General features: G+C 41.3%; 1 protein-coding gene across 1 annotated transcript; it reads left to right on the forward strand.

Moving 5' to 3' along the window:
• The first annotated feature begins 22307 nt into the window (after positions 1-22307).
• LOC146073310 (uncharacterized) lies at positions 22308-108028 on the forward strand. Its single transcript, XM_083180487.1, has 6 exons — positions 22308-22355; positions 26084-26137; positions 42914-43704; positions 56362-56865; positions 91014-91609; positions 107040-108028. The coding sequence occupies exons 1-6, from the start codon at positions 22308-22310 to the stop codon at positions 108026-108028; spliced, it is 2982 nt and encodes a 993-aa protein (XP_083036613.1).
• The last annotated feature ends 36151 nt before the right edge of the window (positions 108029-144179 follow it).

A 144179-nucleotide genomic window follows, 5' to 3' on the forward strand; every position in this document is an offset into this window, starting at 1 on the left:
GATCTTAACGTTGCACAGTACTGACTTATTTCGAGGCAACAATCACCTCTCTGAACACACAGCAGCGTTTTTTTCAATAGAGACTTTCCAGCTGTCAGCATCTTAAAAGGAAATTTTCTTCCTTTTGAAGAGTGATGTACATATGAAATTGAGACACAGGCAGATGAACCATCGTTTATAAATTAAGCAACATAGAATCCCCCTGAGTGCGTAATAGGCAGTCTAGCCAGCACCTAGGGTGAGATTCGCTATTATACATTGTATCATTTATGAGTAACAAGGGACGCCGCATGAGCCCAAGTTTTTAATAACTCACACTTGCACTGTCCACGTTACATGTTACACGTTGTTTGTCATATTTCGCAGCCCAATTTTTCTTTTTAAAATTGATTTAATAAAAATTACATTTTAAAGTCTCGTAATTAATTTAAGGTGCACCACTACCGTGACAAATCTCTCTTTCTCTCTTTGAATTTAATAATAATAACATACATACATACATACATTTTATGTCTATCTATCCATCTACCTATCTACATATAAGAGATCACTGAACTCACCAATTCTAGGTTGGGGTACAGTGGCCTGTGTGTTTTTGTTCTATGGGAATCTACTCTGTGTTAAAGATGAAAAGAAAGAAACATGTGCTGAATAATGAACTGTAGATCAATTGGGTATCACATTCATATATATATTATCTGTTTCCATGCCCAAAGGCCCCCCCCCCCCCTCCGCTACTTTCTACTGCCATCCAGCGATTTAGCTATTTCTTCTGGAGCTGAAAAGAACTTGGTTTCTCCCTCTACAATTATTCTCATCTTTGCAGAATATATCAATGAGTACTGTATGTCGCACTCCCTTAGTCTTTTCTTGACATTTACAAATTTCAACCTTTGTCACTGCACCTCTCTTGCATAATCGGGAAACAACATGATGTTTGAGCCATTTTTCTCCAGCTGGCTCTCCAGGGCTCCAGCCCTAACCGGTTCCATACAGCCCAATAGCCCCATGTGATTTTAAATGTGTATTTTAAAATAAAGGATACTTGTTTATATACACAAGGATCCAGAATTTATTCTTGGTTTGGGAGAGATAAATCCACGGGAGAAAGAACCTGCTCTATGCGCCTTGAAATCTACTACTTTGTGAGTATATGGTTTAGGGGGAGAACCCCGTCTTTTATCATTGGATTGCAGTTTGATGACCCTGGGAGTATCATTTGTAAGGCGAATTGATCTGCACATTGTGTGTGTGACTGTAAGGGGGAGGTACCCCGATTGATCTGAAGTGAATAACATCATAAAACTGTTCATACTACAGAATAGAGTGATTGAAACCCAAAAAAACAGGGTTACACAAGGGGAACGACCCTCTCTCTTTTCTTTTGTCGTTTCATATTCCTCAATAAGAAAAGCACAATGGAGAATTACAACAGGACTCACTGGAAGTCACAGGGGAGTACTTGTCTCTCTTTTCTTGTTTTTTTTTGTTCCAGCACACAAGCGCCCTTATTCTTATTTCAGAACACTCTTTCCCATACATTGTCCATTGTAGGGAGACTAGGTGGTCTCCTTTTGTTTTGAAAGAATATAGGCAGCTAAGGCGCAGACTAGAATTTTACCAATAGACAAAATACAAGGTCATTTTCCAGTTATCTTTTTTTTGGGGGGGGGGGTCCGCATTAGGGTGCAGAAAGAAAGACTGATTTAGTCTTTTCCGGGGCACTCTTTGTTGTTAAATTGGTGTTAATTATATTATTACAATTTAGCTTTTATTTGGTATGCCTTAAAACAAATAGTGCTTAATACAAAATACAGACGTACACACATATATACATATAAAGTGAATTCTTTGTCATCAGACACATAAAGGGTAAAAATACTCCAAATCACAAAGTAAGTGATGTACAAAGGGTTGTTCAATCTCCCCTCAGTTTTCCCAGTTCATTTATCTTTGACCAAATATATCTAGCAGATATATTGGTTGTTGTATCAAGTTTGCGAAATTTCTTTAACTTATAGGTGAAAAAATATGAATCAACCCCTCTTCAAATGTTGGGGTAATTATATGACTTTTAATCCCAACAATATTTCCTTTCCCTTTTGTTTTCAATAGTTTATGTATACAGGTCTAAGTGACATGCAATTATTTTGCTGAATCTGTTTTCCTCCTATCAATCTGTTATCTTTGCTACACTTTCCAAACTGCAAAGCAAATTGAGATACAAATGAGGTGTGTTTTCAGGGCAGATTTGATACTGTTGCAGGTTTGAACAGCATCTACAATCCTATTTCCAGAATTTCTTAGTGGGGAGTGTATAACAGTCAATTTATTGGATGAGAATCCTGATCTGTATGGTGGTGAGAGAAGGATAAGTTGTGCTATTTCTCTCACCAAGGAGCAATTCTGCTTTTCAGTATCATGTTAAAAACGTAAAATACTGAGTGAGAGTTTGCTCCTTTCGTACCTTCAGCACTGAGGGAGAGATAGATAGATATAAAAGGATGTGAGCTCTCTATTGTGTCAGGAATGTACTGCTCAGAGTGTTTTCTGTTGCAATAAATTGCAGTGCAGGAAATTCACCTGGCTGTTCTGACGGAGAGTGCTCACACCGAACCTGTGTGGGTAGAGGAGTTCAAAAGTGTCGCGTACCTCATGGAAGATAAGATATCTGGGTTATTCATACTGGCACCATTCTGCTGTCTGGTATCTGCCCTGTGGGCATAGAATACCAGATGAGAGATAAGTGTTAGTTGTCACCCAGACAGAATATACACATGTACCAGTTTTCTGCTGTTCTGATGCCGGTCGCAGATACAATCTCTGATGTTATTCACACTTGCAGAGACAATGAATGCAGTGGGCGTCAGAATGAGAGAAACTGCTGATCGGAGGTTTAGTTCTCACAGAAGTCACAACAGATTTGTTTATCTCTCTCTAGGACAATTATGGAGTTTCACTCCGTTCTTAAGTCTGTAGGTAACACTTTTATTGTGGTATCAATTTGGCATGGTATAATTCTCATCAATTCTCTCAACAGGAAAGATATGCTATGTGGCAAATCTCACCGTTTCGACTGTTAAATGCAATATTGATCAGTTATTTGTCTATTCCAGAAATTGAGCAATCTTATATGACATATAGCAGTTAGTGCTAATACATATTGCACTGGTCATTAAACAATTATCACAAGAACAATTCGCTATGTGGCAGAATGAGCGCTGGGGCTGTTAATACAGCATTGCTCAATTTTGTTTTTTTAGGAAATTAGGGCAGTTTGTGTATGACAAGAAATAATTAGTATCTACACACACTGCGCTATTCAAAAATCAATTTTCACAGAAAAATGCGCTATGTGGAAAAAGCGCTTGGAATAATAATACAGATCTAATCTTTCACTTGAGAGATTTAAACAGTATACATAGTAGGTAACATTTGGTACTCATATATGCTGCACTGGTCATAAGACCTTGTTCACAGAGTAATGTGCTATGTGGCAGTCGAGACCGCAAACATATTTTCTATGTCAGAAACCTGCCGTTCTCTAATAGACAGCAGAAATGTCCGGACACCAAAAAAGTTTTCTATGTCAGGTATTCTTATCTCTGACTAGGTTACTCAGCAAGCAGCAGGTAAATCCTTTATCATTTTATAGGGTGCTACGCCTTAATTGGTGTTTGAGTACTCACGGAACGGTTTAAATGTGCCGGTTACGTTACCGCGGCAGGGAGAAGGTGTTAGGAGCCAGCCGTCTCATCCATCGTTCACATCTCCTGTGAGCCTGTGAGCGTCGGGACAGGAAGTGACGCGCGTTTCGCTCTGGGAGCTTGATCACACTAGGCGAGTATTTAAAGGTTAAATTAATTGAATGATTGTTCTTATTTGGCCAGTATAGTATCATTGATAAGTCTGGCTATTTCTAATGGAATTAAATGCCCATAAGTACTATTGGTTTGTAATACATGTTTAGTGCTAATTTACATGATGATTTTTTATTGTTAATCATTTATTTTTATATATTTATTATTGCTTGTTCATTTATTATTTATTACTTTCGTTTTTTAATTAATTCATTCATATATGGAGAGTTTGTAACAGTGGGAGAATCATCATTTTTTTTATTTTTTACTTTTTGTTAGAATTGATTGATCTCTGTATATGTCCTCCGAGGTTTCGATTAATCATATTGCTATTTTGAGATAATTTTTATCGGGTATTCCTTGATTGGACACATATTTTTAATTGTTGAGTATTGTTTATAGTTAATACAGCAATATCTTTCTATTCCCCATCCACCAACACGCTGCATGGAAAACTCAGGTCCTGGGGAAGTAGTTTATTCTTACGATTTTATCAGTTTTTCCGTTTCTTGGAGTTTTGTTTGTTTTACCATTTTTCTTCTTATTGTTTCTTTTTATTTTTTATTTTTTAGCTGATCCTTGTATGTTTATGACATTGTGGTTTGTTGTATTATTTGGTCTTCTTTCTGAAATATAGGCTGCGGCTGTGATGGGATAATAGTGATGGGTAATATTTTATTGTTCCTTGATGATTTGGACAATTTTGTCAGAGTGAGTCAGTTTGAAGGGATACCTAGATCCTTTAGCTATCTAATAGAGTTTAGAGTAGGTATGGTAAGTTCTGTTTCCAGTTATATATAGAAGTGATGCACAAAAATAAACATTTTTTGCCAAAGTTGCACAGCCAAAAAATTTTGCTGCACACAGCCTTCGTAAAATTAGAGGGAACATTGAATGAGGGTGGGTAATATGTGCAGCTCAAAAAGGATTCTAGACTGTCTAGGCCAGTGAGGGAGCAGGGATCCCGGCAATGACAGCCCCCAGTTACACCAGGCAGGGCAGCCCTTTTACCCACCAAGGGTGGCCACCCCACCATCGCAGTTTACCAAGATATAAGGTTCAACTTATTTGAAGGCAGGGGTTGCCCTGGGGATGAAATCCATATTTATTGTGGTGGACCGGCAAGGGGTACCTCTGTCCTCTAAGATCATGGGGGTTCATCAGGGGACTGAGTGCCTGCAGTGCACTTCCTGTTGCCCAGCATCAGTGTCCTGTGTCCAGAGTTTCTGCACACTGACAAGCTGTGCACCACGTGCGGGACCGGGAGGGTGCAGAGAGGACACCGGAACAGACGTCACACGCCTGGGGTCATAGGGGATATCTATTCCACCTCCTTCTTAGCACCTCTGTCTTGCGGCAGCACACCCCATTGCTCCAGACTTCCACCCTACCACATCTGCTCCGAGGTCATGCCCCAAGACTAGCCCCGGCTTCCCTGTACTTGAGCATGCAAAGATATCTTATGGAACGATTAACAAGTATGGGATGATTGAAACTGTATGGGATTGCCCAAAAGTTACTTACCTTACTTTGATATAATGGTAAACTGACTTACTATATAATCAGCACCATTAAAGAACCCACAGATAATTATTTTTTAGAGTCCCATTAATTATAAGAATCTTTAAGACATAGTAGATTCTCATGGAACGAAAAAAAGAGTGCAAAATTTTTTTAATCTCTTAATTATTTTCAACACTTTTCACATTCTACACTATATTTCACTGGCTTTTAGCAATTTTAGCATATGTACTAATAAAAGTTAAATTTTATAAAAAAAAGTATATGTTTGTCTGTAATTATTCCATACAAAATGAGTCTTACACATATAGATTAATCTAGTGAGCGCCCCAAAATAGGAATTATTTTTCTTTTTGCTTTTGACATATTTGCTAACCAATGTTAATAATGACAGCTTGACAAGTTAAGCAGTTTATTACCTTATTCCTCCTTTTTATTGGTCATAGTTAGTATAGTAAATTACTCCCTTAAATGTACTGGTTCTCAAAAAGTTCCATAAGCAAATGTTCAAATCTTAAGGCAAACTGTTATGTCCATGGCGGTCCCATGTACTTGTAATTAAAAGTATGCATCAGACAGAAAATAATTATTTAAAATAATAAATTCTAAGTAATCCATTAATCTGCCATATATATCTACTGGTCCAGCATCAGGGTTTAAGAAGTGGCCAACCTAGACATGGTGAGTTCAGTGATATCTTGTATATAGATAGATAGATAGATATACATAAATCGTATTTATGCATGGTTGTTATTATTAGCAGTGAATCATTGCAGAGTTCCTGCTGATATGTAGAACACACACACCCCCCTGTGATCAAGCGCATCGTGAAACGTACGTCAGGAAGGATTGCCGATCACGTGGTGCACTCACGTGACCGGCCAGGCAGGAACTCACCTCGGGACATTTGAACTAAGAGACGGCTACAGGACCTGATACCAGCCCTTTACCTAAGGCTGGTCAGGTTAACAGGTAACCACTGGCATAGTCCAGTGGATTCCCCTCACAGTAATCATTTGCCCAGATCAGGAGAACATTTAACAATATACGTCTTTAACAGCACAATTTCTCCCTGTGTAAAGTTATCTGTGGCACCATACTGCCCCCTTGTGAGCGTTAATGAAATTTCAGCACTAGAGCAATTTTTGTCTTTTGCAAATCCCTGCTTGTAAGGTGACAGCCGATTTTAAGGAAAATGGTCCAATGATTTAAATCCTTATATATCTATACCAGCTCCATGGTGACAACAGAGGACAAATGAGGATCAATAACTACTGAGAACCGGCTGTCTCCTTTTCCCAAGGGGCAATACCTGCCCCCCAATTAATTAATTATATTTTTGCGGCGCATACACACATAGGTGCAAAATCATAAGGAACTATATTTTAGAGCATATCCATTAAAGATCATCTTTTAAGTGAATTTACAAACACACAATTTACAACAGTGAAATAAGGGTGCCCCCACCCAGAGTTTTCTTTTTTTCTCCTCCTCTCTTGGCATAATCTACAGATATGTAGAACATCTCAGTGCTGACTCTCTGCCTGGACAATAGGTGACTCCTAAACAAAAGCTTCCATTGGTGATATAACAGGAGGCCAGAGGCTGCTGTGATCTAATTACAATACAAGGTGTTACCCTGTAATTATCATTTCCCATTGTAGTAAGTGACTTTAGGAATATTTAAACCTCATTTACAAGACAAGGAGCTGGGCAGGAGGAGCTGTATACTAATGTTATGTAACCCTAATTTACATGTCACCTCTCAGTGTAAGAATTCCTGCGTGGCACCCTGGGAACTACTGGGGAGAGATGGGGAGGAGTGACTATAAATAAGCTGTATCAGGCCACTGGGAGCTGATGGAGGAGCTGCTGGATCAGTTACTGGTTGGAGAGCTGGGAGGACGGAGGAGTAAGAGAGAGACAGAGGAAAGATCTACAGAGTAAGGTAATTATATTATAAATAAGAAAATACTGATACATGAACAAACCTTTGTAGATATTATTGTACAGATATTGTCTTTTATCAATTATTAGTCTATATTTGTGATATCTATTGATAAATAACGCACTGCAAAAAACTTCTACAAATATCTAGATATTACAGTATATTACATAATTTTACATTATCATGTGGAACACTGTATGGTAAGATATCCTTGAAGAAGTATAAAAATTACTGTGAGTTCAAAATAAATGTGTAAACATATTAATATGAATTTCTAGTTTGTCAGTGACATTGGGGAAGTTTAATAGCATGAGAGATTCAGAAAGCGAGAGGTTTGGTAAGAAATCTCCAGTTTATTTTTTTAAAGCGGCGATCATTTACAGTAAAACTGTGTTAATGATTGTCCCTTTAAAAAACCTGAAGATTTCTTACAAAATCTCTCATTTACTAAATATCTCATCCTATTAAATGTCACCCTTTGTGTAATCCAGTAATGTAGCAGCAGTAAAGTATTCTCTCTCATTAATGTAGTAATGAAGGAATTCCTTCTTGAATAACCATTTGAAGATGCATTTTTTTCTATGACCATCCAACTACTAATTGGATTATGCTGTACAATGGTTTTGTTTTACAAAAGTGACCAATGATTTAACCTTATACATAATTTACCACACAATTAGTAAATAAATAATAGGCGAGATGTAGGTCACTATATAATACTCTCAGCACTGAGACCGGTCTGATCCATAAGCTTGATTCCTAATTGCGCTCAAGTAACAAATTAATACAATTTGGCAAAATTACCTTAAACCAACTTTTTAGAGGCAGGTCTTGTAATCATAGATAGAAGTGATCTTATCCTCACCTTCTTTTATATTATATTCTTCATATATAAACAAAGAAAACATATACATAGTGTAGTAGTCCTTATACACAGTTTTTTAATGTAAATACAGGTCCTCCATAGCCCAGATTTTATAGGGAATGGTGTATTCTTTTCTATATGTATGGTATCACCTCCGTGAGACTAGAGACATTGATTGATGCACACTCTCAGCTTACATCCCACAGGGTATCGGGAAACTTATAAAGGTATCTTTAACACAAATTTTCTCCTTTTTTATGTACTCAGGAAATCATCTCACATGTATGCTTACTTGTACTAGGCCCGGTCTCCTCCTATAATGGTTTATTTGTGTCCATATGAGACAATCTAGCCGGATTGTACAGTTTATTGTTCCATAAAAACACTTTTCATTAAAAATTACTATGGATAAAAACATTACCAGGGGGTCACACGGATGACATACCACTGTACACAGATTCTGCAATCAGATTATATAAAAACCTGGGGATTACTCACCAATAGCAGGTCCGTGGACTGTGGTGGGTGACCCACTCCTGGAAAATAAAATATAAAATAGCATCCAACGCATTTTAACTAGTTATTAGTCTTTTTCAAGGCATCTAATAGATGACCTATAATACATAAATCTAATAAATCCCCTCCGATAACAACTCTTCCGATAACAACTCCGATAACAACTCTTCCGATAACAATTCTTCCCTTAGCTAGAAGTCTTTATGAAAGGCACTCTGCTCCATATTCAGAGCATATATTGATGTCATAGTGAGATGGGAATGGCTTAAATGAAGAACCAAAATATTAAAATGACCCTTCGGTCTAAATAGGAGTGTTCTAATATACAAGCCAATGAGTTGTGCAATAATGTAAAAGTGCCTTTTTTTGTAGAAAATTAATAAAAGGCGTGAAGAAATGTGTGGGAGGCCACTGAGGGGTGTGGGGTGTTTATGTGCGTTTCTTGCTATAATATTATGAATTGTATTGCCATGGTGCACATAAGTGGCGCGTTCAGACCGTCTACATTTAACGACATTATATTTAAAGTCACGGTATATACCAGTGGAAAATAGAGCTAAAGAGACCAATGATTAACTGTAAAGTGAAACAATGCTTAAATGGGAGGGGGGAGTAGTGAAATAAAAAGTAAAGGAAACACTAAGGAAGATGAGCAACAGGACATCTGAGTAACTGAAAATGGCCGCTGACTCAAGGACACGGTTATCTGCAACACTATTAGATGCCATCCATTCCGGATAGGACCACCATGTTGCGGAGGGGGGTATCATAGTGGGACAAGGGGCCACCTCACTCCTCCACTGAAAGGCACCCATTCATCTACCTTCAAATTGATTGGAAAATAAAAGACCTCATATGAAATATCTCACTAACTACCCTAGATTGAGTAATGAAATCTCCACAGATCTTAATAGATCGTTGGGACAATTCATTTCATGTACAGGTAGAGCAAATGCTATAAATATTAATATGTTGCTCCATCTGGGGCACTGGCTACGGGGGCCATTTACGGCCTGCGGGCCGGAGCTTTCCCACCCCTGCTTTATAGATACATGGTCGCCATGGCTAGCGCATCACAATGCTCCTCCCCCTCTTTCATTTGGCTTATAACAATACAGCATAAGCTTGTAAATAATCAAATGTGGCATTTGAGGCGACTCTCCCTTATTCACAATACATTTTATTGTTTGCATATTATCTGATGTATTTTACTGAGAGGGACACTGGATTTTTAGTTGCTGTATTCCTTTACCCATCTTTCCCTATTTTATTTTTTGTTCACGCTCTTTCCCCTTCCAAAATATATGTACGTTTATATTTGATCACTATATACGGAATTTTTTTCAATAAACAGATTATGCATAAAAATATAAATATAAATTGTAAATGCAATGGACATATTTAATATGGTATATACAAATACATCATGCTCTATATATAAAGTAGCACTATTACAGTGATAATAGAATTACCTCAGAACAGCTTTTAAAAAAAAAAAATTTTCTTGCAGGACAAATAAGTAACAGGATTTTCATTTGGAAGACGCCGTGGAAAGCAACACAACAGTCAGATCAATCCACCTACAGGCACCATTTATTCCTACAAATCTGGGGACTCACTGAGCTATTCTCATTTTCTGCATAGGAGAAAAATTCTACAGCTAATTTGTATCTCATTAATACATGATGAGTCTGACAGGAGAGAGACCACATCTGTGCACTGAGTGTGACAAACGCTTTAAATATAAATCACAGCTTCTCATCCATCAGAGGAATCACACAGGAGAGAAACCATATCTGTGCTCTGAGTGTGACAAACGCTTTACATATAATTCAGATCTTCTCAGACATCAGAGTCGTCACACAGGAGAGAGACCACATCTGTGCTCTGAGTGTGACAAACGGTTTACACGTAAATCACAGCTTCTCATACATCAGAGGAGTCACACAGGAGAGAGACCACATCTGTGCTCTGAGTGTGACAAACGCTTTGCATATAAATCAGAGCTTCTCATCCATCAGAGGAGTCACACAGGAGACAGATCATATCTGTGCTCTGAGTGTGACAAATGGTTTACATATAAATCAGAGCTTCTCATCCATCAGAGGAGTCACACAGGAGAGAGACCGTTTACATGTTCTGAATGTAGCAAGTGTTTTACAGTAAAGTCACATCTTGTTAGACATCAGAGGAGTCACACGGGAGAAAAACCATTTAAGTGCTCTGAATGTAGCAAGTGTTTTATCCAGAAGCCACATCTTGTTATACATCAGAGGAGTCACACAGAAGAGAAACCATTTAGTTGCTCAGAATGCAGCAAGTGTTTTACCAGTAAGCGTAATCTAGTTAGACATCAGAGGAGTCACACAGGAGAGAGACTATTTAGTTGCTCAGAATGTAGCAAGTCTTATACAAGTAAGCATCATCTAGTTACACATCAGAGGAGTCACACTGGAGAGAGACCATTTAAATGCTCTGAATGCAGCAAGTGTTTTACAAGTAAGCGTAATCTAGTTACACATCAGAGGAGTCACACTGGAGAGAAACCATTTAGTTGCTCAGAATGTAGCAAGTGTTATACAAGTAATCATCATCTAGTTACACATCAGAGGAGTCACACTGGAGAGAGACCATTTAAATGCTCTGAATGCAGCAAGTGTTTTACAAGTAAGCGTAATCTAGTTACACATCAGAGGAGTCACACTGGACAGAAGTAATTTACATGCTCTGAGGACCTGAATGTATCACGTGTTTCTCATGTTCCCTTGTATCCCTGCAATGGGGATTATACAAATGTCTGTGGTGGCAGCTCTCAGTGCTTGTCACCTGAGAGAGTAATTTAATTGTTGTTGCATTAGGGCACAAACATCTGATGGCACCATCCACTCTCAGCCTCCTGAGACGATCAGCAGCAATATGTCAAAAGTGACCTGCATGGGTGCCCAAATATCACTTTTTACATCATGCCCATGACTTCAGATGGGTTATCTGTGTAACATTGCTATATTCATTCTGTTTGGCTGCAATTAGCATAATAATAAAAGAACATTAATTAAGGACTCCTGATCTCCTATTACTTTAGATGGGAGATCGGCTGTGTAGAATACAGTTGAATCCCTTCGATATGATTACATGTGAGGACATTTTATTTTAGGAAACAATTTGTATTATATCAATCTGTCTTGTTAAAGACCAGGGAGGAGAAACATCTGTAGTTGATCCTCTGCACCAGTGACTGTAATAAACATTGTGTAGGGTGAACCCTCCAATAATATCCCTGCAATAGTATTTATTTATTTACAGTTTCTTATACAGCGCAGCAGATTCCATTGCGCTTTACAATAGTAGACAGTGATAAAACAAACTGGGTAACAACAGACAGACTTGGAGGTAAGAGGGCCGTGCTACAAGTTTACAATCTATAGGGATTTAGGAGGGAAACATAAGGACAGGCACCAGTAATAGCATAGCTTGTAGGTCCAGAAGGGAAGCTATATAATACATAAGTAGAGGGTTATGCATATGGAACTTAAATATGATAGACTTGCCTGAAGAGGTGAGTTTTCAGGGAATGCTGGAAAGTTTTTAGGCAGAGGAGAGTCTTATTGTACGTGGAAGGGCATTCTATAGGGTAGGAGCAACCCGATGAAAGTCCTGTAATAGTTAATGGGAGCTGGGGATCCATGCAGAAGAGACATAGATCTTGTGCAGAGCAGACATTTTATTTAGAAAGATATTTATGTTGCTCTCCTGAGATAAGGGGAGCTGCTACAATTGACCCCCTAATACACTAGTATACAGATACTATTGACCCCTAATACCAGTGGCATAAGAATAGCCCCACAGACCCCACAGTTGTGGGGAGGTGCTGAGTAAGTGAGGGTGCCGGGGGTCTGCGGGGCTATCTAACTGCTGCTGGTACCTGGGACCAACCAGACCCTCTGCTCACTACCGCCACCAGGACCAACAGATCTACTTGTCTCTTGTCTGAGGTCCCAGCTCTCCTCTTGCCAGGCTCCTGCTATTGAAAATTAACCTCACAAAATGTCCTTCTTACAGCACACACTTTTTGAGGATGCTAGAGGAGGCAACCTCAAGCGCGGCAAAAACATACGTCAGGGACAGATGGCTCACATGGTGTACATACGTGACCGGGGCGGCAGGGACAGAAGCAGGAGGCAGCGCTACTGAGGAGACGCACACAGCGGCGGACCGCCTTAGCAGCTCTTTGCATTACAAGCTGTTCGGTCCTAGGAAGGAAAGAGGAAAGTGGACTCTTTTTGTGGGGCACTCTTAGTTACTGATCCTGATTTAAAACTTAACTTTTAATTTTAATTGATTAAGATAAGGCGGACATACATTGGCAAACAAAACAAAACCAAACAGAAAGGGACAAACAACATTAATTCTGCAGTGAGCTTTTATAATATGCTGTACAGATATTTGGAAAGTGAGTTCTATATCAGAACAATCAATATAGAGATGTGCCTAGGAGAGCTAATTGCTATATCAGCTAGGAATCGTCTGAAGGGTTTTTATTAAATTTTATGGGGAAAGAATTCCCTATTTAGACTAGTGCTTGCACACTTTAATCAAAACTGTTCACAATTAATGGTTTTTCCACACAAAATAATAATATTATCACACTGTCAATTAGAGGATGTCACACTATTAGTGAAAAGATGTAGATCGTCTTGCAATCACTTGTCGGCCTAGAGTAATTGGATATACAATCAACTTTCGGACAGTATTGCAGGTATTATTTGGCTGGGTAACGAGCAATTGTTTATGGACCTAAACAGGTCGCCAGCCAATATTCCCACCCTGTCACTATTGACATTATTGGCTGGCGACCTGTTTAGGTCCATAAACAATTGCTTGTTACCCAATTCGTACAGAAAGGGACCAGGGGCGATGAAGAGGTGTTAACACATCCGACGAAAAAATGGAAAGAAATGGTGATAAAGGTTAGAACCTTGATGATAGGGAAATAATCTTTATCACAACACACGGGAGAGGGTTCTTCAATAGCGTACCCGTACTCACGCTCAATATTGAAATTTTGTGCTCATAAAGGTATCTTTTGCAACACTAGGGGATTTCACCACAGGTGGATTTGGGTAACCGGATGCGTACCGTACTCACAAGTCGGAATTGCTGGTACAGGCGTATCAAGGTTTCTTTATTTAGAAAAGGGAACCCAGTCTCTTAATTGCAATATGAATCCATAGTTTGCACCATCACGGTCATGTGCATGATGGATTGTCCTTTCCCTACTTGCTTGTGGCAGTCTCCTTGATGTTGATACGTCAGCTGCTAAGGTGCAGATACACTAGTGCTGGGGTAGCCAACCCTAGTCCTCGAGAGTTACCAACAGTGCATGTTTTGCAGGTCTCTTCACAGAATCACAAGTGAGTAATTAGCTCACTTGTGATTCTGTGAAGAGACCTGCAAAACATGCACTGTTGGTAGCTCTCGAGGACTAGTGTTGGCTATCCCAGCACTAGTGTATCTGCACCTTAGCAGCTGACGTATCAACATCAAGGAGACTGCCACAAGCAAGTAGGGAAAGGACAATCCATCATGCACATGACCGTGATGGTGCAAACTATGGATTCATATTGCAATTAAGAGACTGGGTTCCCTTTCCTAAATAAAGAAACCTTGATGCGCCTGTACCAGCAATTCCGACTTGTGAGTACGGTACGCATCCGGTTACCCAAATCCACCTGTGGTGAAATCCCCTAGTGTTGCAAAAGATACCTTTATGAGCACAAAATTTCAATCTTGAGCGTGAGTACGGGTACGCTATTGAAGAACCCTCTCCCGTGTGTTGTGATAAAGATTATTTCCCTATCATCAAGGTTCTAACCTTTATCACCATTTCTTTCCATTTTTTCGTCGGATGTGTTAACACCTCTTCATCGCCCCTGGTCCCTTTCTGTACGAATTGCATCAACGTGGGGTTGAGTGGTGACCCCTTCTTTCGGACCGGCAGAAGAAGAGTGACTGCGCCTTGGGACTGATTACTTTTTGATTGTTTGTAAATTGCTTTTTACCCAGCCAATTAATACCTGCAATACTGTCCGAAAGATGATTGTATATCCAATTACTCTAGGCCGATTCCTAGCTGATATAGCAATTAGCTCTGCTAGGCACATCTCTATATTGATTGTTCTGATATAGAACTCACTTTCCAAAAATCTGTACAGCATATTATAAAAGCTCACTGCAGAATTAATGTTGTTTGTCCCTTTCTGTTTTTTTTTTTTTTTGTTTGTTTGCCAATGTATGTCCGCCTTATCTTAATCAATTAAAATTAAAAGTTAAGTTTTAAATCAGAATCAGTAACTAAGAGTGCCCCACAAAAAGAGTCCACTTTCCTCTCTCCTTCCTAGTGCATACAATCGGACTCAGGGGAGAACCGCCAACACACAAAGACTACTTACCCCACATAGGGACAAACGTCTAACAAAAGTTGGTATTAGGCAACTCAGGCCGAAACCCACCAGAGTGTTGAAAGTGGTCTCTCTTGACCCAATTCACACCAGGTGGGCATCACCTTGTGCTGCTCCCAACCCCCCTGCTTCTTCAAGCTGTTCGGTCCATAAGGTAAACACTCGCTGAGTCCAGTGGATAATTTCTTCCCTCTCACTTGAATAATCATATATGTGTTAGCCATACACACAGATTGATTATATATTGCACAACACTGCCCCTTAGTGCTCAGCTGCTCTAACTACAACCCAGCATTTATTACATATTGCTGCCTTTGGAGATTACTGGTTTTAAGGAAAAAGGTCCTATGATTTAAATCCTTTGACATGCATACCCGTACAATGGAAGCACTAGAGGAAGAATGAGGATCAAATAAACATGATATCATAGCACTGAACCAGTACCTACCTCCTACATTTGCTACGGGCATAACTGTGCCCCCTATCCACAAATATTTCCGCAGCGCTTACCAATTTTAAATTCACAAGGAACCTACACCATTTTTAGAGTATCTATATAATAAGTTGAAGAGGCTGTGTGCGTGTGTGTGTGCGTGCGTGTGTGTGTGTGTGCGTGTCCGTTGCATTGCGGACACACCGTGGCACTCAGAGCCACCAAATTCTGCAACAAGATACCTCTGTACCCGGTGGTGTGCACCTCGAAGCCGTTTTTGGGAAATTTCACTTAGAAATTTAAAAAACACCAAGTTTTAATTTGCCTTAATTGATGATCTGGGAAAAGGATCGACGATCTGGGAAACCGTTGCGAAGGAACAACTCCACACCTGGGGTGAAATGTAATATGATGAGAGATTCAAAAAGTGAGATATTTGGTAAGAAATCTCCAGTTTTTTTAAAGTGGCAATCATTGACACAGCAAAATCACACTGGTTTTGCTGTGTCAATGATTGCCACTTTAAAAAAACTGGAGATTTCTTACCAAATCTCTCACTTTCTGAATCTCTCATCCTATTACATTTCACCCCTGATTTCATTGCTGTCATTGAGTATGAATGACACATTCTAACACTATGGTGGAGACTTTAAACGATTAGGAATAAATGAGGATATACATAGACCACACATCACACACAAATGTACACATTGTACACGTGCACACACACACAGTACACCACATACGCACACATAGTACACAACACACACATATATACGTAGCAAGCTTCACACACTTACACATTGGACAGATACACACAACAAAACACACACACACATAACACACCACATGCAGTACATCGCAAACCCATATACACTATAACACACACCCAAAAACAGTACAACAAACACACACACTTAAACATTGTACAGATACAGAAACACACACAAACATTGCCAGGATAGGCACAGCAAAATACACTACACATACATGTATACGTAGCGCACCTCACAAACTTACACATTCGGCAGATACACACAACACACACATAACACACCACTCACAGTACAACACACACCCACATTCACTACAACACACAGCCAAAAACAGTACAATATACAGATCACACACACTTAAACATTGCACAGATACACACGGCACACCACACACACACACACATTTATACGTAGCACACCATACGCACTTACACATAGGGCAGATAAACACAGCACACACACACATAACATACCTCTAACAACACAACACACACCCACATTCACCATACACACCCAAAAAACAGTACAACATACACAAAACACACACTTAAACATTGCACATATACACAAAGACACAACATACACATACTGTATATACATAGCACACCTCACACACTTACGCATTGGACAGATACATGCAACACACACAACCACTTACACTACATCACACACACACACAAACAGTACAACACACAGAACACATAAAAAATTGACGTTTATTTAACAGTCTGTACCAGCAAATAAAAACTGTACCTAATGTACCGTTTTTTCTTTTTTCCGCATATCCGTCTCTCCAGTCCTCCAGCCTGTCACTGCGCTCCCCAGCCAGTTGCACTGAGAAATCTTTGTCCTGGCCAATGCACCCCTTGATCAATACAAAGTGGGTACACTGCACTCACCCTGTCAGTTTTATGTTAGGCACTGCTCTGCCTTGAGGGTGTCCCAGACTCTTGGTTCATAGATAATGTTTGGTCGATGGGCATGAGTGCTGCATGTATTCGTTTGAATGTTATGAGTGTAAGAATTTGAAGAATAATACTGAGATGAAGATTTGCCACGTTAAAGTGTACAATTTACTCAATAAATCGTGAAAAAAATATATGTACATAGAAGTACAACCAAGAAATAAAAGTAGGTTTAAAAAATAAATTCTAATTCAAACTGATAATTGTTTGGATGGGGTGGGTTGCCAAACAAATCTATAAGTGGAGGGGGGTATGGATATTGTGGGCATAATTGGTGTTAGGTACACCTACAGGGGGTCCCCAGTTGATGAGAAATTTTCACTACAGTGTCACCTTAGGGGGAAATCCAATTGGGGTTCAGGTGGTCTTTTAGGGACCCCTTTACAATCCCGTTGGTCTCTTCTCCTAAAGCCTATGGTCTCCCTCAGTGATTGTCTATTATTAAGGGAGACCGTAGGCTCAAGGAGAAGAGACCTACGGGATTGTAAAGGGTTCCTAAAAGACCACCTGGACCCGAATTGGGAATCCCCTTATGGTGACACTGTGACCATGACACTGTAGTGAAAATCCCATCAAATGAGTAGCCCCTGTAGGTGTACCAAACACCAATTATGCCCACAATATCCATATCCCCCTCCACCTATAGATTTGTTTCACAACCCACCACCATCCAAACAATTATGAGTTTGAATCAGAACTTATTTTTTAATCCTACTTTCATTTCTTGATTGTACTTCTATGTACACATATCTTTTCATGATTTATTGAGTCAATTGTACACTTTAACATGGAAAATCTTTATCTCAGTCTTATTCTTCAACTTCTTATCAATGCACCCATTGATGATTGCGATGGCTGGATCGGTGGATTGGCCCGGCGGGTGTAGGGAAGAATTTGGCCCATTGCACTCATTCCCAGTGTTACATTGCAGTGTTGTGCGGGTAGCCTGCGTCGCGTTATGACGTCATGTCGCCATGCTCCCACACTCAGGGGCTGCCCCACTGGTAGAGATGACCGGTGCATGTGCTTTACAGATCTCCAGACCTCAGAGACTGCTGCAGGCTGGATTGGTGAGGGGAGCGGGAGTGGCAGGGAGCGTTGAATTTTTTATTAATTATGGCGCGGTAAGTAACGCCCACCCCGGTCTCCACGCACTCAGCACCTGTAATTACACACCCTAGAAACTGTACCATTGAAAGTATAGAAATGGAGGTGTGGCCACATCCCTTTCTGATTTTGTACCGATTTCTGACCCTCAGATGTTGGAGGCTATGTCATAGGTGCTAAATCTCAGGAGTGGATGTAGAATTCATCAACACATACAAGTTATCAACTCAGGATCGTTGTGTTTCAAACAACACCACCACACCTGAATTCATTGCCGTCATTGAGTATCAATGCAAACACATTCTAACATTATGGTGAAATCTACAACAAATTACAATCTTAGGTCTTTGGCAAAGCATACTGTAAGATTACATTTTTCAGCAATTTTGGAAATAAAAAAACCCCAAGGTTTTCCCGGGCAACGCCGGGCGGGTCAGCTAGTACCCAATAAAATGTTGACATTTTATTCTGCATAGATTAACTAAAATACACCTGTGATACAAGGTTGCCCCCACCCAGAGTTATCTTTCTCTCTTTTTCTCCCTTGGCAACTCAAAATAATTTGCTCTCTAACTCCGGGGTGCACCACTGACTGTCCCTTACACCAGAACTCCATGACGAAATAAAGTCTAGTGCCTGGGGACCTACATACCTTATACCCTAAGGTTATAGTCAGTATACAGCTGACACTTACCGGGAGAAAGAAAAACCGATGGCTGATTAAGCTGAAGGTGACATAAATCACTGATAGTGTCTCATGCTGCAGTTGTTAACAGTTTGTTAGGGTCAGGCAGAGTGTGCTGCTGCTGGCAGCCAATGTGTGCAAGGGGAGGAGTAGTGAGGTTAGAAGGGTCTTGTGATCTAGGAAGTTCTGCCTCTCGGGAAAATTTCTGGTCTAGGTAGGAAGCTTTTCTGCTCCTGCTCCAGCGTTTTTGCCTGTGTTCCTTGTATAATCTTTCTTTTCCTCTCATCCTCTTATTCTCTCTCTGTTTCATAGTCTGACTCTGTCCCTCTTTCTTGCTGCACCTTTCCATACTGCTGCGATTAGAATTTCTGGCCGGCCTACCCGCAATGCCCGTCCGCCTGCCCATTGGAGAGAGTCCGCGCTGCCGAGTGGGGCCTCTGTGCCTGGATTGCTGGGCTTACCCACGGCTCCTAGATTTGGGGGGCTGTGGCATCCGGCGGGGGTCTGGGGCTCCAGGGCGAGCGGTATGGCATGGGGGGAGGCTGTTGATGATGCGGCCGGGATTCCTGGTCCGCGTCACGTGCCTCACGGCCATCTCAGCCTGGATGACCCAACGCTTCCTGAAACTAAACATGGCTAAAACTGAACTTCTAATCTTCCATCCCCCGAACATCCCCTCTTCTCCCACTATCTCCATCAGCATTGGTGAAACCGAGATCACCTCCACCGACCAAACACCCTGCCTCGGTGTCATCATTGACTCCTCCCTCACTTTCACCCCCCACATTCGTGCTCTCTCACAGTCTTGCCGCTTTCACCTACGCAACATCTCACGCATCAGACCATTCCTCTCCACTGACGCGACCAAAATTCTCATTCACTCTCTTGTCATCTCCCACCTTGACTACTGCAACATCCTTCACTCTGGGCTGCCTCTCACCCGCCTCGCACCTCTTCAAACCATTCTTAACGCTGCTGCTAGGCTCATCTTCCTCTACCTCTAGCCGGCCTACCCGCAATGCCCGTCCGCCCATTGGAGAGAGTCCGCGCTGCCGAGTGGGGCCTCTGTGCCTGGATTGCTGGGCTTACCCATGGCTCCTAGATTTGGGGGGCTGTGGCATCCAGCGGGGGTCTCCAGGGCGAGCGGTATGGCATGGGGGGAGGCTGTTGATGATGCGGCCGGGATTCCTGGTCCGCGTCACGTGCCCAGCGCTGTGATTGTGGGCGATGTAAAGGGAACCTGTCGGCGAGGGGGGCAGCAAGTCACGTGGCTCTAGGCCCCGGGGCTACAGTAGTGTCAGGATTGCCGGGGCTGGTTCTAGCTCAGCTCCGGCAGCGGCGCATGCGCAAGGGGTCATCAATCCCGGGAGACCTGCAGCGGGGGGCATAAGGTTGAGAGGGCTTGCAAGTATAAGGGGTGGTGCTCCCCTCTTATCCCCTGGTGCATCACATGGGGTTTCCTCTAGGGGGGTCCTTGGCATAGTGCGCCCCTCAGGGATACCTATGTTGGCCAGTAGGCTGGCCATGAGCAGGGCTACCGCAGTGGGGTTGCCATTGCCATAGGCAACGGTGCAGGCAACGTCCGCTCAGGTGGCAGTTACCCCTTCCCGCCCCATGGCGGTAATGGGAGGGTCGCCATTGCAACACGCTAGGCGTCAGTGGCTCCAGCGTTCCAGGCTGCTGCCACAGCATAGCGGGGGTGGGAGTGTTGCTGGGCGGCCGGAGGTTGGGGTTCCGGCCCTCCCGGTTTCGCAGCTGGTGGCAACAGCGCAACAGTTGCTTGCTGAACTTACTCCCCTACTAGGCCAGCTTCAGTTTCAGGTGCTTCCCTTGGGATCGGCAGCGCAGGGTTCCTCCCTGCCACTTTCTGGACTGACATCCTCCCAGGGTGCTGTTAGTGATCTGTCCTCTGTATTGCACGTCTTCATCCTCCTCTGGGTCCAATTCCATGACGTCAGAGGAGGAGGGGGGCTGTAGGTCATGACGCCGGCACTGTCATACCAGACGCCGGCGTTGGTGGTCCACCACTGGCTCCCCGCTGTTCCTGAAAGGGGAGGTAGTGCACTGTGACTACATGGTGGTGGTCATGCCTGCCCATGGGCTGTTCGATTTCCTGCACATACTTTGAGTGATTCAGCACATTCTTGCAATGGTGCGCGCATAGAGAATAGGCCGAGTCAGGCTTAGTGCATTATTTGGATGACTTCCTATGCGTCGGGCCTGCTGGGTCCCCATGCTGTGGGGCACTGCTGGGGGTGGTGCAGGGTTTATTTGTTTTTTTTTTCAGGGTGCCGATAGCTGCGGAAAAGACAGAGGGGCAGGTCACCTGCCTGTCTTTTCTGGGAATAGAGATCAATACGCTAAGCGGCTGCTGCAGGCTTCCCCTTGATAAGCTCAAATGGCTGCAAGGGGTGGTCTCGGTGGCTTTGTGCGCGGGCAAGCTTCGGTTGCACCAGCTACAGTCGTTACTCCAGTTGCTGCATTTTTCCTGCAGGGTGATCCCCATGGGGCGAGTTTTCTGTAGAAAACTCGAGCGTGCCATGGCCGGAAACCGGCATCCCTTGCATTTTGTGCGCTTGTCCGCTGAACTGAGGGGGGATCTCCGAATATGGAGCTCCTTTTTGGAGCGATTCAATGGAGTATTGATATGGCCGGCTCCTCGGCGTAGCAATGCTCAATTGGAATTGTTCACGGATGCGGCTGGTTTTGGGGCCTATTTGCACGGGTCCTGGTGCGCTGCGCCGTGGCCTGTGGATTGGGTCTCTGAAGGCCTCATGAAAAACTTGCTGCTGCTGGAGTTGTTTCATATTGTGGTGGCGTTCGAGCTGTGGGGGGATAGCCTGAAGGATTCCATCATAGTGTTTTGGTGCGATAACATGGGTGTGGTACAGGCGATAAATCACCAGGGCTCATCCTCCCTCCCTGTGCGGCAACTGTTGTTGCGTCTTTGTTTACTGCTAAACATCCAGTTCATTGCCAGGCATGTGCCGGGGGTGGAGAATTCTATAGCTGATGCGCTATCTAGGGGGGATTGGGCCCGGTTTTGTACCTTGGTCCCTGCTGCTTGTCTAGTTGGTGATTCTGGTCCCCCTTATGTTTGGCAGATGATCAGGCAGGCATAGAGGGCTTAGCCATGCGGGCCATCGCGTCCAGGACTTTTCGATGCTACCAAGATGGGTGGCATGAGTGGGAGCAATTCAGGCTATCCTCCGAGCAGGCAGGTAAGACGCCTAGGGCAGCTATGGTGGCCTTTGTTTGGCACCTCTATTCGTTGAATTATTCTGTTGCTGCTGTGAGGTGGGTGCTTTCTGGTGTCTCTTTCTTCTCATCTTTGTATGGGCGGGCTGACCCGTCTCAGTCGTTTTTGATTTCTAAGGCATTGAGGGGCTGGCAGAGGGCAACACCAGCAGTCTCCGACCGAAGGCGTCCTATTAATATTGCACTGCTTCCACCTCTGTTGGGTGCCCTCCATGAAATATGCTACCCTCGCTACGAGGTGCTGCTGTTCTGGTTGACATACGCAATGGCATATCACGGGGCCTTTAGGATCGGGGAGCTGGTGGCACCGTCCAGAAATGCCCCCACGTCTTTGGATGTGACCGATGTGGTGGTCCAGGAGGATTCGATGCTGTGTCACATGTGACGATCCAAGACTGATCAGGTTGGTAGGGGGCGGTGGCTGTCTTTGCTCCCGTGTGCAGTGGAAGGGGTATGCCCGGTGGAGATGCTATAAATCATGTACAAATAAATTATATTTAAAATGGCATGTTGCCAATGTAATTGTTCACCTTTTCAACTAGCAAGTTACAGTAGATAGGATCCATAATGCTTGCTTAGCCTCTAGCAACCTGCCTGGTAAAAGTGTAGGTACTGCTAGAGAGTAGATATGGGTTGTCACAGGCTAGGGTATAATGGTAGGATTTGATTCATTTAGTTAAGTTTAGTAATAGCCAACATGAGACCAATAGGTTTAAGATAATCTATTGTGGTACTAGGTTGGTGGTGCTCCCAAAGGTTCAACAAGTACGTATACTCAAAAGAGGTGTCTCAAGGAGAAGACAAGGCATGAATGAAGTAGGTTTTTGGGGCACACTTGAGGATTTAATAAATAGTAAGTGAAAGAATGAGGAGTGGGTGCATACAAAACATAACCTTTATTTCATCACTTAAAAGACGTCACAATTAACATAGAGCAGGCTTTCCCAACCACGGTCCTCAAGGCACACCAACAGTGCAGGTTTTGTAGATATCCAGGCTTGAGCACAGGTGACTTAATTAGTACCTGAGTGATTCTGTTTAAACCATCTGTGCTGAAGCCTGGATATCACTAAAAACTGCACTGTTGGTGTGCCTTGAGGACCGTCGTTGGGAAAGCCTGCCTTAGAGGGTGATGTGATAACAATATATCAAAACAATATCTTAATGTACAATATACAATGGCAGTGCCAATCAAGTATTGTAGGCAAAAATTTCTTAAAATACGGTATCCAGATTTAATGGCACACAGATGTGCTGCTACATATACTCTTGTATATATTTACAAAATAATACTTAGAATTAGCTTTCTTTTGGAAGTATAGTACTTGCTTCCTTAACCCGGAACTGGACACCTGAAAGTACAGATATTTCTAGGGTTCCACATTTGGTTTGTACAGCAGATTGGTAGAGTTGATAGAAGGTTTTTCAACCAGTAAGTTTTTGGAGAAAAGAAGTAGTGGAGTCGAATTGATCCTTATGTATCATATGGTGCTTCTACTTTCTGGGTATAATGTAGGTACATTAGATTCTCTTTATGCCATAAAAACATGTTAGTGTTAAGCTGTAAACTATTCAATAGTGTCATGTGTAAGCTTAGAAACATTTATACACATGGTGCATTACAGTGTAACGCCACGATCATGTTTTGCAGGTGACTGAGGATATGGGTGTCTCCCTTAGCTCATGACACCTCTGTGTATTCCACAAGGCCGTTCACAGCACTGCTACAATGATGCACACATGTTGTGGAATGCACCTTTGGGGTGCTGAAATGTCATTTTAGGTGTTTGGACCGATAATCTGGTACAGGTTGAGTATCCCGTATCCAAAATGCTCGGGACCAGGAGAATTTTGGATAACGGATTATTCCGTATTTCGGAATATTTTAATATTTCAATTATGTATTTTGAAGTTTCTTGCATTTATGCTGTATAAACACATAAAATACACACAAATATATTTTATTACCACATAAAATACACAAATATATTTTATTTGTTCAAAAAACAAGGTTTCAAAACATGAAACAAAATTTGTGTACTATCTCAGATATTGAATTTGAATGCCAAGCAATCATTTTCTTGCACATATATAGTGCCAGTTACATATCATGTCCTCAGTAGTGCTGTTACAAATGTCCCCAGTGAGTTTTTAGCAAAAAAAATATTTTTTTTTTCACTTTCTGGAATGTATGGTTTTCGGAATAATTTGGATAACGAATACTCGGATACGGGATACTCAACCTGTACACTGCTTTAACACGCAGCGGAAGTAGTCATGCTTGTCCAGGCTTGCTGCATGCTGCATAACATTGCCCTGGGCCAAGGTAATTATGTGGAGGAAGACTTTGCAGTCATGCAGGAAGCTGAAGCAACACAGCTTAGGGTAGTTAGGATTACTTGGAGGGGGATGTGATTTGCATTGTGCTGATACGGCAGAATTTCTCAGGTATTTGGATGTATAAAATGTAAATATTACAAATGTACTTGTAAAAGCAATATTGAAAAGCCTAAGTGGGTATTCCATCTGTAGGTTACGGCGGTGGAGCTTGTTTGACCGGCGTCACCCTGTCCCGTTCTCGGTCAGCTCGACCGAGAACATGCAGATGGGATTCCATGTCGGGACGAGAAGGGGGCATAGCCATGAGTTGCAGCCAGGAAGAGGCCAGCTGCAGCTGGCAGCTCGTCACTTCCCGGTCGCTCTCCGACGAACGAGCCCAACAGCTTGTGAAGATGGGCTCGTTTTGTGAGATACCCTGCTCAATGCTGTTGAGGAAGACAGCCCTGAATAGGGCCTGGCGGGCATCTCCCCTGACGGGAGATGCTCGCCGGTGATTGAATATCCCCATTAATGTAAATTATCTGTGAAACTTTAAATTTCCCCAATGTTTAGGGGATTAACGCCCACCCATAATAAGTATTGCCATATGTGTTGTGAGATTTGATGCATACATACTGTTAAATATGGTGAACAAACGTAACATTGGAAATGTAGTTATAGTTTTTGGTGCATGTATTGTAACTTCACATAAGTGCTAGTGAAGGGTAACATATTTCAAAGCAATAATTATTATGTAATGGTATGAAAAAAAGACGAAAATGCATGTTAGAGTAGCCAAACTTTTTTATGCTCTTGATCAACATGTACACATATACATTATTGACAATACTGCAATTATACGATTCATTTGAAAATATAAATGTATTTTAAATAAAGACAACAATACATTTGGAGCATAATTAAGGCTTTTTGGCCTGGCTCCTGCTACAAACCCCCTTTCCACCTGTGGCAACACCACCCCTGGTTTGGACACTCCTACATGGGGGAGTAGTTGGGGAGCTACTGATTGTAGTGCTGGATACACTGCTGATACTTGAAGGAGCAGGAACAATTATATTTGGTGTTTGTGTGCTGAGTTGTATCTGCAGAGGCACCAAAGCCGTGGTTGGGCCATAATGGATTGGGTTTGGGCATTGACACTTTCATTTAGTGTCATTAGTGAATCTGTTTGGGCCCATAAGCCCTGGCTGATTTCTGATAGTCGTGTATCCATAGTGGCAGCCATACGTATTTCTGCACCAGCACTTAATCAGACAGTGTTGGCTACCTTATGGATTTGTTGGGAAACTTCTGCATGTTGTGCATTTGATGACTTTGGTTTTCCATGAACTCCACCTGCTTGTGTTTGAAGGTGTCTAATGACCTTGCCAGCTCATCTGCAGTAGGGGTTGTAGGGGCTGGTTTGGTAAGTGGGATATGTTGGAGTGGCAGGATGCTTGGTGGCCTTTGTGCGATGGCTGGCTGTGTTGCCTCCTCCACATGATCCAAAGACTCCACTGTCTCCAGTATAATTCCGGCTTCATTTAAAGGGGGAGGGGAAACAACTAAAGAGGAACCAGTCAGATTTATTGGCACTTTTAACAACAAATGGCGTGAAGTTACATCTATACTCCAAAAACACTGGAAAGTCCTACATACAGACCCAGATCTGAGGGAGATTTTGCCACAGAGAGTGGAAACAAGTTGGAGACGCTCTCAAAGTTTGAAAAACAAAATAGTCCAAAGCCATCTAAACACACCGAAAAAAAACACTTTATTTCAAGAAGGGCTCATACAACTGTCGAGTGTGCAAAGCCTGTCAATAGATGATACCTACAACACATTTAAAAGACAAATACAATAAAAAATGGAACATCAACACATATATAGACTGCACAACAATTGGAGTGGTCTATCATCTTACCTGCCCATGCAATAAAATTTACATAGGAAAAACCAAAAGACAACTTAAGACAAGAATCCTGGAGCATGCTGGCAGCATCAGAAACGCACAACAGGACAGCGCTAGGTTCAAAACATTAACCCCAGTCGCCAACCATTTTTTACAATTTCACAACAGCGACCCCAGGGGGCTAAAAGCGTTCGGCATGAGACACATCAAAATGAATGAAAGAGGGGGAGATGTTGACCAAGCCCTTCTGAAATTTGAAACAAAGATGATATTCCTGATGAACAGCCAGCAACCGACGGGACTCAATGAGTATAACAGCTTCTCACCCTATATCTGAACGCATACTTCAAGTTTACAGGCCACTTTATCAATTCTTCAAATCATATGGACACGCTCTAAGCTATTTTTATCAACTAATTTACAATCACTGCTCACCACATTAACCAATGTATTTTGGACAATCCCGCCACCCCAAAGTTCATATAACTATATATCACTTCCAAACCACCACATCTATAATACATCCATGCACTTCACGCATCAAAACTAGGACACAATCTAGATATGGTCCTTTACAAATATTCGTAGCATCATCCACTAGACTCTCAAAAGTTTATGTCACTGTTTCACCAACACTTTTGTTCCCCTGTTTGATCCAACACTTATTATTTTTTTCTCACAAACCTCACACTCACGAGCCTCAGTGCAACATCCATTCACGATTTAAACATGTAATTGTACATGCTAATCCATATAAGACTAACATATATAATAAAGACAGGTAATGAAACAGTACATGTATCAGCCCTGGAATGGAGTTATATAGATTCCAAGCACTAATACCCCAAGAGAACTAAATATAGCAGTACAGATCTTAACTGCATAATAGTCTATTAAAATAAGCGATGGACCTTAGGAGCGCCGTTATAGAGATCCAGGCTCTGAATGCCTTATTGAAAAAGCAATGGATCCCTCTACCCTCTTCTATTAATCACAGAGGGAACCCCATACAAAAAAATAGCACTCCTCACACTTCAAATCTAACTTGTCAAGAACTTGCGAATTAAATAAGAAATACTGAAAGATAATAGTAGCAATAAACTTACTTCCCCCTTCCTCCTTTTTTCCTCTCTCAAATACATAATTAATTCAAAAATAAAAATAAACGAAAAATAAGGATAAAGTAATATACAACACCAAGAGATAACAAAACAAACAAAAACAATGTGGCAAAACATCCCACAGATATGAACCCACCAATCATGGTACAAAGTGTGTACACGGTGATAGTAGGGCTAATCCAAAGATTTCACATGTAACCAAATGTAACACAGAAGGAACGTCTACATACCTAGAGTGACGTCAGTAAACTATAGCAGTGTCAACAATGGCTCTGATTGGACCACCTCACAATATAATCCCACCGGCAGTGACGATCAGGTCAGCCTTTGAAAAAGCCGTTTGTGAAACGCGCGTTGGCACCTCCGATGCACGTGTTGTGTTTAATTTACTAGAAATGTGCAGAGTAGATAAATAATCTGTAGATTGTCAGGTTACTAATAACTGTCTGTAGATACATCAGTGAAGCCATGAGCTTAAAACTGTATGGTGCAGCAGGAACATGGAGCATCAAATACAAATGCCCCGACCTGCTCCCCGCACTTAGCGCAGAGATTAGCTACCAAAATCTCTCTGCGCCTTAGCTAATTACATGAAAGTGCCGTAATATATAAATGTATTGAAAGTACAGAAATTAAAAGTGTATATGATACGGAGCGCAATCCCCTCCCTATGTGCGCACTGTACGACTGATCGCCAAACCTTTTAAATTTGAAATTGGCGACATACAGTAACCCAGTGAGACAATACTAAAGACACATCATTCTGTATGTATTGTATGACTAGTATTTTACAGATGTGCCCATTATTGGAAATGCCGTCAAGCTAAATTGTATATGATAAAGGGTGTAATTATTCCCCTGTGTGTACGCTGTAAGATTGTACAACAGCTTACAAAAACATATGGTCCAATAAAACGTGACAATATATCTCTTGTGTGTATGGGCTTGGATCAACTATCAACCTGCTCCAGGCACAAAACTGATGACAAGAAATGTACCAATTGTAGACGCTAAATTGTATAGAATACGGGATTGAATACCCTCCCTATGTGTGTACTGCACGACTGTGTGTATTGCATGACTGGCTGCCGATCCACGTAATTTAATAGTGGCGATACACAGTAATTCAGAGGGGCAATTCTAAAGGGATACTGTGGTGCATGTATTGTATGACTGACCACCAGTCTATCCCATATATAAATCAGCAAAGTGTGACATTGCAAACATTTCAAAGATACACCAATCGCCAAAATTCTTGACAAGCTGACATATGATAAAGTGTGTAATTATCCCCCTGTGTGTATGCTGTATGACCAACCACTATATTGTATAAAATCAGCAATACAACAAAGCACGACCAACACACGATAGGAAATACAATTTACTTCTTATGTGTGTATAGGCTATCAACTAGCCTCACGCAAAAAAACGCTGCCATATAATACGATTTAGGTGTGTTATTTGAAATCCTGCATAATCCACCAGCAGTTAAAAGGATAATTTGAATCCATAAATAAAAACCGCATTCGGCGTATACACACCATCAAATTATTGTACAATTATCGCTAATCCTCTAATAAAAACAGGAAAGAAGCGGCGACAAAACCAAGCGGAATATGCAAAGCAATGTATTAATACGTGTGAGCTGCTGACCTTCAGAAAACAAATCAGCAACACTATAGAAACAAACTAACCCGATATACAAACCACGAGTTGTTTGTAACCAACACAGCGCTGTAATTAAAACGCACAACATATACGCACAGGAGACCTAGTTGTCACACAAGCAGTTCTAAAAATAATAATAAGACTGCACCCGGAGGGCACACAGTATTTACTGAACATACAGACATACAAATAGCCAATCTTGAAATTGCAACAAATTGGCGGTGTAAGGCAAATAAGCCACAATATTGACACACTGACAGTCAGTTTAAAACCCCAAAGGCTGAATTACATGTGATAAGGAGCGCAAACAATTCGCTATAGAGATGCTCCTGGGTTTACTGATGATCTACTTTATATGTCAACATAAATAAAAATTTATATGCACATTATAGGGAATTATACCCTATCTTTACTAATATTCAAATCAGTCCCCAGTGTAATTAAAACTGCGACCATCCTCTATACAGATACAGACTCTAACCAATCTGGAAGATACACCATCGCTGTTTACAAGCAGCTAATTTACCAACATAATTACGTATACGTTTTCAGAGTCTCTTCTTTCTGGCACTGAAATACCCTTTGTAAGGGACAATCGAGCAATACACAGAGCTATACAATTTTTACCCTTTTGCAAATAGAGCAGCAAAAACACGCGCTGCCAAAGCAGTCTGTTTGACAACAGACCATTAACTCTGTGATTCAAAGCGTATAGACACGTTGAACCATATATCTGCCAAAGCAGTTCAGCTGCAAATAGAGCAGTACAAACAACACAGTTGCTAAAGCAATTCATTTGCAAATAAAGCAACATCCAAAGTTCCAAAAATAAGTGCCATATGAAATAATCATTCTCTGATATAGAATCGTAAAGACACCTCCAATGACGTAGTTGCCAAAGCAATATATTTGCAAATACAGCAACATTCTAAGCGCTCTAAAAAAGGTGTTATATGAAAAATCTCTCTGAGAAAGAGTCGCATAGTCGCCTTTAATTACACAATACTGAAAAAATAAAATATAGCAATTTAACGATACTAGTCACACAACACGTGCTTCTTATTTTTATTATTCAATGTTTGTATAATGTTATTGTGTGGTTATATTTTCATTTGAACGGTTTTAAATAATAATATTAAAAGGTATATTTGATGTATCATCTCTTTTCTCTTTAAAGTGCGCCAAGAAAAAAGACAATCCTTCCCCTGTCCTTTTCTAATTCCGGCTTCATCCTCCAGCCTTGGCGGCCGTTGCGGTGGTTGGAGCGGTTGTTGTGATGTCTTAGTTAATATGTTGAAATTGGTAAATATGTCCCCACTATTCTGCAGTTTATGTGAGTGTGCATTTTTGATGAATTGAAAGGTTATGCACATTGAGAACCCTCCTTTATACGGACACTTTTACATCACCATATCATTTAACATGATGTGAGGTATAATTATATTGATGGGTACCTGAAAAAAAATTACACCATATCACATTTTCAGCCACTAATTTGCATTCCATTAAATAGTCAAATTCTACACAAAAAAAATATGATAAGGTGCTTTTTCCGGACCTTACTAAAAATCTCATCCCATTCAATGTCACCCTTGGGACGAGTTTTAATGAATTGCGATTTTTAGGCACTTTCCAAAATCACACATTATCATACTTTTTAAAATCACATTTTTTTTGCTGCAAATTCGCATATTTAATGGGATGTAAACTCCAGGGAAAAAATTCCGATAAAGTGCAAAAATTTGCAATATTTAGTCATGAAAACATGCGATTTTGAGGACATGTGCGATTTTTACTGATGAAAATGTGCGAATTTGAGCAAATGGGCGATTTTGTGTTAAAAAATGAAAACAAAATTGTGTGGGGGTCCCCCCTCCTGAGCATAATCAGCCCCGAGGAAAGTGGGACAGTTAGGAGGTAGCCATCTCGGTGATTCAAGGGATCTTGAGAAACAGTGACAAGATACAGAGCATATAAATTAATTCTGTCTAGTGTGAATTTTCTGATGTCTAACTAGATGATTCTTCTGTGCTGCATTCTGAGCAACTAAATGGTTTCTCTCCAGTGTGACTCCTCTGATGTTTAACAAGGTTGTTTCTCTGTGTAAAGCACTTGCTACATTCAGAATATTTAAATGGTTTCTCTCCAGTGTGACTCATCTGATGTGTAACTAGATGATGGTTATGTGTAAAACACTTGCTGCACTCTAAACAACAAAATGGTTTCTCGCCAGTGTGACTCCTCTGATGTGTAACAAGGTTGTTTCTCTGTGTAAAGCACTTACATAGTTACATAGTAGGTAAGGCTGAAAAAAGACTTGCGTCCATCTAGTTCAACCTGGTATAGATATCCATTGCTGATTTGGTAGGTTCTGGTATTTTACAGACAAATTATATTTCTTATTTGTACCCATGGATGTTTTTCTCCAGTAAATGTTTGTCCAACTTTGCCTTGAACGCATTTAATGAGCCAGCCGTTACCACCTCTCTGGGAAGAGAGTTCCAAAGTTTGACTGTTCTGACCGTAAAGAAATTCTTTCTACTAGCTGAATGAAATCTTTTTTCTTCTAATCTATACTCATGCCCTCGCGTCCTAGATTCCTTTCTAGTAGAAAATAGGGTGCTTGACAATTCCTTATATTGGCCCTTGATATACTTGTACATGTTGAGCATGTCCCCCCTTAAACGTCTCTTTTCTAATGTAAATAGTCCCAAATTGCTTAATCTCTCCCCGTAGCTTAAATTCTCCATTCCCCTAATAAGCTTTGTTGCTCGCCTTTGGACTTTTTCTAATTCTATGATGTCCTTTTTATAGTGTGGGGCCCAGAACTGTACTCCGTACTCTAGGTGAGGTCTCACCAATGCTTTATATAGTGGCATAATTACCCTTGAGTCCCTAGTTTCCATTCCCCTCTTAATACATGCCAGAATTTTGTTGGCCTTTTTTGTAGCTACATTACAATGGGCACTACATCCTAGATTGCTGTCTATTTGGACTCCTAGATCCTTTTCAAGTATGGAATTACCCAGTTCCTCTCCACTAAGGTTGAAACTTGCACACTGGTTGTGTCTCCCAAGGTGCATAACCTTACATTTATCTACATTGAACCTCATCTTCCATTTTTTTGCCCACTCATCTAGAATTGCAAGATCATTTTGAAGCATGGTGACATCTTCTGGTGATTTGATGACTTTGCTAAGTTTTGTATCGTCCGCAAAGATGGATACATTGCTGAGTAACCCTATCCCAATATCGTTTATAAAAATGTTAAACAAAATGGGCCCCAAAACCGAACCCTGGGGCACTCCACTTAGTACCGGTATCATATCTGATACGGCACCATTCACAACCACTCTTTGTTCTCTATTACATAGCCAATTCCCTACCCATCTGCAGATATTTTCACCCAATCCTAGGTTCTCCATTTTATTAATCAATCTCTTGTGTGGGACAGTATCAAATGCTTTAGCGAAATCTAGGAAAATCACATCTACAGCATTTCCATTATCGAGGTTATGTTTATGTTTCCCTACCCATCTGCAGATATGTTCACCCAATCCTAGGTTCTCCATTTTATTAATCAATCTCTTGTGTGGGACAGTATCAAATGCTTTAGCGAAATCTAGGAAAATCACATCTACAGCATTTCCATTATGTTTGCACTTGCTACATTCAGAACATTTAAATGGTTTCTCTCCTGTGTGACTCCTCTGATGTATAATCAGGTCAGACTTCTGTGTAAAACACTTGCTGCATTCAGAGCATTTAAATGGTTTCTCTCCTGTGTGAATAATGTGATGATTTACAAGGTTGTTGCTCTGGGAAAAACACTTGGTAGAACATTTAAATGGTTTCTCTCCTGTATGAATTTTCTGATGTATAACTAGATGATGTTTCTGTGTAAAACACTTGCTGCATTCTGAGCAACTAAATGGTTTCTCTCCTGTGTGAATCTTGGGATGTCTAATCAGTTCACACCTCTGTGTAAAACACTTGCTGCATTCAGAACATGTAAATGGTCTCTCTCCTGTGTGACTCCTCTGATGTATGAGAAGCTGTGATTTACATGTAAAGCGTTTGTCACACTCAGAGCACAGATGTGGTCTGTCTCCTGTGTGACTCCTCTGATGTCTGAGAAGCGCTGATTTATATGTAAAGCGTTTTTCAGTTTTGCAGTTCTGAGGAAGCTTGAATGTGAAACACGTGTGAACTATTGACCTCTGTTACTGTGTATCTAACTATGTGAATTTACAAAGGAATGAATGTTAAAATGCTGTACAGTGTGTGATACTAGGGAAACAGAGGGGATTGTGGGAGCAGGCTCAGCCATAAGTGAGACTTAGCCTGCACTGACAATTGAGTGCAGAAGCCAGGTTTAATACATCTAAGCATTGAAGCATAACCACCAGTTATAACAGGGCGACATAAGCCCAATGTGATTACCAGCTAAAGTGAGACCCAACATGTATGAAATAATAAATGCACATACTGGGTAAACCACTTAAATACTGAAGCCTGATTAAGAAAATATGGGAACATAACCCATTTACTAATATTTATTAGCAACTCAGTATTCATATCTAACTAAGGTGGTAGCTACCCACAACATAGGGGAACTGATCCCAGTATCTCCCAATTAAAGCCACTAGATGGCAGTGGAATACTGAAAATGGACCACTAACTCCAAAAACTGTATTAAATCCCCCAACTGGAATCAATACCCATTAAGGGATTGGATAGGACAGTAAATAAATAACTTTAATACCTAAAAATATATATAAAAATACAAAACCCCGTGCAGAAAAAAGAGAATATTAATGGTATACGGTGACCCTGAATTAAGACCTATGTAGAGAGAGTGGTGGAAGACAGCGCATTTAAAGCAGGACATAACCTGTAATTAAACAGCTACCAACTATCCATAGGGTAGCATGACCCGGGAGAGTCACATTTATAAGAACCAGAGTGACCAGGTGTATGTAACACTATGTATTAACTATCCATACAAGACAACGACCTAAAGTAATTCCCTGACTACCAGATAGCAGTGGACTCCTGTAAAAGGTATTAATATGTTACACTACTGAATATAACTATACCCGACCACCCGCCCTCTACCAAAGGCCAGATAAAAGAAAGGTGTCAAAGTGCATACCGCACAAACAATAGGTATAATCAAGACACCAAGCGACATCACCGTGATACGAGTGTGAAAAAGAGAGACACACAAAAGGGACAAAATATAGGTATATCTGATACCAACACCCCAAGAACACTGAACTGTCCTATATCCAAATTCCAGTGTCCTACAGAAAAAAGCATAATAACCGCCAACCAATAAAAGAAGATATCACCCGTACAGCAATAACTAGAACACAGTAACAAGTCTGGCAAACACTTTTAATCTTTAACCACACACTATCTTATTTCAAAAGTGCGTAAGCACCTCACCTTATATGTATGTGTGACCTGTATGTCCAATTTTAATTTCTTATCAATTTCACATATAAGCGGAGTGGACCCGGACCCGTAGTTCCGTATATAAGAACACGGATATCCGGCTCCCCTCTTAATATTTTAAGAATAACTAACAATAAAGGTTAAGTTTTAAATGATTACATAAATCATGTCTTTTGGTGTGCATCCACCGCACAATTTTCTTTTCTCTTCTCTTCAAACCAGTCTCCTCTGATGTTTAACAAGGTTGTTTCTCTGTGTAAAGCACTTGCTACATTCAGAATATTTAAATGGTTTCTCTCCAGTGTGACTCATCTGATGTGTAACTAGATGATGCTTATGTGTAAAACACTTGCTGCACTCTGAGCAACAAAATGGTTTCTCTCCAGTGTGACTCCTCTGATGTGTAACAAGGTTGTTTCTCTGTGTAAAGCACTTGCTACATTCAGAACATTTAAATGGTTTCTCTCCTGTATGATTTTTCTGATGTATAACTAGATGATGTTTCTGTGTAAAACACTTGCTGCATTCTGAGCAACTAAATGGTTTCTCTCCTGTGTGAATCTTGTGATGTCTAATCAGTTCACACCTCTGTGTAAAACACATGCTGCATTCAGAACATGTAAATGGTCTCTCCCCTGTGTGACTCCTCTGATGGATGAGAAGCTCTGATTTACATGTAAAGCGTTTGTCACACTCAGAGCACAGATGTGGTCTGTCTCCTGTGTGACTCCTCTGATGTCTGAGAAGCGATGATTTATATGTAAAGCGTTTTTCACACTCAGAGCACAGATGTGGTCTCTCTCCTGTGTGACTCCTCTGATGGATGAGAAGCTGCGATTTACGTATAAAGCGTTTGTCACACTCAGAGCACAGATGTGGTCTGTCTCCTGTGTGACTCCTCTGATGTCTGAGAAGCGCTGATTTATATGTAAAGCGTTTGTCACACTCAGAGCACAGATGTGGTCTCTCTCCTGTGTGACTCCTCTGATGTCTGAGAAGCTGTGATTTATATGTAAAGCATTTGTCACACTCAGAGCACTGATGTGGTCTCTCTCCTTTCAGACTCATCATGTAATAGATCAAAAACAAATAAGCTGTAGAAGGTTTCTACTATACAGAGAATAGCTTTTGGGAATCCTCCAGAGGTAGAAAAATGATGTCAGTAGGTGGATTTATCTGTGTTGCTTTCCAAAATGTCTTCCAAATGAAAATCCAATTACTTATTTGTGCTGCAAGAAAAAAAAATAGCTGTAGATAACTGAGGTAATTCTACTATTACAGTAATAGTGTTACTTTATATATTGAACATGGTGTGTGTGTGTGTGTGTGTGTGTGTGTGTGTGTGTGTGTGTGTGTGTGTGTGTATAAAAGTACAAAAGTGTGTGCCTGCACACCTCCCAACTTCTGGTGGCTCAGAAGAGAGACAGTCATGTGGAGAAACAGGAAAATAGGCATGGTCTATGAAAAGGGGGCATGGCCTTGCAGGGATGCTGTTGCCTCAGGGCACACCACAGGTTTGCCCTCTGCATTGCTGTTGTCCCCCCAGCCAGAAGGGAATAGATGCTGTGTGTGAGCTTGCAAGCTGGGAGGATTCCCAACTGCCCCCCCACACACACACACGTGGGACACTGCTGGCCCCGGGAGGCACAGGAGACTGTCCCTAAACAATGGGAAGGTCCCGCAAAAAAATGGGACAGCTGGGAGGTATGTGTCTGTATATATAGATTTGTGCATGTACAGAAACCCCCCATGAAAATCCTGTGTTTGCCCCTGACAGCAATCACCTGCATTAAGCCGTTGTTACACAAATCCTTAATTTTATGAAAAGCAGAGTCAATGCTTCCCCGATCCTTCTGCCCTAGGCAGCTGCCTACTTGTAAACCCAGACCTGAGTCAATTAGAAACTGACATTGTGCCAGAGTCTACAGCACATGTGCCAGTCTCCAGGAACATGGCTACTGCTTCTTGTACCTGGAGACTTCTCTATAGTGTATACAGCTGCTGCACAATTCCCCAAGTGCTGTGATCTGGTGCTGCAGCGGTAATATGGGATGTTGGAGAAGTAAGTGTTATACATGTGGGCAGGGGGTGCAAGGTTATTTACTAAGATTATGCAACAACTCAATTATCCCAGCTGCTACATATCTGGCTAATGTGGTATCATATGTTGTACAGTGTAACAAAATAATATTTATTCTTAAATACAATATTAACAGATAATATAAAAATGTAGACTATAATGTTACCAGTAGGATACCCTTTCATATATAATTATACGATTATAGCATTATATGTAACATTGTTAAAGTAAAACGCTGTAAGTATATATGATAAGAACCTATCTGCACACATTTGATTATGTATCAGTATAATCTTATGTATAATATAATTACCTTACTCTGGGGATCCTTCCTCTGTCTCTCTCTTACTCCTCTGTCCTCCCAGCTCTCCAACCAGTAACTGATCCAGCAGCTCCTCCATCAGATCCCAGTGGCCTGATACAGCCTATTTATAGTCTCCCCTCCCCATCTCTCCCCAGTAGTTCCCAGGATGCCTTGCAGGAATTCTTACACTGAGAGGTGACATGTAAATTAGGGTCACATAACATTAGTATACAGTCATTCACCACAGCAGCTCCTCCTACCCAGCTCATTGTCTTGTAAATGAGGTGTAAATATTCCTAAAGTCACTTACTACAATGGGAAATGCTAATTACACCTTGGCAGGGTGATACCTTGGATTGTAATTAGATCACAGCAGCCTCTGGCATCCTGTTATGTCACCAAAGGATCTTTGTTTAGGAATCACCTATTGTCTGGGCAGCCAGTCAGCAGAAAGTCAGTAGGAACCTCACAATGATTCAGTGCTAAACTATAATAGAAATAGACATATATATATATATATAGCTTCAGTGTGGAGGTGCGGCACTCTAGGCATTGGCAAATAAGATGCAGTACACCGGATCAGGTTACAACGTTTCAATGCTTTTATTTCAGCATTTTCGTCAGGTATAAAAAAATTAATCACATGCTTACATTTATACCCCACCGTGTGAATGAAATCCAGCGTGTCATCAGACGCTGGAAGATGACGTCAGACCAAACAGGGCTGCGTGCTACCATCACCATAGTTACAAAAATTACGTATACATAACAAACAGACAGCAAACATAGAAAATGTCTCTGACATTGCTGGTCCAATAACTGTACAAAGTAATCAATCGATCATGGCAGATATGATAAATTCAGCAGCAAATGCGTAATAACAACAGGAACAATTCTGTCGGCAGAGAAAATACATAATAAATACTCAGACATATATTAAGCGTAATACAAGATACCTAAGATCGCAAAAATAGGCAGAAAAGGTAAAAAAGAATTCAAGCAATCTAATGAACAATATACCTCCAAAGTTTGTACACAAAAGGTATCATTTCTCTGCCGACAGAATTGTTCCTGTTGTTATCTCTTTTGTGAATTTCAATACATAAGAGTCACTAGTCACCTGTCTGATATATTATATTAATGAATAAATCAATAATTTAACAGATATATAGGTGAACAATAAGTGATTGCTTGTGGAATTAGAACAAAAGGCAGCCCTGTTATAGTTATATAATAACACAAGAGAGACATACAACACTGCATTGGAACAACATTAGTGCGGCTATACTGAGAATCTGCAATAAGTGGCAACACTGTATCACAGCTAGAGCTACATATAAATGTAGCTACATATGAAAGAAACAACGTACACTGTGACAATATATAATATATAATATACATTTATTTTAATGTGCTGCCAGATATTATACAAAAGAAAATTGAAAGCATTTTATAACAAACAGCACAGAAACTGCACGATGTTATCAATTTAAGTTTTCACATCTATTCATTTAAATTGAACAAAAACCGCACAATACGGAATATTCTAGAGAACAGACAATCTGTAACTATTTACAACAATAGGAGTGTGGGATGTGCCATATATTGGTGAATGAGAATGAATGAAACATACATGGAACTGTTGGCAGAGTAAGGATTATAAGTATATGACTACAACTGACAGAAATATTAATCTTCCCTGTACTTGACCATGAAGAGATTTCTTATGGAATGATTAATATGTAGTAGATTGAAACTGCATGGGATTGCCCAAAGGCTACTTACCTTCCTTGATATAATGGTATATTGACTTATGGGCCCCATACATCAGCAATTAATTGTGACAATCCTCCGTTCTGGAGATGATTGTCACAATTAATCTTTAATGTGTGGGCTCCCCCTTTTGGCAATCCCAATCAAAAATTAATAGTGATCGCCAATCGATTGCTGAATCAGATTTTTATACATGTTTAACAATATGAAGTTTTATTGAAGTTTCATTTTTGTATGTGTGGGAATTATAACAGGAAAAATCTGCAGATCACTGAAACAAATCTGTAATGTGTGGGCAAGTCAAATAGATTAAAGAAACCATTTATCTGGGGGGGGGGGGGGGAAGGAATCACTGGATCTGAGAAGCAATTAATTGTGATTGCTGATGTATGGGGTCCATTACTATATAATCAGCACCATTAAAGAACCCACAGGTAATTGTTTTGGAGTCCCATTAAGTATAATAATCTTTAAAACAGACTAGATTCTCATAGAACAAAAACACAGTGCGTAAAATTTCAATCTAAAAAAAAAATCAATTATTTTCAACACTTTCCACATTCTACCCTATATTTTGCTGGCTTTTAGCAATTTTAGCATATGTACTAATAAAAGTTACATTTTATAAAGAAAAGTATAATTTTGTAATGATTCCATACAAGACGGGTCTTACAAATATAGCTTAATCCAGTGAGTGCCCCAAGATACGAACCCTTTTTTCTTTTGCTTTTGGGATATTTGCAAACAAATGTTAATAACGACAGCTTGTCTAGTTAAGCAGTTCATTACCTTATTCGTCCTTTTATTGGTCATAGTTAGTATAGTAAATTACTCCCTTAAATGTTCTGGTTCTCGAAAAGTCCCATAAGCAAATTTTCAAATCTATGTGCAAACTGTTATGCCCATGGCAGTCCCATGTACTTGTAATAAAAAGTATGCCTCAGACAGAAAATAATTATTTAAAATAATACATTTTAAGTAATCCATAATAAGTCTGCCATATATATCTACTGGTCCAGCATCAGAGTTTAAGAAGTGGACTAAAGCTGCCACTCTATCTTTTTGGAGAATATTAGTATAAAGTAACATTACATGTTAATAGAATATTGCTTTTCCTTTCAGTGCACAAAAGTGAGTTGTGGTCACTGGCAACTGTACCCAAACCTAGACTTGGTGAGTTCAGTTATATCTTGTAGATAGATAGACATAAAATATATGTATGCATGTTTGTTATGTAGAACATTTTAGTGCTGACTTTCTGCCTGGACAATAGGTGATTCCTAAACAAAAGGTCCCAGTGGTGACATAACAGGATGCCAGAGGCTGCTGTGATCTAATTAGAATACAAGGTGTTACCCTGCCTGGGTGTAATTAGCATTTCCATTGTAATAAGTGACTTTAGGAATATTTATACCTCATTTACAAGACATGGAGCTGGGCAGGAGAAGCTGCTGTGGTGAATGACTATATACTAATGTTATGTGACCCTAATTTACATGTCACCTCTCAGTGTAATAATTCCTTCTGGGCATCCTGGGAACTACTGGGGAGAGATGGGGAGGAGTGACTATAAATAGGCTGTATCAGACCACTGTGAGCTGATGAAGGAGCTGCTGGATCAGTTACTGGTTGGAGAGCTGGGAGGATGGAGGAGTAAGAAAGAGACAGAGGAAGCATCTCCAGAGTAAGGTAATTATATTATACATAAGAATATATTGATACATGAACAAACCTTTGTAGATATTATTGTACAAATATTGTCTTGTTATCAATTATTAGTCTATATCTGGGTACTTGTGTACTAGCACGGCACCCATCGCAGACCATAAGGCATGCGATGGTATGCGATGTGATGCAACGCAACGCGATTGGCACCCGATGGTATACAATTAAAAATTGTATACCATTGTATATGGCATACAATGACATACAATGTGATTTTATATTGTATAAGCACCCTAATGGAGGCTTACAATGTTAAATGCACCCCCACGCCACCAACCACTATGAACATGAACCCGAAGCGTGGCGAGCGCAGCGAGCCCGCGAGGGGCGGCGGTATGTGTCCTATGACCTTTTCATACCCCCACTATCCACATCGGCATGGAGTTAATTCAATATAGTTTGGTGATCGCAGCGAGCCACCGAGCCCGAAGCATGGCGAGCAGACACGGAATACATGTAAAGTAATATGCGTACCCTCGCGGGGCTTACTGCGCTCGCCACGCTTTGGGTTCACGTTCACAGTGGGGGTGGCTTGGGAGTGCATTTAACATTGTAAGCCTCCATTACTGTGCTTATACAATTAAACATTGTATAGGGGGCTTATACAATTTTAAATCACATTGCATTGCAGTGCATCGGGTGTATGCCTTGCAATGCGATTATATTTTGTACGACCAAATATCCTGGGTGCCGTGCTAGTACACAAGTACTTATATATGTAATATCTATTGATAAATAAAACACTGCATAAAACTTCTACAAATATCTAGATTTTACAGTATATTACACAATTCTACATTATCGTATGGAACACTGAATAGTAAGATATACTTGAAGAATTATGACAATTACTGTCAGTTCATAATAAATGTATAAACATATTAATGGGAATTTATAGTTTGTCAGTGACATTGGGGAAAGTTTAATATCATGAGAGATTCAGAAAGTGAGAGGTTTGGTAAGAAATCTCCAGTTTTTTGTTTTTTTTTAATGATTGCCGCTTTAAAAAACCTGAAGATTTCTTACCAAATCTCTCACTTACTAAATATCTCATCCTATTAAATTTCACCCTTTGTGTAAGCTAGTAATGTAGCAGCAGTAAAGTCTTCTCTCTCATTATTGTAGTAATGAAGGAATTCTTTCTTGAATAATATATAATACTTTCAGCATTGAGACCGGCCTGATCCATAAGCTTGATTCCTAATTGCTCTCAAGTTAAAGTGCTGCGGAATTTGTATGCGCTATATAAAAAACTGTTAATAAATAAATAAGTAACAAATTAATACAATTTGGCAAAATTACCTTAAACCAACTTTTTAGAGGCAGGTCTTGTAATCATGGATAGAAGAGATATCATCCTACCCTTGTTTTATATTATATTCTTCATATATAAACAAACAAAGAAAACATATACATAGTGTAGTAGTCCTTATACACAGTTTCCCACCCCTGCTTTATAGATACATGGTCGCCATGGCTAGCGCATCACAATGCTCCTCCCCCTCTTTCATTTGGCTTATAACAATACAGCATAAGCTTGTAAATAATCAAATGTGACATTTGAGGCAACTCCCTTATTCACAATACAATTTATTGTTTGCATATTATCTGATGTATTTTACTGAGAGGGACACTGGATTTTTAGTTGCTGTATTCCTTTACCCATCTCTCCCTATTTTATTTGTTGTTCTCTCCCTTTCCCCTTCCAAAATATATGTACGTTTATTTGATCACAATATATGGAAAATTTTCAATAAACAGATTATTCCCAAAAATATATATAAATTGTAAATTACTTGGACATATTTAATATGGTATATACAAATACATCATGTTCTATATATAAAGTAGCATTATTACAGTAATAGTAGAATTACCACAGAACAGCTTTTAAAATATATTTTTTTTCTTGCAGGACAAATAAGTAACAGGATTTTCATTTGGAAGACACCGTGGAAAGCAACACAACAGTCAGATCAATCTACCTACAGGCACCATTTATTCCTACAAATCTGGGGACTCACTGAGCTATTCTCATTTTCTGCATAGGAGAAACCTTCTACAGCTAATTTCTATCTCATTAATACATGATGAGTCTGACAGGAGAGAGACCACATCTGTGCTCTGAGTGTGACAAACGCTTTACATATAAATCACAGCTTCTCATCCATCAGAGGAATCACACAGGAGAGAGGCCATATCTGTGCTCTGAGTGTGACAAACGCTTTACATATAATTCAGATCTTCTCAGACATCAGAGGAGTCACACAGGAGAGAGACCGTTTACATGTTCTGAATGTAGCAAGTGTTTTACAGTAAAGTCACATCTTGTTAGACATCAGAGGAGTCACACAGGAGAAAAAACATTTAAGTGCTCTGAATGTAGCAAGTGTTTTATCCAGAAGCCACATCTTGTTATACATCAGAGGAGTCACACAGAAGAGAAACCATTTAGTTGCTCAGAATGCAGCAAGTGTTTTACCTGTAAGCAAAATCTAGTTACACATCAGAGGAGTCACACAGGAGAGAGACCATTTAAATGTTTTGAATGTGCCAAGTGTTTTATCCAGAAAGCCCAACTTGTTAGACATCAGAGGAGTCACACAGGGGAGAAACCATTTAGTTGCTCAGAATGCAGCAAGTGTTTTACCCAAAAGCATCATCTATTTACACATCAGAGGAGTCATACTGGAGAGAAACCATTTCGTTGCTCAGAATGCAGCAAGTGTTTTACCCGTAAGCATCATCTAGTTACACATCAGAGGAGTCACACAGGAGAGAAACCATTTAAATGTTTTGAATGCGCCAAGTTTTATATCCAGAAGGCCGACCTTGTTACACATCAGAGGAGTCACACAGGAGAGAAACCATTTAGTTGCTCAGAATGCAGCAAGTGTTTTACAAGTAAGCGTGATCTAGTTACACATCAGAGGAGTCACACAGGACAGAAGTTATTTTCATGCTCCGAAGACCTGAATGTATCACGTGTTCCTCATGTTCCCTTGTATCCCTGCAATGGGGATGATACAAATGTCTGTGGTGGCAGCTTTCAGAGCTGGTCACCTGAGAGAGTAATTCAATTTGTGCCTTATGGCACAAACATCTGATGGCACCTTCCACTCTCAGCCTCCTGAGGCAGTGAGCAGCAATATGTGAAAGTGACCTGTATGGGTTCCCAAATGTCACTTTTCACATCATGCCCATAACTTCAGATGGGTTATCTGTGTTACATTGCTACATTCATTCTGTTTGGCTGCAATCAGCATAATAAAAGAACATTAATTTAGGACTCCCAATCTCCTGTCACTTTAGATATGAGATTGGCTGTGCAGAATACAATTGAATCCCTTCTATATGATTACATATTAGGACATTTTATTTTACGAATGTAACAATTTGTATTCTTCAAGATCTTTCGAGATTTAATCTCATCATCAGGATGACGAGATATGTGCCAGCCTGGTTAACAGTCTGCAGCAGAGGAAGATGACCCACAAAAGGCACATATCACCCCGAACATAAATGCCTAATACTAATCTAAGGTACTGTAATAGACATTATCTAGCCGGAAATATCATCAAAATTATGTGCAGTAATCACTGTGGGATGGCCGATATTGGTTAAACATAGTCATTTTATGTGACTTCCCTTTGCTTCACACTGAGAGTGCAATGCATGTTCAAAATCACAGATCTCGCATTGCACCAATTTCTGGGTCTCCATGTTATTCTTTCTAGTATCCCTGGTCCCACAGCTGATCATAATGCTGCACATCACCATCACTTTCACCAGATGTTCACACTCATCACTTTCACCCTATGTGCCGCACTACTACCGATATGTGGACCGCAACTTCCGGGCAAAGACATGCATATATTCTGCTAAATTCTAAGCGGGCTTTGATTGGAGCGTCTGCCATTTTGGGTGATCCCAATTCACATAGTAATCAAGGTTGGCTTAAAATTATCCCCTTTGTTGTGGCTCTGGGTCCCATATTTATGTAGTAAAACATTCATATATTTCAGAATTCATGCATAGCAATCTGAGATGGAGACACCCCCCAATTGGGTACTCGCATCTAAATATAAATTTCCAACAGATGCAAAGTCTCAGGAACAGATCAAGACCAGAATATTATTAAAAATATATATATAAAAAAAAAAAAATATATACAAAATGTACAAAACTGACACAACAATATACATTTAAAAGTCATTATACATACAACCAGTGTGACAAGGAGGAAGGCTGCTCACACTTCCTAGTACCACCAACACATTTCGGTCCTACCGGTCCTTTATCAAGGCATGCACTCCACTTTAATAACATAAAAGAAACCTTTATGTGTTTCCTCATCTCTCTCATAGAGGTGAGCGAGGTAGGCAGTTAAAGCAACCCTTAGATTAATTCTGTATAAGAACCCATCCACTTGAAATTTTTTTTTACATGAATTGAAACTGTATCACTAATTCCTATTTTCATATCATTTTCTTCCGAGTAACACCCACTCCTAGCTACTCAATGTGAGAAAAGACAAAGAGATAAAAAACGTCTTGTTGTCCAGCCGGATTACACAAATACTTTCCTCAATACATTGTGCAACACAATAGTAAATGCTAATTACACCCTGGCAGGGTAACACCTGACCTTGTATTCTAATTCGATCACAGCAGCCTCCAGCCTCCTGTTATGTCACCAATAGGAGCTTTAATTTAGGAGTCACCTATTGTCCAGGCAGAGAGTCCGCAGAAAAATGTTCTACTTATCAGCAGGAATTCTACAATGATTCCCTGCTAATAATAACATACATACATACATACATACATACATACATTTTATGTCTATCTATCCATCTACCTATCTACATATAAGAGATCACTGAACTCACCAATTCTAGGTTGGGGTACAGTGGCCTGTGTGTTTTTGTTCTATGGGAATCTACTATGTGTTAAAGATGAAAAGAAAGAAACATGGAGTGCTGAATAATGAACTGTAGATCAATTGGGTATCACATTCATATATATATTATCTGTTTCCATGCCCAGAGGGCCCCCCCTCCGCTACTTTCTACTGCCATCCAGCGATTTGGCTATTTCTTCTGGAGCTGTAAAGAACTTGGTTTCTCCCTCTACAATTATTCTCATCTTTGCAGGATATATCATTGAGTACTGTATATCGTACTCCCTCAGTCTTTTCTTGACATTTACAAATTTCAACCTTTCTCTCTGCACCTCTCTTGCATAATCGGGAAACAACATGATGTTTGATCCATTTTTCTCCAGCTGGCTCTTGCCTCTGGCCATCAGTAATATACAGTCCCTGTCCATATAGTTCAGGATCTTTGCAATAATTGTCCTTGCAGGGGCCTCTGGTGGTAGTGGTCTGAAGGGCACCTGGTGTGCTCTCTCTACACAAAACATTGGAAACATTGCCTCCCTGCCAAATTTGGTGATTATCCAGTTTTCTAGCCACTGTTCAGGGGCAGCTCCCTCTTTTTTTCTGGGACCCCCACAATTCTAATATTATTGCCGCATTCCAGCCCTTCCATTTCTGACAACTGGTTCTGCAGCCCTACCACTGCACTTTTTAGTTATTTTACTTGTGCCTCAATCGGGGACTGCCTCTCTTCCATATTTGATATTCTTTGCTCAGTCTCTTCTACCCTCTCTTGAACTTTTTGTACATCTTGTAGCAACAGACCTATTTGGGCTTCACTACCTTTAATTGCGTCCAGTAGTTTTTGCGTCATTGTTTCTGTTAGAGGATCTGCCAATGCAGACTTTGATAATACTGAGGTATTTGGGGACAGTGAATATCGTGTTTCTTTTTCTTTATTCCTAGTCTGGGGATTATTGCTTCTCGCAAACCTTTCCAGCTTGGCAGCAGCTGCAGCCTGTCCTGTTTTCCCCATCGTATGGCTCTTACCCAATGACTTACTGGATCAAGTATCACCTGGTTACACACAGAGCTTTTATTATTCTTTGCCCCCTTTGTGGGGGGCTACATGTGTCCCCCAACTTATTTGTCCACACCTCCTGCTTCATGCAATTTGCTCAAATGGGCTTTCAAGGCACCTTTTTACGATTCTATGATACAGAGGGTAAAAAAACTCTTTTTACAGTCTTTAGGGTTCTCACGACTTCCACTGCTTATTAGTATCTCAGCTGGTACTTCTGCTTTATAGGATTTATTCACTTGGTATGTTTCCACTTGCTTCCAATGGGAGACTCACACCCCATCGCTTGCCACATGCGCCAGAGTGGGTGCGGTTTCCTGTGCCTCAATCGTATGGGTCTTCTGTATAACTGCAAGGTCATCCTGTATTCAGCAGTGCTGCCTTAGCAATGAGGGCAGTGTTCCCTCTAAACTGTGCATGTGTGTGCGCGCACACAACTCACTGAGCATGTGGACAGACATTACAACAGAGCACATAAAGCAGCAGTGGTCCCATTTTTGCAGTTGTGGACTAAATCAATGTATGTTTCATGCTTTAACTACATCATGTGCTGTGTTTTGAATGTTTAATATCATTTTGAAGAAAAGTTAACACAAATGCTGAACATCATTTTCCAGTTTATGGGAAAGAGTGTTTTGAAATAAGAATAAGGGCGCTTGTGTGCTGGAACAAAAAAAACAAGAAAAGAGAGACAAGTACTCCCCTGTGACTTCCAGTGAGTCCTGTTGTAATTCTCCATTGTGCTTTTCTTATTGAGGAATATGAAACGACAAAAGAAAGGAGAGAGGGTCGTTCCCCTTGTGTAACCCTGTTTTTTTTGGGGGGGTTTCAATCACTCTATTCTGTAGTATGAACAGTTTTATGATGTTATTCACTTCAGATCAATCGGGGTACCTCCCCCTTACAGTCACACTCACACAATGTGCAGATCAATACGCCTTACAAATGATACTCCCAGGGTCATCAAACTGCAATCCAATGATAAAAGATGGGGTTCTCCCCCTAAACCATATACTCACAAAGTAGTAGATTTCAAGCCGCATAGAGCAGGTTCTTTCTCTCGTGGATTTATCTCTCCCAAACCAAGAATAAATTCTGGATCCTTGTGTTTATAAACAAGTATCCTTTATTGTAAAATACACATTTAAAATCACATAGGGCTATTGGGCTGTATGGAACCAGTTAGGGCTGGACGGAATGATGTTAAGGTATGTGGAACAAGTTTTACCGTGGCCCCTGTTCCTTGTCCACTTCCAGTCCACGTCCTTTCCGCTCCACCAGCTGTTTGCCTCCACAGGTATATGCAAAGGGAACTCTACCGACGCGTTTCGAACCTCAGTGGTTCTTTTTCAAGGTGTACCTGTTCCCTCTGCTTTCCGGATATATATATAGTGTCTTAATTGCAGTCCCATGTGTGGATCATCTAGTCTTAATTGTACTGATGCATAAAATAAATCTCACCATAGTGAATCCATGGCAAGTTATTTCCCATGCAGGTTCCTGTCTGTTTGCGGCAGTCGCTCCCCCACCACCGCATAACTTCCTGTGACACGGCAGTGGCTCTCCCGTTGCCGCGTCACTTCCTGTAAACGACATGGTCCCACAGACCTCGCAATTTCCGGTCGCGGCATACCAGTGTCACGTCACTTCCAGGATTGGCTCTCCGGCGGTGACACCTGTCTACCGCCTGGCTTCCTGGTATAGTTTATTTGCGTTCCAGCGGCTTTCTTTCTCTGTTTCCGGTCACATGATTCGCTTTTTCTATGCGTTACACATGTAGTCACGTGTCCCGCTTCTCTTTGTTTTCCTGTGTCCCATATATGGTATTCTTTCTCATTAAGCAAGAGAAGTTCCTTCCATTCTAAGGACCTATTAGAGCATTGGAATTAAATTTAGCAGCATCAGTTTCTCTTTAGCAGCAGTGTATAGCAGCACAGATATTTAGCAGCATATATTTTGGCAACATATTTCACTAAAAATAATTATAGAAATTTAAAAATGTTAAAACTGATTATTCTGAATAAAAATTATATTTTTATAAAATACAATGGATTAAAAAGATGACTTTTTTTAAGAGAGTGGGGTTTTAAAAGGAGGGTTTAAAATCTGGAGGGGCCATGAGAAATTCATCTAACTAAAGGAACCACTTTAATTCAAAATCCTTGTTCAGTCCCCAGGGGCCAATGTGTTGCAATTATAGATGAGTTTCATTTCTGCTTGGGCTAGTATTTTAGGCAGATTTTTGTTTCTTTCAGTAGTTTTCGCCAGTTTTATCCCCCAGAAGCACATGATTTCATTGGTGGAGCACTTGTGGTGTTTTTTTTTAAATGAGAGGACAGGGACTGTGACTCCACCCCCTTCCTAATGTTCCTCAAATGCTCTCCGATGCGGGTTTTCAGTGGCCTGGAGGTCCGTCCGATATAGACCTTATCACATGAACATTTAATAGCATACACTACATTTGGGGTATTACATGTGATAAATTCTCTAATTTAAAAAAATTGTCTTTAACTTCATTCCGTCCAGCCCTAACCGGTTCCATACAGCCCAATAGCCCCATGTGATTTTTAATGTGTATTTTACAATAAAGGATACTTGTTTATATACACAAGGATCCAGAATTTATTCTTGGTTTGGGAGAGATAAAACCACGGATGAAAGAACCTGCTCTATGCGCCTTGAAATCTACAACTTTGTGAGTATATGGTTTAGGGGGAGCACCCCATCTTTTATCATTGGATTGCAGTTTAATGACCATGGAAGTATCATTTGTAAGGCGAATTGATCTGCACATTGGGCCTTATTCTGATCGGTGTGGCCGGATCCGAATATGCGGCAATAACCTTGCGTGCCAAACCCCGCCTTCCATACGGATCGCCAACTCCGTCCGTACGCGGTAAGAAGCTGGCCGAACGAACCGCATGTGTATTTTTCATGGAATACGCCTCCTCCATCTCAGGGAACCTCCCCCATCATTCGATGGTCGCAGACCATCGAATGCAGGACCGAGTGGTCCACCAGCTCCCGCAACCTCAGACCACACTGACATTTTTCCATGCAAAAGCAGGGATCTGGCCGGGCAGCTGACATCTGGCGATGTCATATGTCCGCCCCCTACACGTGCGTCACAACTGCATTACCATACGCACGCCCAGCGTTTGCATTGGAACGCCCATGAAACGCGGGGAGTATGCATTTGGTAATGGGCCCAAATAGCCCTTCACGCCCCTCTCCACCCCCTGTTCGGAGTGTAAACAATTCATGCGGGATTTGGCCGTACACCCCGATCGCACATGCGCAGAGACGCCTCTGCACATGCGCAGACACAAAACATCTGCGGCACGAACGCACGCGGATATTACCGTACCAACCAGAATAAGGGCCATTGTGTGAGTGTGACTTTAAGGGGGAGGCCCCCCGATTGATCTGAAGTAAATAACATCATAAAACTGTTCATACTACAGAATAGAGTGATTGAAACCCCAAAAAACAGGGTTACACGAGGGGAACGACCCTCTCTCTTTTCTTTTGTTGTTTCATATTCCTCAATAAGAAAAGCACAACGGAGAATTACAACAGGACTCACTGGAAGTCACAGGGGTGTATTTGTCTCTCTTTTCTTGTTTTTTTGTTCCAGCACACAAGCGCCCTTATTCTTATTTCAAAACACTCTTTCCCATACATTGTCCATTGTAGGGAGACTAGGTGGTCTCCTTTTGTTTTGAAAGAATATAGGCAGCTAAGGCGCAGACTAGAATTTTACCAATAGACAAAATACAAGGTCATTTTCCAGTTATATATAGAAGTGATAAACAAAAATAAATTTTTTTGCCAAAGTTGCACAGCAAAAAATTTTTGCCGCACACAGCCTTCGTAAAATTAGAGGGAACATTGAATGAGGGTGGGTAATATGTGCAGCTCAAAAAGGATTCTAGACTGTCTCTTGTCCAATTTCCAGAGGAAGGTCAGGAGGGCGCCTCCATCAAGGCCAGTGAGGGAGCAGGGATCCCGCAATGACAGCCCCCAGTTACACCAGGCAGGGAAGCCCTTTTACCCACCAAGAGTGGCCACCCCACCATCCCAGTTCACCAAGATATAAGGTTCAACTTATTTGAAGGCAGGGGATGCCCTGTGGATGAAATCCATATTTATTGTGGTGGACCGGCAAGGGGTACCTCTGTCCTCTAGGATCGTGGGGGTTCATCAGGGGACCGAGCGCCTGCAGTGCACTTCCTGTTGCCCAGCATCAGTGTCCTGTGTCCAGAGTTTCTGCACACTGACAAGCTGTGCACCACGTGCGGGACTGGGAGGGTGCAGAGAGGACACCGGAACAGACGTCACACGCCTTGGGTCATAGGGGATATCTATTCCACCTCCTTCTTAGCACACCCCATTGCTCCAGACTTCCACCCTACAACATCTGCTCTGAGGTCATGCCCCAAGACTAGCCCCGGCTTCCCTGTACTTGAGCATGCAAAGATTTCTTATGGATTGATTAACAAGTATGGGATGATTGAAACTGTATGGGATTGCCCAAAAGCTACTTACCTTCCTTTGATATAATGGTAAACTATATAATCAGCACCATTAAACAAGCCACAGATAATTATTTTTTAGAGTCCCATTAATTATAAGAATCTTTAAGACATAGTAGATTCTCATAGAACAAAAAAAAGAGTGCAAAAATGTTTTAATCTCTTAATTATTTTATACACTTTTCACATTCTACCATATATTTTGCTGGCTTTTAGCAATTTTAGCATATGTACTAATAAAAGTTACATTTTATAAAAAAAAGTATGTTTGTCTGTAATTATTCCATACAAAATGAGTCTTACACATATAGATTAATCTAGTGAGTGCCCCAAAATAGGAACCCTTTTTCTTTTTGCTTTTGAGATATTTGCTAACCAATTTTATTAATGACAGCTTAACTAGTTAAGCAGTTTATTACCTTATTCCTCCTTTTATTGGTCATAGTTAGTATGTTAAATTACTCCCTTAAATGTACTGGTTCTCAAAAAGTCCCTTAAGCAAATGTTCAAATCTTAGGGCAAACTGTTATGCCCATGGCGGTCACATGTACTTGTAATAAAAAGTATGCATCAGACAGAAAATAATTATTTAAAATAATAAATTCTAAGTAATCCATTAATCTGCCATATATATGTACTGGTCCAGCATCAGGGTTTAAGAAGTGGCCAACCTAGACATGGTGAGTTCAGTAATATCTTGTATATAGATATATAGATATACATAAATTATATGTATGCATGTTTGTTATTATTAGTAGTGAATCATTGTAGAGTTCCTGCTGATATGTAGAACATCTCAGTGCTGACTCTCTGCCTGGACAATAGGTGACTCCTAAACAAAAGCTTCCATTGGTAATATAACAGGAGGCCAGAGGCTGCTGTGATCTAATTACAATACAAGGTGTTACCCTGCCAGGGTGTAATTAGCATTTCCCATTGTAGTAAGTGACTTTAGGAATATTTACACCTCATTTACAAGACAAGGAGCTGGGCAGGAGGAGCTGCTGTGGTTAATGACTGTATACTAATGTTATGTTAACCTAATTTACATGTCACCTCTCAGTGTAAGAATTCCTGCAGGGCACCCTGGGAACTACTGGGGAGAGATGGGGAGGAGTGACTATAAATAAGCTGTATCAGGCCACTGGGAGCTGATGGAGGAGCTGCTGGATCAGTTACAGTTGGAGAGCTGGGAGGACGGAGGAGTAAGAGAGAGACAGAGGAAGGATCTACAGAGTAAGGTAATTATATTATAAATAAGAAAATACTGATACATGAACAAACCTTTGTAGATATTATTGTACAGATATTGTCTTTTTATCAATGATTAGTCTATATTTGTGATATCTATTGATAAATAACGCACTGCAAAAAACTTTTACAAATATCTAGATATTACAGTATATTACATAATTTTACATTATCATGTGGAACACTGTATGGTAAGATATACTTGAAGAAGTATAAAAATTACTGTGAGTTCAAAATAAATGTGTAAACATATTAATATGAATTTCTAGTTTGTCAGTGACATTGGGGGAAGTTTAATAGCATGAGAGATTCAGAAAGTGAGAGGTTTGGTAAGAAATCTCCAGCGGCAATCATTTACACTGCTAAAGCAGTTTGATTTTACTGTGTTAATGATTGCCGCTTTAAAAAACCTGAAGATTTCTTACAAAATCTCTCACTAAATGTCTCATCCTATTAAATTTCAACCTTTGTATAAGCCAGTAATGTAGCAGCAGTAAAGTATTCTCTCTCATTATTGTAGTAATGAAGGAATTCCTTCTTGAATAACCATATGAAGATGCATTTTTATCTATGAGCATCAAACTACTAATTGGATTATGCTGTACGATGGTTTTGTTTTACAAAAGTGACCAATGATTTAACCTTATACATAATTTACCACACAATTAGTAAATAAATAATAGGTGAGATGTGGGTCACTATATAATACTCTCAGCATTGAGACCGGTCTGATCCATAAGCTTGATTCTTAATTGCTCTCAAGTAACACATTAATACAATTTGGCAAAATTACCTTAAACCAACTTTTTAGAGGTAGATAGAAGTGATCTCATCCTCACCTTCTTTTATTTTATATTCTTCATATATAAACAAAGAAAACATATACATAGTGTAGAAGTCCTTATACACAGTTTTTTTCTTGTAAATACAGGTCCTTCTTAGCTCAGAGTTTATAGGGAATGGTGTATTCTTTTCTATATGTATGGTATCACCTCCGTGAGACTAGAGACATTGATTGATGCTCACACTCAGCTTACATCCCACAGGATATCGGGAAACTTATAAAGGTTTCTTTCACACAAATGTTCTCCTTTTTTATGTACTCAGGAAATCATCTCATATGTATGCTTACTTGTACTAGGCCCGGTCTCCTCCTATAATGGTTTCTTTTGTGTCCATATGAGACAATAAAGCCAGATTGTACCTCACTAAAAAACTGTTTATTGTTCCATAAAAACACTGTTTATTAAAAATTAGTATGGATAAACACATTACCAGGGAGTCACATGGATGACATACCACTGTACAAAGATTCTGCAATCAGATGATAGAAAAACCTGGGGATTGCTCACCAATAGCAGGTCCGTGGACTGTGGTGGGTGACCCACTCCTGGAAAATAAAATATAAAATAGCACCCAACGCGTTTCAACTAGTTATTAGTCTTTTTCAAGGCATCTAATAGATGACCTCTAAAAAATAAATCACCTCCGATAACAACTCTTCCGATAACAACTCTGATAACAACTCTTCCCTTAACTAGAAGTCTTTATGAAAGGCACTCTGCTCCATATTCAGAGCATATATTGATGCGATAGTCAGAAGTGAATGCCTTAAATAAAGAATCAAAATATTAAAACGACCCTTTGGGTCCAAATAGGAGGGTTCTAATATACAAGCCAATGAGTTGTGCAATAATATAGCAGTGCCTTTTTTTTTGTAGAAGATGAATAAAAGGCATGGGGAAATATGTGGGAGGCCACTGAGGGGTGTGGGGTTTTTAAGTGCGATTCTTGCAATAATAATATGTCTATCTTCTGCTTTTTATGAATTGTATTGCCATGGTGCACATACGTGGCGAGTTCAGACCGTCTACATTTAACGACATTATATTTAAAGTCATGGTGTATATCAGTGGAAAATAGAGCTAAAGAGACCAGTGATTAACTATAATGTAAAACAATGCTTAAATGGGAGGGGGAGTAGTGAAATAAAAAGTAAAGGAAACACTAGAGAAGATGAGCAACAGGACATCTGAGTAACTGAAAATGGCCGCTGACTCAAGGACACGGTTATCCGCAACACTATTAGGTGCCATCCATTCCAGATAGGACCACCATGTTGCGGAGGGGGGTATCATAGTGGGACAAGGGGCCACCTCACTCCTCCACTGAAAAGCACCCTTTCATCTACCTTCCAATTGATTGGAAAATAAAAGACCCAGATGAAATATCTCACTAACTACCCTAGATTGATTAATTAAATCTCCACAGATATTATTAGATGATTGGGACAATTCATTTCATGGACAGGTAGAGCAAATGCTATAAAAATTAATGTGTTGCTCCGTCTAAATTTTCTTTTTCAGGCTCTCCTAATAATGTTACCCGCACACTCTTTTCAGAACTTACAGAAGACAATCTTACAATTTCTTTGGTCAGGAAGAAGGCCGTGGGTGCGTCTGAAAATTTTATACAATAGTGCTAAGGAGGGGGGACTTGGATGTAGATGTAGGATGTAGTCTTCATGTAGATGGGTACAGTTGGAATCAGAATTACTTCTCCTTCATTCTGTATCTACATTACTTTGACTCCCACATAATTTGCAGCCTACAAATACACATAGCTCACCAATTATCTCATTCACTCTGGCCCTATGTGACTGATTAGCCAAGTCTCATGCATTGCTGTCCTCTCTGCCGGCCTTATTCCCACTTTGGGATAACCCTGCTTTTCCCGATGGAAAGGATAGATGTTTTTTCAATTATTGGGTTAACACTGATTTTTTTGTTTATTACCGATATAGCTCACTCATATTTATTCCTATACTTTGCTGACCTACAGACAAAGTACAATATTCCCACTAACTGCTTTTACCAATTCTTACAGCTCCGCAGCTTTCACACGTCCTTTAATTACTTACACAAATCCACGCCTAGAACTGGACTACACTGGAATCTCTTTGTTACAACCGTTCCTCCTCTAAAGGTCTTTAGCACATTTTGCTCAAACATGGTGACCCTACCTGCATTTCACACAAATTGGCTTGGGAGACAGACCTAGGGGTCCAACTTGACCCTGATACATGGGATCAACTAAAACAGAATTTAGTCTCAGCATCCTCCGCAATTTGATATAGAGAAAATACTTTCAGATTATATGTCCGTTGGTACATGACCCCTGTGAGGATATCTCGCATTTTCCCAAATGCATCCAACTCTTGCTGGAGAGTTTGCGGATTGAGAGGCATTCTGCTCCATATTTCCTGGGAATGTTCCAGAATAACTTGTCTCTGGAAAGCTTTATATTGCGCATAAGGGAGATAGATGTCCCGGTTTTCCTCTTGTTTTTCTTACTACCTCAAAGCATACCAGACATCCCGAAACCAACTCAAAAGCTCATTTGGCATACGATTGGTGCCTGCCGCTGATCGGAACTCCCAGTCTCCTGCTGCTGCTGCATCCCTCTCATGAGATTTCCCCATTACTTGACTCCGACCCAACATTTTTCAATAAACAGATTATGCTAAAAAATATATAAAAATTGTAAATGACATGGACATATTTAAAATGAAATATAAAAATACATAATGTTTTATATATAAAGTAACCCTATTACAGTGATAGTAAAATTACAATAGTATAGCTTTTAAAATATATATTTTTTTCTTGCAGGACAAATAAGTAACAGGATTTTCATTTGGAAGACGCCTTGGAAATCAACACAACAGTCAGATCAATCCACCTACACCATTTCTTCCTGCGAATCTGGGGGGCTCACTAAAGCTACTTTCATTTTATACATAGGAGAAACCTTCTGCAGCTAATTTGTTTCTCATCTAATACATGATGAGTCTGACAGGAGAGAGACCACATCTGTGCTCTGAGTGTGACAAACGCTTTACATATAAATCACATCTTCTCATCCATCAGAGGAGTCACACAGGAGAGAAACCATATCTGTGCTCTGAGTGTGACAAACGCTTTACATATAAATCACAGCTTCTCATCCATCAGAGGACTAACACTGGAGAGAGTTTACATCTGTGCTCTGAGTGTGACAAATGCTTTACATGTAAATCACAGCTTCTCATCAATCAGAGGAGTCACACAGGAGAGAGACCGTTTACATGTTCTGAATGTACCAAGTGTTTTACAGTAAAGTCACATCTTGTTAGACATCAGAGGAGTCACACGGGAGAAAAACCATTTAAGTGCTCTGAATGTAGCAAGTGTTTTATCCAGAAGCCACATCTTGTTATACATCAGAGGAGTCACACAGGAGAGAAACCATTTAGTTGCTCAGAATGCAGCAAGTGTTATACAAATAAGCATCATCTAGCTACACATCAGAGGAGTCACAATGGACAGAAGTCATTTACAATGCTCTGAGGACCTGAATGTATCACGTGTTCCTCATGTTCCCTTGTATCCCTGCAATGGGGATGATACAAATGTCTGTGGGGGGCCGCTTTCAGGGCTGGTCACCTGAGAGAGAAATTCAATTGTTGTTGTATTAGTTTTGTATTATTATTGTATTGCATCTAGTACTCAGTACCTGTATAAACGCTGGTGCAGACCCATTGAGAACATTAATAGAGTCAGGTGAGACACACTTAGCACTTTGTGTCTGCAGGAACACCAGCACAGACACGCTGAGAATCAGCAATCAGCTGTGACATGCATATGGAGTAAGTGCTGATGGATGAATAGAGCGGGGCAGTGTCCCATAATAATTAGCACTTAGTTACTGTACTGTGCCATTATAACATAAACTCTTATGTGCCCATGGAGATATAACCTGAATTACACCAATATAAAGTCATCTGAATAAAGGCTCTGATAACCCCTTCAGTGGCGGGTTTTTATTACCATGTCACCTCTCCCAGGGCGGGTTTTTATTACCATGTCACCTCTCCCAGGGCGGGTTTTTATTACCATGTCACCTCTCCCAGGGCGGGTTTTTAAATAATGAGTTGATCATGAAAATTCATCTATATAATAAGTTGAAGAGTCTGTGTGCGTGCGTGCGTGTGTGTGTGCGTGCGTGTGTGTGTGCGTGTCCGTTGCATTGCGGACACACCGTGGCACTCAGAGCCACCAAATTCTGCAACAAGATACCTCTGTACCCGGTGGTGTGCACCTCGAAGCCGTTTTTGGGAAATTTCACTTAGAAATTTAAAAAAAAAAACAAGTTTTAATTTGCCTTAATTGATGATCTGGGAAAAGGATCGACGATCTGGGAAACCGTTGCGAAGGAACAACTCCACACCTGATTTCATTGCTGTCATTGAGTATGAATGACACATTCTAACACTATGGTGGAGACTTTAAACAATTAGGAATAAATGAGGATATACATAGACCACACATCACACACAAATGTACACATTGTACACGTGCACACACACAAAGTACACCACATACGCACACATAGTACACAACACACACATATATACGTAGCGAGCTTCACACACTTACACATTGGACAGATACACACAACAAAACACACACAAAACACACCACATGCAGTACATCACAAACCCATATACACTACAACACACACCCAAAAACAGTACAACAAACACACACACACTTAAACATTGTGCAGATACAGAAACACACACAAACATTGCCAGGATAGGCACAGCACACTACACTACACACACATGTATACGTAGCGCACCTCACACACTTACACATTCGGCAGATACACACAACACACACACACACATAACACACCACTCACAGTACAACACACACCCACATTCACTACAACACACAGCCAAAAACAGTACAATACACAGATCACACACACTTAAACATTGCACAGATACACACGGCACACACATTTATACGTAGCACACCTTACGCACTTACACATAGGGCAGATACACACAGCACACACACACACATAACATACCTCTAACAACACAACACACACCCACATTCACCATACACACCCAAAAAACAGTACAACATACACAAAACACACACTTAAACATTGCACATATGCACAAAGACACAACATACACATACTGTATATACATAGCACACCTCACACACTTACGCATTGGACAGAAACATGCAACACACACAACCACATACACTACATCACACACACAAAAACAGTACAACACACAGAACACATAAAAAATTGACGTTTATTTAACAGTCTGTACCAGCAAATAAAAACTGTACCTAATGTACCGTTTTTTCTTTTTTCCGCATATCCGTCTCGCCAGTCCTCCAGCCTGTCACTGCGCTCCCCAGCCAGTTGCACTGAGAAATCTTTGTCCTGGCCAATGCACCCCTTGATCAATACAAAATGGGTACACTGCACTCACCCTGTCAGTTGTATGTTAGGCACTGCTCTGTCTTGAGGGTGTCCCAGACTCTTTTGGTTCATACTGTAGATAATGTTTGGTCGATGGGCATGAGCGCTGCATGTATTCGTTTGAATGTTATGAGTGTAAGAATTTGAAGAATAATACTGAGATGAAGATTTGCCACGTTAAAGTGTACAATTTACTCAATAAATTGTGAAAAAAATATATGTACATAGAAGTACAACCAAGAAATAAAAGTAGGTTTAAAAAATAAATTCTAATTCAAACTGATAATTGTTTGGATGGGGTGGGTTGCCAAACAAATCTATAAGTGGAGGGGGGTATGGCTATTGTGGGCATAATTGGTGTTTGGTACACCTACAGGGGGTCCCCAGTTGATGAGAAATTTTCACTACAGTGTCACCGTAGGGGGAAATCCAATTGGGGTTCAGGTGGTCTTTTAGGGACCCCTTTACAATCCCGTTGGTCTCTTCTCCTAAAGCCTATGGTCTCCCTCAGTGACTGACTATTATTAAGGGAGACCGTAGGCTCAAGGAGAAGAGACCTACGGGATTGTAAAGGGTTCCTAAAAGACCACCTGGACCCGAATTGGGAATCCCCTTATGGTGACACTGTGACCATGACACTGTAGTGAAAATCCCATCAAATGAGTAGCCCCTGTAGGTGTACCAAACACCAATTATGCCCACAATATCCATATCCCCCTCCACCTATAGATTTGTTTCACAACCCACCCCCATCCAAACAATTATGAGTTTGAATCAAAACTTATTTTTTAATCCTACTTTTATTTCTGGATTGTACTTCTATGTACACTTATATCTTTTCATGATTTATTGAGTAAATTGTACACTTTAACATGGAAAATCTTTATCTCAGTCTTATTCTTCAACTTCTTACACTCCAAACCTTATCAATGCACCCATTGATGATTGCGATGGCTGGATCGGTGGATTGGCACGGCGGGTGTAGGGAAGAATTTGGCCCATTGCCCCCATTCCCAGTGGTGCATTGCAGTGTTGTGCGGGTAGACTGCGTTGCGTTATGACGTCATGTGGCCAGGCCTGCGGACATGCTCCCACACTCAGGGGCTGCCCAACTGGTAGAGATGACCGGTGCATGTGCTTTACAGATCTCCAGACCTCAGAGACTGCTGCAGGCTGGATTGGTGAGGGGAGCGGGAGTGGCAGGGAGCGTTGAATTTTTTATTAATTATGGCGTGGTAAGTAACGCCCAGAAACTGTACAATTGAAAGTATAGAAATGGAGGTGTGGCCACATCCCTTTCTGATTATGTACCGATTTCTGACCCTCAGATGTTGGAGGCTATGTCATAGGTGCTAAATCTCAGGAGTGGGTGTAGAATTCATCAACACATACAAGTTATCAACTCAGGATCGTTGTGTTTCAAACAACACCACCACACCTGAATTCATTGCCATCATTGAGTATCAATGCAAACACATTCTAACATTATGGTGAAATCTACAACAAATTACAATCTTAGGTCTTTGGCACAGCATACTGTAAGATTACATTTTTCAGCAATTTTGGAAATAAAAAAACCCCAAGGTTTTCCCGGGCAACGCCGGGCGGGTCAGCTAGTCTTACAATAATTTGTTTAAGAATATAATAAGTAGTTTTCAGAATATTTTGCCATGAAGGCAGACTATAAGCAAAATCACACACACAAATTCTAATACTGTCTTTTGGTGTGATCATTTACAAAGCAGCCTTCTGGATGTAATGGGATGTCCCACACAGCTTACATTCCCATCTATCTGCTGGGATACTACTTCTTTCCTGTGGCTGGTATATGGGTTGGGAAGTGTCTTTCAGTATGACGAGCTGGTGGGTCAGTTTTTGAGGGTCTTCCTCCCATGAACACTTTCCTATTCATCGTATACTTTTGTAAAATCCCATGAATGACTTTATGTCTAAATTGTAGGAGACTGCAGTTTTCATCACCACTTTTCCCATATATATAATATGGGCAATCACAAGAGTTATATCAAATGAAAGAATAGTTTCCTATACCATCTGACACTCTTTCTGAGGCATTCATATGGTTTTATTTTTTGGTTTCATCTGTCTACTCCTACCATTTTTGCCTTGTAGTCTAGAACTGCCTCTGGCTTCTTCACCTGTGTGACATAGTCTTCCCATTTGATTGCTGCTTAAATTCCTGATGTGTAGCATCAATTTCTTCAATTTAGCAGCCTGCAGTTCCTTTGGCATTTCCTTCCTTTGTAAGTTAACTGTTCCACAGGCTCCAACACCATGACATTGCAGCTGAAGGAAAGGCATAGGACTCGAGAACCATCGGTCCATGAAAACAACATATCCTTTACCGATAAGTTCTGGGCACAGCACAAGTTTGGTCACTGAAGCATGGCTTATTAGTTTATGTGAAGTACTCTCTCCCTCCCGCCCTTCTTCACCTTGGCCAGTGTAAATGAAAGTCCCAGGCATATCCTGATTGTGATTCACATATGAAAAATATTTGTATTCCAAACCTGGCTCTCTATAGCGGAATATATTGTTTCATTAGTTGCCTTCCTTTGAATAGCATAAGGCTGTCAGCTACAGAAATATATTGCTCTGGCATATATGTTTATATAGATTTGAGGATTTCACACTGGATTTATGCCAAGTACAGGTACACCACCGATTTTCCGGCATCATTGGTTCCAGTGCCATGCCGGATTATCGATTTTGCCGGATTATCGAAGGATTTCTAGTTTTTACTAATTTTGCACCTTCAGTACATTTCTAAAGCAATAAATAGTCAAATATATGCTACAGCATAATATTAATGAATGAATAAACACAGTAGTGTATGCAAAACTGTTTCTTACAGTGTACTAAGTGCTTTATAAGCAAAACAGGTATCAGGTATATTTTGAACAAACATTAACAGTAAGTGCAGTATGAATGAAAGTCTTGCTGGGACCTTGGACGCCATATCAGCCCCACTGCTGCCTGTTGTGTCACCTGCGGGATCCTTGGAAGCTGTGCACAGTGGCACTTGCTTATGCTGTGTGTTCCGCCGATGTGCGGTACTTGCTTTGACCCCAGACACCATGATGCTTCCTGTGTCACCTGCAGTGTCCACGGAAGCTGTAATCACTGACACTTGCGCCTATTGCATGTTACGCCCATGCGCAGCAAGTGTTCCTGGATTAAAAGAGTTCATAAACCTCTTTTAATCTGGACAATTTACAATTTTGCTTTGTCCGGATTAAAAGAGGTCCCTAAACTTCTTTAATCCGGACAAATCAAAATTGTCCGGATTAAAAGAGGTTCCGGACCAAAGGTTGCCGGAAAATCGGTGGTGTACCTGTAGTATATTTTACGTGATAGGATTTTATTGGCAGCGTTTGCTCCAATACCCAAAATAGATAGCTATTAGTTGCTTTATTAAATATGTGGGTTGGAGGTGCTCCCCTAAGTCAGTGAAGACATTAAGATACACAGAGAAAACGAAGACTTGTGTTGGGGCACTAAATAGATGAGAAAGGATGTATACAATTTAAAAATTAACTTTTATTTGGTTGATTTAAAAAAGAGTCCTAAAATATCCCTTCAGTAATTGACTGAACTGGGTGTAGGAACTAGAAAAGAAATACTAGTATGGTATTTCCAACAATACATTTACCACAAAACAAGACTGACATACATTCAACGCACACTGATAGTATTATTATGAACCCTTTCAATAAAGGCAATTAGCATAAAATATTAAAAGGAGGATCTCTTCTCATTAACTGCTTAGCTCTTATCCTACTATTGAGTACACATTAATTTGGCAGAAGATATCAGTCCTAGGAGTGATTTACACTGACCGTTAAACACAGTGAATTATATTATCATGAGAAATTAGATCCTGTAAACAACTTAATTAATATTCCAAGATATACACAAACTGTTGTCATATTTCTCACAGGGCACATAGTATTGGTTGTGACATATAACTATTCTGGTATTCAAAAAATATATATAAAGGGAGCTCCAGGCAAGATTCTCTTTATTTTCCACGTTCTCACTATCGTGTGCCAGAGGATAGTGAGATGGGAATTCTAACAGAGATGCTTTAGCTCAGGAATGACAGTTTAAAAGTTCCTTCTGCTGCTTACTTTCAGTTATTCAGCAATACTGGTGTTAAATAACATTGCAGTACTACTGGCCAGCTGTCAGCAAAGTGAGAGGAACTAAATGGAAACTATGTTTGTGCAATCTGTATCTATTTTATCAAAGGAAAGATTGGTTATATAAAGAAACAATTAATTGGTATGGTAACAGCGTATGCTGTTTAACCCCTTCCCGACATTTGACGTACATTTACGTCATGGTCGGGAAGTACTTCCCGACACATGGCGTAAATGTACGTCATGGCTTGTAACTGTCACCGCGTCTATAGACTGGTGTCACCCCACCTCACCCCGCCCGCCCCCAAAGGCCGTGATTGGTTCGTCGGACCGACGGACCAATCACAGCCAAGGAGGGGGATTTAAACTAACGGTGACTGCACTGCAGACGCCATTCCGGTCTGGAATTGCGTGCAGTGCGGTCACCGTGCCTAGCTGCCGCAGTATACTGACCTGAACCGAGCAAAATACTTACCTGATCACTGCTTCATCACTGCTTGTAGTGTGCTGGATGCTTCCTGGATCCTGTTACTACTTGTGACTTCCTGTGTTGTGAACTTGTGCTGCTGCAGTGTAATAGCATTAGATAGAGAGAGATAGAGAGATAGAGAGAGATAGTGTCAGAGAGTGCTATATTTTGTGCTGCTGCAGTGTGATATAGTTATAGATAGAGAGATAGAGAGCGATAGAGAGAGAGAGATAGAGAGAGATAGAGAGATAGTGACAGATTGTGCTATATTTTTTTTATATAACTGACTGCTGCCCCCCCTTTTGTGCTGATCAGTATAAATTAACTGATCAGCAACTTTTTGGGGGCGCAGGTTTTTTTTTAATATATATATATATATGTACCTGTCAGTGCTGCTGCTGCAGTGTCATAGAGTGATAGATAGTGAGAGATAGAGAGATAGAGAGATAGAGAGAGATAGTGACAGAGAGTGATAGAGACTGCTATATTTTGTGTCTGCTGCCCCACTTTTGTGCACCCCCAGCAACTTTTTGGGGGTGCAGGGGTTATTTTTCATATATATAACTGTCAGTGCTGCTGCTGCAGTGTCATAGAGTGATAGATAGTGAGAGATAGAGAGATAGAGAGAGATAGTGACAGAGAGTGATAGAGAGTGCTAAATTTTGTGTCTGCTGCCCCCGCCTTTTGTGCTGATCACTATATCTGAGGTGATCAGCAACTTTTTGGGGGTGCAGAGGTTTTTTTTTTTATATATACCTGTCAGTTGCTGCCAGTTGCACTGTCAGTTGCACTAAAGGTTGTGCACCTGCTGCCCCTCACTGGTAATCAGTGTCGCATCACTGATCACCTTTTTTTTTTTGTGGGTGCTGTGGGGTCTTTTTTAAAAAATTTTTTTACACACACTGTGATTTTGTGGGTGTCCTGTGGCCACTGTGCGCTGATCAGTGACGTACATCACTGATCAGCTTTTTCGGCACAGGGTTGATCTATTTTTTTTTTTTTTTGATCAAATTCCTGTTGCCTTTGAGCGCTGTTCAGTGACGGACGTTACTGACCAACATCTGTGCTCAATTTTTGGCGCAGGACTTTTTTTTTTTTTTTTTAACCCCTTCAATTTTTTTTTTTTTTAACCCCTTCAATTTTTTTTTTTTTAACCTCTTCAATTTTTTTTTTTGTATAAAGTATTTTTTTTTCTGCACTACATACACACTACACACTACATACCCCCCGGGTTGAAATAAAGTTTGTACCCCCCCTACATTATACACGTGTTGAAACATTTCACTACCAGTAACACAAAAATAAAAATGGCATCCCAAATGTCATCCCAAATGTCATCCCAGTCATCCAGAAGAATGTATTCAGCGGAGGAGGCATATGCCATGCTTGCCTTTGACTCTGACACAGCCAGTGAGGCAAGCGGGGAATTTGAAGGATTCGTCTTAAGCTCCTCTTCCTCCTCTGGTGATGAGGGACCCCCTCAAAGACGCCCCCGTAGAGCAGCTGAGACCCCCCCCCCAATAATTGATCTCGTATGGACCCCACCACCAGACAATTTTGAGCCCCAGGTTCCTGAGTTTTTGGCCATGCCAGGAATCCAATTTGATTCCACAGGTCTCAGAGAAATTGACTTTTTCAAATTATTTTTCTCTGATGATTTTATAAATTTAATGGTGGACCAAACTAATTTATATGCCCAGCAGTTTATTGCTCAAAACCCCACGTCATCATTTGCTAGGTGGACCCCTGTAGATGCAGTAGAGATGATGACGTTTTGGGGTCTGACAGCACCCCATTTTACCGTATGGCCATGCCCCGGGCTCGATTTGAGACGATCCTTAAATTTTTGCATTACAACAATAATGCACAGTGCCCACCCAGAGATGATCCCACCTTTGACCGGCTATTCAAAGTCAGGCCGGTCATTGATCATTTCAGTGCCAAATTTGAAGAGATGTACATCCCAGATAAATTCATTTGCATAGACGAGTCCCTTATACATTTTAAAGGAAGGGTTAAATTCCGCCAGTACCTTCCCAGTAAGAGGGCAAGGTATGGCATAAAAATGTATAAGCTGTGTGAAAGCACCTCAGGGTACACTCACAGGTTTAGGGTATATGAAGGGAAGGATTCAAGAATTGAACCGCCAGAATGCCCCCCCCTCCCTCGTAGGTGTTAGTGGAAAAATTGTCTGGGATTTAGTGCACCCCTTCCTGGATAAAGGTTATCACCTCTATGTGGATAACTTTGACACTAGCATCCCCCTGTTTAAGGCCCTTGGTTCAAGAGGTACAGCAGCTTGCGGTACTGTGTGCAAGAACCAAAGAGGCCTCCCAAAAACGCACATTGCCCAAGTAATGAGAAGGGGTGAAAGCAGGGCACAATCCACCGAAAATATGTTGTTGGTCAAATATAAGGACAAGAGGGATGTCCTTATACTGACAACAATTCACGGAGACAGTACCACCTCCGTCCCTGTACGAGGTACCAGTACCCACACCTCAAAACCTAATTGTATCCTGGATTACAATAGGTACATGGGTGGAGTGGATCTTTCAGATCAGGTACTGAAGCCGTACAGTGCCCTGCGGAAAACAAAAATCTGGTACAAGAAGCTGGCCGTGTATATCATCCAGATGGCACTGTATAACGCTTACGTGCTATTCCGTTCTACCGGCCAGAGGGGGACATTTATGCACTTTCAAGAGGAAGTCATAAAGGGCCTAATATTTGGGAACCAGCAGGCAGAGGGCCCCAGTACTTCTAGTACTGGCCCCCGTATTGTACCAGGGCAGCATTTTCCTGATGAAATCCCCTCCACTGGAAAAAAGGGCAGGACACAAAAAAGGTGCAAAGTTTGCTATAAAAAGGGAATAAGAAAGCAAACTATTTTCCAGTGTGACACTTGCCCCGACAAACCCGGCCTATGTATAAAGGAGTGTTTTAAATTATACCACACATCTATGGATTATTAGGTTCATAATTTCACCGTGCTTCGGGGGTCTTGCTAATGCCACATAGCACCCACCATTCATTCCACCAGAATCTGAGCCGCAAAATCCAAAAATCACTCCTTCCCTTCTGAGTCCTGCCATGCACCCAACTGGTATTTTTTGGTCACATGTGAGGCATTGCCGTACTCGGGAGAAATTGGGGCACAGATTTTGGGGTGCTTTTTCTCCTTCATACCTTCTGAAAATAAAAAAAATTGAGACAGAACTGCATTTTTGTGTAAAAAAATGTAATTTTTCATTTTCACTGCCCAGTTGTATAAAAATTGGTGAAACCCCTGGGGGTTTGAAATGTACACTATACCCCTAGATGAATTCCCTGAGGGGTGTAGTTTGCAAAATGGGGTCACTTGTGGGGGGGTTCCACTGTATTGGTGCTTTGGGGGTCTTGCTAATGCGACATAGCACCCACCAACATTCCACCAGAATTTGTGCTGCAAAATCCAAATATCACTCCTTCCCTTCTGAGTCCTGCCACTTTTTGGTCACACATGAGGCATTGCCGTACTCGGGAGAAATTGGGGCACAGATTTTGGGGTGCTTTTTCTCCTTCATACCTTCTGAAAATGAAAAATTTTGAGCCAGAACTGCATTTTTGTGTAAAAAAATGTAATTTTTCATTTTCACTGCCCAGTTGTATCAAAATTGGTGAAACCCCTGGGGGTTTGAAATGTACACTATACCCCTAGATGAATTCCCTGAGGGGTGTAATTTGCAAAACGGGGTCACTTGTGGGGGGTTCCACTGTATTGGTGCTTTGGGGGTCTTGCTAATGTGACATAGCACCCACCAACATTCCACCAGAATTTGTGCTGCAAAATCCAAATATCACTCCTTCCCTTCTGAGTCCTGCCACTTTTTGGTCACACATGAGGCATTGCCGTACTCGGGAGAAATTGGGGCACAGATTTTGGGGTGCTTTTTCTCCTTCATACCTTCTGAAAATGAAAAATTTTGAGCCAGAACTGCATTTTTGTGTAAAAAAATGTAATTTTTCATTTTCACTGCCCAGTTGTATCAAAATTGGTGAAACCCCTGGGGGTTTGAAATGTACACTATACCCCTAGATGAATTCCCTGAGGGGTGTAGTTTGCAAAATGGGGTCACTTGTGGGGGGGTTCCACTGAATTGGTGCTTGGGGGGTCTTGGTAATGCGACATAGCACCCACCAAAATTCCACCAGAATCTGAGCTGCAAAATCCAAAAATCACTCCTTCCCTTCTGAGTCCTGCCATGCACCCAAATGGTATTTTTTGGTCACATGTGAGGCATTGCCGTACTCAGGAGAAATTGGGGCACAGATTTTGGGGTGCTTTTTCTCCTTCATACCTTCTGAAAATGAAAAATTTTGAGCCAGAACTGCATTTTTGTGTAAAAAAATGTAATTTTTCATTTTCACTGCCCAGTTGTATCAAAATTGGTGAAACCCCTGGGGGTTTGAAATGTACACTACACCCCTAGATGAATTCCCTGAGGGGTGTAGTTTGCAAAATGGGGTCACTTGTGGGGGGGTTCCACTGTATTGGTGCTTGGGGGGTCTTGGTAATGCGACATAGCACCCACCAAAATTCCACCAGAATCTGAGCTGCAAAATCCAAAAATCACTCCTTCCCTTCTGAGTCCTGCCATGCACCCAAATGGTATTTTTTGGTCACATGTGAGGCATTGCCGTACTCGGGAGAAATTGGGGCACAGATTTTGGGGTGCTTTGTCTCCTTCATTCCTTGTGAAAATGAAAAATTTTGAGCCAGAACTGCATTTTTGTGTAAAAAATGTAATTTTGCATTTGCACAGCCCAGTTGTATCAAAATTGGTGAAACCCCTGGGGGTTTGAAATGTACACTATACCCATAGATGAATTCCCTGAGGGGTGTAGTTTGCAAAATGGGGTCACTTGTGGGGGGGTTCCACTGTATTGGTGCTTGGGGGGTCTTGCTAATGCGACATAGCACCCACCAAAATTCCACCAGAATCTGAGCTGCAAAATCCAAAAATCACTCCTTCCCTTCTGAGTCCTGCCATGCACCCAAATGGTATTTTTTGGTCACATGTGAGGCATTGCCGTACTCGGGAGAAATTGGGGCACGGATTTTGGGGTGCTTTTTCTCCTTCATACCTTCTGAAAATGAAAAATTTTGAGCCAGAACTGCATTTTTGTGTAAAAAAATGTAATTTTTCATTTTCACTGCCCAGTTGTATCAAAATTGGTGAAACCCCTGGGGGTTTGAAATGTACACTGTACCCCTAGATGAATTCCCTGAGGGGTGTAGTTTGCAAAATGGGGTCAATTGTGGGGGGGTTCCACTGTATTGGTGCTTGGGGGGTCTTGGTAATGCGACATAGCACCCACCAAAATTCCACCAGAATCTGAGCTGCAAAATCCAAAAATCACTCCTTCCCTTCTGAGTCCTGCCATGCACCCAAATGGTATTTTTTGGTCACATGTGAGGCATTGCCGTACTCGGGAGAAATTGGGGCACAGATTTTGGGGTGCTTTGTCTCCTTCATTCCTTGTGAAAATGAAAAATTTTGAGCCAGAACTGCATTTTTGTGTAAAAAATGTAATTTTGCATTTGCACAGCCCAGTTGTATCAAAATTGGTGAAACCCCTGGGGGTTTGAAATGTACACTATACCCCTAGATGAATTCCCTGAGGGGTGTAGTTTGCAAAATGGGGTCACTTGTGGGGGGGTTCCACTGTATTGGTGCTTGGGGGGTCTTGCTAATGCGACATAGCACACACCAAAATTCCACCAGAATCTGAGCTGCAAAATCCAAAAATCACTCCTTCCCTTCTGAGTCCTGCCATGCACCCAAATGGTATTTTTTGGTCACATGTGAGGCATTGCCGTACTCGGGAGAAATTGGGGCACAGATTTTGGGGTGCTTTGTCTCCTTCATTCCTTGTGAAAATGAAAAATTTTGAGCCAGAACTGCATTTTTGTGTAAAAAAATGTAATTTTTCATTTTCACTGCCCAGTTGTATCAAAATTGGTGAAACCCCTGGGGGTTTGAAATGTACACTATACCCCTAGATGAATTCCCTGAGGGGTGTAGTTTGCAAAATGGGGTCACTTGTGGGGGGGTTCCACTGTATTGGTGCTTTGGGGGTCTTGCTAATGCGACATAGCACCCACCAACATTCCACCAGAATTTGTGCTGCAAAATCCAAATATCACTCCTTCCCTTCTGAGTCCTGCCACTTTTTGGTCACACATGAGGCATTGCCGTACTCGGGAGAAATTGGGGCACAGATTTTGGGGTGCTTTTTCTCCTTCATACCTTCTGAAAATGAAAAATTTTGAGCCAGAACAGCATTTTTGTGTAAAAAAATGTAATTTTTCATTTTCACTGCCCAGTTGTATCAAAATTGGTGAAACCCCTGGGGGTTTGAAATGTACACTATACCCCTAGATGAATTCCCTGAGGGGTGTAGTTTGCAAAATGGGGTCACTTGTGGGGGGGTTCCACTGTATTGGTGCTTTGGGGGTCTTGCTAATGCGACATAGCACACACCAACATTCCACCAGAATTTGTGCTGCAAAATCCACATATCACTCCTTCCCTTCTGAGTCCTGCCACTTTTTGGTCACACATGAGGCATTGCCGTACTCGGGAGAAATTGGGGCACATATTTTGGGGTGCTTTTTCTCCTTCATACCTTCTGAAAATGAAAAATTTTGAGCCAGAACTGCATTTTTGTGTAAAAAAATGTAATTTTTCATTTTCACTGCCCAGTTGTATCAAAATTGGTGAAACCCCTGGGGGTTTGAAATGTACACTGTACCCCTAGATGAATTCCCTGAGGGGTGTAGTTTGCAAAATGGGGTCAATTGTGGGGGGGTTCCACTGTATTGGTGCTTGGGGGGTCTTGGTAATGCGACATAGCACCCACCAAAATTCCACCAGAATCTGAGCTGCAAAATCCAAAAATCACTCCTTCCCTTCTGAGTCCTGCCATGCACCCAAATGGTATTTTTTGGTCACATGTGAGGCATTGCCGTACTCGGGAGAAATTGGGGCACAGATTTTGGGGTGCTTTGTCTCCTTCATTCCTTGTGAAAATGAAAAATTTTGAGCCAGAACTGCATTTTTGTGTAAAAAATGTAATTTTGCATTTGCACAGCCCAGTTGTATCAAAATTGGTGAAACCCCTGGGGGTTTGAAATGTACACTATACCCCTAGATGAATTCCCTGAGGGGTGTAGTTTGCAAAATGGGGTCACTTGTGGGGGGGTTCCACTGTATTGGTGCTTGGGGGGTCTTGCTAATGCGACATAGCACACACCAAAATTCCACCAGAATCTGAGCTGCAAAATCCAAAAATCACTCCTTCCCTTCTGAGTCCTGCCATGCACCCAAATGGTATTTTTTGGTCACATGTGAGGCATTGCCGTACTCGGGAGAAATTGGGGCACAGATTTTGGGGTGCTTTGTCTCCTTCATTCCTTGTGAAAATGAAAAATTTTGAGCCAGAACTGCATTTTTGTGTAAAAAAATGTAATTTTTCATTTTCACTGCCCAGTTGTATCAAAATTGGTGAAACCCCTGGGGGTTTGAAATGTACACTATACCCCTAGATGAATTCCCTGAGGGGTGTAGTTTGCAAAATGGGGTCACTTGTGGGGGGGTTCCACTGTATTGGTGCTTTGGGGGTCTTGCTAATGCGACATAGCACCCACCAACATTCCACCAGAATTTGTGCTGCAAAATCCAAATATCACTCCTTCCCTTCTGAGTCCTGCCACTTTTTGGTCACACATGAGGCATTGCCGTACTCGGGAGAAATTGGGGCACAGATTTTGGGGTGCTTTTTCTCCTTCATACCTTCTGAAAATGAAAAATTTTGAGCCAGAACAGCATTTTTGTGTAAAAAAATGTAATTTTTCATTTTCACTGCCCAGTTGTATCAAAATTGGTGAAACCCCTGGGGGTTTGAAATGTACACTATACCCCTAGATGAATTCCCTGAGGGGTGTAGTTTGCAAAATGGGGTCACTTGTGGGGGGGTTCCACTGTATTGGTGCTTTGGGGGTCTTGCTAATGCGACATAGCACACACCAACATTCCACCAGAATTTGTGCTGCAAAATCCACATATCACTCCTTCCCTTCTGAGTCCTGCCACTTTTTGGTCACACATGAGGCATTGCCGTACTCGGGAGAAATTGGGGCACATATTTTGGGGTGCTTTTTCTCCTTCATACCTTCTGAAAATGAAAAATTTTGAGCCAGAACTGCATTTTTGTGTAAAAAAATGTAATTTTTCATTTTCACTGCCACGTTGTATCAAAATTGGTGAAACCCCTGGGGGTTTGAAATGTACACTATACCCCTAGATGAATTCCCTGAGGGGTGTAGTTTGCAAAATGGGGTCAATTGTGGGGGGGTTCCACTGAATTGGTGCTTGGGGGGTCTTGGTAATGCGACATAGCACCCACCAAAATTCCACCAGAATCTGAGCTGCAAAATCCAAAAATCACTCCTTCCCTTCTGAGTCCTGCCATGCACCCAAATGGTATTTTTTGGTCACATGTGAGGCATTGCCGTACTCGGGAGAAATTGGGGCACAGATTTTGGGGTGCTTTTTCTCCTTCATACCTTCTGAAAATGAAAAATTTTGAGCCAGAACTGCATTTTTGTGTAAAAAAATGTAATTTTTCATTTTCACTGCCCAGTTGTATCAAAATTGGTGAAACCCCTGGGGGTTTGAAATGTACACTATACCCCTAGATGAATTCCCTGAGGGGTGTAGTTTGCAAAATGGGGTCACTTGTGGGGGGGTTCAACTGTATTGGTGCTTTGGGGGTCTTGCTAATGCGACATAGCACCCACCAACATTCCACCAGAATTTGTGCTGCAAAATCCAAATATCACTCCTTCCCTTCTGAGTCCTGCCACTTTTTGGTCACACATGAGGCATTGCCGTACTCGGGAGAAATTGGGGCACAGATTTTGGGGTGCTTTTTCTCCTTCATACCTTCTGAAAATGAAAAATTTTGAGCCAGAACTGCATTTTTGTGTAAAAAAATGTAATTTTTCATTTTCACTGCCCAGTTGTATCAAAATTGGTGAAACCCCTGGGGGTTTGAAATGTACACTACACCCCTAGATGAATTCCCTGAGGGGTGTAGTTTGCAAAATGGGGTCACTTGTGGGGGGGTTCCACTGTATTGGTGCTTGGGGGTCTTGCTAATGCGACATAGCACCCACCAAAATTCCACCAGAATCTGAGCTGCAAAATCCAAAAATCACTCCTTCCCTTCTGAGTCCTGCCATGCACCCAAATGGTATTTTTTGGTCACATGTGAGGCATTGCCGTACTCGGGAGAAATTGGGGCACGGATTTTGGGGTGCTTTTTCTCCTTCATACCTTCTGAAAATGAAAAATTTTGAGCCAGAACTGCATTTTTGTGTAAAAAAATGTAATTTTTCATTTTCACTGCCCAGTTGTATCAAAATTGGTGAAACCCCTGGGGGTTTGAAATGTACACTGTACCCCTAGATGAATTCCCTGAGGGGTGTAGTTTGCAAAATGGGGTCAATTGTGGGGGGGTTCCACTGTATTGGTGCTTGGGGGGTCTTGGTAATGCGACATAGCACCCACCAAAATTCCACCAGAATCTGAGCTGCAAAATCCAAAAATCACTCCTTCCCTTCTGAGTCCTGCCATGCACCCAAATGGTATTTTTTGGTCACATGTGAGGCATTGCCGTACTCGGGAGAAATTGGGGCACAGATTTTGGGGTGCTTTGTCTCCTTCATTCCTTGTGAAAATGAAAAATTTTGAGCCAGAACTGCATTTTTGTGTAAAAAATGTAATTTTGCATTTGCACAGCCCAGTTGTATCAAAATTGGTGAAACCCCTGGGGGTTTGAAATGTACACTATACCCCTAGATGAATTCCCTGAGGGGTGTAGTTTGCAAAATGGGGTCACTTGTGGGGGGGTTCCACTGTATTGGTGCTTGGGGGGTCTTGCTAATGCGACATAGCACACACCAAAATTCCACCAGAATCTGAGCTGCAAAATCCAAAAATCACTCCTTCCCTTCTGAGTCCTGCCATGCACCCAAATGGTATTTTTTGGTCACATGTGAGGCATTCCCGTACTCGGGAGAAATTGGGGCACAGATTTCGGGGTGCTTTGTCTCCTTCATTCCTTGTGAAAATGAAAAATTTTGAGCCAGAACTGCATTTTTGTGTAAAAAAATGTAATTTTTCATTTTCACTGCCCAGTTGTATCAAAATTGGTGAAACCCCTGGGGGTTTGAAATGTACACTATACCCCTAGATGAATTCCCTGAGGGGTGTAGTTTGCAAAATGGGGTCACTTGTGGGGGGGTTCCACTGTATTGGTGCTTTGGGGGTCTTGCTAATGCGACATAGCACCCACCAACATTCCACCAGAATTTGTGCTGCAAAATCCAAATATCACTCCTTCCCTTCTGAGTCCTGCCACTTTTTGGTCACACATGAGGCATTGCCGTACTCGGGAGAAATTGGGGCACAGATTTTGGGGTGCTTTTTCTCCTTCATACCTTCTGAAAATGAAAAATTTTGAGCCAGAACAGCATTTTTGTGTAAAAAAATGTAATTTTTCATTTTCACTGCCCAGTTGTATCAAAATTGGTGAAACCCCTGGGGGTTTGAAATGTACACTATACCCCTAGATGAATTCCCTGAGGGGTGTAGTTTGCAAAATGGGGTCACTTGTGGGGGGGTTCCACTGTATTGGTGCTTTGGGGGTCTTGCTAATGCGACATAGCACCCACCAACATTCCACCAGAATTTGTGCTGCAAAATCCACATATCACTCCTTCCCTTCTGAGTCCTGCCACTTTTTGGTCACACATGAGGCATTGCCGTACTCGGGAGAAATTGGGGCACAGATTTTGGGGTGCTTTTTCTCCTTCATACCTTCTGAAAATGAAAAATTTTGAGCCAGAACTGCATTTTTGTGTAAAAAAATGTAATTTTTCATTTTCACTGCCACGTTGTATCAAAATTGGTGAAACCCCTGGGGGTTTGAAATGTACACTATACCCCTAGATGAATTCCCTGAGGGGTGTAGTTTGCAAAATGGGGTCAATTGTGGGGGGTTCCACTGAATTGGTGCTTGGGGGGTCTTGGTAATGCGACATAGCACCCACCAAAATTCCACCAGAATCTGAGCTGCAAAATCCAAAAATCACTCCTTCCCTTCTGAGTCCTGCCATGCACCCAAATGGTATTTTTTGGTCACATGTGAGGCATTGCCGTACTCGGGAGAAATTGGGGCACAGATTTTGGGGTGCTTTTTCTCCTTCATACCTTCTGAAAATGAAAAATTTTGAGCCAGAACTGCATTTTTGTGTAAAAAAATGTAATTTTTCATTTTCACTGCCCAGTTGTATCAAAATTGGTGAAACCCCTGGGGGTTTGAAATGTACACTATACCCCTAGATGAATTCCCTGAGGGGTGTAGTTTGCAAAATGGGGTCACTTGTGGGGGGGTTCAACTGTATTGGTGCTTTGGGGGTCTTGCTAATGCGACATAGCACCCACCAACATTCCACCAGAATTTGTGCTGCAAAATCCAAATATCACTCCTTCCCTTCTGAGTCCTGCCACTTTTTGGTCACACATGAGGCATTGCCGTACTCGGGAGAAATTGGGGCACAGATTTTGGGGTGCTTTTTCTCCTTCATACCTTCTGAAAATGAAAAATTTTGAGCCAGAACTGCATTTTTGTGTAAAAAAATGTAATTTTTCATTTTCACTGCCCAGTTGTATCAAAATTGGTGAAACCCCTGGGGGTTTGAAATGTACACTACACCCCTAGATGAATTCCCTGAGGGGTGTAGTTTGCAAAATGGGGTCACTTGTGGGGGGGTTCCACTGTATTGGTGCTTGGGGGGTCTTGGTAATGCGACATAGCACCCACCAAAATTCCACCAGAATCTGAGCTGCAAAATCCAAAAATCACTCCTTCCCTTCTGAGTCCTGCCATGCACCCAAATGGTATTTTTTGGTCACATGTGAGGCATTGCCGTACTCGGGAGAAATTGGGGCACAGATTTTGGGGTGCTTTTTCTCCTTCATACCTTCTGAAAATGAAAAATTTTGAGCCAGAACTGCATTTTTGTGTAAAAAAATGTAATTTTTCATTTTCACTGCCCAGTTGTATCAAAATTGGTGAAACCCCTGGGGGTTTGAAATGTACACTATACCCCTAGATGAATTCCCTGAGGGGTGTAGTTTGCAAAATGGGGTCACTTGTGGGGGGGTTCCACTGTATTGGTGCTTTGGGGGTCTTGCTAATGCGACATAGCACCCACCAACATTCCACCAGAATTTGTGCTGCAAAATCCAAATATCACTCCTTCCCTTCTGAGTCCTGCCACTTTTTGGTCACACATGAGGCATTGCCGTACTCGGGAGAAATTGGGGCACAGATTTTGGGGTGCTTTTTCTCCTTCATACCTTCTGAAAATGAAAAATTTTGAGCCAGAACTGCATTTTTGTGTAAAAAAATGTAATTTTTCATTTTCACTGCCCAGTTGTATCAAAATTGGTGAAACCCCTGGGGGTTTGAAATGTACACTACACCCCTAGATGAATTCCCTGAGGGGTGTAGTTTGCAAAATGGGGTCACTTGTGGGGGGGTTCCACTGTATTGGTGCTTGGGGGGTCTTGCTAATGCGACATAGCACCCACCAAAATTCCACCAGAATCTGAGCTGCAAAATCCAAAAATCACTCCTTCCCTTCTGAGTCCTGCCATGCACCCAAATGGTATTTTTTGGTCACATGTGAGGCATTGCCGTACTCGGGAGAAATTGGGGCACAGATTTTGGGGTGCTTTTTCTCCTTCATACCTTCTGAAAATGAAAAATTTTGAGCCAGAACTGCATTTTTGTGTAAAAAAATGTAATTTTTCATTTTCACTGCCCAGTTGTATCAAAATTGGTGAAACCCCTGGGGGTTTGAAATGTACACTACACCCCTAGATGATTTCCCTGAGGGGTGTAGTTTGCAAAATGGGGTCACTTGTGGGGGGGGTTCCACTGAATTGGTGCTTGGGGGGTCTTGGTAATGCGACATAGCACCCACCAAAATTCCACCAGAATCTGAGCTGCAAAATCCAAAAATCACTCCTTCCCTTCTGAGTCCTGCCATGCACCCAAATGGTATTTTTTGGTCACATGTGAGGCATTGCCGTACTCGGGAGAAATTGGGGCACAGATTTTGGGGTGCTTTTTCTCCTTCATACCTTCTGAAAATGAAAAATTTTGAGCCAGAACTGCATTTTTGTGTAAAAAAATGTAATTTTTCATTTTCACTGCCCAGTTGTATCAAAATTGGTGAAACCCCTGGGGGTTTGAAATGTACACTATACCCCTAGATGAATTCCCTGAGGGGTGTAGTTTGCAAAATGGGGTCACTTGTGGGGGGGTTCCACTGTATTGGTGCTTGGGGGGTCTTGGTAATGCGACATAGCACCCACCAAAATTCCACCAGAATCTGAGCTGCAAAATCCAAAAATCACTCCTTCCCTTCTGAGTCCTGCCATGCACCCAAATGGTATTTTTTGGTCACATGTGAGGCATTGCCGTACTCGGGAGAAATTGGGGCACAGATTTTGGGGTGCTTTGTCTCCTTCATTCCTTCTGAAAATGAAAAATTTTGAGCCAGAACTGCATTTTTGTGTAAAAAATGTAATTTTGCATTTGCACAGCCCAGTTGTATCAAAATTGGTGAAACCCCTGGGGGTTTGAAATGTACACTATACCCCTAGATGAATTCCCTGAGGGGTGTAGTTTGCAAAATGGGGTCACTTGTGGGGGGGTTCCACTGTATTGGTGCTTGGGGGGTCTTGCTAATGCGACATAGCACCCACCAAAATTCCACCAGAATCTGAGCTGCAAAATCCAAAAATCACTCCTTCCCTTCTGAGTCCTGCCATGCACCCAAATGGTATTTTTTGGTCACATGTGAGGCATTGCCGTACTCGGGAGAAATTGGGGCACAGATTTTGGGGTGCTTTTTCTCCTTCATACCTTCTGAAAATGAAAAATTTTGAGCCAGAACTGCATTTTTGTGTAAAAAAATGTAATTTTTCATTTTCACTGCCCAGTTGTATCAAAATTGGTGAAACCCCTGGGGGTTTGAAATGTACATTATACCCCTAGATGAATTCCCTGAGGGGTGTAGGTTGCAAAATGGGGTCACTTGTGGGGGGTTCCACTGTATTGGTGCTTGGGGGGTCTTGGTAATGCGACATAGCACCCACCAAAATTCCACCAGAATCTGAGCTGCAAAATCCAAAAATCACTCCTTCCCTTCTGAGTCCTGCCATGCACCCAAATGGTATTTTTTGGTCACATGTGAGGCATTGCCGTACTCGGTAGAAATTGGGGCACAGATTTTGGGGTGCTTTGTCTCCTTCATTCCTTGTGAAAATGAAAAATTTTGAGCCAGAACTGCATTTTTGTGTAAAAAATGTAATTTTGCATTTGCTCAGCCCAGTTGTATCAAAATTGGTGAAACCCCTGGGGGTTTGAAATGTACACTATACCCCTAGATGAATTCCCTGAGGGGTGTAGTTTGCAAAATGGGGTCACTTGTGGGGGGGTTCCACTGTATTGGTGCTTTGGGGGTCTTGCTAATGCGACATAGCACCCACCAACATTCCACCAGAATTTGTGCTGCAAAATCCAAATATCACTCCTTCCCTTCTGAGTCCTGCCACTTTTTGGTCACACATGAGGCATTGCCGTACTCGGGAGAAATTGGGGCACAGATTTTGGGGTGCTTTTTCTCCTTCATACCTTCTGAAAGTGAAAAATTTTGAGCCAGAACTGCATTTTTGTGTAAAATAATGTAATTTTTTATTTTCACTGCCCAGTTGTATCAAAATTGGTGAAACCCCTGGGGGTTTGAAATGTACACTATACCCCTAGATGAATTCCCTGAGGGGTGTAGTTTGCAAAATGGGGTCAATTGTGGGGGGGTTCCACTGTATTGGTGCTTGGGGGGTCTTGGTAATGCAACATAGCACCCACCAGAATCTGAGCTGCAAAATCCAAAAATCACTCCTTCCCTTCTGAGTCCTGCCATGCACCCAAATGGTATTTTTTGGTCACTTGTGAGGCATTGCCGTACTCGGGAGAAATTGGGGCACAGATTTTGGGGTGCTTTGTCTCCTTCATTCCTTGTGAAAATGAAAAATTTTGAGCCAGAACTGCATTTTTGTGTAAAAAATGTAATTTTGCATTTGCACAGCCCAGTTGTATCAAAATTGGTGAAACCCCTGGGGGTTTGAAATGTACACTATACCCCTAGATGAATTCCCTGAGGGGTTTAGTTTGCAAAATGGGGTCACTTGTGGGGGGGTTCCACTGTATTGGTGCTTGGGGGGTCTTGCTAATGCGACATAGCACACACCAAAATTCCACCAGAATCTGAGCTGCAAAATCCAAAAATCACTCCTTCCCTTCTGAGTCCTGCCATGCACCCAAATGGTATTTTTTGGTCACATGTGAGGCATTGCCGTACTCGGGAGAAATTGGGGAACAGATTTTGGGGTGCTTTGTCTCCTTCATTTCTTGTGAAAATGAAAAAAATTGAGCCAGAACTGCATTTTTGTGTAAAAAAATGTAATTTTTCATTTTCACTGCCCAGTTGTATCAAAATTGGTGAAACCCCTGGGGGTTTGAAATGTACACTATACCCCTAGATGAATTCCCTGAGGGGTGTAGTTTGCAAAATGGGGTCACTTGTGGGGGGGTTCCACTGTATTGGTGCTTTGGGGGTCTTGCTAATGCGACATAGCACCCACCAACATTCCACCAGAATTTGTGCTGCAAAATCCAAATATCACTCCTTCCCTTCTGAGTCCTGCCACTTTTTGGTCACACATGAGGCATTGCCGTACTCGGGAGAAATTGGGGCACAGATTTTGGGGTGCTTTTTCTCCTTCATACCTTCTGAAAGTGAAAAATTTTGAGCCAGAACAGCATTTTTGTGTAAAAAAATGTAATTTTTCATTTTCACTGCCCAGTTGTATCAAAATTGGTGAAACCCCTGGGGGTTTGAAATGTACACTATACCCCTAGATGAATTCCCTGAGGGGTGTCGTTTGCAAAATGGGGTCACTTGTGGGGGGGTTCCACTGTATTGGTGCTTTGGGGGTCTTGCTAATGCGACATAGCACCCACCAACATTCCACCAGAATTTGTGCTGCAAAATCCAAATATCACTCCTTCCCTTCTGAGTCCTGCCACTTTTTGGTCACACATGAGGCATTGCCGTACTCGGGAGAAATTGGGGCACAGATTTTGGGGTGCTTTTTCTCCTTCATACCTTCTGAAAGTGAAAAATTTTGAGCCAGAACTGCATTTTTGTGTAAAATAATGTAATTTTTTATTTTCACTGCCCAGTTGTATCAAAATTGGTGAAACCCCTGGGGGTTTGAAATGTACACTATACCCCTAGATGAATTCCCTGAGGGGTGTAGTTTGCAAAATGGGGTCAATTGTGGGGGGGTTCCACTGTATTGGTGCTTGGGGGGTCTTGGTAATGCAACATAGCACCCACCAGAATCTGAGCTGCAAAATCCAAAAATCACTCCTTCCCTTCTGAGTCCTGCCATGCACCCAAATGGTATTTTTTGGTCACATGTGAGGCATTGCCGTACTCGGGAGAAATTGGGGCACAGATTTTGGGGTGCTTTGTCTCCTTCATTCCTTGTGAAAATGAAAAATTTTGAGCCAGAACTGCATTTTTGTGTAAAAAATGTAATTTTGCATTTGCACAGCCCAGTTGTATCAAAATTGGTGAAACCCCTGGGGGTTTGAAATGTACACTATACCCCTAGATGAATTCCCTGAGGGGTTTAGTTTGCAAAATGGGGTCACTTGTGGGGGGGTTCCACTGTATTGGTGCTTGGGGGGTCTTGCTAATGCGACATAGCACACACCAAAATTCCACCAGAATCTGAGCTGCAAAATCCAAAAATCACTCCTTCCCTTCTGAGTCCTGCCATGCACCCAAATGGTATTTTTTGGTCACATGTGAGGCATTGCCGTACTCGGGAGAAATTGGGGAACAGATTTTGGGGTGCTTTGTCTCCTTCATTCCTTGTGAAAATGAAAAAAATTGAGCCAGAACTGCATTTTTGTGTAAAAAAATGTAATTTTTCATTTTCACTGCCCAGTTGTATCAAAATTGGTGAAACCCCTGGGGGTTTGAAATGTACACTATACCCCTAGATGAATTCCCTGAGGGGTGTAGTTTGCAAAATGGGGTCACTTGTGGGGGGGTTCCACTGTATTGGTGCTTTGGGGGTCTTGCTAATGCGACATAGCACCCACCAACATTCCACCAGAATTTGTGCTGCAAAATCCAAATATCACTCCTTCCCTTCTGAGTCCTGCCACTTTTTGGTCACACATGAGGCATTGCCGTACTCGGGAGAAATTGGGGCACAGATTTTGGGGTGCTTTTTCTCCTTCATACCTTCTGAAAGTGAAAAATTTTGAGCCAGAACAGCATTTTTGTGTAAAAAAATGTAATTTTTCATTTTCACTGCCCAGTTGTATCAAAATTGGTGAAACCCCTGGGGGTTTGAAATGTACACTATACCCCTAGATGAATTCCCTGAGGGGTGTCGTTTGCAAAATGGGGTCACTTGTGGGGGGGTTCCACTGTATTGGTGCTTTGGGGGTCTTGCTAATGCGACATAGCACCCACCAACATTCCACCAGAATTTGTGCTGCAAAATCCAAATATCACTCCTTCCCTTCTGAGTCCTGCCACTTTTTGGTCACACATGAGGCATTGCCGTACTCGGGAGAAATTGGGGCACAGATTTTGGGGTGCTTTTTCTCCTTCATACCTTCTGAAAATGAAAAATTTTGAGCCAGAACTGCATTTTTGTGTAAAAAAATGTAATTTTTCATTTTCACTGCCCAGTTGTATCAAAATTGGTGAAACCCCTGGGGGTTTGAAATGTACACTATACCCCTAGATGAATTCCCTGAGGGGTGTAGTTTGCAAAATGGGGTCACTTGTGGGGGGGTTCCACTGTATTGGTGCTTGGGGGTCTTGGTAATGCGACATAGCACCCACCAAAATTCCACCAGAATCTGAGCTGCAAAATCCAAAAATCACTCCTTCCCTTCTGAGCCTGCCTTGCACCCAAATGGTATTTTTTGGTCACATGTGAGGCATTGCCGTACTCGGGAGAAATTGGGGCACAGATTTTGGGGGGCTTTGTCTCCTTCATTCCTTGTGAAAATGAAAAATTTTGAGCCAGAACTGCATTTTTGTGTAAAAAATGTAATTTTGCATTTGCACAGCCCAGTTGCATCAAAATTGGTGAAACCCCTGGGGGTTTGAAATGTACACTATACCCATAGATGAATTCCCTGAGGGGTGTAGTTTGCAAAATGGGGTCACTTGTGGGGGGGTTCCACTGTATTGGTGCTTGGGGGGTCTTGCTAATGCGACATAGCACCCACCAAAATTCCACCAGAATCTGAGCTGCAAAATCCAAAAATCACTCCTTCCCTTCTGAGTCCTGCCATGCACCCAAATGGTATTTTTTGGTCACATGTGAGGCATTGCCGTACTCGGGAGAAATTGGGGCATAGATTTTGGGGTGCTTTTTCTCCTTCATACCTTCTGAAAATGAAAAATTTTGAGCCAGAACTGCATTTTTGTGTAAAAAAATGTAATTTTTCATTTTCACTGCCCAGTTGTATCAAAATTGGTGAAACCCCTGGGGGTTTGAAATGTACACTATACCCCTAGATGAATTCCCTGAGGGGTGTAGTTTGCAAAATGGGGTCACTTGTGGGGGGGTTCCACTGTATTGGTGCTTGGGGGGTCTTGGTAATGCAACATAGCACCCACCAAAATTCCACCAGAATTTGTGCTGCAAAATCCAAATATCACTCCTTCCCTTCTGAGTCCTGCCACTTTTTGGTCACACATGAGGCATTGCCGTACTCGGAAGAAATTGGGGCACAGATTTTGGGGTGCTTTTTCTCCTTCATACCTTCTGAAAATGAAAAATTTTGAGCCAGAACTGCATTTTTGTGTAAAAAAATGTAATTTTTCATTTTCACTGCCCAGTTGTATCAAAATTGGTGAAACCCCTGGGGGTTTGAAATGTACACTATACCCCTAGATGAATTCCCTGAGGGGTGTAGTTTGCAAAATAGGGTCACTTGTGGGGGGGTTCCACTGAATTGGTGCTTGGGGGGTCTTGGTAATGCGACATAGCACCCACCAAAATTCCACCAGAATCTGAGCTGCAAAATCCAAAAATCACTCCTTCCCTTCTGAGTCCTGCCATGCACCCAAATGGTATTTTTTGGTCACATGTGAGGCATTGCCGTACTCGGGAGAAATTGTAGCACAGATTTTGGGGTGCTTTTTCTCCTTCATACCTTCTGAAAATGAAAAATTTTGAGCCAGAACTGCATTTTTGTGTAAAAAAATGTAATTTTTCATTCTCACTGCCCAGTTGTATCAAAATTGGTGAAACCCCTGGGGGTTTGAAATGTACACTATACCCCTAGATGAATTCCCTGAGGGGTGTAGTTTGCAAAATGGGGTCACTTGTGGGGGGGTTCCACTGTATTGGTGCTTGGGGGGTCTTGGTAATGCGACATAGCACCCACCAAAATTCCACCAGAATCTGAGCTGCAAAATCCAAAAATCACTCCTTCCCTTCTGAGTCCTGCCATGCACCCAAATGGTATTTTTTGGTCACATGTGAGGCATTGCCGTACTCGGGAGAAATTGGGGCACCGATTTTAGGGTGCTTTGTCTCCTTCATTCCTTGTGAAAATGAAAAATTTTGAGCCAGAACTGCATTTTTGTGTAAAAAATGTAATTTTGCATTTGCACAGCCCAGTTGTATCAAAATTGGTGAAACCCCTGGGGGTTTGAAATGTACACTATACCCCTAGATGAATTCCCTGAGGGGTGTAGTTTGCAAAATGGGGTCAGTTGTGGGGGCTTCCACTGTATTGGTGCTTGGGGGGTCTTGCTAATGCGACATAGCACCCACCAAAATTCCACCAGAATCTGAGCGGCAAAATCCAAAAATCACTCCTTCCCTTTTGAGTCCTGCCATGCACCAAAATGGTATTTTTTGGTCACATGTGAGGCATTGCCGTACTCGGGAGAAATTGGGGCACAGATTTTGGGGTGCTTTTACTCCTTCATACCTTCTGAAAATGAAAAATTTTGAGCCAGAACTGCATTTTTGTGTAAAAAAATGTAATTTTTCATTTTCACTGCCCAGTTGTATCAAAATTGGTGAAACCCCTGGGGGTTTGAAATGTACACTATACCCCTAGATGAATTCCCTGAGGGGTGTAGTTTGCAAAATGGGGTCACTTGTGGGGGGGTTCCACTGTATTGGTGCTTGGGGGGTCTTGGTAATGCGACATAGCACCCACCAAAATTCCACCAGAATCTGAGCTGCAAAATCCCAAAATCACTCCTTCCCTTCTGAGTCCTGCCATGCACCCAAATGGTATTTTTTGGTCACATGTGAGGCATTGCCGTACTCGGGAGAAATTGGGGCACAGATTTTGGGGTGCTTTGTCTCCTTCATTCCTTGTGAAAATGAAAAATTTTGAGCCAGAACTGCATTTTTGTGTAAAAAATGTAATTTTGCATTTGCAGAGCCCAGTTGCATCAAAATTGGTGAAACCCCTGGGGGTTTGAAATGTACACTATACCCATAGATGAATTCCCTGAGGGGTGTAGTTTGCAAAATGGGGTCACTTGTGGGGGGTTCCACTGTATTGGTGCTTGGGGGGTCTTGCTAATGCGACATAGCACCCACCAAAATTCCACCAGAATCTGAGCTGCAAAATCCAAAAATCACTCCTTCCCTTCTGAGTCCTGCCATGCACCCAAATGGTATTTTTTGGTCACATGTGAGGCATTGCCGTACTCGGGAGAAATTGGGGCACAGATTTTGGGGTGCTTTTTCTCCTTCATACCTTCTGAAAATGAAAAATTTTGAGCCAGAACTGCATTTTTGTGTAAAAAAATGTAATTTTTCATTTTCACTGCCCAGTTGTCTCAAAATTGGTGAAACCCCTGGGGGTTTGAAATGTACACTATACCCCTAGATGAATTCCCTGAGGGGTGTAGTTTGCAAAATGGGGTCACTTGTGGGGGGGTTCCACTGTATTGGTGCTTGGGGGGGTCTTGGTAATGCAACATAGCACCCACCAAAATTCCACCAGAATCTGAGCTGCAAAATCCAAAAATCACTCCTTCCCTTCTGAGTCCTGCCATGCACCCAAATGGTATTTTTTGGTCACATGTGAGGCATTGCCGTACTCGGGAGAAATTGGGGCACAGATTTTGGGGTGCTTTGTCTCCTTCATTCCTTGTGAAAATGAAAAATTTTGAGCCAGAACTGCATTTTTGTGTAAAAAATGTAATTTTGCATTTGCACAGCCCAGTTGTATCAAAATTGGTGAAACCCCTGGGGGTTTGAAATGTACACTATACCCCTAGATGAATTCCCTGAGGGGTGTAGTTTGCAAAATGGGGTCACTTGTGGGGGGGTTCCACTGTATTGGTGCTTGGGGGGTCTTGCTAATGCGACATAGCACACACCAAAATTCCACCAGAATCTGAGCTGCAAAATCCAAAAATCACTCCTTCCCTTCTGAGTCCTGCCATGCACCCAAATGGTATTTTTTGGTCACATGTGAGGCATTGCCGTACTCGGGAGAAATTGGGGCACAGATTTTGGGGTGCTTTTTCTCCTTCATTCCTTGTGAAAATGAAAAATTTTGAGCCAGAACTGCATTTTTGTGTAAAAAAATGTCATTTTTCATTTTCACTGCCCAGTTGTATCAAAATTGGTGAAACCCCTGGGGGTTTGAAATGTACACTATACCCCTAGATGAATTCCCTGAGGGGTGTAGTTTGCAAAACGGGGTCACTTGTGGGGGGGTTTCTCAATTTTAGCATCTTATGGTGCCTAGAAACCTACATGGTGCCTAAAAAATAATCTCATAAAAAGGAGGCTCCAAAATCAAGTAGGTGCTCCTTCTATTATGAAGCCTGTGGTTTGGTCAACGTGCACACTAGGGCCACATATAGGATATTTATGAAAACAAAAGAATTGGGGGAATCAATTTTTAGTCACATTTCTCTAGTAAAATGTACTGTGTTCCTTAGAAAAATGTATTAAAATTGCAAATCTGCAAAAAAAATGAAATTTTGAAATTTCACCTACACTTTGTTTTAATTCCTGTGAAACACCTAAAGGGTTAACAAACTTCCAAAATGCTGTGAGGGGTGCAGTTTTTGAAATGGTATCATTTATGGGGGTGTCTCACATACAAGTCCCTCAAAGTCACATCAGAACTGAACTGGTCCCTAAAAAAATCAGTGTTTGAAATTTTCTTGAAAATTTGAGAATTTGCTATTCATATTGTAAGCCTCCTAGTGTCCAAAAAAATGAAAAGGAAGTTGAAATAATGATGGAAACATAAAGTAGACATATGGTCTATGTTAGTTATTAACTATTTTGAGTGGTATGATTATTTGTCTCACAAGCAGAAAATTTAACATTTTGCAAATTGCTAAATTTTCCATTTTTTTACGACATTTTGGTATTTTTCACAAAAAACACAGACTGTATCGACCCAAATTTACCACTAATTTGAAGTACAATGTGTCACGAAAAAACAATCTCAAAATCACTGGGATAAGTAAAAGCAAAAAAAAGTTATCCCCACTTAAGTGATACATGTCAGATTTGAAAAAAAGGGCTTTGTCAGGAACGCAAAAACTGGCTCTGTCAGGAAGGGGTTAAACCACTACTGATATTATACACCGTATATTGATATGTTTGCACAGAGAATAAAGAGTGAATTAGGGATCTCCAAGGTGTTAATTCTAGTAAAGATTCTGCTGTCCTCTCATCATTATGCAAGCAGATGAGGGATGAGAGATCTGATCTGACACCTGTCAATCTGAAAAGAGATAAAGTATAAACTCTCTATTGCTCTGCGTTTAACATGTGGGATATACCCTGATGCTGCAGAGCATTGCAGGGCATAGACCACTGGTCCCGCGAGTGAGAGGAGATTCAGAAATACTGTTACGTAGCCTTCTTATTTCAGAAGTCCTAGCTTGGTTGCCACAATCCAAATAAAGGGCCTTATTTTGGTTCATTCTTTCTGACAAAATCCTTCTTAGATTGACAAAACCATGTGCACTGCAGGGGGGGCAGATGATGCTTGTGCAGAGAGAATTAGATTTGGGTGAGTAATTTTGTTTCTGTGCAGGGAAAATACTGACTGCTTTATTTTTACACTGCAATATAGATGTTATCAATTTAAGTTTTCACATCTATTCATTTAAATTGAACAAAAACCGCACAATACGGAATATTCTAGAGAACAGACAATATGTAACTATTTACAACAATAGGAGTGTGGGATGTGTCATATATTGGTGAATGAGAATGAATGAAACATACATTGAACTGTTGGCAGAGTAAGGATTATAAGTATATGACTACAACTGACAGAAATATTAATCTTCCCTGTACTTGACCATGAAGAGATTTCTTATGGAATGATTAATATGTAGTAGATTGAAACTGCATGGGATTGCCCAAAGACTACTTACCTTCCTTGATATAATGGTATATTGACTTATGGGTCCCGTACATCAGCAATTAATTGTGACAATCCTCCGTTCTGGAGATGATTGTCATAATTAATCTTTAATGTGTGGGCTCCCCCTTTTGGCAAACCCAATCAAAAATTAATAGGGATCGCCAATCGATTGCTGAATCAGATTTTTATACATGTTTAAAAACATGAAGTTTTATTGAAGTTTCATTTTTGTATGTGTGGGAATTTTAACAGGAAAAATCTGCCGATAACTGAAACAAATCTGTAATGTGTGGGCAAGTCAAATAGATTAAAGAAACCATTTATCTGGGGGGGGAGGGGGAAGGAATCACTGGATCTGAGAAGCAATTAATTGTGATTGCTGATGGGGCCCATTACTATATAATCAGCACCATTAAAGAACCCACAGGTAATTGTTTTGGAGTCCCATTAAGTATAAGAATCTTTAAAACAGACTAGATTCTCATAGAACAAAAACACAGTGCGTAAAATTTCAATCTAAAAAAAAAAAAAATCAATTATTTTCAACACTTTTCACATTCTACCCTATATTTTGCTGGCTTTTAGCAATTTTAGCATATGTACTAATAAAAGTTACATTTTATAAAGAAAAGTATAATTTTGTAATGATTCCATACAAGACGGGTCTTACAAATATAGCTTAATCCAGTGAGTGCCCCAAGATACGAACCCTTTTTTATTTTGCTTTTGGGATATTTGCAAACAAATGTTAATAACGACAGCTTGTCTAGTTAAGCAGTTCATTACCTTATTCGTCCTTTTATTGGTCATAGTTAGTATAGTAAATTACTCCCTTAAATGTACTGGTTCTCGAAAAGTCCCATAAGCAAATTTTCAAATCTATGTGCAAACTGTTATGCCCATGGCAGTCCCATGTACTTGTAATAAAAAGTATGCCTCAGACAGAAAATAATTATTTAAAATAATACATTTTAAGTAATCCATAATAAGTCTGCCATATGTATCTACTGGTCCAGCATCAGAGTTTAAGAAGTGGACTAAAGCTGCCACTCTGTCTTTTTGGAGAATATTAGTATAAAGTAACATTACATGTTAATAGAATATTGCTTTTCCTTTCAGTGCACAAAAGTTAATTGTGGTCACCGGCCACTGCACCCAAACCTAGACATGGTGAGTTCAGTGATATCTTGTAGATAGATAGATAGATAGATAGATAGATAGATAGATAGATAGATAGATAGATAGATAGAAAGACAGACATAAAATATATGTATGCATGTTTGTTATGTAGAACATTTTAGTGCTGACTTTCTGCCTGGACAATAGGTGACTCCTAAACAAAAGCTTCCATTGGTGATGTAACAGGATGCCAGAGGCTGCTGTGATCTAATTAGAATACAAGGTGTTACCCTGCCAGGGTGTAATTAGCATTTCCATTGTAATAAGTGACTTTAGGAATATTTATACCTCATTTACAAGACATGGAGCTGGGCAGGAGAAGCTGCTGTGGTGAATGACTATATACTAATGTTATGTGACCCTAATTTACATGTCACCTCTCAGTGTAATAATTCCTTCTGGGCATCCTGGGAACTACTGGGGAGAGATGGGGAGGAGTGACTATAAATAGGGCTGTATCAGACCACTGGGAGCTGATGAAGGAGCTGCTGTATCAGTTACTGGTTGGAGAGCTGGGAGGATGGAGGAGTAAGAAAGAGACAGAGGAAGCATCTCCAGAGTAAGGTAATTATATTATACATAAGAATATATTGATACATGAACAAACCTTTGTAGATATTATTGTACAAATATTGTCTTGTTATCAATTATTAGTCTATATTTGGGTACTTGTGTACTAGCACGGCGCCCATCGCAGACCATAAGGCATGCGATGGTATGCGATGTGATGTAACGCGATTGGCACCCGATGGTATACAATTAAAAATTGTATACCATTGTATATGGCATACAATGACATACAATGTGATTTTAAATTGTATAAGCACCCTAATGGAGGCTTACAATGTTAAATGCACCCCCACGCCACCAACCACTATGAACATGAACCCGAAGCGTGGCGAGCGCAGCGAGCCCGCGAGGGGCGGCGGTATGTGTCCTATGACCTTTTCATACCCCCAGTATCCACATCAGCGTGGAGTTAATTCAATATAGTTTGGCGATCGCAGCGAGCCACCGAGCCCGAAGCATGGCGAGCGGACACGGAATACATGTAAAGTAATACGCGTACCCTGGCGGGGCTTACTGCGCTCGCCACGCTTTGGGTTCACGTCCATAGTGGGGGTGGCTTGGGAGTGCATTTAACATTGTAAGCCTCCATTAGGGTGCTTATACAATTAAACATCGTATAGGGGGCTTATACAATTTTAAATCACATTGCATTGCAGTGCATCGGGTGTATGCCATGCAATGCGATTATATTTTGTACGACCAAATATCCTTGGTGCCGTGCTAGTACACAAGTACTTATATATGTAATATCTATTGATAAATAAAACACTGCATAAAACTTCTACAAATATCTAGATTTTACAGTATATTACACGATTCTACATTATCATATGGAACACTGAATAGTAAGATATACTTGAAGAATTATGACAATTACTGTCAGTTCATAATAAATGTCTAAACATATTAATGGGAATTTATAGTTTGTCAGTGACATTGGGGGAAGTTTAATATCATGAGAGATTCAGAAAGTGAGAAGTTTGGTAAGAAATCTCCAGTTTTTTTTTTACTGTGTTAATGATTGCCGCTTTAAAAAACCTGAAGATTTCTTACCAAATCTCTCACTTACTGAATATCTCATCCTATTAAATGTCACCCTTTGTGTAAGCCAGTAATGTAGCAGCAGTAAAGTCTTCTCTCTCATTATTGTAGTAATGAAGGAATTCCTTCTTGAATAATATATAATACTCTCAGCATTGAGACCGGCCTGATCCCTAAGCTTGATTCCTAATTGCTCTCAAGTTAAAGTGCTGCGGAATTTGTATGCGCTATATAAGAAACTGTTAATAAATAAATAAGTAACAAATTACTACAATTTGGCAAAATTACCTTAAACCAACTTTTTAGAGGCAGGTCTTGTAATCATAGACAGAAGAGATATCATCCTACCCTTCTTTTATATTATATTCTTCATATATAAACAAACAAAGAAAACATATACATAGTGTAGTAGTCCTTATACACAGTTCCACACCCCTGCTTTATAGATACATGGTTGCCATGGCTAGCGCATCACAATGCTCCTCCCCCTCTTTCATTTGGCTTATAACAATACAGCATAAGCTTGTAAATAATCAAATGTGACATTTGAGGGGATTCTCCCTTGTTCACAATACAATTTATTGTTTGCATATTATCTGATGTATTTTACTGAGAGGGACACTGGATTTTTAGTCGCTGTATTCCTTTACCCATCTTTCCCTATTTTATTTGTTGTTCTCTCCCTTTCCCCTTCCAAAATATATGTACGTTTATTTGATCACAATATATGGAAAATTTTTCAATAAACAGATTATTCCCAAAAATATTTAAAAATTGTAAATGACTTGGACATATTTACAATGGTATATAAAAATACATCATTTTCCAGATATAAAGTAGCACTATTACAGTAATAGTAGAATTACCACAATATAGATTTTAAAATATATATTTTTTCTTGCAGGACAAATAAGTAACAGGATTTTCATTTGGAAGACGCTGTGGAAAGCCACACAACAGTCAGATCAATCCACCTACACCATTTCTTCCTGCAAATCTGGGGGACTCACTAAAGCTACTTTCATTTTATACATAGGAGAAACCTTCTGCAGCTAATTTGTTTCTCATCCAATACATGATGAGTCTGACAGGAGAGAGACCACATCTGTGCTCTGAGTGTGACAAACGCTTTACATATAAATCACAGCTTCTCATCCATCAGAGGAGTCACACAGGAGAGAGACCACATCTGTGCTCTGAGTGTGACAAAAGCTTTACATGTAAATCACATCTTCTCATCCATCAGAGGATTCACACAGGAGAGCGACCATTTACATGTTCTGAATGTAGCAAGTGTTTTACAGTAGAGTCACATCTTGTTATACATCAGAGGATTCATACGGGAGAAAAACCATTTAAGTGCTCTGATTGTAGCAAGTGTTTTATCCAGAAGTTCGACCTTGTTATACATCATATGATTCATACAGGAGAGAAACCATTTAATTGCTCTGAATGCAGCAAGTGTTTTACCAGTAAGCGTAACCTAGTTACACATCAGAGGAGTCACACTGGAGAGAAACTATATCGTTGCTCAGAATGCGGAAAGTGTTTTACCCATAAGCATAATCTAGTTATACATCAGAGGAGTCACACTGGAGAGAAACCATTTTGTTGCTCAGAATGCAGAAAGTGTTTTACCCGTAAGTGTAGTCTACTTACACATCAGAGGAGTCACACAGGAGAGAGACCATTTAGTTGCTCAGAATGCAGCAAGTGTTTTACAAGTAAGCGTGATCTAGTTACACATCAGAGGAGTCACACAGGATAATTGATCATGTCCCTGATGACCACAGAGGTGGGGATAGGGGGAAGAAATTACTTTGCCTAGAATCCAAGTGGATTCATATGCTGGACACAGTACACCCTCGTGGGTTAAATGAACAGCTGAATTTGTTATATATGCAGATACCAGCATTTAGGGGGTGTATTAGTGAAGTGTGTGCTGAGTAAATATAGTTAAGCACAGATGTTCTCTTGTTTTTGTATATATCTGTACAATATGTATATATTTATATGTATGTTCTTTTTTCTTTTTCTGTTGCACAGGTGATTTTTTATGTGTTCTTATGCGTCCTCTCTGAACGCACCAGGTTACCGTGGCAACGCACCAAGCTCCTGGTTGCAGGGGGAGTGATGAGAGCTCCACACTTCCGGTAGAGGGGGCGGAAGCCAGGAGACGGGAGAAGCGGGAGAAGAGGAGACGCTTCAGGTATAAAGGTATGTTTTGTATTATACACTGTTGATATTTTGCTGCCTGATGACGGACTGAATTAAACCGGTCCGAAACGTTGCAATGCACCTTGTGTGTATGTGAAGTTCTTTCAGAATAGAGGCGAGTGCCGGAGATAGTAGGAATATATATATATATATATATATATATATACACAGGGGGCCCAGCACTCAGGGGGCTGTTTGCACCCCATTCCTAGGAATGGCGAGTGTGTTGGTACTTCTGTATCTATATATATATATATCTATATATATATATATATCTATATATATATATATATATATATATGTATATATATATATATATATATATATATATTATATTTCTTGGTACTCTTTACTTAGCACGGCGCCAGCGATCAAAATCGTGGTCATCGCGGGTAAAAATCGCGGTGATCGCGGTAATCGCGGGCATCGCGGGTAAAATTGGATGGTCGCGATGCCCGCGATGACCGCGATCACCGCGATTTTCCCATAGGGAACAATGTTAAAAAAGGCTGATTGACCGCGATTTCACTGTTAAATGGCTCAATTGACCCGATTTGGCCATATTAACCCTGAATTAGGCCCAATTAACCCTTAAATGTCCCCAAAAAATTTTAACGCCACCCCACGATCCACGCGAACCCGAAGCGTGGCGAGCGCAGCGAGCCCGCGAGGGGCGGCGGTACGCGTCCTCCGACCTTTTCATGCCCTACTATCCACGTCGGCGTGGTGTGAGAATATAATAGTGTGGCGAGCGCAGCGAGCCACCGAGCCCGAAGCGTGGCGAGCGCAGCGAGCCCCGCGAGGGGACGCGGATACCTTCACAGGTAGACGCGTCCCCTCGCGGGCTTCACAGGTGTCCGGGTCGCCACGGACATCTGTGAAGCCCGCGAGGGGACGCGTCTACCTGTGAAGGTATCCGCGTCCCCTCGCGGGGCTCGCTGCGCTCGCCACGCTTCGGGCTCGGTGGCTCGCTGCGCTCGCCACACTATTATATTCTCACACCACGCCGACGTGGATAGTAGGGCATGAAAAGGTCGGAGGACGCGTACCGCCGCCCCTCGCGGGCTCGCTGCGCTCGCCACGCTTCGGGTTGGCGTGGATCGTGGGGTGGCGTTAAAAAATTGGGGGGACAATTAAGGGTTAATGGGCTATGCGGCCCATTTAACATTGATTCCTATGGCCAAATCGGGTTGATTGAGCCATTTAACACTAAAATCGGGTCCATCGCGACTTTTAACATTGTTCCCTATGGGAAATCGTGAGCATCGCGTCGCGGGCATCGCGGGTACGTTTATGGCCGGCCGCGACACGACCGACACGATTTTTATGTTTTACATTGATTTCAATGGCAAATCGCGGGCATCGCGTCGGTCGCGTCGCGGCCATACATTAATGTACCCGCGATGCCCGCGACGGGCGCCGCACTAAGTAAAGAGTACCTATTTCTTACTAACAGTGATGACCCACAAAAGGCACATATCACCACAAACATAAATGCCTAATACTAATCTAATACTAATACTAATCTAAGGTACTGTAATAGACATTATCTAGCCGGAAATATCATAAAAATTATGTGCAGTAATCACCGTGGGATGGCCGAGATTGGTTAAACATAGTCATTTTATGTGACTTCCCTTCGCTTCACACTCTCAGTGCATGTTCAAAATCACAGATCTCTCATTGCACCAATTTCTGGGTCTCCATGTCATTCTTTCCAGTATCCCTGGTCCCACAGCTGATCATAATACTGCACATCACCGTCACTTTCACCAGATGTTCAACCAGCCTTTATTTGGAGTGTCGGCCATTTTGGGTGATCCCAATTCACATAATAATCAAGGTTGGCTTAATATTATCCCCTTTGTTGTGGCTCTGGTTCCCATATTTATGTAGTAAAACATTCATATATTTCACAATTCATGCATAGTAATCTCAGATATCGCCTTACAGTCCACAATTTATATTTTATTGTATAAAAATTGAGATGGAGACACCCCCCAATGGGGTACTCGCATCTAAATATAAATTTCCAACAGATGCAAAGTCTCAGGTACAGATCAAGACCAGAATATTATTAAAAATATATATAAAAAATAAAAAATATACAGTTTACAAAACTGACACAACAATATACATTTAAAAGTCCTTATACATACAACCAGTGTGACAAGGAGGAAGGCTGCTCACACTTCCTAGTACCACCAACACATTTCGGTCCTACCGGACCTTTATCAAGGCATGCACTCCACTTTAATAACATAAAAGAAACCTTTATGTGTTTCCTCATCTCTCTCATAGAGGTGAGCGAGGTAGGCAGTTAAAGCAACCCTTAGATTCATTCTGTATAAGAAACCAACCACTTGAATTTTTTTTTTACATGAATTGAAACTGTATCACTAATTCCTATTTTCATATCCTTTTCTTCCGAGTAACACCCACTCCTAGCTACTGAATGTGAGAAAAGAGATAAAAAACGTCTTGTTGTCCAGCCGGATTACACAAATACTTTCCTCAATACATTGTGCAACACAATGGTAAATGCTAATTACACCCTTGCAGGGTAACACCTGACCTTGTATTCTAATTCTATCACAGCAGCCTCCAGCCTCCTGCTATGTCACCAATAGGAGCTTTAATTTAGGAGTCACCTATTGTCCAGGCAGAGAGTCCGCAGAAACATGTTCTACATATCAGCAGGAACTCTACAATGATTCCCTGCTAATAATAATAACATACATACATACATTTTATGTCTATCTATCCATCTACCTATCTACATATAAGAGATCACTGAACTCACCAATTCTAGGTTGGGGTACAGTGGCCTGTGTGTTTTTGTTCTATGGGAATCCACTCTGTGTTAAAGATGAAAAGAAAGAAACATGTGCTGAATAATGAACTGTAGATCAATTGGGTATCACATTCATATATATATTATCTGTTTCCATGCCCAGAGGGCCCCCCCCCCCTCCGCTACTTTCTACTGCCATCCAGCGATTTGGCTATTTCTTCTGGAGCTGAAAAGAACTTGGTTTCTCCCTCTACAATTATTCTCATCTTTGCAGGATACATCATTGAGTACTGTATGTCGCACTCCCTTAGTCTTTTCTTGACATTTATAAATTTCAACCTTTGTCACTGCACCTCTCTTGCATAATCGGGAAACAACATGATGTTTGAGCCATTTTTCTCCAGCTGTCTCTCCAGGGCTCCAGCCCTAACCGGTTCCATACAGCCCAATAGCCCCATGTGATTTTAAATGTGTATTTTACAATAAAGGATACTTGTTTATATACACAAGGATCCAGAATTTATTCTTGGTTTGGGAGAGATAAATCCACGGGAGAAAGAACCTGCTCTATGCGCCTTGAAATCTACTACTTTGTGAGTATATGGTTTAGGGGGAGAACCCCATCTTTTATCATTGGATTGCAGTTTGATGACCCTGGGAGTATCATTTGTAAGGCGTATTGATCTGCACATTGTGTGAGTGTGACTGTAAGGGGGAGGTACCCCGATTGATCTGAAGTAAATAACATCATAAAACTGTTCATACTACAGAATAGAGTGATTGAAACCCCAAAAAACAGGGTTACACGAGGGGAACGACCCTCTCTCTTTTCTTTTGTTGTTTCATATTTCTCAATAAGAAAAACACAACGGAGAATTACAACAGGACTCACTGGAAGTCACAGGGGAGTACTTGTCTCTCTTTTCTTGTTTTTTTGTTCCAGCACACAAGCGCCCTTATTCTTATTTCAGAACACTCTTTCCCATACATTGTCCATTGTAGGGAGACTAGGTGGTCTCCTTTTGTTTTGAAAGAATATAGGCAGCTAAGGCGCAGACTAGAATTTTACCAATAGACAAAATACAAGGTCATTTTCCAGTTATCTTTTTTTTTTGGGGGGGGGGGGGGGGGTCCGCATTAGGGTGCAGAAAGAAAGACTGATTTAGTCTTTTCCGGGGCACTCTTTGTTGTTAAATTGGTGTTAATTATATTATTAAAATTTAGCTTTTATTTGGTATGCCTTAAAACAAATAGTGCTTAATACAAAATACAGACGTACACACATATATACATATAAAGTGAATTCTTTGTCATCAGACACATAAAGGGTAAAAAAATACTCCAAATCACAAAGTAAGTGATGTACAAAGGGTTGTTCAATCTCCCCTCAGTTTTCCCAGTTCATTTATCTTTGACCAAATATATCTAGCAGATATATTGGTTGTTGTATCAAGTTTGCGAAATTTCTTTAACTTATAGGTGAAAAAATATGAATCAACCCCTCTTCAAATGTTGGGGTAATTATATGGCTTTTAATCCCAACAATATTTCCTTTCCCTTTTGTTTTCAATAGTTTATGTATACAGGTCTAAGTGACATGCAATTATTTTGCTGAATCTGTATTCCTCCTATCATACTGTTATCTTTGCTACACTTTCCAAACTGCAAAGCAAATTGAGATACAAATGATGTGTGTTTTCAGGGCAGCTTTGATACTGATGCAGGTTTGAACAGCATCTACAATCCTATTTCCAGAATTTCTCAGTGGGGAGTGTATAACAGTCAATTTATTGGATGAGAATCCTGATCTGTATGGTGGTGAGAGAAGGATAAGTTGTGCTATTTCTCTCACCAAGGAGCAATTCTGCTTTTCAGTATCATGTTAAAAACGTAAAATACTGAGTGAGAGTTTGCTCCTTTCGTACCTTCAGCACTGAGGGAGAGATAGATAGATATAAAAGGATGTGAGCTCTCTATTGTGTCAGGAATGTACTGCTCAGAGTGTTTTCTGTTGCAATAAATTGCAGTGCAGGAAATTCACCCGGCTGTTCTGACAGAGAGTGTTCACTCCGAACCTGTGTGGGTAGAGGAGTTCAAAAGTGTCGCATACCTCATGGAAGATAAGATATCTGGGTTATTCATACTGGCACCATTCTGCTGTCTGGTATCTGCCCTGTGGGCATAGAATACCAGATGAGAGATAAGTGTCAGTTGTCACCCAGACAGAATATACACATGTACCAGTTTTGTGCTGTTCTGACGCCGGTCGCAGATACAATCTCTGATGTTATTCACACTTGCAGAGACAATGAATGCAGTGGGCGTCAGAATGAGAGAAACTGCTGATCGGAGGTTTAGTTCTCACAGAAGTCACAACAGATTTGTTTATCTCTCTCTAGGACAATTATGGAGTCTGTAGGTAACACTTTTATTGTGGTATCAATTTGGCATGGTATACTTCTCATCAATTCTCTCAACAGGAAAGATATGATATGTGGCAAATCTCACTTTTTCGACTGTTAAATGTAATATTGATCAGTTATTTGTCGATTCCAGAAATTGAGCAATCTTATATGACATATAGCAGTTAGTGCTAATACATATTGCACTGGTCATCAAACAATTATCACAAGAACAATGGGCTATGTGGCATTATGAGCGCTGGGGCTGTTAATACAGCATTGCTCAATTTAGTTTTTTTAGGAAATAAGGGCAGTTAGTGTATGACAAGAAATAATTAGTACCTACACACACTGCGCTATTCAAAAATCAATTTTCACAGAAAAATGCGCTATGTGGAAAAAGCGCTTGGAATAATAATACAGATCTAATCTTTCACTTGAGAGATTTAAACAGTATACATAGTAGGTAACATTTGGTACTCATATATGCTGCACTGGTCATGAGACCTTGTTCACAGAGTAATGTGCTATGTGGCAGTCGAGATCGCAAACATATTTTCTATGTCAGAAACCTGCCGTTCTCTAATAGACAGCAGAAATGTCCGGACACCAAAAAAGTTTTCTATGTCAGGTATTCTTATCTCTGACTAGGTTACTCAGCAAGCAGCGGGTAAATCCTTTATCATTTTATAGGGTGCTGCGCCTTAATTGGCGTTTGAGTACTCACGGACCGGTATAAATGTGCCGGTTACGTTACCGCGGCAGGGAGAAGGTGTTAGGAGTCAGCCGTCTCATCCATCGATCACATCTCCTGTGAGCCTGTGAGCGTCGGGACAGGAAGTGACGCGCGTTTCGCTCTGGGAGCTTGATCACACTAGGAATGGTGTGTCGCTTCCAAGCTGCGGCGAGTATTTAACCCCTTACCGCCGCAGCCTGTTTTTGCCTTCCTGACAGAGCCCTTTTTTTCAAATCTGACATGTATCACTTTATGTGGGGATAACTTTTTATTGCTTTTACTTATCCCAGTGATTTTGAGATTGTTTTCTCGTGACACATTGTACTTTAAGTTAGTGGTAAATTTTGGTCGATACAGTCTGTGTTTTTTTGTGAAAAATACCAAAATGTCGTAAAAAAATTGAAAATTTTGCAATTTGCAAAATGTTAAATTTTCTGCTTGAGAGACAAATAATCATACCACTCAAAATAGTTAATAACTAACAAAGACCATATGTCTACTTTATGTTGCCATCATTATTTCAACCTCCTTTTAATTTTTTTGGACACTAGGAGGCTTAAAATATGAATAGCAAATTCTCAAATTTTCAAGAAAATTTCAAACACTGATTTTTTTAGGGACCAGTTCAGTTCTGATGTGACTTTGAGGGACTTGTATGTGAGACACCCCCATAAATGATGCCATTTCAAAAACTGCACCCCTCACAGTATTCAAAACAGCATTTTGTAAGTTTGTTAACCCTTTAGGTGTTTCACAGGAATTAAAACAAAGTGTAGGTGAAATTTCAAAATTTCATTTTTTTTGCAGATTTTCAATTTTAATACATTTTTCTAAGGAACACAGTAGATTTTACTAGAGAAATGTGACTAAAAATTGATTCCCGCAATTCTTTTGTTTTCATAAATATCCTATATGTGGCCCTAGTGTGCACGTTGACCAAACCACAGGCTTCATAATAGAAGGAGCACCTACTTGATTTTGGAACCTCCTTTTTATGAGATTATTTTTTAGGCACCATGTAGGTTTCTAGGCACCATAAGATGCTAAAAGTTAGGAACCCCCCCACAAGTGACCCCATTTTGCAAACTACACCCCTCAGGGAATTCATCTAGGGGTATAGTGTACATTTCAAACCCCCAGGGGTTTCACCATTTTTGGTACAACTGGGCTGTGAAAATGAAAAATTACATTTTTTTACACAAAAATGCAGTTCTGGTTCAAAATTTTTCATTTTCACAAGGAATGAAGGAGACAAAGCACCCTAAAATCTGTGCCGCAATTTCTCCCGAGTACGGCAATGCCTCATATGTGACCATAAAATACCATTTGGGTGCATGGCAGGACTCAGAAGGGAAGGAGTGATATTTGGATTTTGCAGCACAGATTCTGGTGGAATGAATGGTGGGTGCTATGTCGCATTAGCAAGACCCCCGAAGCACCAATACAGTGGAACCCCCCCACAAGTGACCCCATTTTGCAAACTACACCCCTCAGGGAATTCATCTAGGGGTATAGTGTACATTTCAAACCCCCAGGGGTTTCACCATTTTTGGTACAACTGGGCTGTGAAAATGAAAAATTACATTTTTTTACACAAAAATGCAGTTCTGGCTCAAAATTTTTCATTTTCACAAGGAATGAAGAAGACACAGCACCCCAAAATCTGTGCCGCAATTTCTCCCGAGTACGGCAATGCCTCATATGTGACCAAAAAATACCAGTTGGGTGCATGGCAGGACTCAGAAGGGAAGGAGTGATATTTGGATTTTGCAGCACAGATTCTGGTGGAATGAATGGTGGGTGCTATGTCGCATTAGCAAGACCCCCGAAGCACGGTGAAATGATGAACCTAATAATCCATAGATGTGTGGTATATTTTAAAACACTCCTTCATACATAGGCCGGGTTTGTCGGGGCAAGTTTCACAGTGGAAAATAGTTTGCTTTCTTATTCCCTTTTTATAGCAAACTTTGCACCTTTTTTGTGGCCTGCCCTTTTTTCCAGTGGAGGGGATTTCGTTAGGAAAAGGCTGCCCTGATACAATACGGGGGCCAGTACTAGAAGTACTGGGGCCAGTACTAGAAGTACTGGGGCCCTCTGCCTGCTGGTTCCCAAATATTAGGCCCTTTATGACTTCCTCTTGAAAGTGCATAAATGTCCCCGTCTGGCTGGTAGAACGGAATAGTACGTAAGCGTTATACAGTGCCATCTGGATGATATACACGGCCAGCTTCTTATACCATATTTTTGTTTTCCGCAGGGCACTGTAAAAAAAAACCTGCACCCCAAAAAAGTTGCTGATCAGTTAATTTATACTGATCAGCACAAAAGGGGGGCAGCAGGGGGCAGCAGAGACAAAATTATATTACACAATGACGCTGCAGCAGCAGCAGCACAAAATTATATCACACAATGACGCTGCAGCAGAAGCACAACAACCAGGAAGCACCAGGAAGCACCAGCAGCAGGCAGCACGGATGCCACCACACCACCAACGCTGATCAGGTCAGTATAAGAGGACAGATGGGCACGGAGACCGCTCTGCACGCTGTTCCTGACCGGAATGGCGGCTGCAGGGCTGGCTCCGTTATTTTCTCTGAGGTGTAATGGCTGTGATTGGTCCGTCGGTCCGACGGACCAATCACAGCCTTGGGGGCAGGTGGGGTGACCAACAGTGACCCCTTTACACCCGGTGGTGATTGGTGCTGTACTTAACAGCACCAATCACCACCGATCCCTGTGTTACCGAGCGCCGTTATTCGCTGGTACACAGAAAACGCTGCAATTGGCTGTTCACATTTGAACAGCCAATTGCAGCGATCACCGATGGGGGGGGGCATCGCTGCCCCCCCTGGGCAATGAGGGAAGATGTCTGCTGTCAGGGACAGCAGCCATCTCCCCTCTGTCACCGCGTCTATAGATGCGGTGACACTTTAAATGCATGACGTACATTTATGCCATGTGTCGGGAAGTACATCCCGACCATGACGTAAATGTATGTCAAATGTCGGGAAGGGGTTAAAGGTTAAATTAATTGAATGATTGTTCTTATTTGGCCAGTATAGTATCATTGATAAGTCTGGCTATTTCTAATGGAATTAAATGCCCATAAGTACTATTGGTTTGTAATACATGTTTAGTGCTAATTTACATGATGATTTTTTATTGTTAATCATTTGTTTTTATATATTTATTATTGCTTGTTCATTTATTATTTATTACTTTCGTTTTTTAATTAATTAATTCATATATGGAGAGTTTGTAACAGTGGGAGAATCATCATTTTTTTATTTTTTACTTTTTGTTAGAATTGATTGATCTCTGTATATGTCCTCCGAGGTTTTGATTAATCATATTGCTATTTTGAGATAATTTTTATCGGGTATTCCTTTATTGGACACATATTTTTAATTGTTGAGTATTGTTTATAGTTAATACAGCAATATATTTCTATTCCCCATCCACCAACACGCTGCATGAAAAACTCAGGTCCTGGGGAAATAGTTTATTCTTACGATTTTATCAGTTTTTACGTTTCTTGGAGTTTTGTTTGTTTTACCATTTTTCTTCTTATTGTTTCTTTTTATTTTTTATTTTTTTAGCTGATTCTTGTATGTTTATGACATTGTGGTTTGTTGTATTATTCGGTCTTCTTTCTGAAATATAGGCTGCGGCTGTGATGGGATAATAGTGATGGGTAATATTTTATTGTTCCTTGATGATTTGGACAATTTTGTCAAAGTGAGTCAGTTTGAAGGGATACCTAGATCCTTTAGCTATCTAATAGAGTTTAGAGTAGGTATAGTAAGTTCTGTTTCCAGTTATATATAGAAGTGATGCACAAAAATAATCATTTTTTGCCAAAGTTGCACAGCCCAAATTTTTTGCCGCACACAGCCTTCGTAAAATAGGGAACATTGAATGAGGGTGGGTAATATGTGCAGCTCAAAAAGGATTCTAGACTGTCTAGGCCAGTGAGGGAGCAGGGATCCCGGCAATGACAGCCCCCAGTTACACCAAGCAGGGCAGCCCTTTTACCCACCAAGGGTGGCCACCCCACCATCGCAGTTCACCAAGATATAAGGTTCAACTTATTTGAAGGCAGGGGTTGCCCTGGGGATGAAATCCATATTTATAGTGGTGGACCGGCAAGGGGTACCTCTGTCCTCTAAGATCGTGGGGGTTCATCAGGGGACCAAGCGCCTGCAGTGCACTTCCTGTTGCCCAGCATCAGTGTCCTGTGTCCAGAGTTTCTGCACACTGACAAGCTGTGCACCACGTGCGGGACCGGGAGGGTGCAGAGAGGACACTGGAACAGACGTCACACACCTGGGGTCATAGGGGATATCTATTCCACCTCATTCTTAGCACCTCTGTCTTGCGGCAGTAAACCCCATTGCTCCAGACTTCCACCCTACAACATCTGCTCCGAGGTCATGCCCCAAGACTAGCCCCGGCTTCCCTGTACTTGAGCATGCAAAGATTTCTTATGGAATGATTAACAAGTATGGGATGATTGAAACTGTATGGGATTGCCCAAAAGCTACTTACCTTCCTTTGATATAATGGTAAACTGACTTACTATATAATCAGCACTATTAAAGAACCCACAGATAATTATTTTTTAGAGTCCCATTAATTATAAGAATCTTTAAGACATAGTAGATTCTCATAGAACGAATAAAAGAGTGCAACATTTTTTTAATCTCTTAATTATTTTCAACACTTTTCACATTCTACCCTATATTTCGCTGGCTATTAGCAATTTTAGCATATGTACTAATAAAAGTTAAATTTTATAAAAAAAAGTATATGTTTGTCTGTAATTATTCCATACAAAATGAGTCTTACACATATAGATTAATCTAGTGAGCGCCCCAAAATAGGAACCCTTTTTCTTTTTGCTTTTGACATATTTGCTAACCAATGTTAATAATGACAGCTTGACTAGTTAAGCAGTTTATTACCTTATTCCTCCTTTTTATTGGTCATAGTTAGTATAGTAAATTACTCCCTTAAATGTACTGGTTCTCAAAAAGTTCCATAAGCAAATGTTCAAATCTTAGGGCAAACTGTTATGCCCATGGCGGTCCCATGTACTTGTAATAAAAAGTATGCATCAGACAGAAAATAATTATTTAAAATAATAAATTCTAAGTAATCCATTAATCTGCCATATATATCTACTGGTCCAGCATCAGGGTTTAAGAAATGGCCAACCTAGACATGGTGAGTTCAGTGATATCTTGTATATAGATAGATAGATAGATATACATTAATTGTATGTATGCATGTTTGTTATTATTAGCAGTGAATCATTGTAGAGTTCCTGCTGATATGTAGAACATCTCAGTGCTGACTCTCTGCCTAGACAATAGGTGACTCCTAAACAAAAGCTTCCATTGGTGATATAACAGGAGGCCAGAGGCTGCTGTGATCTAATTACAATACAAGGTGTTACCCTGCCAGGGTGTAATTAGCATTTCCCATTCTAGTAAGTGACTTGAGAAATATTTACACCTCATTTACAAGACAAGGAGCTGGGCAGGAGGAGCTGCTGTGGTGAATGACTGTATACTAATGTTATGTTACCCTAATTTACATGTCACCTCTCAGTTTAAGAATTCCTGCAGGGCACCCTGGGAACTACTGGGGAGAGATGGGGAGGAGTGACTATAAATATGCTGTATCAGGCCACTGAGAGCTGATGGAGGAGCTGCTGGATCAGTTACAGTTGGAGAGCTGGGAGGACGGAGGAGTAAGAGAGAGACAGAGGAAGGATCTACATAGTAAGGTAATTATATTATAAATAAGAAAATACTGATACATGAACAAACCTTTGCAGATATTATTGTACAGATATTGTCTTTTTATCAGTTATTAGTCTATATTTGTGATATCTATTGATAAATAACGCACTGCAAAAAACTTCTACAAATATCTAGATATTACAGTATATTACATAATTTTACATTATCATGTGGAACACTGTATGGTAAGATATCCTTGAAGAAGTATAAAAATTACTGTGAGTTCAAAATAAATGTATAAACATATTAATATGAATTTCTAGTTTGTCAGTGACATTGGGGAAGTTTAATAGCATGAGAGATTCAGAAAGTGAGAGGTTTGGTAAGAAATCTCCAGTTTTTTTCTTTAAAGCGGCGATCATTTACACTGCTAAAGCAGTTTGTTTTTACTGTGTTAATGATTGCCGCTTTAAAAAACCTGAAGATTTCTTACAAAATCTCTCACTTACTAAATATCTCATCCTATTAAATTTCACCCTTTGTATAAGCCAGTAATGTAGCAGCAGTAAAGTATTCTCTCTCATTATTGTAGTAATGAAGGAATTCCTTCTTGAATAACCATATGAAGATGCATTTTTATCTATGACCATCCAACTACTAATTGGATTATACTGTACGATGGTTTTGTTTGTACGAAGGTTTTGTTTTACAAAAGTGACCAATGATTTAACCTTATACATAATTTACCACACAATTAGTAAATAAATAATAGGTGAGATGTAGGTCACTATATAATACTCTCAGCACTGAGACTGGTCTGATCCATAAGCTTGATTCCTAATTGCTCTCAAGTAACAAATTAACACTATTTGGCAAAATTACCTTAAACCAACTTTTTAGAGGCAGGTCTTGTAATCATAGATAGAGGAGACCTCCTTCTCAACTTCTTTTATATTATATCCCTGATATATAAACAAACAAAGAAAACATATACATAGTGTAGTAGTCCTTATTCATAGTTTTTTATTGTAAATACAGGTCCTTTTTAGCCCAGATTTTATAAGGAATGGTGTATACTTTTCTATATGTATGGTATCACCTCCGTGAGACTAGAGATATTGATTGATGCTCACACTCAGCTTACATTCCACAGGGTATCGGGAAACTTATAAAGGTATCTTTCACACAAATTTTCTCCTTTTTTATGTACCCAGGAAATCAACTCACATATATGCTTAAATGTGCTAGCCCCGGTCTCCTCATATAATGGTTTCTTTGTGTCCATATGAGACAATCTAGCCGGATTGTACAGTTTATTGTTCCATAAAAACACTTTTCATTAAAAATTACTATGGATAAAAACATTGCCAGGGGGTCACATGGATGACATACCACAGTACACAGATTCTGCAATCCGATTATAGAAAAACCTGGGGATTACTCACCAATAGCAGGTCCGTGGACTGTGGTGGATGACACACTCCTGGAAAATAAAATATAAAATAGCATCCAATGCGTTTTAACTAGTTATAAGTCTTTTTCAAAGCATCTAATAGATGACCTCTAATACATAAATCTAATAAATCCCCTACGATAACAACTCTTCCGATAACAACTCTTCCCTTACCTAGAAGTCTTTATAAAAGGCACTCTGCTCCATTTTCGGAGCATATATTGAAGCAATAGTCAGAAGGGAATGGCTTAAATGAAGAACCAAAATATTAAAATGACCCTTCGGTCTAAATAGGAGTGTTCTAATATACAAGCCAATGAGTTGTGCAATAATGTAAAAGTGCCTTTTTTTGTAGAAGATGAACAAAAGGCGTGAGGAAATGTGTGGGAGGCCACTGAGGGGTGTGGGGTGTTTATGTGTGTTTCTTGCAATAATAATAATATGTCTATCTTCTGCTTTTTATAAATTGTATTGCCATGGTGCAAATACGTGGCGAGTTCAGAACGTCTACATTTAACGACATTATATTTAAAGTCACGGTATATACCAGTGGAAAATAGAGCTAAAGAGACCAGTGATTAACTGTAAAGTGAAACAATGCTTAAACGGGAGGGGGAGTAGTGAAATAAAAAGTAAAGGAAACACTAAGGAAGATGAGCAACAGGACATCTGAGTAACTGAAAATGGCCGCTGACTCAAGGACACGGTTATCTGCAACACTATTAGATGCCATCCATTCCGGATAGGACCACCATGTTGCGGAGGGGGGTATCATAGTGGGACAAGGGGCCACCTCACTCCTCCACTGAAAGGCACCCATTCATCTACCTTCCAATTGATTGGAAAATAAAAGATCTCATATGAAATATCTCACGAACTACCCTAGATTGAGTAATGAAATCTCCACAGATCTTAAAAGATGGTTGGGACAATTTATTTCATGTACAGGTAATAAAAATTTATATTTTGCTCCATCTGGGGCACTGGCTACGGGGGCCATTTACGGCCTGCGGGCCGGAGCTTTCCCACCCCTACTTTATAGATACATGGTCACCATGGCTAGCGCATCACAATGCTCCTCCCCTCTTTCATTTGGCTTATAACAATACAGCATAAGCTTGTAAATAATCAAATGTGGCATTTGAGGCGACTCTCCCTTATTCACAATACATTTTATTGTTTGCATATTATCTGATGTATTTTACTGAGAGGGACACTGGATTTTTAGTCGCTGTATTCCTTTACCCATCTTTCCCTATTTTATTTTTTGTTCATGCTCTTTCCCCTTCCAAAATATATGTACATTTATTTAATCACAATGTCCGAAAAAAATTTCAATAAACAGATTATGCCAAAAAATATATAAAAATTGTAAATGACTTGGACATATTTAATATGGTATATACAAATACATCATGCTCTATATATAAAGTAGCACTATTACAGTAATAGTAGAATTACCACAGAACAGCTTTTAAAATATATATTTTTTTCTTGCAGGACAAATAAGTAACAGGATTTTCATTTGGAAGACGCCGTGGAAAGCAACACAACAGTCAGATCAATCCACCTACAGGCACCATTTATTCCTACATATCTGGGGGACTGAGCTATTCTCATTTTCTGCATAGGAGAAACCTTCTGCTGCTAATTTGTATCTCATTAATACATGATGAGTCTGACAGGAGAGAAACCACATATGTGCTCTGAGTGTGACAAATGCTTTACATGTAAATCAGAGCTTCTCAGACATCAGAGTCGTCACACAGGAGAGAAACCACATCTGTGCTCTGAGTGTGACAAATGCTTTACACGTAAATCACAGCTTCTCATCCATCAGAGGAGTCATACAGGAGAGAGACCACATCTGTGCTCTGAGTGTGACAAACGCTTTGCGTATAAATCAGAGCTTCTCACACACCAGAGGAGTCACACTGGAGACAGATCATATCTGTGCTCTGAGTGTGACAAATGGTTTACATATAAATCAGAGCTTCTCATCCATCAGAGGAGTCACACAGGAGAGAGACCGTTTACATGTTCTGAATGTAGCAAGTGTTTTACAGTAAAGTCACATCTTGTTAGACATCAGAGGAGTCACACGGGAGAAAAAACATTTAAGTGCTCTGAATGTAGCAAGTGTTTTATCCAGAAGCCACATCTTGTTATCCATCAGAGGAGTCACACAGAAGAGAAACCATTTAGTTGCTCAGAATGCAGCAAGTGTTTTACCAGTAAGCGTAATCTAGTTAGACATCAGAGGAGTCACACAGGAGAGAGATTATTTAGTTGCTCAGAATGTAGCAAGTCTTATACAAGTAAGCATCATCTAGTTACACATCAGAGGAGTCACACTGGAGAGAGACCATTTAAATGCTCTGAATGCAGCAAGTGTTTTACAAGTAAGCGTAATCTAGTTACACATCAGAGGAGTCACACTGGAGAGAAGCCATTTAGTTGCTCAGAATGTAGCAAGTGTTATACAAGTAATCATCATCTAGTTACACATCAGAGGAGTCACACTGGAGAGAGACCATTTAAATGCACTGAATGCAGCAAGTGTTTTACAAGTAAGCGTAATCTAGCTACACATCAGAGGAGTCACACAGGACAGAAGTCATTTACATGCTCTGAAGATCTGAATGTATCACGTGTTCCTCATGTTCCCTTGTATCCCTGCAATGGGGATGATACAAATGTCTGTGGTGGCAGCTTTCAGTGCTGGTCACCTGAGAGAGAAATTGATTTGTTGTTGCATTAGGGCACAAACATCTGATGGCACCTTCCACTCTCAGCCTCCTGAGACGATCAGCAGCAATATGTCAAAAGTGACCTGTATGGGTGCACAAATATCACTTTTTACATCATGCCCATGACTTCAGATGGGTTATCTGTGTAACATTGCTATATTCATTCTGTTTGGCTGCAATTAGCATAATAATAAAAGAACATTAATTTAGGACTCCTGATCTCCTATTACTTTAGATGGGAGTTCGGCCGTGCAGAATACAGTTGAATCCCTTCGATATGATTACATGTGAGGACATTTTATTTTAGGAAACAATTTGTATTATATCAATCTGTCTTGTTAAAAACCAGGGAGGAGAAACATCTGTAGTTGATCCTCTGCACCAGTGACTGTAATAAACATTGTGTAGGGTGAACCCTCCAATAATATCCCTCCAATAGTATTTATTTATCTACAGTTTCTTATATAGCGCAGCAGATTCCGTTGCACTTTACAATAGTAGACAGTGATAAAACAAACTGGGTAACAACAGACAGATTTGGAGGTAGGAGGGCCCTACTGCAAGCTTACAATCTATAGGGATTTAGGAGGGAAACATAAGGACAGGCACCAGTAATAGCATAGCTTGTAGGTCCAGAAGGGAAGCTATATAATACATAAGTGCCTCAGAAGGTTATGCATATGGAACTTAAATATGATAGGCTTGCCTGAAGAGGTGAGTTTTCAGGGAATGCTGCAAAGTTTGGAGGCAGAGGAGAGTCTTATTGTACGTGGAAGGGCATTCTATAGGGTGGGAGCAACCCGATGAAACTCCTGTAATAGTTAATGGGAGCTGGGGATCCATGCAGAAGAGACATAGATCTTGTGCAGAGCAGACATTTTATTTATAAATATATTTATGTTGCTCTCCTGACATAAGGGGAGCTGGTACAATTGACCCCCTAATACACTAGTATACAGATACTATTGACCCCTAATACCAGTGGCATAAGAATAGTCCCACAGACCCCACAGTTGCAGTCAGGTGCTGAGTAAGTGAGGGTTCCGGGGGTCTGCGGGGCTATCTATGCACTGCACTGCTGCTGGTACCTGAGACCAACCAGACCCTCTGCTCACTACCGCCAGCGGGACCAACAGATCTACTTGTCTGCGGTCCCAGCTCTCCTCTTGCCAGGCTCCTGCTATTGAAAATTAACCTCACAAAATGTCCTTCTTACAGCACACACTTTTTGAGGATGCTAGAGGAGGCAACCTCAAGCGCGGCAAAAACGTACGTCAGGGACAGACGGCTCGCGTGGTATACATATGTGACCGGGGCGGCAGGGACAGAAGCAGGAGGCAGTGCTACTGAGGAGATGCACACAGCGGCGGACCGCCTTAGCAGCTCTTTGCATTACAAGCTGTTAGGTCCTAGGAAGGAGAGAGGAAAGTGGACTCTTTTTGTGGGGCACTCTTAGTTACTGATTCTGATTTAAAACTTAACTTTTAATTTTAATAGATTAAGATAAGGCGGACATACATTGGCAAACAAAACAAAACCAAACAGAAAGGGACAAACAACATTAATTCTGCAGTGAGCTTTTGTAATATGCTGTACAGATTTTTGGAAAGTGAGTTCTATATCAGAACAATCAATATAGAGATGTGCCTAGCAAAGCTAATTGCTATATCAGCTAGGAATCGTCTGAAGGGTTTTTATTAAATTTTTATTTAATACACCGACCGCATATATTGTATTACAAACTGTGACAGCAGAATAGTCACATTTTGACAGATATCTCAGAAACTTTTCTGAACAAACAGGGATATAGGCAATCCCTGCCCTCTTCATCTCCACAGCAAGGCACTCTCAGTCTGATAGCCGGATGAATCCCTGCACTGCTGAAATAAGCAACAGGATCGCCTTGAGCAATCATCATAGACAAGCAGAAGCCAACCCTGTGATACTACTCTAAACTAGTGTATGGAAACACCACCCTGCCTCTCTCTCATCCAGCATCTGATACTTGTTTAAGATGCTGGAAAGTAGAAGAGGAAGAAGCAAGGTGGGAAGAAAACAGGAATTGCCAAACACAGGTGCTTCAAATGATTAAAATATAAGCATAAGGGTTTTGTGACATTGATACAAACCTGTAGAGGCTATTTCCTATGGACATCGGGAATCATTCTATATAAATATTCTCGCAAACGGAAAAATAACATTTTCTGTGTCTAATGAATGTTTAAAAAAATATTTAATTTAAAATAATCACACCTGACAAAGTTATTTGTGTGTAACATTGAATTATTTGAAAATTGAATCTACAACTGCACCTCACAAAGATAAGGTGCAGACCAATGTGACAAATGTCACCCCCTCCTTTTAAGAAACAGTAAATAAAAGTTACATCTTAACTCCAATAATTTAACATACATTATACTAAAGTGTGCCCCAGGTAAGACTAAATCAGTCTTTTTTTTGCATCTTATTGCAAAACCCCATTCTTACAAACCCCCTTTCCACCTGTGGCAACACCACCCCTGGTTTGGACACTCCTACATGGGGGAGTAGTTGGGGAGCTACTGATTGTAGTGATGGATACACTGCTGATACTAGAAGGAGCAGGAACAATTATATGTGGTGTTTGTGTGCTGAGTTGTATCTGCAGAGGCACCAAAGCAGTGGTTGGGCCATAATGGATTGGGTTTGGGCAGTGACACTTTCATTTAGTGTCCTTAGTGAATCTGTTTGGGCCCTTAAGCCCTGGCTGATTTCTGATAGTCGTGTATCCAGAGTGGCAGCCATAAGTATTTGTGCACCAGCACCTACACAGACGTTGTTGGTTACCTTATGGATTTGTTGGGAAACTTCTGCATGTTGTGCATTGTATGACTTTGGTTTTGCATGAACTCCACCTGCTTGTGTTTGAAGGTGTCTAGTGACCGTGCCAGCTCATCTGCAGTAGGGGCTGTAGGGGCTGGTTGGGTAAGTGGGATATGTTGGAGTGGCAGGATGCTTGGTGGCCTTTGTGCGATGGCTGGCTGTGTTGCTACCTCCACTACCTCCAGTTGCTAGACTCCACTGTCTCCAGTATAATTCCGGCTTCATCCTCCAGCATTGGCGGCAGTTGTGGTGGTTGGAGCAGTTGTTGTGATGTCTTAGTAAATATGTTGAAATTGGTAAATATGTCCCCACTATTCTGCAGTTTATGTGAGTGTGCATTTTTTATAAATTCAAAGGTTATGCACATTGAAAACCCTGCTTTATACGGACACTTTCACATCATCATATCATTTAACATGATGTGATGTATAATTATATTGAAGGGGTACCTTAAAAAAATAACATCATATCACATTTTTCAGCCGCTAATTCGCATTCTATTAAATACTCAAATTCTACACAAAAAAATGCAATTTTGAAAATGCGATAAGGTGCGATTTCAGAACCTTACGAAAAATCGCATCCCATTAAATGTAAATCTTGGTGTCTTATATTTAGAAGTTTATATTGTTCTTCTGTCTATACCTTAGGCTTCACTGAAATCCTCATCACATTTTACAGTATATTAGGATAACTTTCTTCCCTGATTGTTTAATTTTGCTAATTAATTTAGTATCTTCAGTACAGAAACTCTCAAAAACTGGCCTTAACAAGCGTATGCAAACCAATGTTAGAAATGACAGCTTGATTAGTTAAGCATTTCACTACATTATTCCTCATTTTTATAGGTCATAGTTAGAATTTTTTGGAGGCAAATATCCAAGAAAGTCATATAAGTAGGGTGACAAGTGTTTGTTAGTCAACCAATCACAAGGGCACTTTTGAAACAATGGCCCTTATTCTGGTTGGTGCTGTAATGTCCGCGTGCGTTCGTGCCGCCAATGTTTTGTGTCTGCGCATGTGCAGAGGTGTCTCTGCGCATGTGCGAGCGGGGCGTATGGCCAAATCCCGCATGATATGTGAACACTACGAACAGGGCGTGGAGATGGCCGTGATGGGCTGTTTGGGCTCATTACCATATGCATATGCCCCGCGTTTCATGGACGTTCCCATGAAAACGCTGGGCGTACATATGGTAATGCGGCCGTGACGCACGTGTAGGGGGCGGACATATGACATTGCCGGATGTCAGCTGCCCGCCCAGATCCCTGTTTTTGAACGGAGAAATGCCCGTGTGGTCTGAGGTTGCGGGAGCTGACGGACCACTCGGTCCTGCATTCGATGTTCTGCGACCATCGAATGATGGGGGAGGTTCCCTGAGATGGAGGAGGTGTATTCATGCGAAATACACGTCCGGTCCGTTCGGACAGCTTCTTACCGCGTACGGACGGAGTTGGCGATCGGTATGGAAGGCGGGGTTTAGGACGCACGGTGCTGGCCGCATATTCGGATCCAGCCGCACCGATCAGAATAAGGGCCAATATCTCAACTCAAATTGAGGCCATATGTGCCTCAAACGTTTTCTTTGGAATTCTTCATCAATTGGACCCACAAATGCATGCTAGATGTCCATCCATAAAAGTCATTTTAATCTAACATAGCAAGTAGAAATACAATATAGTAGGCTTACTACCTTACTAAAAATGGCATCCCATTAAGGGGGAAATTTACTAAAGGAAATTTGTAAAAAAAAAGTGTATTTGTATCAAGAAATACACTTATTTTTGACATTTACTATATTTGTCACACTCAGAGCACAGATGTGGTCTCTCTCCTGTGTGACTCCTCTGATGGATGAGAAGCTGTGATTTACATGTAAAGCATTTGTCACACTCAGAGCACAGATGTGGTCTCTCTCCTGTGTGATTCACCTGATGGATGAGAAGATGTGATTTACGTGTAAAGCATTTGTCACACTCAGAGCACAGATATGGTCTCTCTACTGTTTGACTCTTCTGATGTCTGAGAAGCTGTAATTTATATGTAAAGCGTTTGTCACACTCATAGCACAGATGTGGTCTCTCTCCTGTGTGACTCCGCTGATGTCTGAAAAGCTGTGAGTTACATGTAAAGCGTTTGTCACACTCAGAGCACAGATGTGGTCTCTCTCCTGTGTGACTCCTCTGATGTATGAGAAGCTGTGAGGTACATGTAAAGCATGTCACACTCAGAGCACAGATGTGGTCTCTCTCCTTTGTGACTCCTCTGATGTCTGAGAAGCTGTGATTTATATGTAAAGCATTTGTCACACTCAGAGCACAGATGTGGTCTCTCTCCTGTGTGACTCCTCTGATGGATGAGAAGCTGTGATTTATATGTAAAGCATTTGTCACACTCAGAGCACAGATGTGGTCTCTCTCCTGTGTGATTCACCTGATGGATGAGAAGATGTGATTTACGTGTAAAGCATTTGTCACACTCAGAGCACAGATATGGTCTCTCTACTGTTTGACTCTTCTGATGTCTGAGAAGCTGTAATTTATATGTAAAGCGTTTGTCACACTCATAGCACAGATGTGGTCTCTCTCCTGTGTGACTCCGCTGATGTCTGAAAAGCTGTGAGTTACATGTAAAGCGTTTGTCACACTCAGAGCACAGATGTGGTCTCTCTCCTGTGTGACTCCTCTGATGTATGAGAAGCTGTGAGGTACATGTAAAGCATGTCACACTCAGAGCACAGATGTGGTCTCTCTCCTTTGTGACTCCTCTGATGTCTGAGAAGCTGTGATTTATATGTAAAGCATTTGTCACACTCAGAGCACAGATGTGGTCTCTCTCCTGTGTGACTCCTCTGATGGATGAGAAGCTGTGATTTATATGTAAAGCATTTGTCACACTCAGAGCACAGATGTGGTCTCTCTCCTGTCAGACTCATCACGTAATAGATAAAAAATAAAATTAGCCGTAGAAGGTTTCTTCTGCTTTTGGGTATCCGCCAGAGGTGTAAAATGAGGGGTGACATTCTATGGGATGAGATAAAAGCACATTTTTTATCTCACTCCACATCGCTGCTCTTCGCACTTTCTGAAATCGCATTTTTTAGTAATAAATCGCATATTTAATGAGATGCACTTTGGAGGCTGAAAAGTGCAATGTAGTGCGATTTGCGGTGAAGTGGTGCGATTTTATGACACATAAAAGTGCGATTTCTTCCGCCGGTCATGTGCGAGTTTTGGACCAACCGGAGCGCGATTTACAAGACTGTCTCCGCATGACTAAGAACCCCCTAACCTGTTGGCCCACCTCGGTCCCCTCCATTATGCATTACACTCCCTATATAAATGGGCACTGGCGCCATGTCACTCTTTGATAGGAAGTAAGGAGCATGGAGAGGAGCAGTGGCAGTGTGAGCAGAGTGGTGTTGGTGGCAGAGTGAGGAGTGGCAGAGGGAGCAGTGGCAGAGGGAGCAGTGGCAGTGTGAGCAGAGGAAGAGGTGTTGGTGGCAGAGTAAGGAGAGGCAGAGTGAGGAGTGGCAGAGGGAGCAGTGGCAGAGGGAGTAGTGGCAGCAGCCAAGAGGAGCCAGTGGGAGAGGTAACAGAGGACTGCTGAGGTCGTCCTCCATTACAGGGAGTGGCAGCAGTGTTGCAGGCAACATGGCCACAGCAAGGCCAGCCCCAGACCAGGCCCTGGTGGACCAGCCCCAGCAGAAGGAGGTGGAGGATCCGCTGGCATCCCTATCCTATACCCAGGACCTATTCCATACCCCAGAGCAGCTGCAGGGGGGCCACATGTCAGAGGTGGAGGAAGATGGACGTGAGGAGGAAGAGGAGTAGGAAGACACTGGCATGGAGGAGGAGGGGTACCTGGATCTGGTGCGCAGCTTCCTCCCTCCTGCGTAGCTCCTCCTAATGGGCCACATCACAAATCAGCAACTCCAAACCACTCTGCAAAATCTCCATGTCTCAAACCCTCACAGGTGTCCTTAATGATGTTGGGGTATATGTAGGGGTGTTTCTGAGTGAAATTGAGGCCACCTGTGTTGAAATTAACCATTTGTGCACTTGACCAAAGTGAGTTCTGGGCCAAATCGCCCAACAGAACCTGGTCTGAAAAAATGTGCGATTATTAGACACCTTAAAAGTGCGATTTCCAAAAACGCATTGCATTAAATAAGCGATTTGTATACTTTTCTGTACGAAAACATCTGGATGCGATAAAGGTGCAATTTTTTTCAACACTTTCAGTACGTATGAGTTTTCGCACAGAATATGTGATATCCGGCCCTTATCGCATCCTATTAAATATGCGATTTCAAGGAAAAATGCGATGTCGCCATTTTTTTTTACTAATAATCTTTACCATCCAGCGAATGTAGTCATGCTTGTCCAGGCTTGCTGCATGCTGCATAACATTGCCCTGGGCCAAGGTAATTATGTGGAGGAAGACATTGCAGTCCTGCAGAAAGCTGAAGCTACACAGCTTAGGGTAGTTAGGATTACGTGGAGGGGGATGTGATTTGCAATGAGCTGATACAGCAGAATGTCTCATGTATTTGGATTTATAAAATGTAAATATTACAAATGTACATTTAAAAGCAATATTTTAAAGCATTTATGTACATTAACTGTGGAACTTTCAATATCCCCAATGTTTAGGGGATTAACGCCCACCCCCAAAGAAGTTCTGCCATATGTGTTGGGTGGTTTGATCCATACATGCTGGTAAATATGGTGAACAAATGTAACATTGAAATTGTAGCAGCCCTGTTGGTTTTTACATCATGCCTATATTGTCTACCTTTGTTGTGGACAATATTATAGGATGAGAGGCCTTTGTTTTAAACCTGCTGTTCTTATCTTGTGTTTTTATAATAAAACAGTATTACGCTATGTGATGCCTTCTATTCCATATATTCCATCATTATTTGTGTTTGGGGAGGAGACGCTGATTATCGTCTGGTGACGTGAATGTCCCTCACTGCGCTTATTGGCTACTTATTATTGTCGACCATGTACTGCGGTACGAATCCCACCACCTGTTTTAATTGATTGTCATTTTTGTGTTTTTTTTTTTTATTCAGTAATTTTTATTGAGTTTTTCAAAATACCATTCAAACAAAACACCCAAAGGAGCAGACATGCCAATAGATACATGGTATAAGACCAAATTACACGCAGTTATTAAAATCATGTAAACAGTATTAATCACAATTCCTGGGATATTTCTGGCACTGAATTGCCCGAAGGCGCCATTCGGGCAGCTGGCAAACATATAAAAGCAGGAATATGGAAGTGACAATCTTAGCAGTGTGCTATACAAAATCGCTTAACATAAATAGTTATCCATATGAGCATATACCAAGCAGACTGTGGTAACACAATGAGCTATGGACAGTGACATGTCTATCTTAAAATAAAATAATTTCCCTCCAACACAAAATAAAACACCTCCCTATAATCCCAAAGAAACCCTACCACAAAACCCCCACCGGTACAACCCACCCCCAATTTAGGCGTACCTGGATCCCTGAAAAATAACTACCCCTCTACTACTATAAATTAGAAGGGAAAGCAAGTTAGCGGCCCTTAGCTATATAACTAACCTAGCCAAAACAAAAACTAACCTACCTCACCCATTTTACCCACCCCCCACCCCACTAACCCACTATACTCCCTACTAACTCATTTAACTAACTACCCCCTACCCCCACAAACACAGGATACTGACAGAATAACTGGCAGGAGCACAGAAAATAGGATACTGTTTTAAAATTTAAAGGCAACTTGAGGGTACGGATTGCAAAGTGTCCAGCAAAGGGTGCAAGAAAAGGAAAAGGAGGACAAGTCCCCAGTGATCCAGTTACAAAATAGGTAGAACCCCGGGTCAGGATGTGCAAAATCCACCTCCCCCCATCCATCAAAACATATTATTCTGACCACACACAAGGCCCTGGTCTATTACCAAAGCAATGTCAAACATAAGGTATATTTGGATAATCGAAGCAATATGTGGCATTCAAAATTAGATTCTTACCTATAAAATATTAAACAGGATAGGAATACAGAAATACAAAATTCTCAGTATGATAAACAAACAGAATATGCAGTTATATATCAACAAAGGAGCAGCCAAAAGCTCTGATATCATCAGGGATTGAAGAAGTTCAGTCCGGCCAGGCTCGCCTCCCATGGGAAGCCGTATATATTGCAGTCCCATCAACGTATATCCAGATACACACACGCATCAATCAGCAGTGTTGAGACAAAGATTCCAGAATCCTCCCGTCCAACCAAGGACTTGAAAACGAAAATGTGAAGAAGGATTTTCCTGCTGAAAGCGCGGCCGTCGGAGACGTAGGGCAGAGCTTTATATAAACTGCCAAATCAGGAGGCAAATCCCCAGTAGAAGTATTAAGGGATGGCTCCACTTGACAGAGTAAATCTGGAGGGTTCACAGGGTCAGTATATAAGGACAAATCCTCCTCAGGAATATCAAAGGTACCAGGGTCAACCCCCATCCAACAGACCTGAATCAGAAAGGTAGCAGAGGACTCAGAAGTTACAAGTTCAGGATTCGTAGAGTCATCTACATCCCCCAGTGTAGTGAGGATCCTCTGTGTAGAGGCAATAATGGCCTCCAGAATTAGATACAGAGGATCAGACATCATCGAAGTAGTGCATACAGGATATATTGCAAATAGTTAGTGAAGGCAGAATGGTGGTGGCTAGCACACCACACACAGCCTTGACGCAGAGTGCACAAATAAATAGGGAAGTATTTACCACAGAGGCCAGGCAGCAGGGACCGCATCCACTGGGCCTTAAAGATGGCGTCCGCCTCTCTCCGAGCCTCTCTCCAAGCCTCTCTCCGTGAGGGAGTCTGCGGCAGCAATCAGGTCACGGCAGCAGCAGGGAGGTAATATCACCCACAGCGGAGTCACACAGCTCAGTTCTCAAGATGGCACCCGCACTAAAGCACAGGAACAGAGCTCAGCAGGTCCAAGCAGTCCCTCGCAGGTCACCCAGGAGGACTGCGGGCTGTACAAAGGACACAGGGGAGGCTTCAAGAGGCAAAGGAGTGCCAAGGACAAGACCGCACCACAAGACAGCAGCAGATCTTTCCCATCCAGGATATCCAAGATGGCGCCCACACCACAATGCACCGTAGGTCAAAGCAGTCTCCACAGCACAGGGGAGTCACAGGCGATGCTGGATAATTTGGGAAGGCTCCGGAGGGTAAGTGAATAGAGGCAGGACGTCATTTTTATGTATTTAGCAATATTTCACTGTTGTATTGTTCTCATTCTCTTTGAGGGTCATTTTGAAAAATATTGACACATAAAGAAGGAAAGAAATGCCCATCATTTCAAGCTCTAATATGTGTATGGTATTGGATGTATTTTGGTGAAAAGGTCAAATTCATCTTTTACGAGGTTGACTCTTAAGGCTGCTGAAAGCGCACAACGCGTTTCGGACCCTATCTGGGTCCTTTTTCAAGGCCTTGAAAAAGGACCCAGATAGAGTCCGAAACGCGTCGGGTGGCGAGAGGATTGGACTGGACTTGGAGACGTGAAACCTGCAGCAGCGTCTTGATCCTGGATGTGCCCGGGCTACTTGGTGACTATACGCATGCGCACTTTGAACTGTACTATTTACGGGTCACATAACATCTGGTAACTACCTTTAAGGACCTCTCCATTCTGCACTTGCCACTTTTCCATTGGGATTTTATATGTGTGTGCAATTTCATTTTACATTGTATCAGTTTGTGATGTATGTTCTCCTGCTAATGTATTTTTAATGTGTGATGTATTAAAACGGTATACACTATGTGGAATATATACTCTCTTTTCATGTGCCAATGAATATGAGTTGGAGGAGACACAAGATATACCGGTTTTGTGGAGAGAAATTTATTACACAGCAAGGGAAGTAATCTTCTATTTATCTAGCGCTGGTGGTGGTTGACCCCATCTTTTGTACATTTGATTCCTATTTCTTTGGGTGTCAGAGAAACACGCTAGGGGAATAAGCACCCTTGCAGCTAGTGCGCACCTTAGATACTCACTTTTCCTTTCCTGTATACTATGCAATGGTTATTACAGTCACTGGTGCAGAGGATCAGCTACAGATGTTTCGCCTCTCTGGTCTTTATCAAGACAAATGTATATATAAAAAAAATTGTTACATTCAGAAATGTCCTCACATGTAATTATATTGGGGGGGGATTCAATTGGTTCCTGCACATCCGCTCTCCCAGATAAAGGGCCTTATTCTAGTTCACTCTTTCTGACTAAATCCTTCTTAGATGGACAAAACCATGTGCACTGCAGGGGGGCAGATGTAAAATGTGCAGAGAGAATTTGATTTGGGTGAGTTATTTTGTTTCTGTGCAGAGTAAATACTGACTGCTTTATTTTTACATTGCAATATAGATCTCACTTTGAAGTAAAACTCCACCCAAATCTAATTCTCTCTGCCCAAGTAACATCTGCCCCCTGCAGTGCACATTGTTTTGTCCATCTAAGAAGGATTTTGTCAGAAAGAGTGAACTAGAATAAGGCCCAAAGTGACAGAAGTCGTAATTTAAATGTTAATTTTTATATTATGCTGATGGGTATGGATCCTTGGGTGGACAGCAACTAGTTCCACAAGCATTAGGTCAACACCACTAGGTCAACATGCAAGAAGGTCGACATGACTGAAGGTTGACATGACTGAAGTTGACATGGGTTAGGTTGACAAGTCATTAGGTCTACACAAACATTTTGTCGACATGGTGAAGGTCAACATTCAAAAAGGTCCACATGGGTTTTTTCCACTTTTTTGTCACAAATTTCAACATAATCGACATGGGCACTGAAACAAAGCACCGTGCCCCCTTGCGCCTCTCTGATGGTCACTGACCATCTATAATGACGCATATATAAAGAATGACTCTCAGGTCCCTTATATATGTTTACACATTCGGGAGGAAGTGGGTGGGAGCTGACATCTGTTGATATCAGCTGCCTGCTCCCTGGTCACTGGGCAATTACCATGGGAATGCCCATGAAATCCTGGGCATTCCCATTGGTGAGTACCTCGGCCCGCCGCCCCATGCCCCACCGTCTGCAATTTTGGGTGCATGAACCCAGTGAACAGTCTGTCCGCCGTGGCCGCATGCACCTGATGGTATGCACATGGGCAGGAATGCGGCTGTGCATGCAGATATACTAAACATCTGTCCCCATGTGATAGAACAGCCGCTACAAACAGACCGGAATAAGGTCCCGAGTGTAGCAGTGTAAAGCAGCTAAACCCATCTAACATTATGGGTATGACATAAAAACCATGTGGGTCACCTGTCACACATTTCTGCCACCACCTCAGGAGGCTGCAGGCTGAAGTATCGGGGCCAGAAGAGTTTTGTGCCCTAATGCAATAACAATTGAAATACTCCCTCAGGTGACCAGCACTGAAAGCTGCCACCACAACCATGTGAGTAATACAGGGCAGTGATACAAGGGAGCTGGTGAAACACATTATACATTTATTCCCTCAGAGCATGTAAATGACTGCTGTCCAGTGTGACTCCTCTGATGTATAACTAGACAATCCTTCCTGGTAAAACACTTGCTGCATTCTGAGCAACTAAATGGTTTCTCTCCTGTGTGAATCCTCTGATGTCTAACAAGGACGGGGTATTGGGTAAAACACTTGGTACATTCAGAACATTTAAATGGTCTCTCTCCTGTGTGAATCCTCTGATGTTTGACAAGGACGTGGTACTGGGTAAAACACTTGGTACATTCAGAACATTTAAATGGTCTCTCTCCTGTGTGAATCCTCTGATGTGTAACAAGGTCGGGGTCCCGGGTAAAACACTTGGTACATTCAGAACATTTAAATGGTTTCTCTCCTGTGTGAATCCTCTGATGTGTAACAAGGTTGGCCTTCTGGGTAAAACACTTGGTACATTCAGAACATTTAAATGGTTTCTCTCCAGTGTGACTCCTCTGATGGATGAGAAGCTGTGATTTACGTATAAAGCATTTGTCACACTCAGAGCACAGATGTGGTCTCTCTCCTGTGTGACTCCTCTGATGTCTGAGAAGCTGTGATTTACATGTAAAGCATTTGTCACACTCAGAGCACAGATGTGGTCTCTCTCCTGTGTGACTCCTCTGATGTCTGAGAAGCTGTGATTTATATGTAAAGCATTTGTCACACTCAGAGCACAGATGTGGTCTCTCTCCTGTGTGACGACTCTGATGTCTGAGAAGCTGTGATTTACATGTAAAGCATTTGTCACACTCAGAGCACAGATGTGGTCTCTCTCCTGTCAGACTCATCCTGTATTAGATGAGAAACAATTTAGCTTCAGAAGGTTTCTCCTATGCAGAAAATGAGAATAGCTTTAGTGAGTCCCCCAGAGGTGTAAGAAGAAATGACGTCTGTAGGTAACTTGATCTGAGAACAATGTATCTTTCCAAAGTGTCTTGTTAATGAAAGTCTTGTTACTTATTTGTCCTGAAAGAAAATACATATATAATTAAAAATAAAGATAACTGAGTTAATTCTACTTTACAGTTTTATAATGTACATTTATATGCACTAACTCATATGATCTAGACATTTACCATTGTTTTTATATATGTATGTCACCAAATTGCTATATCCCTATTTCCAGCCATGTGTGTAGCTTGGAGACCTCTAACATCCTGCAGCAGATACTGATACTGAGTATAATACACAATCTATTGAGGCTTCTATAGGAATTGTATAATCCAACCTGGGCATTAGAGGTGGAGATCTCACAACCAAACTCTTGATGAGAGAGAGTTTTTGGACATTTACGCTCAACACCTTGGTTCCCAATGGCATGAATGAATACATCAACTTTAATTCCTTCTTGTGACCTCACTGCCATGCCCAATCTTCGCCTTTTCTTTTGAAATAAAAACAAAAGTCTTCTATATTATATATTTTTTCCTCGAGAGTCCTTAACTTAAACAACACCAACAATAATTTTTCTCTATACCCTTCAGATCATGAGGATATGTTATCTCACATTTATACATATCTAAATGAACATCACTATCTATAATTTCCCTATGGACTAGGTCCCAGAACCTATGATTAATGTATGAGTACAACTGTAAAGATACAATGCAATTATTATTTTCACAAATCTCAAACAACAATCAATGTCCCTTTAATACATTAAATCCTTTCCGGTTGTACAACCCTAATCCTGGCCAACCACTATAACCACTAAATTAATTCCTTATAAAATATACCTCCAGTTTTCCTTGGAAGATCCTCTCAATAAACCATCTTTAAATTCTTTAAAATGTTCAATGAAAATAAACCAATAAACTTACAAAAATATTAAAATATAAATATATTAAAAACAATAATAGTTTAAAAATAGTTTAAAATTAATATCCATAAAGTCCTAGATGTTCCATCTTTTTGTATGTTGCAGTTGTGGGGAGAAGAATAAATATTACTCACTTTTTCTGAATATTCTATATCTATTTGTTTTCATTTTATATTTCCCATCATTCATCTCTCTTTCTTCTCGTCTATTTTTACACCTAATATATGCAGCTATCAATTATCATGGTTGTCTCTGTATAATGATTTAAAATATCAAAAGCAATTTAAGTTTAAGAAGGATAAAATTCCCTAGATGTTCCATGTATATTGTAATGCTTGGAGGGAGGACTAAAGTTCATTCACCTTCCTCTAAATATTTTATTTTTATACTTATCGGTCTAACTTTATATTTCCTCTTTCCCTTTTTCATTGTTACACCCAATCAATGTAGTTATTAATTATCATGGTTATCTTTATATCTTTTTCTTTTTCTCCATACATTACCAGTTTTTAAGGACAATAGTGACACTATTTGATAAATATCTTTTATGATTTATTGTTATTGTTATCGTAATAATTCTCTTCAATATCTACAGGTCTTCATAAGCTTTTTTAATTTAATATATTGCCAATTATGCTACAACATTTCTATTTAAAATTCATTAAACACTTAAATTGTTTATTTATTATTTTTCTGTTTTTCTTAATGTGTGATATATAAGTTTCTGAACATTGATTTCACAGACAATACTTTCATTTATGTGATATAGTATTTAATCCAGCCCAATAGGGTATTAATTTGGACACAGAACTCTCTTTTCTGCATCTGTGAAGGGGCTATGACTTATTACAGTGTGCCTGGGTACCTTTATATGCTCTAAAGATTGATACAAAATTGTTACAACATCGTTACAAAGTATGACCAGCATTGCTAGCATTGTTTCCTTTGAACATTGCCATATTTCTAGTATGTAATTAGACTAACTCAAACGTTAACCTCTCAGACAAACGGATATTGGAATTCTTACTTTGGTTTGAGCAACGGTCAGTTTTTGCAAACTGGTAAATGAAATCGTTGGTGTGTTATTTTGTACACACTTGAAAGCAGACGTTTGGGTGTAATTCAGTCCTGTACTTTGCTAATTTTGAGCTTATCAAAAATTCTTCTCTGCTTAGTTATTTGACAATTTAGTCACTGCATTCAGGGGTGTGGTCTATTATCCCCGCCTGTGGCGGGAGAATTGCCTTTTAAACCAGTGTTTGTATGTTTTGTGTGTCTTTCTTTGTATCTCATGTTCTGAGATCACCTTATCTTATAAATAGATTTGATTAAAAGTTAAGTTTTAAATTGATTAATTACTCATTGACCTTACAGTATAACTTTGACACATACATTATTTGTCTTAAGTGTGCCCCCAAAAAAGAGTCTTCTTTTCTACCTGTTTTGTATAAGCTACTAACCACCTGCTGATTGTATATTGGATGATCTATTAACTATTTCCGAAACAGCTCACTGCATTTATTCATTGCTGGGAGCCCAGGCTGATTTAGCTATTTTGTTACCAAGTATTGTTTGTATATTTACATGTCCTTTTACATTTATGTGGATTTTTTTAATGAATTTACAAAAGTCTTCTTAACTATATAGTGTGTCCTGTATCCTTGTGATCAGCATGTGGTGCCATTCAAATACATATCAACCCATCAGATCAGTGTAAACCCCCCCCCCCCTTTTGTTTTTTAGAAACTCTGCATTTAGAGCTGTGGTGGCCTCTTGTTGCACTAGCAGCAGCTGGTTTGAAAGAATCTTATGTAGGGTACATACCAGAAAGATTTGGCCTCAAAACAAACAATATACATACAAGCTCGACGATAGATGTAAACTGGGCATATTTTGGGCCATTTCATATCCGATTCCGATCCGATGCACAGCCCCTTGGGTCATTCTCAGAGCCTTCTTGCAGCAGGTAGGATTTGAAAATGACCCTTCAATTGGGTACTGATCGGGAGCAGATCATATGCAGATCGTGCGCTGATCATGAGCTTCTACAAATCGCAAGACACTCGTGTGATCATTTTACGATCTGTTACCGATCTCAATAGTTCTGGTGTGTACCAGGCATAAGACACTGATTACAAACAATAGATCCCTGAACAGCGCCTGGGTTATAAGAGAGTGGATGCAACCCTAGGGTTCCCCCACCCTCTACCTTCCATTACTGCTGACACATTACTGGTTTATACACTGTCACTGACCGACTATAAATGCCCATTCATATATTTACACATGTATTAGGAAATCACAGTAATTTACAGTAATTTACTGTATACCAATATACTGTTTTCCAATACAATAATAAACTGTAATATCTAGAAGTTTTTTTGCGGTGTATTATTTATCCATAGACATTAAAAATATAGGGCGGAATTCAATCCAGCGTCACGACTTTCGTGCTAGCCCTTCAGCCATGACCCGGTCCAGTTGTCGGGGGGGCCCGACGTCAGGTCGGCCGGCGGGATTCACTGTCCCGTCTGCCGATTGCCAAAAAAGGGGCATGGTCATGAGAAACAGCCAGAAATCATTGAGCTGCAGCCGGAGCTTGACAATTCCAGGCCGTTCTCGGCAGAATGAGCCTGACTGCTTGTAAAGCTTGGCCCGTTCTGCCGAGATCCCTGTTCAATGCTGCCAGGGAAGACAGCATTGAGTAGGACCCCGCTGATATTTCCCCCATCGGAAATACCCCCCATAGACTAATATATAATAATAAGACAATATCTGTACAATAATATCTACAGAGGTTTGTTAATGTAGCTTGTTCTTATGTATAATATAATTACCTTACTATGGGGATCCTCCCTCTGTCTCTCTCTTACTCCTCCGTCCTCCCAGCTCTCCAACCAGTAACTGATCCAGCAGCTCCTCCATCAGCTCCCAGTGGCCTGATACAGCCTATTTATAGTCACTCCTCCCCATCTCTCCCCAGTAGTTCCCAGGATGCCCTGCAGGAATTCTAACACTGAGAGGTGACATGTAAATTAGGGTCACATAACATTAGTATACAGTCATTCACCACAGCAGCTTCTCCTGCCCAGCTCCTTGTCTTGTAAATGAGGTATAAATATTCCTAAAGTCACTTACTACAATGGGAAATGCTAAATACAACCTGGCAGGGTGACACCTTGTATTCTAATAAGGTCAGAACAGCCTCTGGGCTCCTGTTATGTCACCAAAGGGACCTTTTGTTTAGGAGTCACCTATTGTCTGGGCATAGAGTCCTCAGGAAGATCTGTTCCACATATCAGCAAGAACTCCAAAATGATTAAATTCTAATAATAACATACATTCATACATACAGATGGAGCTGGCCTGGTTCTTGCCCCACCACCCGCCCGTTCCTGCCATCCATTGTAAGGGGGCGCACGTGCCTCATTCTGAAGGAGCTCCCCGTCAGTCCTCGCCACCTCATTGCTGGGCCCTCGCTGGTCACATTATTTGAGCATGTGGTCACAGGTCACTGCACCCCAACCTGGGAATCAGGAGCATAAATAGTGCTCTATGGGCCCCATAGCAAAATTTGGAAAGGGCCCCTTTGTACCGGGTGACACACATATGGGTAGTGTGGGGAGAAAAAGAGTAACAAAAATTCACACAGCTGTAGGAAGGTACACATTGTCATATATATGGGATTGGAATGTTTGGAAGGTACAGGATGTAAAAATGCACACAGAAGAGGCAGGGGTCACATACAAAAGGATAAAGGGGTATACGGTTACACAAGTGGTTACAAGTGGTCATACACACAGAGGAAGGTTATACAGGGGTCACAGTAGTAGTGTTGAGAAGGTGTCACACATGGGATGATGGAGGGTCAGGCCCAGCACTGCAGCATTGCCTCACCTCATGGTGCAGCTGCTGGAGGAGGGAGGTGCCGAGTCTGATAGGCGGGGGAGAGGACGGCGCACATCTCCAGTGTTTTGGAGGAAGAAGATGGCCACAGCTCAAAAGTACAATCATCCTCCAGGTTTACCATCCTTCCCACCAGAGGAACCTAATTCTACAACTGGACTCTGTGTTTTGGGACTGTTTTTGGCCACCTGGCTACCTGCTGCTATATGGGACTACCATCTGCGACATCCGTGTGGTAATATATACTCAATGCCCGTACACTACATTTATTGTGATGCTTATTGATTGTCCTATTATGTTATTGTAACCCCCTGTTTTATATAAAAGTATACCTAATCCATTAATGGTACAGCTATTTTAGCATGTTTTATTGATAAATAAATTTTGTAAAGGATACCGTTCTGCATATCACTTATATTTTTCACAGCCAGCGCTGGCACACCTCCTTTTTTTCCATTTTACTTACTTAGAGACCTGACAAGTCTCAGTACCAGCTGCAGATAGTAGCGCACTGATCACAAAACCGCTTTTTCTTTTGGAGGAAGAAGATGGCCACAGCTTACATCCACAGAATCTGTGTGTGTGTGTGTGTGTGTGGGGGGGGGGGGTACTGATGCCATTTGTGCACACTGTATTACAAAGCAGTGTAATTGGGTGCAGGGGGAGCAGCATGCCCAGGTATTTTCAGGGAGGGTCAATGAGGTCAGTGCCAGCCTTGATCAGCCTGATTCTGTCACACAGTTGTGGAAGAGTCAGAATAACTCCCACTTGGAAACATAGGGAAAATCATTGGATGGTGAGGTGCGATTGGATTTGCAGCTGGACGGCGAATGATGATATTTTGCAAGTTGTTTGCAGACTTGTACAGGGCGGGTTATCACTCTGTCTGGGTGCAGACTATCTGATCGCAGTCCTCTGCAAATTCACCCAGCAGCTATCAGATCTGAATCAGGCCCAGGGTCAGTAGAAATAGGATGAGACAATTGGATTTGTAGCTGAGTGAAGCGTTTCATCTGTTTGGGGTGTTGTTTGGATGTCAAACACCCACCAAGGTGCCCAAAGTTTTAGATGCTTGCTATAAAATGTGCTAATAACCCTCACACATTAGATATTCATATAGGATTACACAACTGTTTCCCTAACCAGTAGCGCACGCAGGGGGGGGTTTCTGAGTACCCAGAAACCCCTCCAGAAGTCTAAGGGCCCTAAGCTGAAAGCTGAGGGTCCCCTCTTTCCATGGGTATAAGAATTTTAAAAATCGGCCCTTGGGAACCGGAGATATCTGACTTCAAAGCAGTGGTCCCCATCCAAGCCTATTAATTGCTCTTCCCAGTCAGATATTTCAGGTTCTGTCTGACTTACAGTTTTTCTGAGGGTATATTCCAAAAGCTGGGACTGTCCCCCTTTGAGGGACACTAGAAGCTGGTCTTTACTCTTCCCAGAACCAGAGATATCAGCCTTCCAGCAGCTGGTTACTGCTCCAGCGCCACACACCTGGTATGTAGTTTTATATACTCGTTGGCAGATTGCTCTGCCTCCTGAACTCTGACCCCCTAGTCCCCAATACCATTTGGTAAATGGGATTCTCTTGTTTTTACTTCCTATAAAATCTAAGAAATCTATTTCCGGGAACTGGAGATATCTGCAGTCAAGCAAGCTGTCCTCCCACCAGAAAATTATGGATAATAAGCCCAATCCACTATACACCCCTCTTCTGCGTATTAAACATCATCTACCACCCTGGAAGTTATGTATCAGGGCTCCTTCATTCAGCCCAATGCCCCCTTCTCCAAACCCATCTCCCACCATCTATGCAGTAAAGGGGTAATTAGTGGAAATTACTGATACAGGCCCTACATGCTGAGCGGTTGATATAATACCCCCTACCATCCATGGGACATCAAAGCTTCCCCCACCCGTACTGCTGGAGGATCGGTAGGGGACCCAATACATTGCTATGCCCAGGGGTCTACACTGCTGTTTACGCCCCTGAGTGTATGTATATATATATATATATATATATATATATATATATATATATATATATATATATATATATATTGAAGTAGTTCAAAACGGCACTCAGGTACAAGTAGGAAAAAGTGGTGCAAGGTCCACAATGGATAATGATAAACAGCACTTACCTATCCTGGAAACCAGGGTAGGAAACAGACCAGCACTCACGAAGTTTGAAGTGAAGAAAAAGGTGTATTGAATAATTCAAAGCATTATACAAAGTACAGTGCAGCAGGGCTGACCCAACAGCCGTTTCAACTGGATGCCTTCCAGTTTTTGTATTTATTTGTATGTGTATAATATATATGTGCGTGTATATAATATATATATATATATATATATATATATATATATATATATAATTTATATACATTTGGTCTATCTATAATACTTTAACTGACCCGGCATATAGTGGGTCACCTAAGTGTCCATCTCCGTGCTTTGCTCCGCCCCTCTGGAAACCCCCTTCTGAAAATCCTGCGTTTGCCCCTGCTAACTACTATAATGCTTTGTATTTGGCCACAAAAAAGGCCACAAAGCCTCCTATGCAATAACCATGGGGATAATAGATACAATAAGAACTTTGGGTGGGAATGCTGCAAGGATGATTTACATGCCAAGGAGTGGGGGCTGTGAGAATCCTAATGATGGATGATTCCACCATTATAAATACCCTCATAAGGGAGGTTCTGCCATTCATAATAAATGACATATTCTAACTGAGACTGAAAGATAACTGATTGCTGAACAATATTTCCAGAGACTTCCCATTTCCCAACTTCTACATTTTATGTTGAATTTAAGGTTTTATTGGATGATGCGCTACTTAGCAGATGAAATAAAAGGAAATGTTCTTCTATTTGTACACTGCAGGCCCTGTTATCCTCACATTTTGTCATTTACCTTAATTTCACTAACTGGTCACCAGTGTTTAAAGTGGTCCTGGTGAGGTGGTGGAACTTGCTTCCCCCGCCTGTCTCCCCCCACCCCCATATGTCACAGCCAGGGTGGGTGCTAGGGTTGTTGGTGCCCCCTGCAAGCTTTACATTTATAGCCTATCCCACACACCCATGAAAAGAGAAATGCAGGCAACATTATACTACACCTGATTCAATTATGCCCCATAGTGCAAAGCAACCCAACACCTAAAAAAATGGAACAGTGCATGCAGGGGATTCATTCTCTTTGCCAGCAGTTTCATGCACAGTGCCAGGGGTTACATGCTCTTTTCCAGGGATTACATGCTCAGCGCAATGGGCTACATGCTCAGTGCCAGGGGTTACATGCTCAGTGCCAGTGATTACATACATGGGGCCAGGGGTTACATGCACGGTTCCAGGGTAAGTTACTATGTGCATTGCACTGTGTGGTAAAGGAGACAGGTATGTAGGAGCTTTTGGTGATCAGTTGCACAGGAAGGGAGTTAGATATCAGAATAGTTTTTTAATTTATTTAATTGGCCCCCTCTGGTCAAGTTTATTCAGTTTCTATTAGATCCAGGGGTGTGCTCCCACCGACAATTTATTTAATGAGATTTTTACAAAAAAGAGAATGGATTGTCATATGGTGGTGCACCATTTATAGAAAAGAGTCATAAAATTTACCTTTTATTATTTATATTTTAAAAGTGAAGAACACGAAATATGACAAACAACAAATAACATTAACACAAGTGAAAACAGTGTGCTATTAAAAGGCACGTGCGAGTTCCCGGAGCAAATTCCCTCTATTCAATATTATCAATTACACTACTAGCTTTCTCCTTCTTGACCTTTAAACAATTGTTTGAGGAGAGAAGTGTGTCAATCTTAAATAGGTTTGTGTTCTATATACAAATGTAACAGCCTGTCTGTTAGCTACTTGGATGTGGTGTTTGGTACTTAAATTGGTTGAGATTGAATTAATTAGCTCAATTAATTACCAGTTTATCTGGCGTGGTGCTGTTTGTATTATTTGTATATTGATAATACAATTGAGCTGTGTGTTATCACAGAAATGCAGTAATATCACTAATCGGTTACCCCTTTCCGTCTGAGGTCACTATTAAATCAGTGCTTACAGAGCGGGTTTTTAGGGTGATGCAGCACCTCTATTATATGTATGGGTTACTGCTAGTGAATCAATTCAATGTCCGGATAAACATTGCTACCTGGGCTAGGGTTATTAATTAAGCTGATGGTGTGGAGTTATTTCCTTACGCCGTTTATTGAGAATATAGCTTATAGTTACGGTCGCAGGGAGACTCTTTTACCAGTACAGCTTAAACCTGCCCTATATGGACGGTAAGCAATGATTCCCCCAAAAGGAGAGGCTGGTGGTAATGGTAACAATAGTATCACAGGTACTAGGTAGAACCCCGTGCTGTCGACCTGATACTATGGTCGCGTACAGCTAGCGGGGAGCCGTCCGTTCTCCGTATAACAGGTAGCTATCGGCGCGCACTCCCTGTCCTAGGGACAAGTGCCGCAAACAGGATTTCAGTTGCCGTATGTCTTTGAGTCCAACCCTGTGCCACTGTCAGCTCGTACTGCTGCTGGCGTGGTCTTAGGGTGACTAATGACAAGAGGCTGCTAATACATTAGAGTCCTGAAAAGGACTAGTAAATACATTTCATAGAACACAAAAAAAGGGGGGTAGGGAATTGCTGGAGGAACGTGCGCACGGCTGGGTCGGCCGGCGTACGCTTCGTAGGTCTTCCTCAGGGCAACCAGTTGCCCTGAGGAAGACCTACGAAGCGTACGCCGGCCGAAAATCCTGTTTGCGGCACTTGTCCCTAGGACAGGGAGTGCGCACCGATAGCTACCTGTTATACGGAGAACGGACGGCTCCCCGCTAGCTGTACGCGACCATAGTATCAGGTCGACAGCACGGGGTTCTACCTAGTACCTGTTATACTATTGTTACCATTACCACCAGCCTCTCCTTTTGGGGGAATCATTGCTTACCGTCCATATAGGGCAGGTTTAAGCTGTACTGGTAAAAGAGTCTCCCTGCGACCGTAACTATAAGCTATATTCTCAATAAACGGCGTAAGGAAATAGAGATAACAAATTTGTGGTAAAAACACCCACTGGCGAGATGAAAAGGGACTTACACAAAGTGGATAATGTATAAGTCCAGGCGGATGGATAATTAATCTAGGACTCAAAAGACAAGAGCAACAAAAAAGACCATAGTGTGGTAGTTTCATACAATTTCTGAATAATTTTAGATAAGGTAGCAAACTCACAAAAGTGGGTCATAAATGCGCATATCACCAGTCTTTAAGCCACATCTGAATTAGGTTCTCCTTCTCCTCAGGTTTTTACCTATAGGACTGATGGAAGAACTCGATAGTGCAATACTGTTTGTTATGAAATAATAACAAAGTTTAATGGTGCACTCACATGGAATAAAACAAATAAAAACATATCACCCAATCCTGGGTTGAACGGTATCCGGCCGGTCCAGCCACAAGTGTACAGATGGTTCCCCACAGAAATAATGCGGCTCCCACAGGTCCGGTCCGTTCGGTGATGACAATAAGCTTGAGCGCGCTTTCGGGCTAATGGAGCCCTTCCTCAGAAGCGTGAACACGATGTTTATTTCCCTGTGATATTTCCCTCAGGTCTCACATCAGAGACACAACTTACTTTTGTGCACTGAAAGGAAAATATATATTTTATTAACATGTAATGTTACTTTATAGTAATATTCCCCTTGAAGATAGAGTGGCAGCTCTAGGCCTCTTCTTAAATTCTGATGCTGGACCTGTAGAAAAAAATGGCAAATTTATATTGGATTACTTAGAATTTATTCTTTGTCATAATAATGTTCTGTCTGACACATACATATTATTACAAGTACAGGGGACCGCCATGAGCACTATAGTTTGCCGCAAGATTAAAAAATTTGCTTATGGCACTTTTTAAAAACCAGTATATATAAGGGAGTCTTTTTGGGGCAACCTTGGTTCTTTACTGCAGGTAGATGATGATCTTTTCATTATTTGAGTTGGAGACTATAACTCATTATCACATTTTCTTACATATGTTAATCCAACAGTTACAAACGATACATATTACTTTCTTGGACATTAACATCCAAAAAGAGAATACAAAATTTTAACTATGAGAAATAAAAAGGAGGAACAATGTAGTGAAATGCTTAACTAATCAAGCTGTCATTATTAACATTGGTTTGCAAATATATCTTAAGGTCAATATTTGAGAATTAGATGGATCTGTACTGAAGATACTAAACAAAAGTGCACAAAAAGTAAATAAAGCAACCAGGGAACAATGTTATCCTAATATAGAATGGAATGAGGATTTCAGTGAAACTTTAGGTAGACAGAAGAACTCTATAAACTCCTAAACATCAGACACCAAATGAGGTGAAACAAAATTAATTGGGGCCCTGATTTAATGTCCACATACAATTATATATAATTAAAATAAATGTATCTTCAATAACTTCCATATTTTGAAACTAGATAGAACATTATCTGTCCAAAAGTAATGATACAAAGATGTTTTATAAGAAGGCAAAGAATTGAAAAAACCACTTACCAAAGAGTCATTTTAATTCTAATACACTATGTGGAAGAAAGTCACTGGACACCCTGGTATAACCCTGAAATAATGGAATCTTCCTGACAAAGTGAATATGGACTCTTCCTACATGTATAAATATGGAAGCAAGCGTCGTAGCAGATAATTTGCTGATAAAATGATGAACAAGAAACGCACTCGGTTATCATGGTCGAGTTGCGGCTCACAAGCCTCTGATCACAAAAACCAATACACGACAGAGACTTTGTTGGTGTAAGGAGCGGAAAAACTGGACGGTGGAGCAATGGAAAGTTCTATGGAGCTATGAATCACGCTTCACATTGTTTCGATCAGATGGGAGAGTGTGGGTATGGCAATTGCCTGTTACCCAAATGTGTAGTGCCAATAGTAAAATTTGGAGGTGGAGGCATCATGTTCTGGGGTTGTTTCTGCTGGCATGGCGTGGGCCCACTCGTACAGGTGCATGGGAACATGATATCGGCGACCTACCGAGATATTCTGGATAACTCCATGTTACCTGCATTGTGGCGTTTCTATGGGAATGATGATTGTGTGTTCCAGGATGACAATGCACCATGTCATGTTTCGAGGGCTACAATGGAGTGGTATGAGGAAAATTGCGTCGCCCGACTAGCATGGCCTGTGCAAAGCCCTGATTTGAACCCCATAGAACATTTGTGGGATGAACTTGAGCGCAGGTTGTGGTCGCGATCGCCTCACCCTTCTACACTACCACAGTTGGTGACTGTACTGCAGGAGGAATGGCACAATATCCCACTATGTGTGCTACACGAACTTGTGGAAAGTTTACCACGATGAGCAGCTGCTGTTATTTCTGCAAAAGGTGGACCTACCCCCTATTGATTGTAAATAAACTCATGGTTTCTGTTGACATGTGGTGCCCAATGACTTTCTTCCATGTAGTGTATAAAAGGTACATTCTATGTTACTGCTGCTCCAGCCGCACCAGTCCATCATATACAGCAATGGTTCCCAAACGGTGTGCCTAGGCACCCTGGGGTGCCTTGGGCCACTTGCAGGGGTGCCTTGGATTGGTGGTCTAGGAGAAATGCATAATATTTATGGGCAAAGCAATAGGCAAAACAAGAGTTGGTGGCTGCCATTCATTAAATACATGGGCAAACAAAAGCAAATCTGGTTCCTCACTACATAATTGATCCTAAGGATGACATATAAACACAATTTACTTAACCCCTTCCTGACAGAGCCAGTTTTTGCGTTCCTGACAGAGCCCTTTTTTTCAAATCTAACATGTCTCACTTAAGTGGGGATAACTTTTTTTTGCTTTTACTTATCCCAGTGATTTTGAAATTGTTTTTTCGTGACACATTGTACTTCAAATTAGTGGTAAATTTGGGTCGATACAGTCTGTGTTTTTTTGTGAAAAATACCAAAATGTCGTGAAAAAATGGAAAATTTTGCAATTTGCAAAAATGTTAAATTTTCTGCTTGTGAGACAAATAATCATACCACTCAAAATAGTTAATAACTAACATAGACCATATGTCTACTTTATGTTTCCATCATTATTGCAACTTCCTTTTCATTTTTTTGGACACTAGGAGGCTTACAATATGAATAGCAAATTCTCAAATTTTCAAGAAAATTTCAAACACTGATTTTTTTAGGGACCAGTTCAGTTCTGATGTGACTTTGAGGGACTTGTATGTGAGACACCCCCATAAATGATACCATTTCAAAAACTGCACCCCTCACAGTATTCAAAACAGCATTTTGGAAGTTTGTTAACCCTTTAGGTGTTTCACAGGAATTAAAACAAAGTGTAGGTGAAATTTCAAAATTTCATTTTTTTTGCAGATTTGCAATTTTAATACATTTTTCTAAGGAACACAGTACATTTTACTAGAGAAATGTGACTAAAAATTGATTCCCCCAATTCTTTTGTTTTCATAAATATCCTATATGTGGCCCTAGTGTGCACGTTGACCAAACCACAGGCTTCATAATAGAAGGAGCACCTACTTGATTTTGGAGCCTCCTTTTTATGAGATTATTTTTTAGGCACCATGTAGGTTTCTAGGCACCATAAGATTCTAAAATTTAGGAACCCCCCCACAAGTGACCCCATTTTGCAAACTACACCCCTCAGGGAATTCATCTAGGGGTATAGTGTACATTTCAAACCCCCAGGGGTTTCACCAATTTTGATACAACTGGGCAGTGAAAATGAAAAATTACATTTTTTACACAAAAATGCAGTTTTGGCTCAAAATTTTTCATTTTCAGAAGGTATGAAGGAGAAAAAGCACCCCAAAATCTGTGCCCCAATTTCTCCCGAGTACGGCAATGCCTCACATGTGACCAAAAAATACCATTTGGGTGCATGGCAGGACTCAGAAGGGAAGGAGTGATTTTTGGATTTTGCAGCTCAGATTCTGGTGGAATTTTGGTGGGTGCTATGTCGCATTAGCAAGACCCCCCAAGCACCAATACAGTGGAACCCCCCCACAAGTGACCCCATTTTGCAAACTACACCCCTCAGGGAATTCATCTAGGGGTATAGTGTACATTTCAAACCCCCAGGGGTTTCACCAATTTTGATACAAGCGGGCAGTGAAAATGAAAAATTACATTTTTTTACACAAAAATGCAGTTCTGGCTCAAAATTTTTCATTTTCAAAAGGTATGAAGGAGAAAAAGCACCCCAAAATCTGTGCCCCACTTTCTCCCGAGTACGGCAATGCCTCACATGTGACCAAAAAATACCAGTTGGGTGCATGGCAGGACTCAGAAGGGAAGGAGTGATTTTTGGATTTTGCAGCACAGATTTTGGTGGAATGAATGATGGGTGCTATGTTGCACCAATACAGTGGAACCCCCCCAAAAGTCACCCCATTTTGCAAAGTACACCCCTCAGGGAATTCATCTAGGAGTATAGTGTACATTTCAAACCCCCAGGGGTTTCACCAATTTTGATACAAATGGGCAGTGAAAATGAAAAATTACATTCTTTTACACAAAAATGCAGTTCTGGCTCAAAATTTTTCATTTTCAGAAGGTATGAAGGAGAAAAAGCACCCCAAAGTCTGTGCCCCAATTTCTCCCGAGTACGGCAATGCCTCACATGTGACCAAAAAATACCAGTTGGGTGCATGACAGGACTCAGAAGGGAAGGAGTGATTTTTGGATTTTGCAGCTCAGATTCTGGTGGAATTTTGGTGGGTGCTATGTCGCATTAGCAAGACCCCCCAAGCACCAATACAGTGGAACCCCCCCACAAGTGACCCCATTTTGCAAACTACACCCCTCAGGGAATTCATCTAGGGGTATAGTGTACATTTCAAACCCCCAGGGGTTTCACCAATTTTGATACAAGTGGGCAGTGAAAATGAAAAATTACATTTTTTAACACAAAAATGCAGTTCTGGCTCAAAATTTTTCATTTTCAGAAGGTATGAAGGAGAAAAAGCACCCCAAAATATGTGCCCCAATTTCTCCCGAGTACGGCAATGCCTTTACATGTGACCAAAAAATACCAGTTGGGTGCATGGCAGGACTCAGAAGGGAAGGAGTGATTTTTGGATTTTGCAGCTCAGATTCTGGTGGAATTTTGGTGGGTGCTATGTCGCATTAGCAAGACCCCCCAAGCACCAATACAGTGGAACCCCCCCACAAGTCACCCCATTTTGCAAAGTACACCCCTCAGGGAATTCATCTAGGGGTATAGTGTACATTTCAAACCCCCAGGGGTTTCACCAATTTTGATACAAGTGGGCAGTGAAAATGAAAAATTACATTTTTTACACAAAAATGCAGTTCTGGCTCAAAATTTTTCATTTTCAGAAGGTATGAAGGAGAAAAAGCACCCCAAAATCTGTGCCCCAATTTCTCCCGAGTACGGCAATGCCTCACATGTGACCAAAAAATACCAGTTGGGTGCATGGCAGGACTCAGAAGGGAAGGAGTGATTTTTGGATTTTGCAGCTCAGATTCTGGTGGAATTTTGGTGGGTGCTATGTCGCATTAGCAAGACCCCCCAAGCACCAATACAGTGGAACCCCCCCACAAGTCACCCCATTTTGCAAAGTACACCCCTCAGGGAATTCATCTAGGGGTATAGTGTACATTTCAAACCCCCAGGGGTTTCACCAATTTTTATACAAGTGGGCAGTGAAAATGAAAAATTACATTTTTTACACAAAAATGCAGTTCTGGCTCAAAATTTTTCATTTTCAGAAGGTATGAAGGAGAAAAAGCACCCCAAAATCTGTGCCCCAATTTCTCCCGAGTACGGCAATGCCTCACATGTGACCAAAAAATACCAGTTGGGTTCATGGCAGGACTCAGAAGGGAAGGAGTGATTTTTGGATTTTGCAGCACAGATTTTGGTGGAATGAATGGTGGGTGCTATGTTGCACCAATACAGTGGAACCCCCCCACAAGTCACCCCATTTTGCAAAGTACACCCCTCAGGGAATTCATCTAGGGGTATAGTGTACATTTCAAACCCCCAGGGGTTTCACCAATTTTGATACAAGTGGGCAGTGAAAATGAAAAATTACATTTTTTTACACAAAAATGCAGTTCTGGCTCAAAATTTTTCATTTTCAGAAGGTATGAAGGAGAAAAAGCACCCCAAAATCTGTGCCCCAATTTCTCCCTAGTACGGCAATGCCTCATGTGTGACCAAAAAGTGGCAGGACTCAGAAGGGAAGGAGTGATATTTGGATTTTGCAGCACAAATTCTGGTGGAATGATGGTGGGTGCTATGTCGCATTAGCAAGACCCCCAAAGCACCAATACAGTGGAACCCCCCCACAAGTGACCCCATTTTGCAAACTACACCCCTCAGGGAATTCATCTAGGGGTATAGTGTACATTTCAAACCCCCAGGGGTTTCACCAATTTTGATACAAGTGGGCAGTGAAAATGAAAAATTACATTTTTTTACACAAAAATGCAGTTCTGGCTCAAAATTTTTCATTTTCAAAAGGTATGAAGGAGAAAAAGCACCCCAAAATCTGTGCCACAATTTCTCCCGAGTACGGCAATGCCTCACATGTGACCAAAAAATACCAGTTGGGTGCATGGCAGGACTCAGAAGGGAAGGAGTGATTTTTGGATTTTGCGGCTCAGATTCTGGTGGAATGAATGGTGGGTGCTATGTGGCATTAGCAAGGCCCCCGAAGCACTGTGAAATTATGAACCTAATAATCCATAGATGTGTGGTATATTTTAAAACACTCCTTTATACATAGGCCGGGTTTGTCGGGGCAAGTGTCACAGTGGAAAATAGTTTGCTTTCTTATTCCCTTTTTATTGCAAACTTTGCACCTTTTTTGTGTCCTGCCCTTTTTTCCAGTGGAGGGGATTTCATCAGGAAAATGCTGCCCTGGTACAATACGGGGGCCAGTACTAGAAGTACTGGGGCCCTCTGCCTGCTGGTTCCCAAATATTAGGCCCTTTATGACTTCCTCTTGAAAGTGCATAAATGTCCCCCTCTGGCCGGTAGAACGGAATAGCACGTAAGCGTTATACAGTGCCATCTGGATGATATACACGGCCAGCTTCTTGTACCAGATTTTTGTTTTCCGCAGGGCACTGTACGGCTTCAGTACCTGATCTGAAAGATCCACTCCGCCCATGTACCTATTGTAATCCAGGATACAATTAGGTTTTGAGGTGTGGGTACTGGTACCTCGTACAGGGACGGAGGTGGTACTGTCTCCGTGAATTGTTGTCAGTATAAGGACATCCCTCTTGTCCTTATATTTGACCAACAACATATTTTCGGTGCATATTCCCCTGCTTTCACCCCTTCTCATTACTTGGGCAATGTGCGTTTTTGGGAGGCCTCTTTGGTTCTTGCGCACAGTACCGCAAGCTGCTGTACCTCTTGAACCAAGGGCCTTAAACAGGGGGATGCTGGTGTAAAAGTTATCCACATAGAGGTGATAACCTTTATCCAGGAAGGGGTGCACTAAATCCCAGACAATTTTTCCACTAACACCTACGAGGGAGGGGGGGCATTCTGGCGGTTCAATTCTTGAATCCTTCCCTTCATATACCCTAAACCTGTGAGTGTACCCTGAGGTGCTTTCACACAGCTTATACATTTTTATGCCATACCTTGCCCTCTTACTGGGAAGGTACTGGCGGAATTTAACCCTTCCTTTAAAATGTATAAGGGACTCGTCTATGCAAATGAATTTATCTGGGATGTACATCTCTTCAAATTTGGCACTGAAATGATCAATGACCGGCCTGACTTTGAATAGCCGGTCAAAGGTGGGATCATCTCTGGGTGGGCACTGTGCATTATCGTTGTAATGCAAAAATTTAAGGATCGTCTCAAATCGAGCCCGGGGCATGGCCATACGGTAAAATGGGGTGCTGTACAGAACATCTGTACTCCAATATTGCCTAATTTCTGGCTTTTTTACTATGCCCATATGAAACACCAGACCCCAAAACGTCATCATATCTACTGCATCTACAGGGGTCCACCTAGCAAATGATGACGTGGGGTTTTGAGCAATAAACTGCTGGGCATATAAATTAGTTTGGTCCACCATTAAATTTATAAAATCATCAGAGAAAAATAATTTGAAAAAGTCAATTTCTCTGAGACCTGTGGAATCAAATTGGATTCCTGGCATGGCCAAAAACTCAGGAACCTGGGGCTCAAAATTGTCTGGTGGTGGGGTCCATACGAGATCAATTATTGGGGGGGGGGTCTCAGCTGCTCTACGGGGGCGTCTTTGAGGGGGTCCCTCATCAGCAGAGGAGGAAGAGGAGCTTAAGGCGAATCCTTCAAATTCCCCGCTTGCATCACTGGCTGTGTCAGAGTCAGAAGCAAGCATGGCATATGCCTCCTCCACTTAATACATTCTTCTGGATGACTGGGATGACATTTGGGATGACATTTGGGATTACATTTGGGATGCCATTTTTATTTTTGTGTTACTGGTAGTGAAATGTTTCAACACGTGTATAGTGTAGGGGGGGGTACAAACTTTATTTCAACCTGGGGGGAATGTAGTGTGTAATGTGTATGTAGTGCAGAAAAAAAAAATACTTTATACCCAAAAAAAAAATTGAAGGTGTTAAAAAAAAAAAAAATTGAAGGGGTTAAAAAAAAAAAATTGAAGGGGTTAAAAAAAAAAAGGTCCTGCGCCAAAAATTGAGCACAGATGTTGGTCAGTAACGTCTGTCACTGAACAGCGCTCAAAGGCAACAGGAATTTGATAAAAAAAAAAAAAAATAGATCAACCCTGTGCCGAAAAAGCTGATCAGTGATGTACGTCACTGATCAGCGCACAGTGGCCACAGGACACCCACAAAATCACAGTGTGTGTAAAAAAAAAAAATTAAAAAAGACCCCACAAAAAAAAAAAAGGTGATCAGTGATGCGACACTGATTACCAGTGAGGGGCAGCAGGTGCACAACCTTTGGTGCAACTGACAGTGCAACTGGCAGCAACTGACAGGTATATATAAAAAAAAAACCTCTGCACCCCCAAAAAGTTGCTGATCACCTCAGATATAGTGATCAGCACAAAAGGCGGGGGCAGCAGACACAAAATTTAGCACTCTCTATCACTCTCTGTCACTATCTCTCACTATCTCTCACTATCTCTCACTATCTCTCACTATCTATCACTATCTATCACTCTAGGACACTAAAAAACCTGCACCCCCAAAAAGGGGGGGTAGCAGACACAAAATATACACTCTCTATCACTCTCTGTCACTATCTCTCTCTATCTCTCACTATCTATCACTATCTATCACTATCTATCACTCTATGACACTGCTGCAGCAGCACTGACAGTGACAGTTATATATATATATAAAAAAAAAACCTGCAGCCCCAAAAAGGGGGGGTAGCAGACACAAATCTCTCTATCTCTCTATCTCTCTATCTCTCACTATCTATCACTATCTATCACTATGACACTGCAGCAGCAGCACTATATATATATAAAAAAACCCTGCACCCCCAAAAAGGGGGGGTAGCAGACACAAAATATAGCTCTCTCTGTCACTATCTCTCTATCTCTCTCTATCTCTCTCTCTATCTCTCTATCTCTCTATCACACTGCAGCAGCAGCAGGAAGTCCCAAGAAGTCAGATCCAGGAAGCGTCCAGCACGCTACAAGCAGTGATCAGGTAATCAGGTAAGGTATTTGCAAGGATCAGGTAAGTATTAGCAAGGATCAGGTCAGTATCACGGCAGATAGGCACGGTGACCGCTCTGCACGCTACTCCAGACCGGAATGGCGTCTGCAGCGCAGTCACCGTTAGTTTAAATGTCGCGCCTTGGCTGTGATTGGTCCGTGGGTCCCACGGACCAATCACAGCCTTGGGGGCAGGTGGGGTGAGGGTGGGGTGAGGTGTCATCGTCACCGATGACCCCCTCATGCCCCCTGACGCCCGGCGGTGATTGACACCTGTGTTACCGAGCGTCTGATTCGCTGGTAACACAGGAAAACGCTGTGAATGGCTGTTCACACTGAACAGCCAATCACAGCGATCGCCGACGGGGGGGCGACATCGCAGCCCCCCCTGGGCATGCAGGGACATGTCTGCTGTCAGGGACAGCAGACATCGTCCCTCTGTCACTGCGTCTCGAGACGCAGTGACAGTTTAAAGTCATGACGTACATTTATGCCATGTGTCGGGAAGTACATCCCAGCCATGACGTAAATGTACGTCAAATGTCGGGAAGGGGTTAATTTGATATCTTTTCAAAATTTATCAACAAGAAATTTTTGACCTAGGGGTGCTGTGAAATTTTCTGATATTCTAGGGCGCCGTGGTTCAAAAAGGTTAGGGAACCACTGATATACAGTATAAGTCAGAATTTCTCAGCCTGTACTCCAGGTGCTCAGAAATTGATAATCTTACGTATGATGCTGTCTCTTTAAGCCAGTGAATAAGAACAGGATGAAATATAAATTATATAAATATAAATTAAAAAAATTGGAAAATACACCACAGTTCTTGTTTCAGAGAATACTGGACATGTAAAAATTCTTTTCCACAAAATTTCAGAAAGTCTGCGTGTTCTCTAAATAATAAGAAGAATCCACATAACAAAGTATGGTACTTGTTTCCTAGCACGGCCACACCGATTTACATCGGGGTGGTCGTGTCGGAAGAATCAGGTCGATCGCATCGCATGCGATTTGGTCGCATGCGATGCGATCGACGCGACCGACCGACCGATTTTCGACCCGATTTTTTGATTGAATGAAATGTAAATCGGGTCCCTGGGACCCGATTTTACATTGGATTCAATGTAAAATATTCCCAACCCCCCCAAATTTAACGGCGTACACCCCACCCCACGATAGACGCCAACCCGAAGCGTGGCGAGCGCAGCGAGCCCGCGAGGGGCGGCGGTGCGCGTCCTCCGACCTTTTCATTCCCCTACTATCCACATCGGCGTGGAGTTGAGAATAGAAGAGTGTGGCGAGCGCAGCGAGCCACTGAGCCCGAAGCGTGGCGAGCGCAGCGAGCCCCGCGAGGGGACGCGTATACCTGTGAAGTTATACGCGTCCCCTCGCGGGGCTCGCTGCGCTCGCCACGCTTCGGGCTCGGTGGCTCGCTGCACTCGCCACACTATTCTATTCTCAACTCCACGCCGACGTGGATAGTAGGGGAATGAAAAGGACGGAGGACGCGCACCGCCGCCCCTCGCGGACTCACTGAGCTCGCCACGCTTCGGGTTGGCGTCTATCGTGGGGTGACGACGGGGACATCTATAATGTGAAATGGGTCATATTGGCCCATTTCACATTTTTCACATTTTCTCACGATTTCAATGTTAAAAAATATTTTAACATTGAAGCCTATGGAAAAATCGGGGGCATCGCGTCGGGACCAATGTTAATGGTCCCGACCGACACAATGCCCCCGATATTTTACCTTTCCCGACACGATTTCAATGTTAAAATATTTTTTAACATTGAAGACTATGGAAATATCGGGGGCATCGCGTCGGTCGCGTCGGGACCAATGTTAATGGTCCCGACCAACGCGATGCCCCCGATATTGTGTCCTAGCCGGCAAAATGGACCTGATTTCAAAGGAAATCGGGTCCATCGTATGGATCGTGTACCTTAACTTAAAGGTACACGATCCATAAGATTGTGGCCGTGCTAGGAAACAAGTACCCAAAGTACTCTTTTCTTTCAAAAAGCTAATAAGAAGTCTTTTATTTTATCAGAAAACATCAAAAAAAGTTAAAAAACATAAACCATAAAAAACATATAAACAGTCAATAAAATATTCCCAAAAAAAGTCAATTGGCAAAAATGCTTGTTTTAAGCAAGCCATGCAAAGAAATATACAGGGCCAAATGAACATTTGGAGCACTCTGTCTATATTACCAGACCCCCTGACAAATATATAGTGAGAACCATGTAGGGTCCGGATAGGTAAGAAGAAAAGGAGATATTCTCACCCATTCTCAGGAGGGCTCTCATCAGCAGGACCGGTGTTATTTTATGGGGATGTTGTCTGCTTCCCAGGGACTGCAATACCACTGCAGCTACCTGTATTCTCCTCCCTGCTGTGCCACCCGGATTATAGTAGTCAGCACTATGCTGGGTTCTAGCACGGCTTGCTTAAAACAAGTGTTTTTCCAATTAACTTTTTTGGATATTTTATTGACTTTATCATTTTTTAAGGTCTATGGTTTTTTATGTTTTAAGACTTCTTAATGACTTTTTAAAAGAAAAAAAAATACTTTGTTATGCTTATTATTCTTATTCTTTATAGAACACACAGACCTTTTTAAATTTTGTGGAAATAATTATTTATATGTCCAGTATTCTCTGAAACAAGAACTCAGCGCTGTGATGCATTTTCATATTTTTTTAATTTATTATTGTGTTGATAGTTTTGAGAGTTGAACTTGGGTTAAAAGTTCAACGCTTGAGTTGTATTATCATTTTTAATTTTTAGGATGAAACATAAGTTTGGATATTAATTCACCTGTGCGATATTATATCCAATAATGCAAAGCAATGCTCATATATTTTAGGTGAGTCACTGCTGCAATATTTTGGAAACTAATAATACTTTAAGTGAAATACAGTTGGGATTTAAGTAGTAAATAAAATTGTTTCAGTCTATCTATCTCCTATATATTCATAGGCTAGTGCTGCTCATCTCCCTATGGGGGGATTCTAGTGTTTTGCACACCAGGGCCACTAGGTGTCCGATGGAGAAGTTTCAGTGTTGCACAGTTTGGGTGCACACAGCCGCCAATGCTGACATTACTGTTATGTTGTTGCATTACTTAATAAGCTCCTTTGGACTTCAGTATCATCTGTATGCGGATGATACTCAGCTCTACCTATCCTCCCCAGACCTGTCCCCATCTGTATTGAGCCGTGTCTCTGAATGCCTTTCTGCTGTTTCATCCTGGATGTCATCTCGCCACCTCAAACTTAATATCTCAAAAACA

Source organism: Crinia signifera, chromosome 4, assembly GCF_055691185.1.
Source record: "Crinia signifera chromosome 4, ASM5569118v1, whole genome shotgun sequence".
Classification (NCBI taxonomy): Eukaryota; Metazoa; Chordata; class Amphibia; order Anura; family Myobatrachidae; genus Crinia; species Crinia signifera.

Excerpts from the sequence above, each read along its gene's own strand:
- LOC146073310 (XM_083180487.1), top strand. The coding sequence starts at position 22,308 with ATGGGTGGCATGAGTGGGAGCAATTCAGGCTATCCTCCGAGCAGGCAG. Across the intron at positions 26,138-42,913 it reads GGGTTGTAGGGGCTGGTTTG|CTTCTCATCCATCAGAGGAA; the intron begins GTAAGTGGGATA and ends TATAAATCACAG. Across the intron at positions 43,705-56,361 it reads AGGAGTCACACAGGACAGAA|ACCACATCTGTGCTCTGAGT; the intron begins GTTATTTTCATG and ends GACAGGAGAGAG.